Source organism: Tenrec ecaudatus, chromosome X (genome assembly GCF_050624435.1).
Source record: "Tenrec ecaudatus isolate mTenEca1 chromosome X, mTenEca1.hap1, whole genome shotgun sequence".
NCBI classification, from domain to species: Eukaryota; Metazoa; Chordata; class Mammalia; order Afrosoricida; family Tenrecidae; genus Tenrec; species Tenrec ecaudatus.
This window is the reverse complement of record NC_134548.1, coordinates 126,793,963-126,938,141: the sequence shown is the minus strand read 5'-3', so window position 1 is coordinate 126,938,141 and position 144,179 is coordinate 126,793,963. Positions and strand designations below refer to the sequence as shown.

The following is a 144,179-nucleotide window of genomic DNA, read 5'->3' as shown; positions in this document are numbered from 1 at the left end:
AAAAAGAAATCTATTTGCAAATTATATAATCATATATATAGAAAACTCCAAAGTCTCCACCAAAAGAAGCCTACTGGAAACAAAGGATCTGACAAGGTAGCAGGATATAAATTTAATAACCAGAAATCAACTGGACTCCTGTATGCCAGTGAAGAGAACTAGGAAGGACATTCAGAAAACAATAGCATTTACAAGAACCACCCAAAAGGTATAATTCTTAAGAATAAACCTAACTGGAGAAACAAAAGACTTATACAGAGAAAACTCCAGAATATTAATACAAAAACCTAAAAAAGACCTCCATAGATGGAAGAATATCCTGTGGGCATGGATAGCCAGAAGATTTCAATACTACCTAAAATAATCTGCAGATACAATGCAATCCCAATCCCAAGTACATTCGTTAAAGAAATGTAAAAACTAATACAGGTTTCATATGGGTAGGCAAAAGGAGAAACAAATAACTTCTTTAAAAAAATGGAAAAATATAAAAATAAAGAAGAAGCAAGTAGGAGGCCTCGCACTACCTGACCTAAAAACCTCCTACATAGCCACAGTACTCAAAACAGCCTGCTACTGGTACAAGAGAGCTACCAACCAAGCGAGCAGAACAGAAACCCCAGACATAAGTGCACCACCTCACAGGCATTTAATCTTCGACAACGGACTTTAAAATAGCCAATAGGACAAAGACAGCCTCTTGAACAAATGGTGTTAGACAAACTGGATTTCCATATGCAGAAAAATGAAACAAGGCCCATATTTCCCTAAGCACAAAAATGAACTCAAGATGATAAAGACCTAAATGTAAACCCCACAGCTATCAGGATCATCAATGAAAAGGTGGGAACAAACTAAATTAAGAGCCCTTTTCCAAGGCACACATAGACTACCAAGTGTAACGAAGGAGGCACACACAGTGGAAGAGAACATAAATGACTGGAATATGCTGAAAGTACATCACTTATGCATATCAAAAGAGTTCATCAGAAAAGTCAAACGAGAAATCAGATTGGGAAAAAATTTTTTTAACCAATGAAACATGGGACAAGGGTCTAATTATCGAAATCTGCAGAACTCTACAACAGTCAATAAGAAAATAACAAAATCGCCAATTAAGAATTGGGAAGAAGACATGAACAAAGAGTTCACGAAAAATGAAGTATAAATGGCTAACAAACATATTTTTAAAATGCTCATCAGAAGCACAAAGACCCAGATGAAAGAAGCACACCAGCCTGTGTGATCACGAGATGTTGAAGGGATCAGGTATCAGGCATCACAGAACGAAAAATCAGATCAATGAGAATGAAGGGCAGTGCTGAGTGGGGACCAAAAGCCCATCTGTAGGCAACTGGACATCCCCTTACAGGAGTGTCGCAGGGGAGGATATAAGCCAGTCAGGGTGCAGGGTAGCAACAATGAAACATAACTTTCCTCTAGTTCTTAAATGCTTCTCCCCCTCCTCCACTATCATGATCTCAGTTCCACCTTACAAATCCAGCTAGACAAGAGGATGTACACTGGTACAGATAGGAACTGGAAACATAGGGAATCCAGGACAGATGAACCCTTCAGGACCAGTGGTGAGAGTAGCAATACCAGAGGGTGGAGGGAAGTTGGGGTAGAAAGGGGTAATCAATTACAAGCATCTACATATAACTCCCTCCCTGGGGGACGGAGAACAGAAAAGTGGGTAAAGGGAGATGTCGGGCAGTGTAAGACATGACAAAATAATAAAAATTTATAAATTATCAAGGGTTCATGAGGGAAGGGGGCGGGGAGGGAAGGGGGAAAATGAGGAGCTGATACCAAGGGTTCAAGTAGAAAGCAAATGTTTTGAGAATGATGATGGCAGCAAGTGTAAAAATGTGCGCGACAAAGTGGAGAGCAAATGCCTTGAGAATGATTGGGGCAGGGAATGTATGGATGTGCTTTATACAATTGATGTATGTATATGTATGGATTGTGATAAGAGTTGTACGAGTCCCTAATAAAATGTAAAAAAAGAAAAGAGAAAAAAATGATTAGGGCAAAGACTGTACAGATGTGCTTTATACAATTGATGTATGTATATGTATGAACTGTGATAAGAATTGTATGAGCCTCAATAAATTGTTTTTAAAAAATGTACGTGACACAATGGATACATGTATGGATTGTGATAAGAGTTGTATGAGTCCCCAATAAAATGATTTTTTTTTTAAAAAGAAAAAATGCTCACATTCACTAGCCATCAGGGAGATGCAATTTATAACCACAGTAAGATATCACATTATACCCACAATGCTAGCCCATTTAAAAAACAAAGCAAACCAGAAAACAAGAAATGCTGGAAAGGATGTAGAGAGATTGGAACTTGTAGATACTGTTGCTGGACTTGTAAATACATACAACCACTATGGAAAATGAGATGGTTATACTTATACTTAAAAAAACTAGGAATTGAAATCCCATACAATGCAGCAATACCACTATTATGCAAATATCTCAAAGAAATAAGAGACACAACATGTGTGGATGTATACTCACCCATGTTTACAGCAGCACAGTTCACAACAAGAAACTGGAAGCAGCTCAAATGCCCAACAGTGGAAGAATGGATTTAAGAAAAACACTATGGTACATACATGCAATGGAATACTAAACATCCTAAAAAAAAAATGACGAAAGCATGAAACACTGCCTGACATGGAAGGACCTGAAACCCACTACATTGAGTGAAGTTAGTTAATGACAGAAAGAAAAATATTATATGATTTCATAACTATAAAGAGAAATACTAACTAAACAAATCTTAGAGACCAATTCTCAAGCAAAGGGGTAGAATATTTGCCTACTGGCCATGAACCATACATCACCCCCCTTATGTACACTTCATAAGAACCACCTCAAGCCCCTTTCCCCACTCAGTTGCCTCACACCTGCAATAACCAAAGACTTGACCACCAAAGTCCAGCTCCCCAGAACACTGCTCGCCATGAGCACCGATGTGACTGAAGGTGGGTGAAATGTCACTCTCACTATCCGGCTACTTATGCCTGGAAAGGAAGTTGGCAGTATCATCAGAAAGGAGAATCCATTAAAAAGATGCATGAAGAGGATGGTGCACAGATCAAAATCCAAGAAGGAAATTTTCTTGAGAGAATTGTCATTTTTGCTGGACCCACTAACACCATCTTTAAAGACTTTGTTACAATCATTGACAAACTGGAAGAGGATACCAGCAGTTCTGTGACCAAGAGCACAGCTGCCAGTAGATCCCCAGTCGCCTGAGGCTATTAGTCCTTGCTAGTCAGTGTGGCTCCCTCATTGGGGAAGGTGGTTGTGAAATCAAGGAAATTTGAGAGTACAGAGACTGAGTGAGCCATCACTAATGCTGGCATTCCGTGTGGTAGTTAAATAATCTGTTGTCAATTTGAGGCTATTAAGAGTGAAGGGGTGGAGTTTAGCCTGTCAAACAGGTCTCAGCTTGATGACCTCATTTGGAGGTGCTAAGGAGATAAATAACTCGCTAGAGGTGGTACACACAGATACTCCCTGCGAGACATTCCTACTGACAAGACACATGGAGCTACACTAGTTCCCTGGAGCTGGAGGAACCACGTGGAGACCAAAGCCATCATTGAGATGTTTCCACTGCCACTGGATCCATAAGACTTTCTGCCCATTGGCCTGTGATCTTCCTGCATTCGGCGTCATTGCATGTGCTGCGTGAGTCTGAAGAGGAATTTATAGATTGGTATCAGACATGTGGGCTGATACCATACTTATGGAGTTGATCTGGACTGGACTAGGATGTTTTCTCAATATACAATTGCTCTTTTATATAAAACTCTTTTTTATACACATGAGTGTCTATGAACTTTGTTTCTCTAGTCAACCCAGACTAACACATTGTGCAATCCATCATTGAGTGTGTCAAACAGATTTGCATGGTCACGTTGGAAACTCTCCCAGTCCCATCCCGTGACTATCCTATACTGGCCCAAGCCATCCAGTTCTCCTGTCATCTTTGCAAGTAAGTGGTCAAGACAGGTACAGCACAGGCAGTGAAAGTTCGAGCTTTCCCCAAGGCACCTCAACCATGTGCCTCAACCCTGACCTGGAAGGACCACCTCTAGAAGCGCATACCATCAAGGACAGTATGCCATTCCACAGCCAGATTTGACCAAGCTGCATCCATTGGCAATGCAACAGTCTCATTTTCCTATGACACAAGGCAATGACGGATTCAGTGCCGGTCTGGCTGCGTCCACTCACAAGACTTCTCATGAACTCACCATTCCAAATGAGTTCATTGGCTGCGTAATTGGGCATCAAGGCGCCAAAATCCATGAGATCCGTCAGAAGTCTGGGGCGCAGATCAAAATTTCGAATCCTGTGGAAGGATCAATCGACTGATAAACAGATTAGCATCACTGTATGTGCTGCCAGCATTGGCCTGGCTCAGTATTTAATCTATGTCAGTTTAGCAGGCTCTATCATGATCTCTGATCACCTCAACCCTCTGTCCCTTCTTCCTCCTCCACCAGCACCCTGTCACTTGCCATAGCAGGGACCTCCAAGGCACCCTCCAGGCTCCCAACCCTCTTCCAACTGTCCCTTAATGTCTCTAGTCTGCTTGGCATGAAAGCCATTCCTCTCTTGGCTCTAAATGTTGTGTTTGCTGCTAAAGTCATGGGGCGTCAGCTACCACCACCACCACCTACCTCTGTGGTGCCGTGTCGCTAACAAACTGAAATGCGAGAAACAGAGATTCTTGCCCTACTGATTTCTTATCATGTGACCCCCTCCCCTCAAGTATCTCTTGGTCCTTTTGGTTTGCTTTGTTAATATTGGTGAGAACCAATCAAATGTGAACTTGTGACTATTTCCTTTTTACTCACTGGGTGGGAGCGGGAAGCAGGAAGGTAACCCTTGTCTAGGTTTAGGCCACTGGAGCTGAATGCCTGTTTCAGAGTCTGACTGGTTGAATTCTTTATCTTGAACCACAGTTCTTGCTCTTTCTTATTCTGTTACCATTTATTATTTTTCTTTTTTTGTAGTTTTACTCTGCTTTACAATAGGACAATGTGTTAGGCGCTGTGTTAATAAATAAAAGCTTACCCATTGGAAGGAAGAAACAAAGAAAGAAAGAACAACCTCTTAAGAGGAGACCTCACATTGTCTGGGGTCACTTCTCCAAGAAGGGGAGAAAAGGAGACCATCCACTTGATGCCTTGATGCTATTACAACACTGAGACAAGGCTGCAAGAATCAACAGGCCCTCCAAGGGCATGAAAGGAGAACCTCACTGGAAAATCAAGTTCAGACCATGAGGGGCGAGGAGGAGCATCCACATTTCAGAGGAGGCGCTGATCTTCTGTTGGTGGGCATGGTGGGTAACTGGGGAGGAGCAGCCTCACATCAGGGAGGGATGCTAAACAATAATTGTAGGGAACTGAAGAGGAGAAGAAACTTAGTTCTGAGGTCCAGGGAAGAATTGGAATTAACTTAATGGCAGTGAGTTTTTTTGTTTTGTTTTTGATTTAGCTAGTTTGTTGGTTTTTTAATCTGCCTTGAGCATTATGCTCTCTTAAGATCTATATCTATATAGGATCAAATTTATAATAGCCACTCCAAAGATTAAATAGGAACCTTGGGAGTCAATTAACTTTATATTAATGAGGGAAGAACAGATTCAGAAGTGAAGGATGAGAATAGTTGCATAACTGGAAGAACATAACTAATGTCTTTAAATGGTATGTGTAGAAACTGTTGGATTGATGTATGTTTTGCTGTGTTTATAGGATCTCTGGTGGCATAGTGGTTAGGAGTTGGGTTTATAACAATAAGGTCAGCAGTTCATAACCACTAGCCACCCCACAGTACAAATATGGGGCTTTCTACTCCTGTAAAGAGTGAGTGACAGTCTTGAAAATTCACAGGAGCAGTTCTACTCTGTCCTCTGATGACTATGAGTCATTATCAACTTAGTAGCAGTGATTTTGGTTGTGCTGTGCATATTTTCAATAACAACAAAATTAATAAAAGTTAGAAAAATAAATAAAATAACACAGTAAATAGAATACAAGATAATTTTCCTTATACCTATACACTTGAGTATAAGTCAGATTTTCAGCATATTTTAATGTAATTTGTGGTCAAATTAGATGCCTCAGCTGATATTCGGGTCGGCTTATATTTGAATATATACAGTAATTTTAGAATCCAGAAACCCAAAAGGAAGTATCAAGCATTTGATTAAGTGAAATCATTAAACTTGTAAATAACAAAAAAGTATCATAAACAAAGCCAAAAGACATAAAGTTGGAGAAAATATTTGTAACAACTAAGATAAGCCAATTGCTAATATTAGTAATATACAAAGTACTATAACAAATCAATAAGAAAAGACCCCTCAAAAAGGAAAAAAAAAACAAAGGATGATAAATGGTAAATCACAGAACACAAATTACAAATTACCAACAAGTATATTAAAAGGTGCACAATCTGACTCACCAGAAATAAAAATAAAAACCGGCAGATTGGTAATTATTAAAAAGATTGCTATTCCATGGTGCACACCTTCCCGACATGATCATTGAAGACAAATGTGTGGATAAGCAAAGGTGGTGAAGAAAGCTGATGGTGCCCGGCTATCAAATGATATAGCATCTGGGGTCTTAAAGGTTTGAAGGTAAATAAGCAGCCATCTATCTCAGAAGCATCAAAGCCCACATGGAAGAAGCACACCAGCCTGTGTGACCACAAGGTGTAGAAGGGACCAGGTATCAGACATCAAAGAACAAAAAAATCATATAAGTGGGTGCTGACCTTCCCAATATGATCAGTGAGGACAAATGTGTTCATAAGCAAATGTGGTGAAGAAATCTGATGTTGCCTGGCTATCAAAAGATATAGCATCTGGGGTCTTAATGACTTGAAGATAAACAAGCAGCCATGTAGCTCAGAAGCAACAAAGCCCACATGGAAGAAGCACACCAGACTGTGTGACCACGAGGTGTCGCTGGGATCAGGTATCATTTTGTCCTGTAGCATCATGGGCTCAGGGAGCAGAGAGTGACAGGGATAGTATCCACATTGGCATGGTAGCTGGTGAGAATCTCAGACAACAAGCATTTATTACTCAAAATGATAATCCTTCCTTTCAGGGAAGGACTGGCTTTCATAAGACAAGCTTCAACTAAAGGTTGGATCAAGCCAAAGCCCTCAATAGATAACTGAGATACAATCATGGGTTTAGGTCCAAGTTCAGACATCTAGACTGAGCCAAGAATTGGGCATATAAAAAAAAGAATTGGGTATATCAATTCACTTGCCCCAAACTCTCAGAGCTACCAAATTTCTTCCTCACATCCCCCTTTCTATCCTCCTACATGCTTTGGACTCAATTCATGGAGTTGGCTTTTCTGCTAGAACCTTGGCAAATCTCCACATATTATCTGGCTCTCTACCTCAAGCTGCCTGAGGAAAAGTCCTGAGGCAACCCAGCCCCTGAGACCCTGCTACCCACAAGTGCAACCTATGGGCATTACTCCCACCCCATTGGCTCTAGGCCTTTTGGTAGAAAGAAACCAATATTCACAGTGTGGGCATTCAGATATCACTAAAGAACCCTTGACAAGGCCCTGTAGGAGCAACGCTCCCTTTCCAATATTACTCTTGGTTCAATTACAACACTCGACAGTCATACTTTTCAGTGTAGATTCCCAATATTGGTATTCTGAATTAGCAATCTACCACTTGTGAAGTTGTGTTGGGCATATCAGTTCCTAGACCTGAACGTTCCTAAAGAAGACAAGATAAGGTTGGAAATCTTAAAATTTGAGATACAGATCCTAGAGCATTTCAGTAACAGACCTGAGACCTCTGGGAGGCCCTCCCCATACAGTCAGCCAATTTCTTTCTTTACCACCTTATCACTGCAACAGGTAGAGTCTAAGAGATGATTCCAAAATGCAGGACCTTCTCGGGGAAGATAGACTTAAAGGAAGACTTATAGGGAGGATCTTTGGGTACAAGGGGGAGTGAAAATATATGGGGGGAGGGCAGCAATGGCTAGAAGATGAAAAATAGCAAAGTAGTTAAGAATGTGAATTCTGCTTGTATTTATTTGCATCTAGCTAGGCCACAAGAGCCTCTGAGAAAGTTAATTAGCCTCTCTGAAGTTGTGTCTTTAACTGTAAAATGGGATGATAATAATATCTACTGCATAGAATTCTTCAGAGAATTAAATGAGGTAGTATCAAAGAAAGCTCAGTCCAATGCCCAACACATAATAAAATTTCCAAAAGCGAAACCCACTGTCATCAATTGAGGTAAGTCCAATTCTTAGCAACCCTGTAAGACTGAGTAGAACTGCTCCTTGGGAGTTTGAGATGGTAAATCTTCACTAAGCAGACAGCTTCATCTTTTCACAAAACGGTTGCGGGTAGGTTTGAACATATGATTTTGTTGAGTCCACTGCACCACATCTTTAGCACTTAATAAACCAAAACCAATGCAAACCCACTGGCATCAAGTGGATTCCAACTCATAGGGACCTTATAGGACAGAGTACTTACTACTGCATTTTGGATTTCCATTGCTGTAAATCTTTATGCGAGCAAACTATGTCGTCTTTCTTTTAAGAAGAAACCGGTAGGCTTCAATTGCCTCTTAAAGCAAAACCCACTACAGCACTAGGGCTCCTGGCACTTAATAGGAACTCAGTAAATGTCAAAGGTGCCTAGAAGGGAGAGTGAGACTAGGGAGGTTCCAATGGGGGGTAGAGTGGGGGTGGCGGGGAGTGAGGAAAATTAAAACGAGAAAAATTTTTAAAAAGCTTAATTAAATGCTTTTTTTATATGATAAAAATTTTACCTAACTCTCACTTTCTTGGGGCTTTGAGTATTTTACATATCTAACCATAACATATTTGCATGATTTCTACTTTTCATTGTCATTACTGATTTCCAAGCCTAGCTCTGTCCTGGTCTACCTGCATAACCTGGGGCCGGTCTCCTAATTTTTGCCTGCCAGAATTTCTCCACATGTAAAAGAAGGTAGTTCAGGAAAGGGAGAGAAGGACCTGACCTCAAGCTGGTGAGCCAAGACTTGAAAGTAACATACTGGCATGAAGCAGAGAACCAATAGAGGTCTGTGGGGCTGGTCCCAATCCCTGCTATATGGACCCTTTCCCCAGAAGAATGCACTATAGAAGACAGCACAGAACTTACATTTCTAGGAGAGGGGTGGGTCTGCTTAGAACATATGGGAGCAAACTAAGACAGAAGGGGAGAGAGAGAGAGAACCACAAGCCCCGAGGATGATATTCCTGCTCAAGGCAGCCAATGCACAGAGAGGACCATGGGGCCGTCCCCACCACATGACATGGTGTCCCCTCACTGAGCCATAGCACTATGGGGAACAACACTGGAGAAAGTGTAGGAATTGGGCCAGGTCCAACCCTACCACACCAGGGCAAAACACAAAGGGAGTGCAACAGAGCAGCAAGGGGAGCAAAGCAATGAAGTCCCCGAAGAATCCCAAAATTAGACTTTGGGGGCAGGGCTTAGCACCTCCTCAGACTCAATCAGAAAACATTCATAAAGGTCACCAGACAGACCTGAAACTATGTATAGGCTTTTCTTTTTTTTTTTTTTGGTTTTTCATGTCTATCTATATAAAGATAGATAGTATAAACAATACTGATGAGAAAACCACAGGACCAACAGTACTGGGTGGGGGGACATGGGAGAGGGGGAGGTGAGGTAAAAAGGGGGGAACCAACAAACCCAGAGACAAGAGAACAACAAGTGATCTAAAATTGATGGCAAGGAGTACGTAGGATGCCTGGTGGGTCTTTATCAAGTGCAATGTAGCCAAGAGGAACTACTGGAAGCCAAATGAAGTTTGAACATGATAGTGGGGCAGGAAGAAAGTAAAAGAAAATAGAAGAAAGAACTAGGAGGCATAGAACATTTATAGAGGTCTAAATACAGGCATGCGCATATGTAAATATATTTATATATAATGATATGAACATAGACAAATGTACATATATGTTAAATATTACCGTAGCACACAGGTATTGGGCCTCTACACACGTACTCCCTCAATACAAGAACACTTTGTTCTAATAACTTGGCATTCTGTGATACTCTCCTTCCCGACATGATCGCTGAAGTCAAAATGGGAGCATAAGCAAATGTGGTGAAGAAAGTTGATGGTGCCTGGCTATCAAAAGACATAGCATCAGGGTATTAAAGGCTACAAGATAAACAAGCGGCCATCTAGCTGGGAAGCAACAAATCCCACATGGAAGAAGCACACCAGCCTGTGTGATCATAAGGTATTGATGGGATCAGGTATCAGGCATCAGAAGACCCAGATCAAATAATCATATCAATACAAACAAGGAGGCAGGGGTGGAGTGGAGACCCAAAGGTCATCTGTAGACAATTGGATAGCCGCTCATAGAAGGGTCATAAGGAAGGGACGACCCAACCAGGGTTTAGTATAGCACCAACCAACATTCCTCTAGTTCTTAAATGTTTCCTCCCCGAACTATCATGACCCCAGTTCTATCTTACAAACCTGGCTAGACCGGAGCATGTACACTGGTACAGATAAGAGCTCTTGGCACATGGAATCCAGGATAGATAACCCCCTCAGGAACAATAATGGGAGTAGCGATACCATGTGTGTCAGGGAGAAGTGGGGGGAGAAAGGGGGAACCGATCATAAGGATTGACATATAACCCTCCCCGCCACACACATGGATGAACAACAGAAATATGGGTAAAAGGAGACAGAGGTCAGTATAAAATAGGAAAATAATAATTTATAAATTATCAAGGGTTCATGAGGAACAGAGGGGGGGGGGGATGAGGAGCTGATACCAAAGGCTCAAGTAGAAAGAAACTGTTTTGAAAAGGATGATGGCAACATATATACAGATGTGCCTCACACAATAGATGTATGGATTGTTATAAGAACTGTAAGAGCCTCCAATAAAATGATTTTTTAAGGTGGTTATTGTAGAAAATTGCTAAGGCTTTTCCTAATCTACCAGTCTGGTTCTAGTTTACATACTTGCTTTTTTTTCTTAGGGAAAGTTTTCCCCAAAACATGCCTATCTTCTATCAAACTGTTGTTTCTAAGTGTTCTACCTGCTATCAGATTTCCATTTCAATTGGTCTGCTAGCCACAAGATCAGCAGTTCAAAACCACCAGCTGTTCCTTAAGAGAAAGATGAAACTTTCTGCTCTCATAAAGATTTACAATCTGAGAAACTCACAGGGTCATTTCTACTTTGTCCTGTAGGGTCCATAACTCAATAGCAGAGAGCTTGGCTTTTTTTTCGTCTTTTTTTAGTAAAAAGTTGACAAAAAATAAAAAGACTTTTGAAGAGATGGATGGACACAGTGACTGCAACAACGGCTTCAAACGTAACAACCATTGTCAGGGTCATGAAATACCAGGCAGTGTTTCGTTCTGGTCTACACAGGTCTGCACTGAGTCAGAAGCTACTGGAAGGTCCCTCCCTATCAACCATAAGCCCAGCATCCCCATTCCAAAATAGTCATTTCTTTAAATGATAGGAATTAATGAATAGCCAAACTATGCATAAAATTTTAATTCCTAGAAGATGGCTATAGCAACACTCCCACTGATTAACATTTCTTCAGAAAGGTTGGGCATATTTATCAACCAATTAGATTCCTGCAATTAAAAGAAGAAAGTGCATGATGCTGAGGAGATAGAATCAATGAAGAACTACCATATTATCCCTAGGAAAGTTGACAGAGTTGCTTCCAATCAATATACTTGCAGGCTGGATGTATCCTTGACACGGTTCTATGATTGCGATTTGAGATTGAGACAGGATTTAAAACGTTTGAGAAAATTGTTTTGAAAACTGCAGTAACAGTCCTGAGTGAAGGGAATGAGCTGTAACTCATCACAAATGTGAAAGCAAAGACTCTCAAGAGACTCATATCTAGCACTTCAATGTCTACCTTTTCTATGTACCCTGTTTTTTGGCTTGAACTTCTGCTCTTGAGCTTGGGCTCTCGCTCTACCTTTCATTTATGCATACTATATTAATATCTTTTCTAAAACTTTGTATTATGAATTAAGGATCCTGGTGGCATAGTGGTTACACTTTGGGCTTTGATCCACATGGACAGTAGTTCAAAGCCACCAGCACCTCTGTGGGAGAAAAACAAGGCTTTCTACTCCCCAAAACAGTGAGTATCATACATGAGACTAAAAAAGCATGCTGGGGTCAAGCCATATGTCAAATATCGATGTTTTGCTTGTGGGGTTTAAAAATTAGAAACAGATAGTCTAGATGGTTAACTCCTTCTCAAATGAATTGAGAAGCGCTGTTCTTGTTCACCTCATCACTGGAACTAGATGTTCTCAGGAATCCCTGGGTGGTACCAAGTTAAGAGCTTAACTATTTTTTTTATAAATAAGGCTTTATTGGAACACAGCTACAAGTATTCATTTGTTTATTACTAATGTGTTTGTTTGATTTATAGTGAAAGAGTGGAGTAGTTGTGACAGACAGGTAGCTAAAATATTTGTCACCCAACCTTTTTTTACAGCCATTTTACTTTTTCTTTTTTTTTTTCCATCTTGAACTTTTTTTAATTTAATAAATCTTTTTATTGGGGCTCATACAACTCTTATTACAATCCATACATACATCAATTATACATTCATTGCCCTCATCATTCTCAAAATCTGCCTTCCACTTGGGTTCCTGGAATCAGCTCGTTTTCCTTTTTTTCCTCCGCCCCTCCCTACTTTTTCTTTTTTCTAAATAATTTTATTGAGGTTCATACAACTCTTATCACAATCCATACATACAGCAATTGTGTAAAGCACACATATATTTGTTGCCCTCATCATTCTCAAAATTCGCCTTCCGCTTGGGTTCCTGGAATCAGCTCATTTTCCTTTATTCCCTCCCCACTCCCACCTCCCTCATGAACCCTTGATAATTTATAAATAATTATTTTATCTTATCTTCTTACACTGCCTGGCGTCTCACTTCACCCACTTTTCTGTTGCCCATCTCCCAAGGAGGAGGTTATATGTAGATCCTTGTGATGTGATCAGTTCTCCCTTTCTACCGCCCTCCCTCCCCGCTCCCCAACGCCCCCCCCCCTTCCCTCCCGGTATCACCACTCTCACCACTGGTCCTGAAGTCCCTGTGTTTCCAGTTCCCATCTGTACCGCTGTGCATTCTCTGGTCTAACCCGGTTTGCAAGGTAGAATTGGGATCATGATAATTGAGTATGGTGACCAGATTTTAACACTGGTAAAGTGGGACATCATTGATGGGGGGTGGGGGGGAATGCGGGGAGTTCTTGATTAAAAATTTGGTCTAATGGAGCAACAAAAATTTTCATAGGATGCAAAAATAGTGTTGTAATATATTTTTAAATTTTCAACATAAGTACAATTTACAAATATACATTAAAATTATGTATAATATTTTATTCTTTGGCTTATTTCTCATTTCAGTGAGTTTTTTAGTAGATTGCTGTCATTTAAAAGGTCATGAAATTTCTCACAAGAATTTTTTAAATTATGTTTCACACATAAAATGCTTTTCAAAGTCTCAACACTTAATTGTGATTTGTCTGATTTATTTACCATAGGAAAAAACGCGTTCAGTCTCAGCATTAGTTCCTGGTAAGGACAGCATGTATTCCACAATTTTTAGTGCATTATTGTATGGAACATGGTTTGTTTCAAAGTGATGAAATATTTCTAACCATTTGTTCTCTATTGTGTTTTTTTGATGATGATCAAGATTTAACCTTTTCCTGATCAACGTTTTAAAAATAATGATACATCATTAAAAATATCATTTTTGAAATATTACTGTATGGGAAATTTTGAGTAATATGATTGAATGATTTTTTTCACATCATTCCAATTAAGTTCTTGCTTTAATGTAACCCAATGAAAATGTTCAATATCTTTGCAATGTACCGTCCACTCTTCTAAATAATCTATGCAGTTACTACAGAACTTTTTAACAAGATTCATGATATCTGCACGATTTATTGCACCTTGTTCTTCTAGCTGGCTTATACTATTATGGATAGTTAATGGAAGAAAATTATTTTCTAATCGCTCTTGACACTGAAATTTTAAATTATTAACTTCATTTGCTACTTTGATTACCGAAATTTTGTCATCTTCAATAGGTTGTATAGCATTTTGAAAAAGAGCTGCTTGATTGTGTACAAACTCTAGCCAAATTTTTGAAGATTCGTTTTCAAAAAATTCTTCTATAATTCTAGGACATTTATCCTGTGGAAGAAGCATACCAGCCGGTGCGATCACGAGGTGCCAAAGGGACCAGGTATAAGGCATCATGCAAAAAAAAAAGAATATATATATATGTGTGTGTGTGTGTGTGTGTGTATACCATAGTGAATGAAGGAGGAAGTGCAGAGTGGAGACCCAAGGCCCAAGTGTCGGCCACTGGAGATCCCCTCATAGAGGGGTTTAGGAGAGGAGATGGGTCAGTCAGGGTGCGATGTAGTACCGATGAAGAACACAGCTTTCCCCCAGATCCTGGATGCTCCCTCCCCTCAACTACCATGATCCGATTTCTACCTTGCAGGACTGGATAGGGCAGAGGTTGTACACTGGTGCATATGGGAGCTGGAGGCACAGGGAATCCAAGGTGGACAATACCTTTAGGACCAGGGGTGTGAGGGGCGATGCTGGGAGAGTGGAGGGTGAGTGGGTTGGAAAGGGGGAACTGATTGCAAGGATCCACATGTGACCTCCTCCCTGGGAGATGGACGGCAGAGAAGGGGGGGAAGGGAGACTCCGGATAGGGCAAGATACGACAAAATAACAATCTATAAATTATCAAGGGCTCATGAGGGAGAGGGGAGCAGGGAGGGAGGGGGAAAAAGAGGACCTGATGCAAAGGGCATAAGTGGAGAGCAAATGCTTTGAAAATGATTAGGGCAAAGAATGTACGAATGTGCTATATACAATTGATGTATGTATATGTATGGATTGTGATAAGAGTTGTATGAGCCCCTAATAAAATGTAAAAAAAAAAAAAAGAAAATGATTAGGGCAAAGGATGTACAGATGTGCTTTATACAGTTAATGTATGTATATGTATGGATTGTGATGAGTTGTGTGAGCCCCTAATAAAATGTTTAAAAAAAGGAAATTCACTTCTTAGATCATCGTTTAATTTGCATCCTTTTGTTACTCATTATGTTAAAAATATAAAAAATAATTTTAAAATATATTATAAATTATTATATACATATTGCTTAAAAACACAGCAAGTAGGTACATAATTACATGAACATATTTTATTGGTAGTTTATAAATTAAATTAATTTGATTGTTATAAAGTAACTATATTTAAAAAATTATTTTAATTATAATCCTATATTTCTTTTGAAATAATAACAATGCTAACTTGCATTATTTTTTCTCTGAATTTGCTGGAATATAAGTCATAAGTGTCACTTTCAAGGCCGGCACTAGACATTTTGCCACCACTATAAAATATAAATAATACGAATACTATCTGCTAAATTCAAGAAAATTCATGTATTTATGAAATAAATAAATTACTTACCTAAATTATCTGAATAGCTGATTTGTTGGCATCACTTGTTTAACTAGCACTAGCACGCAGTACGATGTGTATCGTCTGAGGGACAGTTACAAAATGTTTTCGTCGTTGCCAATGCCAAAAAATGTCATTGTTCATTAAGTCTAAACAATGGTGGTCAAATTCTAACAACTGATCAATAATGTGAACTTTGATAAGCAGTTCTCGATAATCAGTTCTCAACAATTATTTGTTATTATTAAAGTTTAACATTATAAAATTAACAAAAATAATATAAAACTCATATCCTGGTGAAATAGCCACTTGGCGGCCGAAAACCGTATATTCCCTTCCTGTTCTCCCACCGTTCCCTAGCTTGTGCATTCTTTCCAAAAATTGGGACTTTTTAAAAAAGCCTCAGGAAGCGGGAAAAATTGTTAAAAATCGTGACTGTCCTGCCAAAAGCAGGACGTCTGGTAACCTTATAGTTGGGAGGAGGAAGCATTTAAGATTTAGAGGAAGGTTGTGAGTTTCACTATTGCTACACTGAACCCTGCGTGACTCATCTCCTCCCCACTACCCCTCTGCAAGGGATGTCCAGTTGTCTACAGATGGGCATTGGGTCCCCATCACATGCTCCCCTCATTCACAATTATATTAATCCCCCCCCTGCCTTTGGTGCTTGAAACCTGGTCCCTTTGGCCCTTCATGATCTCACATGTTGGTGTGCTGCTTCCATGTGGGATTTGTTACTTCTGGGCTAGATGGCCGCTTGCTTACTTTCAAGCCTTTAAGACCCCAGATACTATATCTCTCAATAGCCGGGCACCATCAGCCTTCTTCACCACACTTACTTATGTACACATTCATCTTCAGCGTTTATGTGGGGAAGGTGATCACACAATGATGGTTTTTGTTCTTTGGTGTCTGCTACCTGATCCCTTCAACACCTTGTGATCACAAAGGCTTGTGTGCTTCTTCTCTGTGGGCTTTGTTGTTTCCGAGCTAGATGGCCGCTTGTTTGCCTTCAAGCCTTTAAGACCCCAGATGCTATATCTTTTGATAGCTGGGCACCATCAGCTTTCTTCACCTCATTTGCTTATGCACACGTTTGTCTTCAGTGATCATGTCAGGAAGGTGGGTATCATGGAATAATCGTTTAGTAGAGCAAGGTGCTCTTGTATTAAGGGAATGGACGCGAGGAGGCCCAATGTCCACCTGATACCCTACTACTGAACCTATAAATAAATGCACATAGGTCTATTGCCCCCATAATCATAAATATATTTGCATATGTACATGTCTGTATTTAGGCGTCTATGTATGCTCTTTGCCTCCTACTCCTTTCCTCTATTTCCTTACGCTTTCCTCCTGTCCTACTACCATGTTCAGCCTTCATTCTGGTTTCAGTAATTCCTCTCAGTTACCTTGCCCTTGGTCACTCCCTACCACTCCTCCCACTCCCTCCCTGCCACTGATTTTGAACCACTCCATGTTCCCTTGTCCCTGGGTTGGCCAACACCTCCTCCCTCCCCCTACCTCCCACACTCTCATGTCCCTCTGGAATTGTGGGTTCCGTTATTTTCTTCTCACATTGTTTGTCCAGCCTATCTCATCTAGGTGGACCTGCAGATATAATAATATGTGCATAAAATTGCAGATGGCTTTGACAGCACCAAACAAAGTGGCACATAGGAACATGGCGACGATGGCAGCAACACCAAAAAGCTAACCAAGAAGCAACTGACCTGCAAAATTTAAAAGAAGAGGGGAAAAAACCCCAAAACAGAAAAAAGGTGGGGAGGAAGTGCCTGGTAATAGTTCAAGGTCTGTTTGTTGACCTTTAGGAATGTTTTCCGGAGGAGTCTGATTGGGTGCCACGTCCTGGCCCCAAAGTCCATCCTTTATACTCCCTTGGGACCTCCTTGCTCTGCTTCCCCCACTGCTCCATTGCACGCCCCCAGTGTTTTGCCTCAGTGTGGTGGGGTCAGCTCAGTCACACATTCCCCACTGTGTCTCAGGTGCTGTCCTGTGTAGGGCAATGGGTCAGTGCAGGATGTCACATCTCACAGTGGGGCCGGCTATATGGTCCTCTCTGTACATTGGGCCCTCCGAGCTGGGCTACTGTCCTCTGAGCTTGGTGGGCCCAGGTGTGCTCCAAGAGTTTAACTATTAATGGAAAGTTAGCAGTTCAAACCCAACAAGAAGGCACTTCGGAAGACAGACTTAGCAATCTGCTTCTAAGAGACCGCAGCCTTGAGAACCCTGTAGGGGCTCCACAAGTCAGAGGCAATTACCCATTACAACAAATGCCCCAATGGGGGCATCCTTGCTTCCCTAATCCTCCCTTTTCAACACGCTGTCATTCAACAATCAAAGGCAATCAATTATGGAGATCATGTCTAACCCATTTCTTTCTTCATTAAATATTCATTGGACGCTCACTGCATGGCACACATGAGGAATAACAAGGCCCAAAATAGACAAGTGTCTGTATTCATGGTGAAGCAAGCATAAAAGATGTCAGCACAAACTGAAGTACCATGAAATGTGGCTTTCACAGGCTGATTTTCCAAAATAGATCACCAAAACTTTATTCCTAGTCCATCTTCGTCAGGACATTCCCGCTGAAACCTGCTCAGCATCCTAGCAACACACAAGCAGCTGTGCCAGATGAGGCCTATTGGCGAAGCATTCAAGCTGGGGATCCCACATAGCAGGCATGAATTTGACTACGGTTTAAGCCTCTGATGAATGCTGACTACAGACCAGGGATATGATGAGCCTTGCTATCACGCAGGGTGCATATGAAAGTGAATTTTTGCAGATGCAGCTAGGTTAAAATTTAACACCTTATCATTTGATTTCCCCTTTGACCTATTTTAAATTTGGTCTACTTTTTAATATTTTCTGCTTTCTTTTCAATTGATTTTTTTCTGTTTTACTTTGTTATTGTAGTTATTCTCATTCTCTCTCTCTCTCTCCTCTCTCTCTCTCTCTCTCTCTCTCTCTCTCTCTCTCTCTCTCTCTCTCTCTCTCTCTCTCTCTCTCTCTCTCTCTCTCTCTCTCTCTCTCTCTCTGTGTTTTTCTGTATATGAAATCCAAGATAGATAAATCTACAGAGACAGTAAGTGGATTAATGGTTTCTTGGGGGTATGGCAGGGGATGTGGGGGGGGGGGGGAAATGGGGAGCTAATAACAGTGAGTACAAAAATGAAGAAAATGTTCTAAAATTGATTGTGGTGATGATTGTACAACTCTTCTTAATATGATTAATCTATTGAGTTGCATAATATGTGGATTATATGCCAATAACACTGTAAAAAATCTACCATGGAACCACCACTGCCTCCATACTGGATGAGAAAAACTCTAGGACAAGCAAATTAGGGCTAGAATAAGAAGGGTTCAAACTGAGTCACAATGAGTTGGAGAGCTTGTAAAACTTCAAGTGGAGATGGCAAGTTGGCAATGGCATAGCTAAGCTTGGTGTTCAGGGGAAGGTATGGGTCCGAGATACCAATTGGAGAGCCATTACTATAGATAGCTTTTAAAGCCATGGCCTGGAAGGGATTAGGGAGGACTTGAGTGTACACAGAGAGAAGAGGACCAGTGGTGGGCCCAGGAGTCTTCTGACATTTAGAGCTTAGAGGAACAGGATATAACCGAGCAGTATTTCACAAGTGAATGTCACTTTGTTAAAGAAATTGTGTTTTAAGTGCCCCCAATAAAATGATTAATGAAAATAATATTTTTAATAAATTTTGTAAAATACTGCTGAGATATTAAGCAGTTGTGTGAAGGTTTCTGTTAGATTTGTCAACACAGAAGTCCTTGGAGACATTGATGAGAAGACTTGACAGTGAACTTGTAGACACTCCAAAGAAGGCCTAACAGCCTCCAGCTTCAGTGCTTTGGGATCCACGGCAGCCTCTGAGTCACAGCTATGCTCTTCCCAGGCAGCCTTCAGCCAAGGGCACAATGAGGATCCTAGGGTCTGACTATTTGTGTTCAGTGCAGGATGCCTCTCAAAGGCAGTCTTGGTTCCAGAGCTCCAATTGGATAGGCCAAGACTTGGTCAGATCTGTGTTTCAACTAGGGGCTCTCCCTTTCCATTTCTGCTGTCTCTCCCCTTTCTGTGCACAAGTCCAATCTGCATCATGGTCTGAGCCATTCATTGCCTTCCCATTCCTGCTCTTTCCCCTTCTTGTATTTCACAGGCAATATCCCCAATAAAAGGTGCTATTAACTGAAAGGTTGATAGTTCAAACCCACCAGCTACACCATGGGAGAAAGATCAGACCATATACTACCATAAAGATTTGCAGTCTCAGAAAACCCCATCTAGGGTCAATATGAGTCAGAACATAGATCATCAATGTCAGTGGTTTGGTTTTTGTTTATCCCCAATTAGAGTCCCTGAGTGGTTAAACAGGAAAGCGCTTGGCTGCCAACCAAAAGATTGGTCATTTGCGTCCACCTAAAGGTACCTCAGAAGAAAGACCTGACAATCTGATTCAGAGCACCCCAAGTTCTGAAAATCCTATGGCTCAGTTCCACTCCGCACTCATGGTATAGTGTGGTATAGCACCCCCAATAAGCCTCTTGCACTCCTGACTCTGTCTCAGTGTCTGATTTCCAGAGGACTTGTACTGACACAAATGGTGGCAAGAGTGGTCTGAGGAAGCAGGTGTCTTGTGGGGTTCAAGCACTGGATCAATTCCTAGGTGGTGTGTAAGACACAGGCAGTCCCTGGTACAAGATGGTAACCCAATCGCTAAAACTATCACTGGTGGTTCCTTGAAAGAGAGTTATGATGAGAAACAAAAATGCTCTGATGATTTCAAAGAAAATGACAATAACAAGGTCTTTGAAGACTGCGAAGAGGCCAGGGCTGGGGAAAGGGGGGAGAGGGAGGACAGGGAGGGCAGGTGGGAAAAGAAAAAAGAAGAGGAAAGAACCACATATACAGGGCATTTCCTGGGTTCTGTCACTGTTTTCCACAAGATGGGTTGTACAAGTAAATTTCATGTTTTTCTTTGTATGTGTTATATAAGGAAAATAATAATAATGAATAATTTTTAAGAGAAGGGTCACAGTCTTAAAAAAACCCTCCAGGTTCCTTACTCATCAGAACTAAACATTGGTTGGAGTGGTTCTAAAAGATGGAAAAGGAACATTGAAACTGATTCCAATTCTTTTGTGACACACAAGCTAGTTTCACATGAAAAAAGACATAACAAGATGTATAATTACATAAGGACAGTAAAATTGGCTCTAAAATTTTGTTGGCAACAACCTATGGAAGACTCCTGAAATTGCTGAGGGCAATCAACGGTTGAAAATGATGCCTGAAGGCTACAGAGTCTCTTCAGTAACTTAGCAAAAAGATTCTGATCTCCTTCAAGGGAAGAGCAAAAAACCCTGAAAGACCAAACTCAGAACTTAATACTTACAGTTATCAAGCTTCACATCTCCTTAAAGAAGTAAATGGCCATTTAACTGTGACGAGTGCAGTTAGGAGACAGCCTCCAGCTCTAGGATGGCCACCACATTTTCAACAAGGCCATGCTTTTCCTGGCCATCCCTAAGCAATGACTAAGTATAATGGGAGTACTGAAACTGGGCTATTTCTTCTCAATGTAGGTGCCCTCTCATGGGCAGCAGTCTTTGCTCAAAACTCCCCATTGCATTGACCAAGGCGGTGTCACATCTGCCTTGAGGTCTACGGCATTTCTGGCCAATTCTGCCTCTTGTTACATATGTGTCAGATCTACATTATGCTTCTTGCTCCCTGCCCCTTTATCTATCATAGGCAGTACAGCCAATCAATTGTTCGCACTCTCATTTCCATATTAGCATCTGCTTCCTGGTGGACCCAAATTGGCACAATTAACCACTCATCACTGTCATTCTTCCACCATGGAAAATCCCTTCCAAGACACTTAATCAAGCATTTCAAGAGTCTCTTCATTAGGATCAAAATATTTTAGCTAACTCTTCAGTTGAATTCACAGCTAGGTAATCCAGCCAATGAAAACCATATCACATCACAACCTCACACACTCAGTCTAAGTATGTGTACAGCAGATCTAGTTTTTGCAAGCTTTACATTCGGTTTCTCTTGCATGGTAAGACACGGATGAAGCTTGCCAGAAAGCATAAATTTGAGTGATTTGGGACCAATTCTATGTTTACAATCATTCAGATGGAAAGTTTTGTTGTTTGAGGGGGTAGTTGAAAAAAATTCTCAAGCCAGTCAGGGTGCAGTAACACAATGGAAACATACTACTTTCCTCCAGTTCCTAAATGTTTACTCCCTGCTACTATCATGTCCCCAATTCTACCTTACAAATCAGGCTCAATCAGAGCATGTACACTGGAACAGATAAGAGCTGGAAACACAGGTAATCCAAGACAGATAATCCCCTCAGGACCGATATTGAGAGTAACTACAGTAGAAGAGTAAGGTGGGGGGAGAAAGGGGAAACCAATCACAATGATCTACATATAACCCCCTCCCCAGGGGGACAGACAACAGAAAAGTGGGTGAAAGGAGACATCGGTCAGTGTAAGACATGAAAAGATAATAATAATTATAAATTATCAAGGGTTCATGAGGCAGGGGAGGGGGAGGGGGAGGGAGGGAAAAGTCACTACCATGGAATCGATTCTGATTCCTTGTGATCCAATAGGACAGGTTAGAATTGTCTCTGTAGCTTTCCAAAATGGTAATTCTTTACAGGAGTAGAAAGCCTCATTTTCCTTCCGCAGAGCTACTGATGATTTCTAACTCCTGATCTTGAGGTTAGCAACCACATCAGTAACCACTACCCCACCAGTACTCCTACTATTAATAGTCATTGTTCATCTTTTCATGAAGGTGAGACAAAAAGTCCTTACTATGACTGATAAGCATTGAGTGCGTCTCTTAAACCTTTATGAGTAGCTCAGATGGAGGGGGGCTTTTGGGGAGAAAACAGTGAGTAGATAGAGGCACTTGGGTAGACTAGACTGGTATGATAGCAAATCAAGGCTGAAATTTCAGTAACTTAACACAAAAGTTTATTTCTCACTCACACAAAGTCTCGTAAACTTGTTCCTAATCAGAAAGCTCTCCTGAGTGGTTTTCCTTCAAGTGCTGAACTTGGGGTTCCAGATTCCTTGCATTGGTCTTGGTCATTTATAAATTGTTTGTTTCTAGTTGTATCAACAGCAAAGAGATTTCACATGAAGAAAAATCATGAGGGTTATTTTGGGGGACCAGGCCTGGAAATGGCATTTACCAAGCCCACCACATTTCATGAGCCAGAAGAAAACTGCCTGGTTGCCCTTAGCTAAAAGGAAAGCTTGGCAGTGTTGGGGAGCACGTGGATATTGGTGGACCAGTTCTGCTCTAGTAGGTTTAACTTGTGGTGTAACAACTCGGGCACAGAAAAGAAGCTAAAAAGAAAAGAGTCGATGAGCCCTGTGCTGAAGTGATCCCAGAGCAGGCTCCATGCATACAATAGCCCAATTAGAGAGCGTGTTCCTACAGGGAGGATGGGTAATTCTTAACAAATTCCCCTGGTTGCAATATTATTCTCTACATTAATTTCTCATTATAAGGTTCACCAAGAGCAGAGAGAGGGAGTCTTTTTTCTGCTAAGAGCAATTGAGATAACTATAACATCACTCATGAGCCACCCAAAATTATCAACTTAACAATTAGCCTGATATATCTGGTTAAACATTTAATGAACTCACCTCTAATGTAATAGCTGGAGATGCTCATCTTTGGTGAGGCATGTGATATTAATAATTTTGTAGGCCTTATATGGCCTGTGGGCCGGACATTCCCAATCCTTGGCCCAGGGATGAAAATGCCCTGATTAAAAAAAAAAAAGGAAGAAAGAAAATGCCCTGATTATTCAACATGAGTTTCCAGATCTGCTTAGCCAAATAATTCTCACTGTCAGTTAATAAGAAGATATTCTAATCCATACATCAGTATCTTATGAGTTGTATCACTCATCCATTCGTTAATAGGGTTAACAAATATTTATTAAGTACCTACAAACTAGTTTATTATGTGGCATGGCACTGTTCTAGGTGCCAGAAATATAGAAGTATAGAAAACCGAATGTAATTCATGTCACTCAATTGCATGCTTAAAAATACTTAAGATGGCAAATTTTTCGTTAAATATATTTCACCATAATATTACTAAAAACAAAAATAAAACTATATAAGACAGAACAAAACAGCCCTTATGAGTTCAAACTATGAGCCTTTCCATTAGCAGCTACACATTGAAACCACTATGTCACCAGGCTCCTACCTTTTGCTACAAGAAGTATATAAAAATGTCTATAATTTTGCTAATGGAATCAGACCTGTGCTTCATTCTGTTCTATTTTGTTTTCTGTTGAACTCATCATAGGCCAGTAGCTATAAATAGCACTAGAAAGTGACAATGTATATGGAGATAACCCCCGCCGATGAAATAATAGTTATACACAAACTTATTAATTACTCCATTGTAATTACAAAATATTAGAAAAACCTGAAGTTCATACAGGGGAGAAGGATTACATAAACTGTGGAACATCCTCACAGTGCGATGCTATGCAGCTGAAAAAGAGGAAAAGATCTTTGTGTGCTGGTTGGTCCTGTATGACTTCCAGACTAATTAATTAAAAACTCCAAACTCCTTGCTGTCCAGTCAATTCTGAGTCATAGCTACTCTACAGGACAACCGAGAACTGCCCCTGTTGCTCCTGGGTTTACGAGACAGTAACTCTTAACCAGAGTATAAACCCTTATCTTTCTCCAGAGGAGCAGTTGGTGTTTTCAAATTGCTGACCTTACTATTAGCAGTCTAACACTTTACCCACTATAGCACCAGGACTCCTTTACAGACGGATTATAAACTGAAAAATAAAATGGCCAAGTCTTTCATGTAATAAACAAAGGAAAACTCAGGTTTCGACAAAAACTTGTACATGAATATTTACATTAACTCTTTTGTAGTAGTCCAAACAGCCTTCAACGGGTGAATGAATAAACAAATTCAGGGTTCATCCACACAATGGAATACTACTCAGCAATGAAGAGTAACATGACTAAAGCTCAAAGGCATTATGAGGAATGAAAGAAGCCAATCTCAAAAGGTTGCATGGGATAGAATTGTGTCTCCCCCATATATGTGTCAACTAGGCTAGACCATGATTCCATTTTGTGATCTGATATAACAGTCTTCCATGTTGGGAAGTGTTATAAATCCTGACCTCTTTGCTTTAATGAGACCAAGCCAAAAAACAAACAAGCTAGCTGCCATGGAGTCAATGCTGACTCATAGTGACCCCTTGTGGGTTTATGAGAATATGACTGTTTACGGGAGTAAAAGCCCAATCTTTCACTTACATTGCTACTGGTGATTTCAAACTACCAACCATGTGATTGCAGCCCAACTCTTAATCAAGACACCACCAGGACTCATTTTTAATGAGGCAGGGCTAATGAGGATTAGGTTGTGCTTGTTATACTACTGAAGCAGGATTGGAGTGAGATGCAACAGCTTTACTCAGGTCACAGCTCAGATCCAGTAAAGGAGAGTTTTTGTGAGGTGTGGCTACATCACCTTTTCTCTTATAGGAGATGAGAGGGGAGAGTAGTGAGCAGAGAGAGAAGGGCCCTACCACCACCAAGAAAAAAAGAGCTAGGAGTGGTGTGCATCATTTGGACCCTGGGTCCCTTTGATGGGAAGCTCCTACACCCAGGGATAAAATGATGCCAAGACAGATGGAGAACACCAAGGGACCCCCGGCCCACAGATGTTGAAAGTAGAGCTGCCAGAAAGAGAAAGTCTTCCCCCAGGGTAAGTGCCCTGAATCCAGACTTAGAATCTCCTAAACTTTGAGAAAATAAATGTCTATTTATTAAAGCCACTCACTTGTGGTAATTCTGTTACAGCAGCACTAGATATCGAAGACAAAAAGGAACTATTATCTGTTCATCTGAATCCTCCAGTAGCCCGTGAGTCCAAAAAGCCCATGAGCAGTACGGGAAAATGCTGTTGTTGTCGTTGTTGTTGCTGTTGTTAACAAAGAAGTATTCTCTCTAAGAATACTTATGGCCTTTAGCTGTCCTCTAGATCCACACTCTAGATTACCCAGGAGCATTATGAGGAGGAATAAATAAATAAACAAACAAACAGACAGACAAACAAATCAGTATCCAACTATCTTGTCTCAACAATACAAATACCCATTAAGAAGAGCATGGCTGGTTTCAGACTCAGCCTGGACACTGACTGTGATCAACCCTGGACCATTCCCTAGTCAGTTTTATTTTCATGTCCTACTTCCTCACTTTCAAAACGATGATAGTATTGATAGGGAGCCAGGTCTGCTGAAAATGATTCAGAACAACTCATACCACCTTCCAAGAGTTGATGGTTACATTTTCAGGAACTATGTGAATGGTGGTTTTAAGGGTCATTTATCAAACTTCTCCACTCACTGCCGTCAAGTCAATTCCAACTCATAGCAACCCTATAGGACAGAGGTTTCTGAAATCATTTTTTTCCTTTTCCTTGCAAGATTTCAATGAAATACTATGTTTTAGTGTATCCATTCTACATGTTAAGAAACAGACTCAGAAAAAGTAGCATGAGATTGTTCATTTGTTTGATTTAAGACTAACTTGATGAGAGTGAAAAGCTTCATTGTTCTCCCTTTAAGTAGCCAGTGGTTTTGAACTGCTGACTCTATGGTCAGCAGCCCCAACACACAACCACTATACTTAAAAGCAGAGCTCTATAAAGTGCATAAATTTATCATTCTAAGATTGATTGTGGTGATGATTGCACAACTCTCCTTCATATGATTGAACTGTTGGATTTTATGATATGTGAAATATATGCCAATGAAAGTTAATTATAAAAAATACTTGATAATATGTTGAAAACAGTAGTAACAAAGGAGGGGAAAGCTACATACTCTACGCCACCATCTATTCACATAAGGCAACTCTATGGTGGGTATCATTCCACCACTTGGACCATTGTAAACTACCACTTGCAAGGAAATGTTTTATGTGACCACCATAAAAAAATCATTGAGTAAAAAAAGAAAAGAGGAGAAAAAAAAGAAAATGATTAGGGCAAAGAATGTACAGATGTGCTTTATACAATTGATGTATGTATATGTATGGATTGTGATAAGAGTTGTATGAGCCCCTAATAAAATGTTGGGAAAAAAAAGAAAAAAAATCATTGAGATTTTCATAGCCCAATCAAAAATGATAGTTCCACCCCACCAGCTGCTCAGTGATTTATGTGATATATGATGCTTCTCTGTGATATATGTGATATATAGGTGATATATGATGCAATCTATTCCCAGCTGCTCTGTGATGTATATGGTACAAAGGTGATACAATGCTATCTATTCCTGTAAAAGATTTACAGTCTCTGAAACTCTATATAGGGTAAAAGTGAATCTGAATTGACTTGATGACAGTGGGTATTTATATATAATATTGAGAGTAAATTTTTCTTTTGCTTAAAACATTTTATGCAATATTTTATTTAAATGACTAAGTCTTTTAAAACCCCATGGCCCAAGTGAATCTGAAACATAAAATGAGTGGTAGGAATTATTGCTACAATGCATACTCTATTTCAACTCCCTTAAGCATGTATTTTATAAGGCCTCTCTACATTTTAATTAATTTGTTTCTTAGTTTTTGTAGTCATTTTAATTTTTTTTAAATCATTTTATTGGGGCTCATATAACTCTCATCACAATCCATACATATATCAATTGAGTAAAGCACCCTTATACATTTGCTGCCCTCATCATTCTCAAAATTTGCCTTCCATTTGGGTTCCTGGAATCAGCTCATTTTCCTTTTTTCCCTCCCCCTCCCTCCCTGCTCCCACCTCCCTAATGAACCCTTAATAATTTATAAATTATTATTTTATCTCATCTTTCACTGCTCGGCGTCTCCCTTCACCCACTTTCCTGTTGCCCATCCCCCAGAAAGGAGGTTATATGTAGATCCCTGGGATCTACATCCCCTTCCCTCCCGGTGTCGCCACTCTCACTGTTGGTCCTGAGGGGTTCATCTGTCCTAGATTCCCTGTTTCCAGATCCCACCTGTACCGCTGTGCATCCTCTGGTCTAACCAGGTTTGCAAGGTAGAATTGGGATCATGATAACTTGTGGGGAGGAAGTGTTTAAGAACTAGAGGAAGGTTATGGGTTTCATTGTTGCTACACTGAATCCAGAGTGACTCATCTCCTCCCCACTACCCCTCTGCAAGGAATGTCCAGCTGTTTAGAGATGGGCACTGGGTCCCCATCACGCACTCCCCTCATTCACGATGATATGATTTTCCCCCCGCCTTTGTTGCTTGAAACCTGGTCCCCTTGGCCCTTCATGATCACACATGTTGGTGTGCTGCTTCCATGTGGGCTTTTTTTTGCTTCTGGACTAGATGGCTGCTTGTTTACTTTCAAGCCTTTAAGTCCCCAGACGCTATATCTCATTGAGAGTACATTTAATTCTATTAGTGACACATGGACTCCCAGCATAGTTCATGGCATTCAGTAAATTCCAATAAAAGGTGGTATGACCATGGACTTAATTTATAATGTCCTCCAGGAAAATAAGAATGGTGTCTTTTAAGTGAACCAGGAACATATATAAAACATAGATATAGAAATGGATTTTGAGTTTACGTTTAATCGTAGCCCCAATCGAGGAACAATTAGTTCTCTTCTTTTCTTTTCCTGCCTCCCCCAGATTAGTTCTTATACATGGTCCTACTCAATACCTACCCTCATGAAGCGATCACTGAAGATATAGGTACAGAGTTAAAAAAAAATGTACTAAAGAAAGCCCAGCTATCAGAAAGAATAGTGTCTGGGGTCTTACAGCTGTATCTTAAAAGAAGCAGCCACCTAAATGAGGCATCAGCTAAGTCAACCCAGAAGAAGCGCACCAGCATGTGGGATCCAAGCATTGTAAATAACGAAGTAGAAACCCTGGAGTGGGTATGGTATTGAGATTAAATTCTGAACATAGAAGCCTGCAGATAAGAGTGAAACCTCAGAGCCAATTTGTAGTTATCCCCATGCAGATTAAGCCTCTGGTGAATCCCCACTGATTATGGACAAGAGATGGTAAAGTCCTTGATATTAGATCGAGTACACTCCAGGGTGGATGACTATAGCTGTAGTGAGGTCAAAATGTGTCATCTTGTCATTGATCTCCCTCTTGAACCAATGTATAATTGCTCAAGTTTTTAATATATTTTCTTTGTTATCAATTGAAGTTTTCCTTTGTTTCATTATATCATGTCTGTATTAATGTTGTACAATTTTCTGTATATGAAACCCAGATTAGATAAACCTATAGGGACAAAAACGGAATCAACAGCTTCAAAGGAACATGGGAGGGGAGGCTGGCAGGAAATGGGGAGCTAACAACAAGGAGAACAAGGAAGAAGAAGTGTCCTGGAATTGATTGTAGTGATGGATCCACACCTGTCAGGAATGGGACTGAACTACTGAAATACAGATGTGAATTGTATGTCGGTGAAATTGTTAAAACAAATTAAAACATGAAACATTGGTGGGATAAATGAACTCATGAAGAGGCTCACAGACTTTGATATGAAATCATTTTGCTTACAAAACCATTACAAAATTTGAAGCCAAAAGGAAGGACAAGCAAGCAGTGGTGTGGGCATTGCAACCAACCTGATCTCGCCACACCTAGGCAAAGTTCTGGGGGAGTGCAGCGGAACAGCAAGGAAATGGAGCAGCAAGGTCCCCAGGGAATGCTGAAAGTGGACTTTGGGGCCAGGGCATGGTGCCCCAACAGACTGGACTGCAAAACACTCCTAAAGACCAACAAATGATCCTTGAACTAACTACAAGCTTTTCTGTCTTGTTGTGTTTTGTTTTTGTCAGTCTGTTGTTGTTGTTGTTTTGGTGTATATTGTTGCTTGTTTGCTCTGTCTTATTTTTGTGAGTGTTATTATCTCCACAGGTCTAAAGAAGATAGGCTGGATGAACAATCTGGAGGAGAAAACAACGGGACTGACAGTTTCGGGGGCGACATGAGAGAGGGGGAGGTGGGGGGAAAGGAAGTGGTGCTCACACACCCAGGGACAAGGGAACAATAAGTGATCCAAATTGGCGGTGAGGTGGGTGTAGGAGGCCTGGTAGTGCATGATCAGGGTAATGTAATGAAGAGGTATTGCTGAAACCAGGTGGGGACTGAACATGATAGTGGGACAGGAGGAAAGTCAAGGAAAATAGAGGAAAGAGCTGGGAGGCAAAGGGTATTTATAGAGGTCTAGATGAAGACATGTACATATGCAAATATATTTATATATGAGTATGGGGAAATAGATATATGTGCATATATTTATAGGTTTAGTATTAATGTAGCAGAAGGACATTGAGCCTCCACTCAAGTACTCCCTCAATGTAAGAATACTTTGTTCTATTAAACTGGCATTCTATGATGCTCACCTTCCCAACACAATCACTGAAGACAAAGCGGGTGAATAATAAATTTGTGGTGACGAAAGCTGATGGTACCCAGCTATAAAAAAAATAGCGTCTGGGGTCTTAAAGGCTTGAAGATAAACAAGCAGCCATCTAGCTCAGAAGCAACAAAGCCCACATGGAAAAACACACCAGCCTGTGCGATCATGAGGTGCCTAAGGGATCAGGTATCAAGCATCATCAGAACAAAAAAATCTTACCATAGTGAATGAGGTAGGGAGTGCAGAGTAGAGAACCAAAGCCCATTTGTCAGCTACTGGAGATCCCCTTGCAGAGGGGTCTAGGAGAGGACACGAGCCAGTAAAAGTGCGATGTAGCATGGATGAAAAATACAACTTTCCTCTAGTTCCTAAATGTTTCCTCCCCACACCCCCACTATCATGATCCAAATTCTGCCTTGCAAGTCTGGCTAGACCAGAAGATGTACACTGGTACAGATAGGAAGTGGAAATACAGGAAATCCAGGGTGGATGATATTTCAGTACAAGTAGTGTGAGTGGCGATACTGGGAGGGTAGAGGGAGAGTGGGTTGGAAAGAGGGAACCGATTACAAGGATCTACATGTGACCTCCTCCCTGGGGGACAGACAACAGATAGTGGGTGAAGGGAGACGTCAGATAGGGGAAGATATGACAAAATAATAATTTATAAATTATCAAGGGCTCATGGGGGAAGGGGGAGCAGGGAGGGAGGGGGAAAATGTGGACCTAGTGCCAAGGGCTTAAGTGGAGAGCAAATGATTTGAGAATGATGAGGGCAATGAATGTACAGATGTGCTTTGCACAATTGATGTGTGTATGAATTGTGACAAGAGTTGTATGAGCTCCTAATAAAACTATCAAAACAAAACAAACAAAAAAATTTTTCTTTAATTCTGAAAATGCATATGGGGAAAGCACATTACACACAATTGCCTCAGATTTTGTTCTAGCACAGGCAAATTTTGGTTGAATAACTTTTTGACAACTTGTGATGTACAGTCCATAGATCAGAAGGAATGATTGTGATTAATAGCATGAAAAGACATAAGTCTTTTTGATAATGCTAATTTCTTTTCTTCGTCTCCATAAGTTGTTTTCCGAAAAAAATCCTGTATTTTGGAGGAAGATGCAGCAGTATTTAAATGTCTTTTATGTTTCTGTGTCTCCAAGTGCTTTGAAATATCTTTCTTCCCACTGTGTGAAATAGAACCTTCACCATTACATTTCTCACATTTTACCATGTAATCGCTTTTGGCTCTTTTAATAAAAGGAAATTCACTTCTTAAAAAAAAAAACGTAAAAGCTGTGTTAGCCACATTTTTGCGTTATATTTCATTGTGAGGGTTGGAGTCCTTGTCGGAACACTGGCCTAAATGACTGCCAAAGTGTGGGAACATAACAATTGGAGACAGAGCAAGTGCCCATCAAATCGCACAGTTCATTTTACTTATAGATATGACTAGAGAGGAAAAATGTACTGACCGACTTCCACAACGTTGTGAGCTATTTCTTGATATAAATCTCTTTCTATACACATATATATACAAGCATCACTGGTTTTGCTTCTCCAGAGAACCCAGCCTAACACATTCCCTTCTCTTTTGTTTTCTTCATGCATTCATCTAATTCGTGATTACTGAGCACTAAATGCAAGCCATCAAGTCAGCAGGCACTGGGAACACACAGCTATACCATGAGACAAGACCCCCTTTGCCTCATGTATCCCTTATATCAGGTAAGTGGAAACAGACACCAAATCACACAAAAATAAAAATAGCAGAAATGAATGCTAGGTAGCGAATCAAAGAAGAGTGATGTAGAAAGGGACAGAGGTGGCACGACAGTTAAGTGCTTGGCTGCTAACAGAAAGATTAGTGATTAAACACAACCAATGGCACAGTGCAAGAAAGACCTAGTGATCTTCTTCTATAAAGATCATAGCCAAGAAAACCCGAGGGGGCAGTTTCTACCCTGTAAAGGCAACATGGGGTTGCCGAGTCGGAATTGACTCTATGGTCCCCAACAAGAACACTCATGTAGTGGGAATGGGGAGGGGGGCATATCCAAGGAGGCTCTCCCAGCAGAAATAGCATTGCAGCTAAACTCTGAATAGGAAGAAAGTGCCTGCTTTGAAAAGAGCTAGGGAAAGAGCATTCCAGGCAGAAGGAGCAGCCAGCGAGAGCAGTGGTTCTCAATAGGAAAGGTGTCGCCTCCTAAGGGACATTTTGGAAATGATAGGTAAGTGGTGTTTGGGCTATCATAATTACTAGGGCGGGGGCATAGGCTGGGGTGCTAAACACACTGCAATACACTGTCCTGTCCCAGCATGGCTTTCAAAAGTTCCACCATTCATGTTGGCACTTTTTTTGCACTATATTTAGGTCCACAGAATTTCCCAAGAATGCATGTAGCACATAAATAGAAGGAAGATTGTGTTGTGTGTTCAGAACTTTGCCAGGAATTCTGTACCATTTTAATATCAATAATCATCATACCCACATGCATATATGCTAGCAAGTCATTTTCACAGAAAATGCCTCACCCAATAGGAATGATTCGGCAAGCAACAAAATCTATACTAGAGAATATTTTTAATTGACAAAAACCTGCCCACGGTTTCAAACCACAACCATAAACAGTGCAAAAGGGTGCACACTGAAAAGTCTAATTTGACTTCTGCTGGTGGTGGTAGTGGCTAGGTGTTAGACTGCTGACTGAAAAGGACAGCGGCTCAAACCCAGCAGTCCATCAGTGGAAGAAAGATGTAGTTGTCTGCTCTCCTAAAGATTTACAGCCTTGGAAACCCTAGATAGGGGCACAATGCATCGGAATGAACTCGTAAGCAGTGGGTAGGCTGCTCCCGAAAGGAACCCTAGGGGTGCAGTTGTTAAATGGCTCAGCTGCTAAACAAAAAGTGCAGCAGTTCGAAGCCACCAACCACTCACTCGGTGGGAGAAAAATGTGGGAGTCGGCTTCCATATGAATGATAGCCTTGGAAACCCACATGATAGTTCAACTCTGGTCCATAAGGTCACTGTGAGTCTAGGTTAACTCGAAGGCAATTAGTTTGGGGCTCCCAGTTTCCTGCTAGTGAAATGAGTTTTTTGTTTGAAAGAAAGGAGAGGAAGGAAGGAAGGAAGGAAGGAAGGAAGGAAGGAAGGAAGGAAGGGAGGGAGGGAGGGAGGGAGGGAAGAAAAAAGCTCCCTACACTGCTATACCATCTATCTTGGTACAACGGGTACCTATTACCGATGCAATTTCCAAAACTTCATAAAGAACAAAAGAAAACATAGAGCAGAAACCCACTCACACTGGTATAAATATAGCAAGATACACTATCTTCTGAGAAATATTAGCAAGTAAAACCAAGGGAATGGACTGAGCAAAGATTTCACTTAACAAGGAGAGAAACTGAAAAAATGAGAATTGGAACCAGTGGAGAGGTCTGAGGGGCCGGCCCCAATCCCAACTGCTACGTGGAAACCTGTTCCTCCCCCCAGAAGAATTTATTTCTGAGGACCGCACTGAATCTACAGCTCCAGGAGAGGGACATGTCTGATCGGATAACACAGGAGCAGATGAAGAGGGAGGAGGAGAGAGTGGAGCGCATCCTGGCCCACCAGGCCTTGAGGATGATGTTCCTGCTCAGAGCAGCCAGTCCACAGAGTGGACCACATGGTCGGGCCCACTATAAGAAACGACATCCCTCACTGACCCACAGCCCTACGTGGGACAACACTGGAGACACAGTATGGGAATTGGGCCCGATCTGATCCCGCCACATGGAGGCAAAACACTAAGGGGGTACAACCAAAAAGCAAGGGAACGGAGCGGCATGGTCCCTAGGGAATGCTGAAGGTGGAATTTGGGGCCAGGATTTGTTGCCCGAACAGACTGGACTGGAAAACACTACTAAAGGCCAACAAACTGTCGTTGAACTAACTACAAACTTTTCTTTCTTGTTGTGTTTTGTTTTTGTCATTAGTCTGTTGTTGTTTTGTTTTATGTAGTTGCTCGGTTTTGCTCTGTTTTGCTTTTTGTGCATGTTATTATCTCTGCAGGTCTGTCTAAATATAATAGGCTGGGTGAACAATCTGGAGGAGAAAACAACGGAATCGACAGTTCCGGGGGGACATGGGAAAGGGGTCAGAGAGGGGCAAGGTAGTGGTGTTAACAAACCCAAAGACAAGGGAACAACAAGTGATCCAAATCGGTGGTGAGGAGGGTATAGAAGGCCTGGGAGGGCATGATCAAGGGTGATGTAAACAAGAGGAATTACTAAAACACAAATGAAGACTGAGCATGATAGTGGGACAAGAGGAAAGTAAAAGGAAATAGCGGAAGGAGCGAGGATGCACAGGGCATTTATACAGGTCTAAATAAAGGCATGTATATGTATAAATATATTTACATATGAGTATGGGGAATAGATCAATGTGCATATATTCATAGGTTTACTATAGAGGTACCAGATGGACAATGGGACTCAAGTACTCCCTCAATGCAAGAATATTTTGTTCTATTAAACAGGCATTCTATGATGCTCACCTTCCCAACACAACCACTGAAGACAAAGTGGGTGAATAAGCAAATGTGGTGACGAAAGCTGATGGTGCCTGGCTATCAAAAGTTATAAAATCTGGGGTCTTAAAAATTGAAGCTGAACAAGCGCCCGTCTCTAGCTCAAAAGCAACAAAGCCCACATGGAAGAAGCACACCAGAATGTGCAATCATGAGGTGTCAAAGGGATCAAGTATCAGGCATCATTAGAACAAAAAAATCATATTATTGTGAATGATGGGGGGAGTGTGGAGCGAAGATCGAAATCCTATTTGTAGGCCACTGGACATCCCCTTACAGAAGAGTCTCGGGGAGGAGAAGAGCCAGTCAGCATGCGATGTACCAAAGATGAAAAATACAACTTTCCTCTAGTTCTTAAATGCTTGCTCCCCCCACCCACCCCACTCTCATGATCCCAATTGGACCTTAATATCTGGCTAGACCAGAGGGTGTACACTGGTACAGATAGGAACTGGAAACACAGGGAATCCAGGGTGGATGATCCCTTCAGAATCAGTGGTGAGAGTAGCAATACTAGGAGGGTGGAGCGAGGGTGGGGTGGAAAGGGAGAACTGGTTGTAAGTATCTACATGTGATCTCTTCCCTGGGGGACAGACAACAGAAAAGTGGGTAAAGGGAGACGTCAGACAGGGCAAGATATGACAGAATAATAATTAATAAATTATCAAAGGTTCATGAGTGAGGGGGGAACATGGAGGGAGGTAGAAAATGAGCTAATGACAGGGGCTTATGTGGAGGAAAAATATTTTGAGAATGATGAGGGTGATGAATGTATAAAAGTGCTATACACAATCGATGTATGTAGGATTGTGATAAGAGTTGTATGAACCCCTAATAAAATGATAAAAAGAAAAAAGAAAAGAAAAACCCCTTGGAGCAACGTTCTAGTCTGACCCACATGGCATCACCATGGTTTCTACTGGACTCTAGGACAACTGGTTTGGTTTCAGTTACCTGAAGGAACAGAAATTGGTGGCCCTTTTGGGTTAAGGAATTTGGTCCTCTCCCCCTAACGAGCATGCTCTCCTGGGCCCTTTGGTCACGCGGATACATGTGTATGCGGATCTTGCTAACAGTTGCCTCCTAATCTTCCTAAATCAAAGGAGGGCTGCCACACCCTCACCCCCCAGCACCACACCCACCCGGCTCCAAGTTGAAGATGAATATGGTGAGGAGACATCTCTTGGGAAATCTATGCTCATCCACCCCTCATTCCATCTTTTAGCCTGTCCAGAGGAGGGGGTCTCCCTCAACTGGGATGGCATTCCCCCAAAAAGCACCTGTTGCTGTCAGATGCCACCAAGTGATTCCACCCACCGCCTCAGCAAATTTGGAATCACAGCGATGCCAGGGGCAGGAAAGAACGAACTGCCCATAGGGTTTTTTCAGGCTGTACTTGAAAATTATTCTTTCTTTTTTAGGCTGTACTTTGAATTTTATTTTTTTAAGGCTGTACTTTGATATGGGAGGCACTTGGAAGGTCCGTCTCTCACAAAGCTGCAGGTTGAGTTTGAACCATCAAACGGTTGGTTCGTGGTGGAGCGCTTAACCTTTGCATCACCGGGGTTCCTGCAAAAGGCAAGACAGCAGCAGCAGCAACAATGACGACAACCGCCCAAAACGCACTGCCCTTTGGAGTCGAGTCAGACTTGCAGTGGCTCGACAGGACTTGAGAAGAACGGCCTCGTGGGTTTCTACGGCGTCTAGGGACCGGTGGTTCCATCACGGCCCTGCTCACAGCCGTTCGCTTCTGCTCGCACAAAGATCACAGCCTGGGACCCCCTAGGCGCAGTCCTCCTCCCTCTTGGACAACCCCAAATCTAACCCGCCTGTGCTGGAATCCAACTGGACTCACAGTGACCCCCTAGGACAGAGGACAAGGGCCCCACTGGGATTGGGAGCCCGTGGTCATTAGGGGAGTAGGCAGACTTGTCTCCCCACCCCAGGGAGACTGGCGGGTTACCCTCAAGGATGGCGCCTAATGCTGAAACCAGTGCCTCTGGGCTCTCAGTGGGAGAACATTGAAACTACTACAAAGCCCCACCTCAGGCGAGTCCATTCTGACTCAAGGAACCCCTCATTGCAGTGCAGGGCAGGGCAGGCTGCACGTCCCAAGGAGGTGCTACAACCACTGCAGGACTCCAGACCCCAAGGCCATCTAGTCGGTTCCCACTCGCAGGGACCCTGCGGAGGCAGAGCGCCTCCTCGTTCTCCCTTGGAGCTTCCTGTAGGTTTGTACCTTCAACTTTTGGGTGAGCTGCTGCCCAACGCCAACCGCGCAGCGCCACGGGGCTCCTGAGGAGGGTCGCTGTGGGTGGGAAGAGACTGCAGAGTCGCGGGCGTTCTTTCACAGGGGCGCCATCATTGACTCCGCGGCAACCTGCTTGGTTTGGTTCAGAATGCCCGCGGGTGGAGTCCCACCGTGGACTTGTCGCTCAGCAGCCTAACGTCCTCGCAATAAAAGTTGCCAAACTCTGACGGCGGCACACGGGGGCTCGACTGCTCTGAGGGGCTCCCACGTGGTCCCGAAGGCCGCCGAGGCCCTCCCCAGGGCCCGGCTTCTGGAAGCCCGAGTCCCCCCGCCCCGGCCCGCCCCGGCCCGCCCGCGCTTACTTGCGGTAGGCGGCCAGCTGCAGGGCGCTGCAGGGGAAGAGGCGCAGGCACGCCAGCCCGTTCCCCTTCCAGAGGGCGCGCGGCCCCTCCGTCCGCCACACTCGCAGCCCCGTGTGCCACGGGCCCCGCGCGCGGCCGCGCCTCCCGCCCACCTGGGCCACCACGGTGGCGAGCTCCAGGGGCGCCGTGAGGCTGAGACTCAGCGCCCCCGCCATCCCGGCACACAACAGCCGCTGGCTGCCGGTCAGCCGGCTGTCGCGTTTCCAAGTAGCCATCGCGCCCCGCTGGCCTCAGCGGCTCGGAGGCAAAGTGTGTGGCTCCAGGAGGGCGCTCTCGCGACGCCAGCAGGGGGCAGAGCAGAGCAGGCGGGCACCTCCAGGGGTCGGCCCCGCCCACCCGGCCTGGGGCGGAGTCACGGGAGCGACCTGAGGCCCCGCCCAGGCCGAGCAGGGCCTGAGTGTTCAGGGGAGGGCTGTGGACCAGCAGCAGGTGGGGGACCGGGCGTTGGAGGGGGGCGGGGCGGTTGAGGCCTGGTGGATTTCGCGTCTGTCCATCAGTTGTCCTGCCAGGAATTTCAGTTGGGAAAGTCACGGAGTTCTTTTCCTGGGGCTCGCCAGCCAGACTTCTCCAAGTCCTCACCACTCCGCTGCCTCTCATCCTTTGCCCCTTTTCTCCTTTCCACGTTCCAAATCTCCCTCTTCCTCTCCTGGCTTGTTTCCCTTCCCTCCAAGCTCTCTTTTGGTGCCCCATGCAAAAGCCTTGCAGTTTCCCGGTGCAGAAAGGAAAAGCTTTCCATAGAGAAAGCAAGCACACCTGCCACCATAGATAGGATGCTTGTCAGGTACTGGATCTTAATACAGCAGCCTGTAGTAGGTAACCTGTTCTTTCTGTCCTCATTTGGACAGACTGCAGCCCTGGTGGTAAGTGGGTGCTGTGTCGGGCTGCTAACTCCACGCCCGGTCCCCCACCTGCTGCTGGTCCACAGCCCTCCCCTGAACGCTCAGGCCCTGCTCGGCCTGGGCGGGGCCTCAGGTCGCTCCCGTGACTCCGCCCCAGGCCGGGTGGGCGGGGCCGACCCCTGGAGGTGCCCGCCTGCTCTGCTCTGCCCTCTGCTGGCGTCGCGAGAGCGCCCTCCTCGAGCCACACACTTTGCCTCCGAGCCGCTGAGGCCAGCGGGGCGCGATGGCTACTTGGAAACGCGACAGCCGGCTGACCGGCAGCCAGCGGCTGTTGTGTGCCGGGATGGCGGGGGCGCTGAGCCTCAGCCTCACGGCGCCCCTGGAGCTCGCCACCGTGGTGGCCCAGGTGGGCGGGAGGCGCGGCCGCGCGCGGGGCCCGTGGCACACGGGGCTGCGAGTGTGGCGGACGGAGGGGCCGCGCGCCCTCTGGAAGGGGAACGGGCTGGCGTGCCTGCGCCTCTTCCCCTGCAGCGCCCTGCAGCTGGCCGCCTACCGCAAGTAAGCGCGGGCGGGCCGGGGCGGGCCGGGGCGGGGGGACTCGGGCTTCCAGAAGCCGGGCCCTGGGGAGGGCCTCGGCGGCCTTCGGGACCACGTGGGAGCCCCTCAGAGCAGTCGAGCCCCCGTGTGCCGCCGTCAGAGTTTGGCAACTTTTATTGCGAGGACGTTAGGCTGCTGAGCGACAAGTCCACGGTGGGACTCCACCCGCGGGCATTCTGAACCAAACCAAGCAGGTTGCCGCGGAGTCAATGATGGCGCCCCTGTGAAAGAACGCCCGCGACTCTGCAGTCTCTTCCCACCCACAGCGACCCTCCTCAGGAGCCCCGTGGCGCTGCGCGGTTGGCGTTGGGCAGCAGCTCACCCAAAAGTTGAAGGTGCAAACCTACAGGAAGCTCCAAGGGAGAACGAGGAGGCGCTCTGCCTCCGCAGGGTCGCTTTGAGTGGGAACCGACTAGATGGCCTTGGGGTCTGGAGTCCTGCAGTGGTTGTAGCACCTCCTTGGGACGTGCAGCCTGCCCTGCCCTGCCCTGCCCTGCCCTGAGGGGTTCCTTGAGTCAGAATGGACTCGCCTGAGGTGGGGCTTTGTAGTAGTTTCAATGTTCTCCCACTGAGAGCCCAGAGGCACTGGTTTCAGCATTAGGCGCCATCCTTGAGGGTAACCCGCCAGTCTCCCTGGGGTGGGGAGACAAGTCTGCCTACTCCCCTAATGACCATGGGCTCCCAATCCCAGTGGGGCCCTTGTCCTCTGTCCTAGGGGGTCACTGTGAGTCCAGTTGGATTCCAGCACAGGCGGGTTGGATTTGGGGTTGTCCAAGAGAGACGAGGACTGCGCCTAGGGGGTCCCAGGCTGTGATCTTTGTGTGAGCAGAAGCGAACGGCTGTGAGCAGGGCCGTGATGGAACCACCGGTCCCTAGACGCCGTAGAAACCCACGAGGCCGTTCTTCTCAAGTCCTGTCGAGCCACTGCAAGTCTGACTCGACTCCAAACGGCAGTGCGTTTTGGGCGGTTGTCGTCATTGTTGCTGCTGCTGCTGTCTTGCCTTTTGCAGGAACCCCGGTGATGCAAAGGTTAAGCGCTCCACCACGAACCAACCGTTTGATGGTTCAAACCCAACCTGCAGCTTTGTGAGAGACGGACCTTCCAAGTGCCTCCCATATCAAAGTATAGCCTAAAAAAATAAAATTTAAAGTACAGCCTAAAAAAGAAAGAATAATTTTCAAGTACAGCCTGAAAAATCCCTATGGGCAGTTCGTTCTTTCCTGCCCCTGGCATCGCTGTGATTCCAAATTTGCTGAGGCGGTGGGTGGAATCACTTGGTGGCATCTGACAGCAACAGGTGCTTTTGGGGGGAACGCCATCCCAGTTGAGGGAGACCCCCTCCTCTGGACAGGCTAAAAGATGGAATGAGGGGTGGATGAGCATACATTTCCCGAGAGATGTCTCTTCACCATATTTATCTTCAACTTGGAGCGAGGTGGGTGTGGTGCTGGGGGGTGGGGGTGTGGCAGCCCTCCTTTGATTTAGGAAGATTAGGAGGCAACTGTTAGCAAGATCTGCGCACATATGTATCCGCGTGACCAAAGGGCCCAGGAGAGCATGCTCGTTAGGGGGGGAGGACCAAATTCCTTAACCCAAAAGGGCCACCAATTTCTGTTCCTTCAGGTAACTGAAACCAAACCAGTTGTCCTGGAGTCCAGTGGAAACCATGGTGATGCCATGTGGGTCAGACTAGAACCTTTCCCCAAGGGGTTTTCAATGGCTGCTTTTTCTGCACTAGATCACCAGGCCATTCTTCTGAGGCATATATAACTTCATGTCCCCTAGGGATTGCTGTCCCCTTCACGACCAAACCCCCTGCCATCGAGCAGTTGGTGTTTTTGAAGCACCAACCTTGAGGTGACCAAACCAACGCTTGCCTAGAAGTGCTTCAAAGGCTGAACCTTCTACCATCCACTATCCCCTAAATGAGGCTTGACTTTAGGGACCAACTTCGACTGCAACTTCCCTCCCCAAGCTACCAGTAGCCCCTTCCACTTATTGCCTCACTCCGTAACTGCCCACTAGAATGTTCTGAGGTAAAGGTCTAAAGAGCTCAAGAGCAGGCACCATCTATGACTATGAACTGCTCTGAAAAGGAGCATTAGAAGACCCTGGATAGAGTGGGACAAAATTGTAGAACAAAACTGTGTGTTAAGAAAAAAAAAGCTAAAATCAAGCGTTTTGTCAGAGACAGGTAGAATCCCTGAGAATATGGCCCTTTTACGCCTGGATACTGCCAGGGGAAGCATGCCCCTAACACATCATCATGGGTCCTGTAGGCACAATTGTACAGCGATAATAAGTAAAGATTATAGTAAAATTATAGAGAGCATGAGAGATAGAAGAGAGAGAAATAATGGCGTCAGACACAATTCATGGTAGCTTTGTGGTCCATGTGGAGAGAGTTATTTAATGCTAACCAAGACTTTGATTTTCTCTGGGGACATGGAAGCCCCCTAATTGCAGGTGAAGACATAAGTCACAGGAAGAGGTTGTGCTATAGGTAATGCAGTAATGGGAAGGAGTGATCTAGGTCTATCCATGCAATAGTAAAAGTAGGGATTGGGAGTATACATGTAGCAAGATGGGCGGATCCGAGATACAGGATGGCAGCCTAACTTTGGATGTCACAGAGCTGGTTTGACCTGTTCCTTGGCTCAACTGATAGAGACCATTATGGGTAGGGTGTGAACTCCACCTACAGGTACCAAATCAATGACTGTGTGCCTGTCCATTGTCCTTGAACAGCAGGGAGCAGGACCTATTGTGTAGTCTGGCAACTGATCTCCCTCAGGGAGGATGCCTGTAAGCATCTGACCTCCCCCCATAGGACACCATCTGGGAAACCCTGGTGGCATAGTTGTTTGAGTTCAGCTGCAGTCCTCAAGGTCCATAGTTCAAACCACCAGCCTCTCCGAGAGAGAAAGACAGACCTTTTCACTGTCATAAACAGTGACAGTCTTGGAAACTCACAGAGGCGATTCTATTCTGTCCTATTGGGTCATTATGAGTTGGCATCAACTCCATAGCAGCGAGATTGGTTTTTTCGTTTTTGGCTTCCTCCAGTTCAGCAGTTCTCAACCTGTGGGTCATGACCCCTTTGGGGGGTCAAACAACCCTCAACCCTATCACAGGGGTCGCTTAAAACCATCGGAAAACACATAATTCTGATAGTCTTAGCAACAGTAACACCGCTCCTCTACCAGACTCCAGGCGGGTCGCCCACATGCAGATACACCTTTCTTGGAGTAACCCGGCGTGAAGCCTGTTCCCCGTGCTACATCATGCTTCAAGACAAAATTTCATTTGTTTGTCATTAGACATATATATTTCACAATATATAATGACATTGTTTTGTGATGAATCATTATGCTTTATTTATGTTCAATTTGTAACAATGAAAATATATCCTGCATATCAGATATTTACAGTACATTACAATTCCTAACAGTAGCAAAATGACAGTTATGAAGTAGCAACGAAACTAATTTTATGGTTGGGGGTCACCACAACATGAGGAATTCTATTAAAGGGTCATGCCATTAGGAAGGTTGAGAACCGCTGCTGTAGTTCTTCTAGTCTTGGGACTGTCGAGACTGATGGTTGCGTGATCTATTAGTTCCCGGGTCTAATTGTTTCCAAGTGTCGTCTTCCAATTGTCATCACTCTTCTTTCATCTGGATGGGGAGAGACCAATAGTTGCATCTTAGATGGCTGGGAGTCCAGTCATACGCACCACTGTTGCCTGTAAGGCCCAGTCACTACTCACCAAGGTCAGCTGAAGAACATTGTCTTTGTGGACTGTGTGGTGCCAATTGACCTTGCTGCCTCCAGAGACTATGATCCTGAGCTCCCAGGCCCAGTGCCTCATTTGCTCAAGGTATTTGGTTATGACTAAGAAGTTTTCACAACTTTGCCTGCCCGTGGGCTCCCCCCACCCCCACCGTATGCTCTGCTATGTTCATGGTTGTAACTACAACCAAAAAAAAAATCAAACTCACTGCCATAGAGTCAATGCTGACTCAAAGTAACGCTGGGTTTCTGATACAGTAATTCTTTACAGGAGTAGAAATCCCCATTCTCCCAAAGAGCAGCTGGTGGATTTGAACTGATGACCTTGCAGTTAGCAGCCCAGTACATAACCACTGCACCACCAGAGATATAATGACAGCATAGGTAAATAAAGCCTGCTGCCTTCAAGTCAATTCTGTCTCATCGCAACCCTGAAGGACAGAATAGAACGCTCCCTGGGGTTTCTGAAGTAAAATCCTTTTATTTTTTCCCAAATCATTTTATTGGCACTTTTTTCCCCTGAAGAATATTGTTTATTTCTTATTTCACTGTTTTCTGACTAAACTATATCAAATTCCAGCATTTATTTGTTAACCTTTTTTTAAGTACTTTCATTGGAGGCTCTTATATCTCATCACAATCCATACATTCCTCCAGTGTGTCAAGCACGTTTACACATATGCCGCCATCATCATTTTCAAAGCATTCTCTTCCCACTTGAGTTCCTGATATCAGCTCCCCACTTCTTCCCCCTCCCTCCCGCACCCACCATCCCTCACGAACTCTTCATAAGTTATAGATTATTTTATCCATATGTTACATCGTCATCCATTGCCCCTCACCCACTTTTCTGTTATTTGTCCCCCTGGGAGGGAGTTCTAGATTGATCCTTGTGATCGATTCCCCCTTTCTCCCTCCACCCGCCTCTAATCCTCCTGGTCTCTCTACTCTCCTTGTTGATCCTGAGGGGTTCATCTATCCTGGATTCCCTGTGTTTGGGGCTTTTTAAAAATCACTTTATTGGGAGCCCATACAACTCTTATCACAGTCCATACATACATCACTTGTGTAAAGCACATTTGTACATTCGTTGCCCTCATCATTCTCAAAACATTTTCTCTCCTCTTAAGCCCATGGCATCAGGTCCTCATTTTCCCTTTCCCTCCCCATGGCCCCCTCCCTCATGAACCTTTAATAATTTATAAATCATTGTTTTCTTATATCTTACACTGTCTGATGTTTCCCTTCATGCACTTCTCTGTTGTCCACCCTCAGGGAGGAGGTTATATGTAGATCCCTGTAATCAGTTCCCCCTTTCCACCCCACCCTCCCAGTATCGCCACGGTCACCAGTGATCCTAAAGGGATCATCCATCCTGGATTTCTTGTGTTTCCAGATCCTATCTGTACCAGTGTACATCCTCTGGTCTAGCCAGATTTGTGAGGTAGAATTGGGATCATGATAGTGGGGGAGGGGGGAGAGGCATTTAAGAACTAAAGGAAAGTTGTATGTTTCATCATTGCTACACTGCACCCTGACTGGCTCGTCTCCTCCCCATGACCCTTCCGTAAGGGGATGTCTAATTGCCTACAGATACGCTTTGGGGGCTTTGGGTCCCCACTCCGCATTCCCCCTCATTCACAATGACATGATTTTTTGTTCTTTGATTCCTGATAACTGATCTCTTCAACACCTCGTTAGCATGCAGGCAGGTGTGCTTCTGCCACGCAAACTGGTGTGCTTCTGCTTTGTTACTTCTCAGCTACATAGCCGCTTGCTTACCTTCAAGCCTTTAAGACCCTAGACAATATATGTTTTGATAGCTGGGCACCATCAGCTTTTGTCACATTTGCTTCTGCACCCGCTTTATCTTCAGCGATCATGTGAGGAAGGTGAGCATCATGGAATGCCAGTTTAATAGAACAAAGTATTCTTGCATTGGGGGAGTACTTGAGTAGAGCCTCAATGTCCATCTGCTGCCTTAATACTAAACCTATAAATATATGCACAAAGATCTATTTCCCCATCCTCATATATAAATATATTTACGTATGTACATGCCTTTAGTTAGACTTCTATAAATGCCCTTTGCCTCTTAGCTCTTTTCTCTATTTCCTTTTACTTTCCTCTTGCCCCACTATCATGCTCAGCCTTCATTTGGGCTTCAGTAATTCCTCTTGGTTACATTACCCTTGATCACACCCTACCAGGCCATCTACGCTCTCCTCACCACCAATTTGGATCACTTTTTGTTCCCTTGGCCCTGGGTTTATTAACACTACTTCCTTTCCCCCACTCCCCCCTCTCCCATGTCCCCCCGGAACTGCCGGCCCCATTCTTTTCTCCTCCAGATTGTTCATCCAGTCTACCTTATTTAGACAGACCTGCGGAGATAATAACATGCACAAAAACAAGACAGAGCAAAAACCAAACAACAATATACAACAAAAGAACAACAAATCAATACAAAAAACAAAATACAAGAAAGAAAAGCTTGTAGTTAGTTCAAGGGCTGTTTGTTGGCCTTTAGGAGTGTTTTCCAGTTGAGTCTAATGGGGTGCCAAGCCCTGGCCCCAAAGTCTATTTTTGGTATTCCCTGGGGACTTCGTTGCTCTGTTCCCCTTGCTGTTCTCTTGCACGCCCTGGGTGTTTTGCCTCCATGTGGTGGGATCAGATCGGGCGCAATTCCCACACTGTGTCTCCAGTGTTGTCCCCTGTAGGGCTGTGCGTCAGTGAGGAATATCATGGCTCATAGTGGGGCCAGCCATATGGTCTTCTCTGTGGATTGACTGCTCTGAGTGGGAAAATCGTCCTCACATCCTCAAGGACTGGTAGGCCAGGATGTGCTCCACTCTCTCTTCCTCCCCCTTCATTTGCTCCCGTGTGCTCTGATCAGACATGTCCCTCTCCCTGAGCTGCAGCTTCAGTGCTGTCCTCTGAAATAAATTCTTCTGCGGGGAGGGGAAGATGTCCAAGTAGTTGGGATTGCGGCCGGCCCCTTGTTTCGGGCTCTTATCTGCAGCAGTGTGCATGCTCTGGTCTAATCTGACTTGTAAGGTAGAATTGAGGTCATGATAGGGGGGGAAAGGAAGCACCAAAGAGCTAGAGGAAAGTTGTGTGTTTCCTTGGTGCTATACTGCACCCTGACTAACTCATCTCTTCCCTGTGACCCCTCTGTGAGGGGATGTCCTAATTGTGGGCTCTTACAGCTCTTATCACAAATCAATCCATCCATCCATTGTGTCGAGCACATTTGTACATATGTTGCCATCATCATTTTCAAAACATTTTCTTTCAACTTGAGCCCTTCGTATCAGTTCCTCATTTTTTTCCCTCCCTCCATCCCTTATGAACTCTTGATAATTTTTTTTTCATGTCTTACACTGACCGCTGTCTCCCTTCACCCACTTTTCTTTTGTTTGTCTCCCTGGGGGAGTTATATGTAGATCATTGTAATCGGTCCCCCCTTTCTCCCCACACAGTCCCCCTACTCTCCTGGTATTGTTACTCTCATTATTGGTCCTGAGGGGTTGATCTGCCTTGGATTCCCTGTCCCGAGAGCTCTTATCTGTACTAGTGTACATGCTCTGGGGTAGCCAGATTTGTAAGGTAGAATTGGGGTCATGATAGTGGGGGGGGGGAAGCATTAAAGAACTAGAGGAAAGTTGTATGTTTTATCAGTGCTATACTGCACCCTGACTGGCTCATCCCTTCCTTGTGACCCTTCTTTGAGGAGATGTCCAATTGTCTATAAATGGGCTTTGGGTCTCTACTTTTCCCTCCCCACCCCTTATTAACATCAATATGATTGTTTGTTCTGGGTCTTTGAAACCTGATATCTGATCCCCTGTCGGCTCCTCGTGATCATATAGGCTGGTGTGTTTCTTCCATGTGGGCTTGTTGCTTCCAAGCTAGATGGCCACTTGTTTATCTTCAAGCCTTTAAGACCGCAGCATGCTCTATCTTTTGATAGCCAGACATGAAACTACATCTTTTATGGGAGCAGAGAGCTTCATCTTCCTCCCACAGAGCATCTGATGGGTTGAACCACTTGACTTTGCAGTTAGCAGCCCTGTACTTAACCCACCACACCACCAGAGCTCCATGTCAAGATACCCTATCAGACCATTTTATACTTGTGGGTATGTCCCACACCATTCACTTTTCATGTCTGTCTGTCTCCACTCATCGAGTTTTGTTAACTGCAAGGTCGTATGGATAAGGGAGCTTAAGAAAGTTTGCAGAATCACCCCATTTTTTCATTCAGTTATTCCATGAACTTTTTGAAGCCCCATGTATAATAGTACAAATTGTATAATAGTAATTTGCCTTCCATGTCTGTTTGTCATACTGTGATGGCTTGTGTGTTGCTGTGATGCTGGGAGGTACGTCACTGGTATTTCAAATGGCAACAGGGCCACCCAATGTGAACAGGTTTCAACAGAGCTTCCAGACTACAAACGAACCGTGAAGAAAGGCTCAACTCCACACTTTGGAGGAAAGGGCCGCTTGAAAACATTATGCAGAGCTTGAAAACATGGTCAGATACTGAAGGCCTAGAATGGAAGCCGAACATCGTCGGAGATAGTGCTGGAGGATGGGCGCCTCGGGTCGGAGGGCACCAGAAATGTGCCTGAGGAGGAGCTGGGGAGTAAAGCAGAGGGGCAGCGACAAAGAGGAAGGCCCTCAAGGAGCTTGATTGACCCAGCGGCTCCAACCATGGGCTGAAGCACAGGCACACTTGTGAGGCTGGTGCAGGACCAGGCAGGGTTTCTGCCGGTTGTGCATGGGGTCACTATGGGTAGGAGGCACAACCACTGCCACCACCTCTGTTAGCTGAATTCTATTTTTCAAACATTTTGGCTCTTCTTTTTCCATTTCCCCAAAGTTTCAAATTTATTGAAGTACAGTCTTTCATAATACTGTGTTATTATCAATGCATTTCAGTTGGTTTTGTTGTCAGGTTGCCCCTTCCCGTTTCTACTCTTGATATTTGCACCTTCTTAAAATAAGAAGTTTGTACAAATGTGCTTTATACAACTGATGTTTGTATATGTATGGATTGTGATAAGAGTTGTATGAGCCCTTTTTAGTTAAAAAAAATAATAGTAGACTTTCCCAAGGGTACAGGTGCAGTGAAGGTCAGGAAGAAGCAGAGTGCAGGCTCCCCACTGCTGACTCCAGACCCAGGTGGGGTGGGAGGAGCTTCCTGGAAGGAGAAAGCCCTGTGGGAACGCAGCTGTGTCTGACGCAGCAGAGGGGTGCCACAGGCCGGGTGAGTGGGACAGCAGCTCACCCTTGGTCGCTGGATTGGCTCAAGCAGCTGATCCCACTTGTAGTGGGCTGGCAGGAGTAACGCCTCTGGGGAAGGGGGATATTAAGGACTAACTTAAGGAGCCGAGAGTGGCTTATTCCGTTGGATTCTGAATCACAATCAGGAAGTAGTCTTCATCTGGGGCAACCATAATTTCCTTTTTCTTGGCACGAATTGGAAGGAAGGTGAGGTCATTCTGGGGCTCCGTTTCTCGCACGGTGCTCCTTGTCTTCCAGATGATGTTGTGTACTAGGTTAGCAGGCTGTGTAGTGGTGGGACTGCCCCGGGAGCTCTTGATGGGAATGCCTTCAGCGTTCCTTGAGACATCTCCCGTACCCCCTCCTGGCTCAGCAGGCGTTTCGGGGTTTCTTCCAGCTGTCATCTCGAAGTGATCCAGCAGCTCTGCGTCGCCCAGCTGCCTGCCTTTGCCGTCCCTGTTTTTGCGCTGACCTCCCTCTCATATACTGCCTTCCCTGTCACTTGAGTTAGTGCATGTCCACCCTATAGTTAGTGATTTACTGGGAGAATATGAAATGGTAGAATCACAGATGCAGGAGAGACGAGATGAGAGACTCAATGGTGGGAGACAGGTTTATTAGAGGAAACCTGAGAGGGGCCTCTGGCCTGAGTTGAAAGGGTCTCTCTGGACAGACGAGTTGAGGGGAGTTGTTTGAATACATTTGTGGGCTGGGATGTGTGCTTCCGGGAACTAGGTATTTGTGTTGTTTGTGCAGGAATATTTTTGTGGGTGGGTGTTTGTGCTGTTGGCATAGGAAGGGGGGCATTTTTCTGCTTAGACATTATCCTTCTTTTACCCTCCCTTCCACTTCCACCCCAAATAACCACCAAAGCATGCTCACTGTTGTGTGGCTACCTTCTCTTGACATTTGAGAATAGTGCTCTGGTATCATTTTTGCTCTTTGGGGATTGGCTGATTTTCCTCAGTGAACTGACCTCGAGCCTTGGCCATGGGATGAAGTGTCTGCAGCTCCACTGTTAATCTTTCACATCACCTTACTATTATGCTGTTGTGTCCCACAGCTTGTTCATCCATTGTTTCCTTGATGGGCAAGGTTATTTCCATCTTTCCATTATTGTGTATGAATAGTGCTGTAATGCACATGGGTGTGCACATTTCTATTCGTGCCGGGCTCTTATTCCTCTAGAATACCTACCTAGTAGAGGGAATGCTGAATGGTCAGATATTTCGAACTGTCGGAGGACACACCCCACTGCTTTCCACACACCCCACTGCCCCATTTTGCACACACACCCCCAGCAGTGTATAAGGGTTCCCAGCCTCTCCACACCCGGGCCGCCATTAGTTGTTTTCAGTTTTGTTGGTTAACATTGCTATTACTGTTGGGGTGATATGAATCTCAGTGTTGTTTGACTCTCCATTGAATGGCTAACGGAGGTGTCCTGGTGGTGCTATCAGGTAAGCATTCGATGTTAACCATGAGACTCACCAACCCTTCAAACCACTGGCTATTACACAAGTGACAGATCAGGCAATCTGTCCTCGAAAAGGTGCACAGCCTTGGAAACCCAATAGAGGGTCACTAGGAGTTGGAAGCAACGAATGGCAGTGGGTTGGGGATTTGTGTTTGTTTTGTTTTTCTTATTTGTTGTTGTTAAATCATTTTATTGGGGGCTTATACCACTCTTATCCTAATCCATCCATCTATCCACTGTGTCAAGTATATTTGTACACTTGTTGCCATCATCATTCACAAAACATTTTCTTTCTACTTGAGCCCTTGGTATCAGCTCCTCATTTTTCCCCTCCTTTCCCCACCCTCCCTCCCTCCCGAACCCTTGATAATTTATAAATTATTATTATTTTATCATGTCTTACACTGTCTGACGTCTCCCTTCACGCACTTTCTGTTGTCCATCCCCCAGAGAGGAGGTTATATGTAGATCCTTATAATCGGTTCCCCCTTTCTACCCCACCTTCCCTCCACCCTCTCGGTATTGCCACTCTCAGCACTGGTCCTGAAGGGATCATCTGTCCTGGATTCCCTGTGTTGCCAGCTCTTACCTGTACCAGTGTACATGTACTGGTGTAGCCAGATTTATAAGTTCGAATTGGGATCATGATAGTTGGGGGGAGGAAGCATTTAAGAACTCGAGGAAAATTGTATGTTTCATTGGTGCTACACTGCACCCTGACTGGCTCATCTCCTCCCCATGACCCTTCTGTAAGGGATGTCCAGTTGCCTACAGATGGACTGTGGGTCCCTACTCTACACTCCCCCTCATTCACAATGATATGAATTTTATTGTTCTTTGATGCCTGATACCTGATCCCATCACCACCTCGTGATCACACGGACTAGTGTGCTTCTTACATGTGGGTTTTGTTGCTTCTGAACCAGATGGCCGCTTGTTTACCTTCAAACCTTTAAGATCCCAGACACTATCTCTTTTGATAGCTGGGCACCATCAGCTTTCTTCACCACATTTGCTTATGCACCTGCTTTTTCTTCAGCAATCATGTGGGGAAGGTGAGCATTATAGAATGGCAGTTTAATAGAACAAAGTGTTTGTAAAGTAAACTGAAGCACAAGGAGGTGGACAAACATAACTTATAGGGCAAAGGGAGAGCAGAAACAGAAAGAGCTTTAATAGAGGGAAACTTGACGAAGTTCCATGGGCTAGCAAGTAGTCCAAGGAAGTTGAGCCTAGTGGTCAGGGTATAGGGTTTTTAAAAGAAGGTGCCTGGGGGTAGGGAAACTGTCAGAGGTGGCAGGCAGTGCAAGCCATCCCGAGAACAGTTTGTCAGCTTCTTGTGGTGTTCTGCGTACCAGACGTACGTTACCACTCCCTCAGCCAGGTTGTTCCTTCTTGCCTCCGTTTGGCCTGGCCAGTTTTCTGCTTTGAAGGGGGGCCCTTCAGTTTACCCGCCTGACTCCATCCAGACAGTGTTCTTGCATTGAGGGAGTACTTGAGTGGAGGCCCAATGTCCATCTGCTACCTTAATACTAAACCTATAAATATAGGCACATAGATCTATTTCCCCATCCTCATGTATAAATATATTTAAATATGTACATGCCTGTATGTAGACCTCTATAAATGCCCTTGTTTTGTTTTCAGTGGCTAGTGATCACCAGAAGCCCTTGTGGCGTAGTGGTAACACATTGGGCTGCAATCCACATGCTCAGCAGTTTGAAACCAGGAGCCAGTCCACAGGAGAAAGACTGGGCTTTCTATTCCTGTAAACAGTTACAATCTCAGAGTCAGCATGGACTCGAGGGCAGCGAATTTGGAGTTGTGTTTTGTTTTCCTTGTGTTGGAGTGATCATGAGCTTCATGAGTTTATTGGCCATCTGAATGTCATCTTTGGTGAAATGTCTCTTCATGTCCTCTGCCAAATTTTTAGTTGGTTTGACTTTCTGTTGTGGAGGTGTTGAAGTTTTCTAGAAATTTTCAAGCTTAAGTCATTGCCAACATGTTTTCCCCAGACTGTGGATTCTCTTTGGACTCTTTTGGTAAAATCTTTTGATGTTCCTGACTTTTAGGAAATCTTACCCAGCTCATTTGTCATCTGCTGTATGTGAGTTTGACATTATGTTTGATCGTCTATTTTTGCCATGCCATTGTCCCAGGAGCCCTGGTGGTGTCTGGCTTGCCTGTCAGGCTGCTAACTACAGGGTGAGTGCTTCAAACCCACCAGCCGTTCCTCCATGGAAGAAAAACAAAGCTTTCCACGCCCTAAAGATTTACAGTCTTATAAACCCACAAAGGTAGTTCTACTCTGCCCCAAAAGGTGAGCACAAGAGACCAGTGGTCCCAGAGACCACAGTGTGACTGGGAGCATCATCAGAGCCAATGACACATTGATGGCATACAGAGTGGTCCCAAGGCCCACAGCTGGGCCCCAGGCTCGGCCTGGCTGGATGCAAGGGGCAGAGGCATGGAGCAGGCTCTCCTAAGGCACGTGGTCAAGGTGGCTCCCACACCAGGCTCAGAAAGATTCTCTCTTCACCCTATTCCAGAAGTGTTGGAAGGTCACGATGAGTAGTAGCAGCAGATACAGCAGTTGATTTGTGTAGGTCTTTTGTATCTCTGCTTAGGTTTACTCCTAAGCATTTCACCTTCTGGGTGGGTTTTATAAATGGTACTGTTTTCCTGATTTCTTTTTCTGAATTCTCTTCATTAGTGTAAAGCAGTGGTTCTCAACCTTCCTAAAGTCGTGACCCTTTCAGGGCCATAAACCATTGGCTAGAAAACCAGGCCAGCTGCCTGGATGCCCTCTTGGGCTGCTTCAGCAGGTACCACAAGAACTGGTTGTTGAGGTAAACAAGCAGCCAACAAAGCCCACATGGAAGAAGCACACCAGCATGTGTGTCGATGGGATCAGGTATCAGACATCAAAGAACAAAAAATCATATAGTGAATTAGGGGGGAAGTGCAAAGTGGAGACCCAAAGCCCATTTGTAGGCCACTGGACATCCCCTGGCATAAGGGTCTGGGGGAGGAGATGAACCAGTCAGGGTGGGATGTAGCAACAATGAAACATACAACTTTCCTCTAGTTCCTAAATGCCTCCTTCCCCCCACTATCATGATCCCAATTCTACCTTGCAAGTCTGGCTAGACCAGAGGATGTACACTGGTACATATAGGAACTGGAAACACAGGGAATCAGGGACAGATGATCCCTTCAGGTCCAGTGGTGTGAATGGTGATACTCAGAGGGTGGAGGGAGGATGGCATGGAAAGGGGGAACCGATTATAAGGATCTACATATAACCTCCTCCCTGGGGGACAGACAACAGAAAAGTAGGTGAAGGGAGACATCAGACAGGGCAAGATATGATGAAATGATAATTTATAAATTATCCAGGGTTCATGAGGGAAAGGGGAGCAAATGTTTTGAGAATGATGAAGGCAATGAATGTACAAATGTGCTTTACACAATTGATGTATGTATGGATTGTGATAAGAGTTGTATGAGCCCCTAATAAAATGTTTTTTTTCTTAAGAACTGGTTATTTGTGACCCCGAAGTACTTCGGAGGAATGTCTCCTCCTTCACTGTGTTTGATTCTCCCTCTTCTGTGAGCTATCTCCTTCGAATCTTTCTTTTGCGTTTGGCACTTGACATCTGGGTAGTCAATGACTTCACACACAGCCACACAGTTGAGGAGGGGGTTGATAAGGCTGCGCTGCCACCCATGACTATGGGGGCTGTAAATGAGGGCCAGGCTCAAGTCACTGGTGAGGTAGGTCCCCTCCCCAAACAAGGATGTCTTGTTCAGGTGGCAGTGCAGGCCATTGTGGACAATGGAATGGAAGTTTTCTAGGCGGCTCCCATGGAAGATGTAGGTGAGGTCTCGTTCTCCTTTGGACTCATAAAATTTGACATTGGCTGGGTCAGAATACTAGAGCGCAAACAGGAAGTCCGGCGTGGGAACAGAGGTGTAGGGGCACCAGTCAGCTTTTGGATCCTTTCAAACTCTGTTTTCCCTGCGCTGTTGATTATCATGACCTTGGATAACAGAATCCAGCTCACCAGGTCCCAGGACTACTTTTCTTTGTCTCTGGAAGACAAGATAAGTTCTTTCCAGTTGGGTAGCAGGCTGGCATCTGCAAGCAGGGCCTCGAAGTACTTACAGTGGTGGTGGGCTAGGGTGCAGGGAAGGGCTGCGGCACCAAGTCCTGATTGTGGCTCTGCAGGGCTGAAGCAAAGAAGCTGCACTGGAGTCAGCACATCGCAGACGGCTGCCTCCCTGGCAGTCGCCAAGCCGCAAGGCTGCATCTGGGCTGGGGTGACCTAGCTCTTCTTTCTTGGTGCTAGTGAGATCCTCCCGATCCTGCTTCTAAGAGGGCTCATTTTATTACCCAGCTGGAGGGTAGCACTGACCACCCCAGTTTTACAGTTCCATCCACTCTAGTTACATGGTCCCACCCAGATATTTGGTGTGAGTTACAAAGATGATGGCTAGAAAAGTCATATCAAGTAATCCACTGCATCCCAAGAAAGATCTCTTGATTGCTTATAATAGTGTTTATAGTTGGTTTGTGTAGGTCTTTTGTATCTCTGCTTAGGTTTACTCCTAAGCATTTCACCTTCTGGGTGGGTTTTATAAATGGTACTGTTTTCCTGATTTCTTTTTCTGAATTCTCTTCATTAGTGTAAAGCAGTGGTTCTCAACCTTCCTAAAGTCGTGACCCTTTCATACAGTTCCTCATGTTGTGGTGACCTCTAACCATACAATTATTTTCATTGCTACTTCATCACTATCATGTTGCTACTGTTATGAATCGGGTGACCCCTGTGAAAAGGTCATTCGACCCCCAAAGGGGTCGTGACCCACAGGTTGAGAACCACTGGTATAAAGGAATTTAATTTTTGTGTATTTCTCTTGTTCCCAGCCACTTTTCTGAAACTTTTCATTAGTTACAGTAATTTTCTTATTGAAGCTTATCACTTATAAATACGGGTAGTTTTACTTCTTCAGTGCCAATTTTGATGCCTTTGTTTTTCCTAACAAAATCATAGGAACAGATTTAATGTAATATGGAATGCAAATTAGAACCAATAATAAAAGTACTTCAACCGAAAACGGCTTAAATGGGGCAGAAACCAGGATCAGTACCATTTATAATCAGTCACATGAGAAAAAACTTCTAACTCTTTAAAAATATAACAGATGCTGTTGATACATTTAACTACTCAATTTTATAATACTCCATTTTTTTCATTAAAATGTTATTTCAGGAGAGGTTTCAAATAATCATTGGAAGGAAACAAGCATATACCAAGATTTGCTAATTTCCTGTTACATAGTATTCTTAGTCCATTATATTTGCTTTTCAGTGTGTAAACATGCTTAGCTATACATTCAAATTGTTTTACTTTAAATTTTATCACATTTTATGTTAATTTTCATGCATGCTCCTTTAACCTGACCATATTGTTTGCTGGTATTAAGAAAAATGCTGGAAATGTATATTTAGTTATCATATCTAACTTATCTGATACATGTAATAAGTATTTGGAAAATGATACATACCTAACTTGTATTTGAATACCATATACACTCGTGTATACGCTGAGTTCTTCAGCACATTTGTAATGCTGTTTTTATGGTAAAATTATGTGCCTTGGCTGATATTCGGGTAGGCTTATACTCGAGTATATACAATATATATATATATATATATATATATATTTAAAGTAATTTTCAAATTTGATAAATACTTTTCAATGTACCTTTTTGAAAAATAATTTTACTAGGGGCTCACACAGCTTGTACCAGAGTACCTATTTTTTAATGAACAGTACAGAGAGCAGACATTTAACTCCTTACCTGTGAATACCAAGAAATGAAGCCAAACTTTAGAAAAATACAATGCAAGAAAAAAAATTTAAGTTAAAAATATATCCCTTTGGTTAAAAACCATACCCTTTCTAATACTCATCTATGATCTAAATTCACAGCATGTCCCACCAACTCCCCCACAATTTTCTGCCATTATATTTGTATTACAATCAATTTTTTCAGTCCCATATTTTTAGAGGTCACTGAGTTGCAGCAAAAATATAATTTAACTCTTAGAATAGTATAATACATAGCCTTGTTGCATTCGCTCCTTTGGAGATGTCTTCTTAAAATATTTTTATTTTAGAAATCTCCGACACATGTAGTTTTCTTCAGATACTGTATATCCAAACTTTTTTTAGAAACCAACATTTTGTGGTAGGCATTCAAGAGTAATCTTGTAACAGTTCAGGTTCTTGCTTAGCAAAGTAAGGGTTGATAATAACAATTTGCCAAGCTGCTTTCCTCTGCATTATCACTAACGATGACATCTACTCTTCCTCTCTTAGCACAGGGATGAATGAATTTATGCTCTACTATCAGAGTTGCTATAGCAGCAATCCATCCAAGAGTCACATCTTCCACAACTGTAACATAATAATCTCCAGATTTTTTCATGTGCTCAAACGATTTCATAAATTGCTCAGGGTTGACAACTCCAGTCTCTGTCAGCTGACCCAGGACCTTAAGAAAACCTCTATTTAAATCGGCAGTACAAAGAGGCTTTAAAACCAAGCCTTCGCCAGGATGTGCTGGAGAAATGGCTAGAGAAAATGTAGCTGTATTCTGGCTCCAGTCCACTTCTTTGAGTAAATTGGGGTCAAACATAGGAGTTTTATCAGGTTTCATTGTTTCAAGAAGTTTTCCTCGCCCTTACAGGCCATGAGCCAGCAATCCTCTCCTGGCCTGTGGAACTCCAACCTGGCGGCGTGCCTTGATGCCTTTTATTGACTTTTTTGTGCCTTATAATACAGTATTGAATAGGAGTGGTGACAATGGGCATCCTTGTCAGGTTCCCATATTGGCCTTTGATGGTTTATATATGCCCTTATGTTTTTAGTCTATTTTTGTCTTTGTGTCTGAGGTGTTTCTTGAATATACCCTTAGTTTTGTAAAATTCTTTATGTTGAGGAATTTCTCTTCTATTCCTATCTTGTTGAACATTCTACTTTTTAAATCATTTTATTAAGGGCTCATACAACTCCTATCACAATCCATACATATATCAATTGTGTAAAGCACATTTGTACATTCGATGCCCTCATGATTCTCAAAACGTTTGCTCTCCACCCAAGCCCCTGGCATCAGGTCCTCATTTTTCCCCTCCCTCCTCACTCCCCCCTCCCTCAAGAACCCTTGATGATTTATAAATTATTGTTTTGTCATATCTTGCTCTGTCCCACGTCTCCCATCCCCCATTTTTCTGTTGTATGTCCCCCAGGGAGGAGGTCCTATGCAGATCCTTGAAATAGGTTCCCCCTTTCCAGCCTACCCTCCCTATGCCCTTCCCAGTAGCGCCACTCACTCCACTGGTCCTGAGGGGATCATCTGTCCTGGCTTCCCTGTGTTTCCAGTTCCCATCTGTACCAGTGTACACGCTCTGGTCTAGTCAGACTTGCAAGGTAGGATTCAGAGAATGACAGGGGCGGGGCGGGGAGGAAGCATTTAGGAACTAGAGGAAAGTTCTATTTTTCATCATTGCTACATAGCACCTTGACTGTTTCGTCTCCTCCCCAAGACCCTTCTGTAAGGGATGTCCAGTGGCCTAAAAATGGGCTTTGAGTCTCCACACTCCCCCACTCATTTACTATGGTAAAATTTTTTTGTTCTGATGATGCCTGATACCTGATCACTGGACACCTTGTGATCACACAGGCTGGTGTGCTTCTTCCATGTGGCCTTTGTTGCTTCTGAGCTAGATTGCTGCTTGTTTACCTTCCAGCCTTTTTTTAAACAATTTATTGGGGCTCATACAATTCTTATCACAGTTCATACATATACATACATCAATTGTATAAAGCACATCTGTACAGTCTTTGCCCTAATCATTTTTTTCTCCTCTTTTCTTTTTTTTACATTTTATTAGGGACTCATATAACTTATCACCATCCATACATATACATACATCAATTGTATATAGCACATCCATACATTCCCTGCCCCAATCATTCTCAAGGCATTTGCTCTCCACTTAAGCCCCTTGCATCAGGTCCTCTTTTTTTTCCCCTCCCTCCCCTTCCCCCCTCCCTCATGTGCCCTTGGTAATTTATACATCATTATTTTGTCATATCTTGCCCTATCCGGAGTCTCCCTTCCCCCCTTCTCTGCTGTCCCTCTCCCAGGGAAGAGGTCACATGTGGATCCTTACAATCAGTTCCCCCTTTCCAACCCACTCACCCTCCACTCTCCCAGCATCGTCCCTCACACCCTTGGTCCTGAAGGTATCATCCACCCTGGATTCCCTGTATCTCCAGCCCTCATATGTACCAGTGTACAGCCTCTGTCCTATCCAGCCCTGCAAGGTAGAATTCGGATCATGGTAGTTGGGGGGAGGAAGCATCCAGGATCTGGGGGAAAGCTGTGTTCTTCATCGGTACTACCTCTCACCCTAATTAACCCATCTCCTCTCCTAAACCCCTCTATGAGGGGATCTCCATTGGCTGACACTTGGGCCTTGGGTCTCCACTCTGCACTTCTCCCTTCATTTAATATGGTATATATATACATATACACATATATACACATACATACACACACTTATATCTTTTTTTTTGCATGATGCCTTATACCTGGTCCCTTGGCACCTCGTGATCGCACTGGCCGGTGTGCTTCTTCCACGTGGGCTTTGTTGCTTCTGAGCTAGATGGCCACTTGTTTACCTTCAAGCCTTTAAGACCCCAGACACTATCAGACGCTCTATCTTTTGATAGCTGGGCACCATCAGCTTTCTTCGCCACATTTGCTTATGCACCCATTTGTCTTCAGCAGTCGTATCAGGGAGGTGAGCACAAAATGATAAGTTTTTTTGTTTTGTTTTTTTGTTCTTTGATGCCTGATAACTGATCCCTTCAGCGCCTCGTGGTCACACAGGCTGGTGTGCTTCTTCCATGTGGGCTTTATTGCTTCTGAGTCAGATGGCCGCTTGTTTTACGTTCAAGCCTTTAAGACCCCAGACGCTATCTCTTTTGATAGCCAGGCACCATCAGCTTTCTTCACCACATTTAGTTGTTCACCCACTTTGTCTTCAGCGGTTGTGTCAGGAAGGTGAGTAACATAGAATGCCAATTTAATAGAAGAAATAGTTCTTGCATTGAGGGAGTACTTGAATGGAGGTCCAATGTCCCTATTATACCTTAATACAAACCTTATAAATATATGCACATAGATCTATTTCCCCATCCTCATATAAATATATTTGCATATGTACATGTCTTTATCTAGACCTCTATAAATGCCCTCTGCCTCGCAGCTCTTTCCTCTGTTTCCTTTGACTTCCCTCCTGTCCCACTTTCATGCTCAGTCCTCACCTGGGTTTCAGCAACTCCTGTTGGTTACATAACTCTTGATCATGCCCAACCAGACCTCCCACACCCTCCTCACCACCAATTTGAATCGCTTGTTGTTCCCTTGTCCCTGGGTTTATTAACACCACTACCTTTCCTCCCACCTCCCCGTCTCCCATGTCCCCATGGAACTATCGGTCCCATTATTTTCTCCTGCAATTGTTCATCCAGCCTATCTTATTTAAACAGACCTGCAGAGATAATAACATGCACAAAAACAAGATAGAACACAACCAAGCAACAATATACAACAAAACAATGACCAAAACAAAACACAACAAGAAAGAAAAGCTTGTAGTTAGGTTGAACATTCTTAACAAGGCTTTATGAAAACCTACATTTAGAAAAATTGCATAATGTCGTGAAGAAGAATCGATGTGTTTGAATTATAGTGCTGGTGAATACTGAGAGGACTGCTAAAAGGACAAACCAATCTGTGTTGGAAGACTTAAGGCCAGAGTGCTCCTTAGAAGCAAGGATTTCAAGACTTTGTGTTACGTACTTTGGACATGTTGTCAGGGGAGACCAGTCCCTGGAGAAGAACCTCATGCGTGGTAAAGTGGAGGGACAGCGAAAAAGAGAGAAGCCCTCACTGAGAATGGATTGACGCAGTGGCTGCAACCTTGGGCTCAGGCACAGGAACAATTGTGTTGTGCATAGGGTCGCTATGGGTTGGAACCAACTAGATGGCACCAACCAATAACATATCATGATTAAAAGTGTGAGCTCTGTTCTGTGAACTGTGTACCCTTGGGCAAATTGTGAATACTTACAGGCCTCAACAGCTCACTCGCTCTGGATATTGTGGCTGGCTGAGTCAGAACTGAGGTATTGCAGATGTCGACATAACTTAGTTCTGGTCCCACAAGTATTTCTGTGGATTCATCAACCTAGGAGGATAAATTACAAAGAACTGCTACAAAATGATAGATACCTTTATTAAACAAAAAGACCAAAATATAAAGCTGTTGTTTCCCAATATCTCCTGCATCTAGGTCTACACACTTCTGAAAAGGCAGTGTTTCCATCTCTCTTACCCTTCCCTGAAGAATTCTGCACTCGACAGTTGGGGCGGCTCTATGGGACTCAAATGGTCTTTCTTTCAATGTTCTTTGAATTTGGAAAACAAACTCAAAAAGAGCCTGAAAGGATAAGATCAGGGCTTTAATGTGGAGTGGGTCAGATTTCCTAATGAAATTCTAGTAAGACAACCCATTCTGCTCTTGTATAATGAGCTGGTGCATTGTCTTGATAGGGAAAAGTTCTCAGCGCAACTATCCTGGCCTTTTCCTCCATTTTCTTCAAACTTCTTCCTAATAAGCCCCTTTGATATTCTGTGTGCTTTGAAAAGATCTAACCAAATTATCCTTGTAGAAGCCTGGACAGTGGTCATTGTAACTTTCTGAGATGTTCTCTCTGTCCTGAATGTGATCCAACAAATCCCCTTGGAAGGCCCAGTTTTGATTGGACCTCTTTTTCTTTTTTTTCATAAATCATTTTATTGGGGGCTCTTACAACTCTTATCACAATCCATCTATCCATCCATGGTGTCAAGCACATTTGTACATTTGTTTCCCTCACCATTCTCAAAACATTTTCTTTCTACTTGAGTCCTTGGTATCAGCCCCTCATTTTGTCCCCTCCTGCCCCACTCCCCAACCTCATGAAACCTTGATAATTTAAAAATTATTATTTTGACATATATTGCATTGTCCAACGTCTCCCTTCACCCACTTTTCTGTTGTCTGTCCCCCAGGGTGGGGGTTATATGTAGATCCTTGTGATCGGATCCCCCTAAGATCTCTTTTTCTTTCTTTTTTTTGGGGGGGGGGATCTCTTTTCCTTGAAGGTATACCACAACAAGACTAAGACAAGTGTCTTACTGAAAGTGTCTGTCGCCATCCACTGATTGTAGAGACTTGTCTAAACCGGTTTTGTGCAGCATAACCCCCTGCATAGGTGAACTGGAACCCTGGTAGCAATGTAACCCACTGCCATCGAGTCGATGCCAATGCATAGCAACCCTATAGGACAGGGTACAGGTACAACTGCCCCTGTGGGTTTCCAAGACTGTTGCTTTTGACTAGAGTAAAAGCCTCATCTTTCTCCCGAGGACCAACTGGTGGTTTCAAACTACTGTTCTTGCAGTTAGCAGCCAACTGCATAACCTACGACACCACCAAGGCTCCCCTAGGAACACTACTCTGCAGAAATAATTTCTTTATTTTTATTAATTATGAGTTAATACATATATCACATCATTCCATAGTTCAAATCATGTCCAGCAGTATTGTACAATTGCTACTACAGTCAGTTTCCAAACATTCTTTTCCTTCCTGAACTCCTTGACATTGTCTCCCCCCTACCAATACCACTGTACCACCCCCATGCCCTCCATGAAACCCTCATTCTACTTGCTGTCCCTATAGGTTCATCAAAACTGGGTTTCATATACTGAATAACAGAAAACATATAACATAAATTCAAGAGGGTGACCCCCAATGACATAACACCTCTGAGATAAACCTATGAACAAATAACACTTATGAAAAAACAAACACAGGACTAGTCCCCTTGAGGTGGAAATAACAGCTGTCCCAAATGTACAACTTTTCCAAGATACTGTATCACGCTAATATCTCTGAGACCAACCACAGCTCACACCCGAGGGTTCTGCAGTTTGCTGCAGCATCTCACAGAACTCACGGACCATGAAAGAAATGGTTCTGTGCTTTGAAAGTGTTAAATCTGAAGTTCAGACAGCCACCTAGAGCAGCGATTCTCAACCTGTGGGTCGCGACCCCTTTGGGAATCCACCGACCCTTTCACAGGGGTCGCTAAGACCATCGGAAAACTCATAATTCTGATGGTCTTAGGAACTGAGACACTGCTCCTCTAACCGTTTTTGAGGCGGGTCCACCCACATGCAGATACGCCCACAGGCTACATGCTACACCATGCTTCAAGACAAAACTTCATTTATTTGTAATTAGAAGTAAATATTTCACAGTATATAATTATATATTGTTTTGTGATTAGTCACTATGCTTTAATTAGGTTCAATTTGTAACAATGAAAATACATCCTGCATATCAGATATTTGCATGACGATTCCTAACACTAGCAAAATTACAGCTATGAAGTAGCAACAAAATTAATTTTATGGCTGGGAGTCACCACAATATTAACTGCATTAAAGGGCTGTGGCATTAGAAAGTTTGCGAACCATTGATCTAGGGGATCCTCCTCACCCACAAGGCTGAAGAAGCTGGTGAAATCAGGTCAGGTGACAGGCCACAACTCAAGTCCCAAGAACCAGAGGTCAGGCAGAAGCAAGCCAGTGCCAGAGAACTAAGTAAGGTCCAGAAGTGAAAACAGGTCTCCTTGCTTCTGCACATGCTCAGTAGGAAAGGGCTTTCATGGAGGTATAGGTTTTGCCTTCTATAGACCATATCCCCAAGGAAACAAAGGGTAGTGACTTGAGTCATACCCTCTAGTATAGTGGGGACTCAAAAGATATCCCACCTTAAATCCTGTCTCATTCCCATAACAGGTAACTTCTTCCAAAATTGAAGTATAACCACAGGTATTGAGGCTAGAATTTACAATACATCACACAAGAGAAAACTATGGCTAAAGGGGCTATAGTAAGTCATTAACTACATCTCACCCTCTTACACACACACACACACACACACACGGGGTCTTCATGAATTCATGGGGAAAATGTTAATTTTCATTCATTTTCTCCACAAACTCATTGAAGTCCCTTTGTGTGTGAGTGTGTATTAGCTGTCATTTAGCCACCAAGGCAACTACACACAGAAGGAATTGAAACACTGCTTGGTTCTAGTCTTGCACCAATCCCATGATTGGTGGAAGATTGGTTGGACCAATTTGATTTGTTGGGTTTTCTTTGGCTAACTTTTGGAAGCCCATGGCCAGACCTTTCTTCATAGTCCATCTTAGACTGGAATGTTCAAATTATAGAACAATATCATTGATATCACATACAAGTAAAATTTTGCTGAAGATCATCCAACAATGTTTGCAGCAGGACATTGACAGGGAGCTACCAGAGGCTTGTGCTGGATTCAGAAAAGGATGTGGGACAAGGGCTATCATTGCTAATGTCTGATGGATCTTGGCTGAAACCAGAGCACACCAGAAAGCTGTTTGCTTGTGTTTTATTGACAGTGCATGGCATTTAACTGTGTAGATCATAACAAATTATGGCTAGCCTTGAGAAGAATGGGAATTCCAGAACCCTTCATTGTGCTCGTGTGAAACCTACACATGGATCCAGAGGCAGCCCCTATATAATGAAGTAAAACTCTGCTTGCATGACAACAGGCTCTGACTGATGTGATTGCTGCTGGAGGTGGTACCAAGATGAACGAAGTGTGGTTCGGCTGCCCCAGGAGCTTTCCAGGCAACAGAAGAAAAACTCGTGTCGGCCACCTTCACACACCAGCCGAGGTGTGATTGCCATGGATAAAGTGTCACAAGCTTACATTCCCCACAAGGGATGAGCCAAAGGGGGCTACATAAACTCCACCTTCTCCACTTGCTGTCAAGTCGTTCCCACTCATGTTTCACAGAATTGTCCTCTCTGGGATGTCCACGGCTGTCCTAATTATTGTGTGTTGCTATTGCAGAAATGCTACAAATACATGGCTTTCACAAAGATGGATTCTCTCACAGTTTCACTCCCTGCCATCAAACAGACTCTGGCTCACAACAATCCTACAGGTCAGCATAGAACTGCACCTGTGAGTTTCCAAGACTATAAATCTTTTTTTAATCATTTTATTAGGTCTCATACAACTCTTGCCACAATCCATACATATATCAATTGTGTAAAGCACATCTGTATATTCATTGCCCTCATCATTCTCAAAACATTTGCTCCCCACTTAAGGCCCTGGCATCAGGTTCTCATTTTCCCTTCCCTCCCCGCTCCCCCCTCCCTCATGAACCCTTGATAATTTATAAATTATTTTTTGTCATATCCTTCCCTGTCCAACGTCTCTCTTCACCCACTTTTCTGTTGTCCGTCCCCCAGGGAGGAGGTCACATGTAGATCCTTGTAATCGGTTCCCTCATTCCAACCCACTCTCCCTCTACCCTCCCAGGATCGCCACTCACACCACTGGACCTGAAGGGATCATCCGCCCTGGATTCCCTAAGTTACCAGTTCCTATCTGTACCAGTGTACATCTTCTGGTCTAGCCAGACTTGCAAGGTAGAATTGGGATCATGATAGTGGAGGGGAGGGGGGAGGAAGCATTTAGGAACTAAAGGAAAGTTCTATTTTTCATCGTTGCTACATCACACCTTGACTGGCCCATCTCCTCCCCTAGACCCCTCTGCAAGGGGATCTCCAGTGGCTGACAAATGGGCTTTGGGTCTCCACTCTGCACTCCTCCCCTCATTCACTATGGTAAGATTTTTTGTTCTGATGATGCCTTATACCTGATCCCTTCAACACCTCATGATCGCACAGGCTTATGTGCTTCTTCCATGTGGGCGTTGTTGCTTCTGTGCTAGATGGCCACTTGTTCACCTTCAAGCTTTTAAGACCCCAGACACTATACCTTTTGATAGCCGGGCACCATCAGCTTTCTTCGCCACATTTGCTTTTGCACCCATTTGTCTTCAGCGATCACATCATGGAGGTGTGCACCCAATGATATGATTTTTTGTTCTTTGATGACTGATAACTCATCCCTTCGGCACCTCGTGATCACACAGGCTGGTGTGTTCTTCCATGTGAGCTTTGTTGCTTCTGAGCTAGATGGCCACTTGTTTACCCTCAAGCTTTTAAGACCCCAGACGCTATATCGTTTGATACCTGGGCACCATCAGGTTTCTTCACCACATTGGCTTATTCACTCACTTTGTCTTCAGCGGTCGTGTCAGGAAGGTGAGCAACATAGAATGCCAATTTAATAGAAAAAAGTGTTCTTGCATTGAGGGAGTACTTGAGTGGAGGCCCAATGTCCTGCTACCTTAATACTAAACCTATAAATATAGGCACATAGATCTATTTCCCCAACCTCATATATATATTTGCATATGTACATGTCTTTATCTAGACCTCTATAAAAGCCCTTTGCCTCCCAGCTCTTTCCTCTATTTCCCTTGACTTTCCTCCTGTTCCACTATCATGCTCAGTCCCCACCTGGGTTTCACCAATTCCTGTTGGTTACATTACCCTCCCATACCCTCCTCATCACCAGTTTGAATCGCTTGTGGTTCCCTTGTCCCTGGGTTTGTTAACACCACTTCCTTTCCCCCCCACCTCCCCCTATCCCATGTCTCCACAGAACTGTCGGTCCTGTTGTTTTCTCCTCCAGATTGTTCATCCAGCCTATCTTATTTAGACAGACCTGCGGAGATAATAATATGCACAAAAATAAGACAGAGCAAAACCAAGCAACAATATACAACAAAACAACAACAAACCACTGACAAAGAACAAAACACAACAAGAAAGAAAAGCTTGTAGTTAGTTCAAGGACGGTTTGTTGGCCTTTAGGAGTGTTTTCCAGTCCAGTCTGTTGGGGCACCACACGCTGGGCACCTTCAGCATTCCCTGGGTACTTTGCTGCTCCATTCCCTTGCTGTTCTGCTGCTCTCTCCCCGTGCTTTGCTTCAGTGTGGTGGGATCAGATTGGGCACAATTCCCACACTGTATCTCCGGTGCTGTCCCCCGCAGGGCCATGGGTCAGTGAGAGGCATCATGTGTCATAGTGGGGCTGGCCATGTGGTTCTCTCTGTGGACTGGCTGCTCTAATTGGGGTCATCGTCCTCAAGGCCTGGTGGGCCAGGATGTGCTCCACTCTCTCCTCCTGCCCCTTCATCTGCTCCTGTGTGCTCCGATCAGACATGTCCCTCTCCCAGAGCTGCAGACTCCATGCCGTCCTTTGAAATAAATTCTTCTGGGGGGAGGGGCAAGTGTCCACTTAGTATTTGGGACTAGGACCAGCACCACCACCCCCCACCAGATCTCTCCACTGGTTCCATTCTCCACACCAGAATGTTGCATTCACACCTTGGGGCACTAGGTTGAAGTCTGGTCCCTCTTTCCCTGTGGAAATATAAATAATACCCTCCGCTGGGATGGGTTACTGCCCTGTGCCCCCGCTACCCATTTCTTCCTTATTTTCATCATTTTTTCCTTTCCCCACCTCCTCCCCAGTTGTCTACCATGTGCATCCCTGCATTTGATCTGGTCCCTGCCATACTACACGGCCCTCACCCCAAGAATGTTTGTATACAGTAGCTTTTTCCCTATGCCCCTTTTGCATTTCTTTTTAATGATTACCTCAGCGAACTCATCTTGTACTTGTCCTTTTGTGCCTGACTTACTTCGCTTAGCATGATTTCCTCCAGTTCTTCCCATGCAGCTATGTGTTTCATACGTTCATCACTGCTTTTTAGCGATGCGTAGTACTCCGTTGTATGTATGTGCCACAGTTTTTTTTTTGTTTGTTTTAAACGTTTTATTAGGGGCTCATACAACTCTTATCACACTCCATACATATACATACATCAATTGTATAAAGCACATCTGTACATTCTTTGCCCTAATCATTTTCTTTTCTTTCTTTCTTTTTTTTCCCTTTTCTTTTTTTACATTTTATTAGGGACTCATACAACTCTTATCACAATCCATACATATACATACATCAATTGTATATAGCACATCCATACATTCCCTGCCCCAATCATTCTCAAAGCATTTGCTCTCCACTTAAGCCCTTTGCATCAGGTCCTCTTTTTTTTCCCCCTCCCTCCCCGCTCCCCCCTCCCTCTTGTGCCCTTTGTAATTTATACATCGTTATTTTGTCATATCTTGCTCTATCCGGAGTCTCCCTTCCCCCCCTTCTCTGCCGTCCCTCTCCCAGGGAGGAGGTCACATGTGGATCCCTGTAATTAATTCCCCCTTTCCAACCCACTCACCCTCCACTCTCCCAGCATCGCCCCTCACACCCTTGGTCCTGAAGGTATCATCCACCCTGGATTCCCTGTGCCTCCAGCCCTCATATGTAACAGTGTACAACCTCTGCCCTATCCAGCCCTGCAAGGTAGAATTCGGATCATGGTAGTTGGGGGGAGGAAGCATCCAGGATCTGGGGGAAAGCTGTGCTCTTCGTCTGTACTACCTTGCACCCTGACTGACCCATCTCCTCTTCTAAACCCCTTTATGAGGGGATCTCCAGTGGCCGACACTTGGGCCTTGGGTCTCCACTCTGCACTCGCCCCTTCATTCAATGTGGTATATATATATATATATACACATATTCTTTTTTTTTTTTTGCATGATGCCTTATACCTGGTCCCTTTGGCACCTCGTGATCGCACTGGCTGGTGTGCTTCTTCCATGTGGGCTTTTTTGCTTCTGAGCTAGATGGCCACTTGTTCACCTTCAAGCCTTTAAGACCCCAGACACTATCTCTTTTGATAGCCGGGCACCATCAGCTTTCTTCGCCACATTTGCTTATGCACCCATTTGTCTTCAGCGATCCTATCATGGAGGTGTGCAGCCAATGATATGATGATTTTTTGTTCTTTGATGCCTGATAACTGATCCCTTTGGGATCACTCGCTCACTCAGGCTGGTGTGTTCTTCCATGTGGGCTTTGTTGCTTCTGAGCTAGATGGCCGCTTGTTTATCTTCAAGCCTTTAAGACCCCAGTCACTATCTCTTTTGATAGCCGGGCACCATCAGCTTTCTTCACCACATTTACTAGTTCACCCACTTTGGCTTCAGCAGTTGTGTCGGGAGAGTGAGCATCATAGAGTACCAATTTAATAAACGAAAGTATTCATGCATTGAGGGAGTGCTTGAGTAGAGGCCCAAGGTCCTTCCGCCACCTTAATATTAAACCTATAAATGTAGACAATTAGATCTATTTCCCCATCCTCATATATATGTTTGCATGTACAAGTCTTTGTCTAGACCTCCATAAATGTCCCTTGACTCCCAGCTCCTTCCTCCTTCTCCCTTGACTTTCCTCCTGCTCCACCACCATGCTCCGTCCCCACCTGGGCTACAGCTATACCTCTTCTCTACGCAACCTTACCCTTGATCGTTCCCCATCAGGCCTGTCACTCCCCCCTCACTACCATTTTGGGTCCCATGTTGTTCCCTTGTCCCTGTGTTTATTAACACCACTTCCTTACCCTCCTCCCCCTCCCCCACCCGGATCTGTCTGTCCCCTGGGAACTGTCTGTCCTATTGTTTTTCCTCCAGATAGTTCATCCAGCCTATCCTATTCAGACAGACCTGGTGCCACAGTTTTTTAATCCAATCGTCAGTTGATGGAAATTTGGGTTGCTTCCAACTCTTTGCAATTGTGAACTGTGCCGCAATGAACATTGGAGCACAGATGTCTGACCTTGGTTTGATTCTTGCCTCTTCTGGGTATATGCCCAGTAGGGGGATTGCTGGGTCATATGGTAACTCTATTTCCATCTGTTTTAGGTATCGCCAGATCGATTTCCATAGTGGTCGTGCATTCTTACAAGTCCACCAGCAGTGGATGAGAGTTCCTGTCTCCCCACAGCCCCTCCAACACTTGTTGCTCTCTGATTTTTTGAATTGGGCTACCTTTGAGGGTGTTAGGTGGTACCTCATTGTTGTTTTAATTTGCATTTCTCTTATGGCTAAAGATCGGGAACATTTTCTCTTATGTTTGTTGGCCATTCGGATTTCTGCCCCTGTGAAACTTCTGTTCAAATCCTTTGCCCACCTCTCGAGTGGGCAATTCGTTTTTTTCTTTTTGGAAGCTAGCAGCGTATTGCAGATTTTAGTAATAAGGCCTTTGTCCAAGACTATAAATCTTGCTAGGAATAGAAAGCTTCATCTTTCTCTGGTGGAGCAGTTGGTAGATTTGAACTGATGAACTTCTGGCTAGCAGTGCAGGGCATAGCCACTATACCCACAAGAGCTCTCACAGTTTAAAAGGCTAGGAATTCCAAATTCAGGGCACTGGCTCTAGGGGAAGGGCAGCTTTCTCTCTCTGTTGGTTCTGGGGATAGCCCTTGCTACTTTGAACCTTGGTGACCTGCTTACTGCTCTTACTACATCTTAAACATAACTGGCTTAAAACACAGCCTATGCTTCTATGGGAGCCCTAGTGGCACAGCGGTTACAAGTTGGGCGACCAACTGGAAGGTCAGCAGTTTGAAACCACCAGCCATTCCTTGGGAGACAGATGAGGCTTTCTGTTCCCGTAAAAAGATACTAGTCTCAGAAAGTCACAGGATCAGTTAGTTCTACGCTTCCCATAGGGTCACTGTGAGTCTGCATTGACTCGATGACAGTGAGTTTGGGTTTATATTGATATGACCTTTTAAAGAAAATCCATTCAAAAATGGACTTATAACCACAAGTATATTGATCCAGACTCGGCAACCTATAGAACAGAGTAGAACTGCTCCTGTGGGTTCTACAGGCTGTAAATCTTTACAGCAGTAGAAAGCCTCATCTTTCTCTCTAGGAGTGGCTGCTGGTTTCAAACTGCTGGCCTTGCAGTTAGTGCCCAACTTGTAACTGCCATGTCATTAGGGTTGCCTATGTAACCACAGGTATAGAAGCTACATTTACAACATCTCTCTCTCTCTCTCTCTCTCTCTCTCTCTCTCTCTCTCTCTCTCTCTCTCTCTCTCTCTCTCTCTCTCTCTCACACACACACACACACACACACACACGCAATTTCAATTCATTACAATGATTGTGATCTCTTAGAAGCAGATTGCCAAGCCTGTCTTCTGAGTGCCTTGGGGCAGGTTTAGAACCTCCAACCTGTTTACTTAGTAGCTCAGTACTTAACTCTCTTAACTCTTTGTACCACGGAGATGGCGTCACAGAAGGGAAAAAATACTTGCATTTGGCCTGGGAAGAAGGAGTAGGCGTTTCCTGGGCAAAGATGGGGAGAGATTGCAGAAGCAGGCAGGCAGCCAGCATGATTGGAGCAGAAGGTGTGTATAGAGCAGAGTGGTAAACAGCCAGAAAAACAGGTTAGCGTGGGATCTGGAGAATCAGACAAGGAGTTTAGACTTGACTGGGGGAGATGTGGAAGCCAGGGCAGTACAATGATAAAAACAGTTCACCGGGAATTTGTGTCACTTGATGGCATGGTAGGATGACAAGGGAAGAAGGCTGGAGGTGGAAAGACCTGTTAGGAACCTGTCACACTAGTCCACGTGACAGTAGTGGGCAGAAGAGCCCATAGGTGGGAAAGTGAACATCCAGGCCACCTTCACTAATATTTTCCTGCGAGGTTTTTTTTTTCCTCCCCCTTCCCAACAAAAAAAGGAAATAAAACAACTAAAAATTATAATTGATGAATGATAAGGCATAGTTAGAAAGCAACCCACCTGCTGCCATTCAGTTGATTTCGACTCATAGAGACCCTTCAGGACAGAGTAGAACGGCTCCCTCGGATTTCCTAGGCTGTAAGTCTGTATAGAAGCTGACTGCCTCTCCTGTGGCCAGCAAGCAGAATGGTTGGTCACCGTGTCATCCTTCCTACAGAGAGATGACACCTTTGGTCCATCGTTACACTGATTCATTTCTTTCTCCTATCAGTTTGCATAAGGAGCCACCCAGGTGCTGTGATGGTTATGAACTGAACTGCTAACTGCAAAGTCAGCAGTTTGAAACCACCAGCTGCGCAGAGGGAGAAAGAGGAGGCTTTCTACTCTCACAAAGAACTATAGTCTTGGAAACTCACAGGGCCAGTTCTACCCTGTTGCTATGAGTCAGAGGTTTGGTTTTCTTGTTTGTTTGCTTTGGTTTTTGTTTTGGATCAGTTTGCCTAACAGTTGACTGGGGTTTATGATACAGTCTTTGATCATGGGTGTGAACACAGCATAAACTGTGGTATATACAGAAAAGTTATTCCCCAGGTTGTCCCCCCATATTATATGCCAAACCTACGATGCTGCTTGCTAACGCACGGTCAATGTCTATGCACTTGGAGGTCAGCTGTGATCTAGAGCAATCAGACCCTATTGTCTGTCCCACCCTATGTGGGGCCCACTCCCTGCTATTAAGGATAGTGGATTGTTCCCCTAAAGGAGAGCCCAAAGACAAGGTCAAGCCAACTCAAAGAGGGTCAAGGTTAGGCTGCCATCTTGACTTTAGAGTCTGCTCATCTCGCCACATGTATGCCCCTAGCATCTCCCCTTCCTATCGCGTGTACACCCCTAGCTGGCCCCCTTCCTTTTGCATGAATGCCTGTTATGCAATACCTTCCTGTTACGCATGTGGTTACCTGTAATTAGGGGGGAGCTTGCATGTCCCTGAAATATATATAAGCCATGATTGGAAATATATTCGCCCTCTCTGCAGGGACCTGGCTGCTGAGATCATGACCATCTGGGAGGTGAGCAACTGCATGCTTTAACTTGTCTGATGTCTCTTTAATATTACCCCTCAATTACACACCAGTTCTGTTTGATTGTGAGGGCTGGTACCCCACAATAACCATCCAGAATATCCAGGGAATGGAATAGTTAAATGATCTGTCTACAAGAAAACTTAGTGACAGAGTTGGAGCTTGAAAGGAGGTTTTCAGCCTTCCTAGTCTTGAGTACTGTTCATTGTTCCATGGCTGAAATACCTGCTTCCTTGCATTTAGGATCAAGAGTTTGCTCAGAGTCTATTAGGAACTAGGTTCTTGTAATAAGTGAATGACCTTTATTTCAGTGGCTGGTTCTGAAATGCATCAACTTAGAGACACCACACAAATTGTCTTCACAGCTGCTGTCACCTCAAGCACACAGCCAACACTTGTCTGCCAGTGGAAGCTTGGGTGTTGCTATGATTCGGGACAGGTTTCCATGGGGCTTACAGACTAGGAAGACCTACTTCTAAAAACCAGCAACGAAGACCCTATGGATCACAATGGTCTAATCTTGTGTACACAGTTTTCCTGATGATGTTAGGTTGTGTCTTACTTAGTTCTCTACTGGTGCTATTGCACAAATCCCCAAAGCAGGTGCCTTTAACAAACAAAACATTTAATGCCTCGCAGTTAGGAAGCCAGAAGTTGGATTTCAGGGTTCCAGCTCTGAGGGAAGACCTTTCACTCTGTGCTAGATCTGGAGGAAGGATGCCATACTTGATAAGTAGAGGGGAACAAAAGGAGGAAGGCCCCGGAGGGGATGGATTGATGCAGTGGCTGCAGCAATGGGCTCAAACAGAATAATTGTGAGCATGGCGCAGGAATGGGTATGAGGTCAGCAGCACCTAACAACAATCATCCCGCTCTAATCCCCTTACCCTTGATTGGCTGATTTTGTCATGCGGATAATTACATCATTACATAACAGCCACATTACGTTGTGCCGTAACTGTCAAACCATTGAGAATCATGTATTTGTTTGGAAGGGGAATGCGCAACTCCATTCATGACAGGTGGAGTTTATTTCGTACTTAATATCCTTGTATGTGTTTTCGTATGAATATGTACAAGAGTTTCTCTAGGGTATGCATGTTGAAGCGGAATTTCTGAGGATAAGGTAAGTGTGGTTTCAATTTCACTAGATACCGCACAGTGGTTGTACCAACGTACACTGCACCCCACAATGGTTGAGCGTTCCTGGTGCTGTGTGTCCTCACCATCACTTGATAGCATCAGACGTCACGTTTGCCAGTCTGCTAGGTGGGCAGTGGTATGTTGTGTTTTCATTTGCCATACTCCTGACAACCAGTAAGGTGGAGCATCTTCTCTGAAAGTTGCCAAACCAATATGTCTTAAGATATCACTGGGGATGCTCAAAATCATTAATTCAGGCCATATTCATTCCTTTCAAGTTTCAACAAAACTGAGGGTGTAGGTCCCAGTTCAGTGTTAGTCAGGAATTTCTGTGTCCTCACAGACAAGCCAGAGACAGCAATTATGTAGAAAAGACTAAAACTGAAGTGGGAAAGATTTGAGGTCAATAGATTGACACAGCGGCCGCAACAATGGGCTCAAGCATAACATGTTTGTTCTCTTGTGCAAAGGGTCGCTACTGGGTCAGGACCAACTAGATGGCACCTGGCAACTACTGCTAAATAAGAAGGTTGTCCATGTCTTCCTTCCAGTTAAATCATATTCACTTCCTTCCAATGGGTCGATTCTGACTCAAATTGGCCCCATGGGGCAGTTCTACCCACAACGCCTGCAGATTTTCAAGATTGTGACTCATTGCAGGATTAGAAAGCCCTCTTCTTTCTCCTACAGAGCAGCTGGTGGTTTCAAACTGCTGACCTTGCAGTTAACAGCCCAACTTGTAACCAAAATAAAAGCTAGTACTAAAGAAAAGCCAAACTACTTGCAATCAAGCTGCTTGGGCTATATGGCGACCTCCCAATGGTGTATACAGAGTAAAATCGAGCGCCTGCGAGTTTCAGCTCCCTTGGCTGTGGTCTTTACAGAAGTGGACCACCTGGATTTTCTGCTAACACGCTGTCAGCAGGGTTCAAACCATTCACCATTGGGATAGTAGATGAGCACAAACTGTTTATACCATCCAGAGGCCTTATCGTGAAATATTCACTTACTGCCATTGAGTCAGTTTTAACTCATAACAACCCTACAGGACAGGGTAGAATTTCCCAGTTGTGAGACTCTTCATGGGAGTAGAAAACCCATCTTTCTCCCCAGGAACAGCTGGTGGTTTCAAACTGCTGACCTTGCAGTTAGCAGCCAAACTTGTAAGCACTAGGCCACCAGGGCTCCTTATCACAAAAAAAGTATTATTTAAATAGAGAATTACATCTGTTTTTCATTAATCCTAGAATGTTAGTATAGGAATTGCGACTTTGGGAAGCACTTTGAAATCCTGGCAAGTATTGTAAGCAGCAGTGTAGAGCACTCTAACATAAGCCATAATGGATTTCTTAAGGTTTTTCCTTCTTTTCTTTCAGGTTTGTCATGCTGTTCACAGACAACTCGGGCCATATTACCCAGTGGAATGCCATCATGGCTGGGAGTCTTGCAGGCATGGTGTCCACCATGGTGACCTATCCTACAGACCTCATCAAAACCCGGTTAACTGTGCAGAACATGCTGGAACCATCTTATAGGGGCATCTTCCATGCTTTTTCAACTATTTATCGACAGGAGGGGTTCCGGGCCTTCTATCGAGGGGTTTCCATGACTGTTTTAGGTAAGGTAGTACTACTCATTTTGTCCAAGAAAAGACTGGGTTCTTTGATATAAGTGAATGTATTATATACCTTTGTGATTAGTTTTACTTGGATCAAGGTTATATGGATCTGCTTAATAAAGAACCAGATAGCTTCATTCTGACCCATACCCATATATGCCTCTCTATGAACCTTGGTTAATCACATCCCAGATAGACAAGTAGTAAGGCACAAAAGACACGAACACACACACACACACACACACACACACATCACAGAGACCCTCCTTTAGCTGATGTTTCTTGTCCCAGCATTTGGTAAGATTGATCACCCTCTTCTTATGGAAACGTGCCTTCTAGGACCACACCATCTCCTAAATGCCTTCTCACTCCAGCAGCAATGACGTGTTTAGTGTGGCTCTTTTAGCCAGAGTCTCTAATGGGTCAGTTAAGAAGGTGGGCATTCACCTGTGAGTAAATGCTAACAAGATTTCCTGGAATGCCATCCTGCTGTGTATAAAAAGGGCCCTCTGAGAAGCTGGAAGATGGATCTAGTTACCAATAAGAGCCAAGAGTGGAGTACACCCTCTGGACCCAAAATCCCTGCCTGAATCTGAGCGCTGTAACATCATAGTGGTAGCAGCACCAGGAACCAGAGCATGAGCAAAGTGATGGACATCCCACCCCACAGAGCAAGTACAGTGGAGTGCATTTGTGCAGGAGGCTGGCTTGAGTAGGATGCTTCTGGGCACTTCATTAGGGTAAGTGGACTTGCTGACCCCAGAAGTGGAGCTGAGTGCCTTCTACCTGAGGCTGACTGGAGTGGGTATCTCTGGGCACTTAATTCAAGGAGCTGGGTTTGCTGACCTACAGAGCTTAAGCTGAATGCCTTTGGGTTGAGGCTTATAGGAGAGTGGTATGCCCTTTAACCTCATTGACATTACAACTTAACTTCCTTAATAAACCCTTTACTCATGAATTTTTTCTTTGAGTTCTGTGTAGCCACTGCAATGGATATTAGAACCTAGAGATCAATTAGAGGCAAACCCAAATGATGACATCACACTTCCCCCCTTTTGTCCTCTGACCCCTATGGCTCATCTACCTCATCTAGTTCATCTAATGCTGCCCATCCCCTACATAACTGCCCTGAATTCCCTTTCTTAGCTTTCTTGCCCCCACTCCTCCCTCATTTTCCTCTTCCCCTTCCTAGGTGGCCTCACCTAAGCTCATGACTTAAACAAGCATCCATGTACTCTGATTACTCCGTGTCTCTCTCTCTGCCCAATGACTAATACTTAGTGTGTGCTTACTCTGTGCTCATGCTGTTGTAGAAGCAGGCAGGTTCCAAGACCGTGAGTGAGATATTGGGCTGGAGGCTTCACCTGACTCATGGTTGTGGGGCCTGGTGAACCCAAGGTTTGCAGGTCAAGCCTGTGGCTGCAGAGGCAAATGGATCCAAGATAGGCAAATCAGATGGCAGGTGACTTCCAGAACCGGCAAGCAGTATGTAAAGTCATTGGCTCAAGTCCGATGGACTAGATGTTGGCAAGTCGGGTGCAGGATCCAAACCCAGCAAAAAGCAAGCATACTTTTCCACATCTTACATTAGAAGTTAACCGCCAAAAGAAACTTTCAGTTGATTGCCTGCTCATAGTACATATTATGGGAGTAATTGTTAGATCTCATCATGGGGGATTATTAGGTCTTAACTGCCAAATCACTGAAAGTCCTGGCCCAGCCCAGTTGAAACAAACCCTTACCGATCAGAGCTGGTACTTCGTTAAGTGATTGGTATACATTCTCATGTAAGCATCATTTTACAGATGAAGTGGATGCTTAGGGGAACAAAGTGGCTTGTCCAAGGGTCAGAAATAGAAAGCAGGGGAATCTAACAATGTAATTTCACAGCCTGCCCTCTTACCCACTGACTTGTACCACTTCCTCATAACAGGGTAGCTATCTCCTGGGTACCTTCATTGCCAGTTCCCATGGAATTGATACTGACTCATAACAACCCCATGTGTGTCAGAATACAGCTCTGTTCCATAGGGTTTTCAGTGGCTGGTTTTTGGAAATATAACACCAGGCTTTTCTTCTGAGGTGCCTCAGCCTCTCAACAACATGACCCCTTGGCCTTTGGCCAAATCTGCTTTAACCCTGCCAAGAAATGCCCGGGAAGCATACCAGTCAACTACCTCAGGTAGAAGGCAATCAGCTCAGTAGGTCAGCAAACCTAGCTCCCTCAATTAAGTGCCTGCAGGCATCTCATTATGCAAATAAGCCTCTGCCCAGAGACATTCAGAATTACTTTCTCTGTGCTCCAGAAAGGAGCCCTGGGGACGTAGTGATTTTGAATTGGACTGTGATCTGCAAGGTCAGCAGTTTGAAACCACTACCTGCTCCTCAAGACAAAGATGGGGCTTTCTACTCCCATAAGCAGTTAGTCTCAGAAACTCACCCGGCCAGTTCTACCCTGTCATACAGGGTTGCTAGGAGATGGCAGTGAGTCTGGTTTGGGTCAGGTGGTCTAAAATGCTCACTGCTCTGTTTCCCTTTCTTGGTGTCACTGCTCCTGCTACAGCTGCCACTTCTCCAGTGTCATAGTTCTGGCTCTAGAATTGAGAGAGGTCAGTATTCAGGGATCTTGGCATCCAAAGAATGCACCCAACTCCTAGTTCTCTTTTGCATAGTAGTGAAGTGCTCCCCCCTTCCTGCTGCTGACATGGCTCATTTTATACCCAGCAGGACGGCCAAATTGACTAAACCCATGTTAGAGCGCCAAGTGTTTGCAATCACGATGAACCCTGTTAACAATCACAACTCAATCATGGAAACTACCAGCCTCCTCCCCCACCTTCTCTTCCCAGGACCCTATCAGTTTGGTGGGAGTTACAGAGACTCTGGCTAGAAGAGCCCTATCACATCATTCACTGCATGATTATCTCAATCGTGCGCTTTCGCCTGTGTTCCCTGGTGAATGATACTACTACCTTCCTTTCACCCATGGCTCAAGCCAGAAAAATTTACGAATCACTTCAACTCCTCCCGATCCAATCATACTTCAGACAACCCCCAAGTCCTGTCAGTTCGCCACTTCGTCACCCCCATCCCTCTGTCTCAGGCCATGCTTCCATCACACACACAGCCCTTCCCCAGGTCCCTACCCGGTCCTGTGCTCCCGTCCTCCCTGTGCATTGCTACTAGCATAAGGTGATCTTTCTAAACATAATTTGACCATTTCACCAATCTCACTTTATTGCCACACACACATACACACACCTCTGTTAAGCGCCCTCAGTGACTTCTTCTGAGCTATAGAGAAAAACTCCAATTTCTCATGAGATAGCAGATCCTGCAGACCTGCCCCTTACCTCATTTCCTGTCATGTCTCCACATGCACTCATGCTCCAGCCATACAGAACACTTGCATTTCTGAGAAATGCTGTTCCCTTTCATAGCTACACACCTTTTCACATACCGTTCCCTGTGCCAGGAATGCCATTCCACTCTCTCAGGCTCTGCTGTACTACTCATTCCGCAAGAGCCCGGTCCAGAGCTGTCTTCTATGACGTTCTTCCTAATTTCACTCACCGATACACACTGGCAAAAGGAAACACTCTTCCCTTCCTGTGCCGAAAAGCACTTTGTAAAGGCCCCTATGGTAGCTCATATTAGGGGTGCTATGTGAGGAGCCCTTGAGAAGTTCATGGGAAAGTTCCATTGCCCTCGCATGAGCGGCCCTCTAAGGGGAAGCCATTGATTTCTCTCCATCTGCAGGTAAGAAGCGTGATGATCATGGAAAGGCATATGGAGACAAGCAGTCCAATGGACAATGCAAACCTCACTCTCCACAAGTCTGAGACTAGCAAAGCTAGATGGTGCCCAGCTACCACCACCAACTGCTCTGGGAAGGATTTTATTAGAAAGTCTTAGGTAGAATGGGAGCAAAATATGAAACAAAACTCAAAAGCATAGAAGATCTCAGGCTCACTGATAGGATAGAGCCTGGTGGGAGCGCGAAGGCCATGACCCTTTGTTAACCTTCAGGGCTGGAACTGAACTCACCCTCCTATGGAAGAAAAATCAACCATTTCAGAGCAAATGGGCAGCATTTGCCTAAATGCAAAGTTCCGAGGGTTAGGAAAGGAAGCATGAGGCTCCTGGAAGAAGTGGGTGGGACAAGTACGTTGAGGGGACTGTAGTGGATGAGTTGACAGAAAACGTTCACCCAAACCACAAGACTTGGATGACTGCAAGGAGGCCAGGGGTGAGGGCGGGAAAAGGGAGAGAGAAAGGATGGCGGGGTGGGGTGTGTGTGTAACAAATGGAGGGTTTAAAAGGAAATAAATTAAAAATTGCTCCATGTTTCAAAACAAAACAAACATCCCTCCAGATTCTTTACTCCTCAGACCTAAAATATTGGTCTGAGGGGCTTAAAGAAGGAGGGAAAGTAAACCTGAAGTGGACTTGGAGTCTATAGGGAGATACACGCTCATTCTAAACATGGGGAAAATGTATGAATTGATGGTCTGCTCCGTAAACAGGCACCTCATGACAGTAAAACAAATTCCATCGCCTTTGAATTCTGTTTTCCACAGACTTTTCAAGTTCCCTGGTATGTTTTCACTGGCTGGCTCCTCCACTCCATAGCAAGTGCTTTGAGGACAATTAGCCTATTTCTCTTTGAATTACTAGCACCTGGCATAGAGCCCAGCACATTGCAAAGGCTCCACAAATGTTTTCTGAATGAAAGTAAATTAGGCTGGGGAGGGGGGGTAGGTGTGGGGGAGGGGCTGGAAAAGATGCATTTAAAATAAATGTCTAATAAGTATTGCTTTCCCTGCTCCCTACAGCTCTGCAGCCCACTGGTGTCACTCCCCACCCCACTTTTTGAAGTGCCTCATTTTGACGGTGAACTTAAAACCTGTGTGAACTTCGGGTGGCTCCCAGTCCTTGTGGAAGTCTGTGAAAAAGCCCTACTTGCTTGGTTCACCATCTTGTCCTAGAGCAGTGGCAATGGCACAGAGGGCAGGGCACACAGCAAGTCCCAACATGGGCGTGTCATTAACACATGCACCCCACCCCCATGAGGTCAGGGAACTTCCCTCACTGCCCAGCCTCTTACGGAAGCTCCTGGTCTTCCATCTCACTCCTGCCCAACCTCCCACTGAGCTTGCAGGGGAGGGTTGCTTGTTTGTTTGTTTGGTGTGGGGGGTTAATCAGCTTAGTTACTTTTTATTCATTTCAAGCATTCAGAGAAGTTGGAAGAATTGCTAACACCTAGATACCCACCACCTGGACCCTACAATGAATCTTACGCTGAATTGCATCTGTCCATCTCTTCTTTCCCCGAGTCGCTCTCTCTGTTCTTTAAAGCTTTTTCTTGTGACCTGAGTGCAGGGTTACCGAGCAGATCATCAGTTTTCCTTCCAACAAATCCATCCCCATGGAGTCAGCACATCCTTCACAATCCCCACTTCCTCTCCATGTTTCCTGTTTCCACTCCTCCGTGTTTCCTAACCTCCTGCCCTTGAGTCATGCTGCCCTTTGGGGCTTAAAATGTTGATTATTCTAATCATTCATTGTTGTTGTGAATTGTCATCAAGTTGATCCGACTCCTGTGACCCGGTGTACAAGGAAATGAAATTTGCCCAGCCTTCTGCCATCTACACAGTTGAATGCAAATCAGACCTTTGTGAGCCACAGGGTTTCCACTGGCCATTTGGGGGAAGTACATTGCCAGGCTTTTCTTCTTAGTCTTAGTCCAGAAACTCAGCTAAAACCTGTTTAGCATCATAGCAATAAGCAAGCCTCAACTGACAGACTGGTAGTGGCTGCGCATGAAGTGCATTGGCCAGGACCCGAACCTGGGTCTCCCACAGGGACGGCTGACAATCCTACTTGAACCAGCCGTGACCTGGCCATGTATTAGATCATTCTATTTGATGACTTGAGTACAAACTACAAATATCAACCACACATTTCCCCTAAACCCTTCAGCCTGTGCGGAGTTTATTCGCCCTCATAGCCGCCCTATAAGACAGGGTAGAACCACTGCATAGGGTTTCCAAGACTGTAAGGAACAGCTAGACTCATCTTCTCTCCCGCAGAGCATCTGATGAGTTTCAACTGCTGACCTGACGCAGCTCAGTGAATAACCCACTGGGCCAGCCAGGCTCCTGTCTTGCCAGCTAGATTGTAATATTTGTGTATGGTTATTTTACAAGTCAAATTTACACAGAGTACCAAGCACAAACCTTTAGGGAACCCTCTGGTGTAGTCTGACAAATGACTCAACCAAAAGCTCATTGCCCTCCTATCAATTCCAAATCATAGTGACCCTATGGGACAGGGCAGACCTGCCCCGGTGGGTTTCCAGGGCCATACATCTGTTTTTTAGTGTTTTTATAATATTTTGTTGAAAAATCTTTGTATTCAAGGACTCATGTGAACATATGCATATTTCTATTTACAAATCCTTTGGGAATTCTGTTAGTTTTTTAAAAAAAATGAAAAGCTTTCAGAATTTTTGAAATTAGGCACTTAGAAATGCTGTACACATACACTTAAAAAACAAATACCATATCTTGGCACAGAAAAGAAAACTGCATTATAGCTCTCCCCATGGCCACCGGGGGGGGGGGGGGGGGGGAAGCGGTGCCCCACCCCCATCACAGGAAGCAGCGGTGGGGAAGCTGCTAACTCCCAGCTGCAGGGAAACCTTCACAGGAGCTTAGGTTCTGCTTGTGATGTTTCGTTTCTGTCTTTTTCAAAAACAGCAAAGTCATTGTATGTTCAGATGACAGGTAATAGGCTCTTCACATTTGGATCCAAAATAACACATTCTGGTTACTACCAACTGAGCGCATGAGAATTCTTGATCTCTCATGCACTCCATGCAGAAAGCCTGGTCTGGGAAGGAGGGGCTTCCACGCTGGCATGCCACAGCTGCCTATGAAAACTCGTTGGCATCTGCCGTGAGTCTGTGACCAATCAAGGCTTCCTTCCTGCCGTCGTCCACGGGCAACTCCACAAGCATGTGAGGTTTATCGTAACTGAACGAGGTGGTAGTGTTTCCCAGTGTTGTGGGGGCTTGTCCTTCCATCTTCACTTCAGCTGTGTTGCTTAGGGGGCCTTCCGAGCCAGATGAGAAGCTGTCAGATTCCACAAGGCCGCTGTCAGAACCATTTCTGGAGTGATACGAGTTAACAGTGATGCTGCAGGGCTCAGACTGGTTGCTACTTGAAGAGAAAGAATTCGCTGTTCTCACTGGAGCCAGAGGGCTCCCGGGGCCCACATCAGAAATATCTTCTTCAGTGATCACCACTACGATTTCACTGGAAACTTCTATGTGTTCCACGGTGGCCGGGCTGTCTTCCGTGTGCACGCTGGAGGCAATGGCTCTTTGCTGACCACATTCTCAATTTCTGAGGCAATACGCTGGTATGATGCAATGAGCAATAAGTATTTTGATTCCGGTTTGGTCTCTGAAGTGGCATGTTTTACCACAGAGAGCAAGGACTTGGGTAATGTGTTTCTTCTCTTAAAAGGACTCTTCTTAATGTGACAACACATGAGTACAGGGATAATAAGAACTACAAGGAATAGGATAGGACAGACAACTGGAATCCAAAGAGAGTCTCTGGTACTGTTACCAGAGTCTTCTGACTTTTCTGTTGAAATGCTCCATCTTTTATCGTGGCCTTCTGCTGAAGTCCAGTACTCGGTATTCGGTTGGGCCTTCTAGATACTGGACCAACACGGCGTTGCATGGCACTCCCTCGCTGTAATGTCCAAGGCTTTAGTTCCATTTGTTCTCCCATTTCGTTCGTATGTGAAGCTGTAGCAAGCATCTTCAGGATCAAACACAGTTCCCATCTCTGATCCATTTACCATAACTAATGGATGAAATATGTTGATAATGATTATGCTTTCCTTTTCTCTGATATACAGCTTAGGTGGTCCAACTTTCCCATCTTGGCATATAACACAATCTTTTGTCTCCCGATAGGCCGATTCTTTTTGCTCAAGCCTTGCTTTAACTCTGACCCAAACAGAATTCATAGGTCTTTCCCTCCACCGTGAAAACAGGGGCTGGCACCATGGCCGGGTACTCCCAATGTAGTACAGGATTCATGGTGTAGGACTCGATCGCAACATTGGTCGGCACAGGCACTGAGGACGGCTCTGGTTCCGCAGTGCCCATCTCAATTCCTCTCAGGGCCTGCATGGCAAGGACAAAGAGAAGTAAGAAGGGAGCCATGCCCTCCCAACTGACATGGGAAGCGGCCCCGAGCGACTGCCAGAGTCCCACTGCTTGGGCCCTCAGTCCAGGGCCATACATCTTAAGAGAATGGAAAGCCTTGTTTTTCTCCTGAAGAGCAGCTGGTGATTTCAAATTTCTGACCTTACAGTTAGCAGACCAATACATAATCCACTATGCCAGCAGGGCTCCAAGAAATGACTCAAACCCCTATCGAAATATCGAGCATGGTGGTGGTGCTGTTTGCTAAGTGTGGAACTGCTAACCACACTGTTTGTTGGTAGTGCAAACCCACCAGCCACACTGAGGGAGGAAGAGCAGGCTATCTGCTCCCATAAAAATTTACAGCCTCAAAAAAAATTTACAGCCTCAGAATTGACTCAGTGGCAGTAGGGTTTTGTTTTGTTTTTATCAACACCCAAGAAATTTCCTTTAGGTTGGAGTGACTTCATAAGCCCAAGACCCCTCTTGTCTACTTCCCCTGGATCCCATCCCATTCTCCCACTGTGGGCTTCTCTGATCAAGACTAACAGCCTCTTCCTGGCCTGGTTTTGCAGGTGCTGTTCCATTCTCTGCTGGCTCCCTTCTCGTTTACATGAACCTGGAGAAAATATGGCATGGACCCCGCAGTCAGTTTTCTGTCCTCCAGAACTTTGCCAATATCTGTCTGGCTGCTGCAGTGACCCAAACCCTGTCCTTTCCCTTTGACACAGTGAAGAGAAAGATGCAGGTGAGGAGTTGGAGTGGGGGTGGGGTGGGGGGGATCCAAAGCTTTTGTGGACAGCCGAGAAGCGCCTGAGTGATGTCAGGGTTCCCAGGAGATGGCACTGGGTCTGCAAATGCTCCGCTCCACACTTTCCCCTGCTAATGCCAGGCCTACTGGTTCCAGCCCAAGCTGCTGCAGGGGTGCCGCCCAACGCCCCGTATTCAGCCTCTTATTCAACCTCCAACTGAGGCTTGCTCTTCTTTCCTCTGATCTCTGTGGCTCCCACCAGCCCTGACATTACCGCAGAGGCTCTCCTTTGGCTGAGAGCCAGTGGGAAGTGGACTGCAGCACTCTCTCGCTGTCGTAATTGCGTCTTCCCTCGGTGAAACAGGCCGGAGAGGGAAAAAGAAGCTGGGAACTAGGGCTGTCAGAGACAGTCCTAGTGATGCAACAGTTAAGTATTCAGCTGCTAACCAGCAGGTGGGCATTTGTGCCCACTGACAGCAGACCTAGTGCTCTGCTCCCTGAAAGATTGTACAACCCACTGCCACCACAGTCAAGTCCAACCCCGAGTGTCCACTGCCAGCCTGGCCATTCTGACCCAGAGTAACGCTCTGCAGGGCTTTGGGGGCCCTAAGTCTTTATGGGAGCATATAGCCTTGTGTTCAAACTTCTGACCTCTTGGTTAGCAGCTAAGCGCTCAACCGCTGCCCTACCAGAGCACCTTCAAGCAGTAGCAAAGGCTTGTCTATCAAAACCATTCTTTCTGGTTGTAAAAGCAATATGTACTTATTATAGATGACTTGGGAAACAGAAACATGCAATAAAGAAAATAAATTATGCTTGGGTTCAACACTCATGTGTTACAACAATCAATAGTTTTTCTTCGTGTATGTGTATAGGAGTCCTGGTGGTGTAGTGGTCACTCATTGGACTGCGATCTGCATAGTCGGCAGTTTGAAACCACCAGCAGCTCCATGGAAGAAAGCCTGAGCTTTTTTCCTTTTTTTAAATCACTTTCTTTGGGGCTCTTAGAACAATCCATGCATCAGTTGTCTCAAACACATTTGTACATATGTTGCATCATCGTTTCTAAAACATTTTCTTACTACTTGAGCCCTTGGTATCAGCACCTCCTATCCCCCCACCCTCCTACCCTCGTGAACCCTTGATAATTTATACATTATTGTTATTTTCATATTTTACACCATCTGCTATCTCCCTTCACTCAAATTTCTGTTTGTTAGTTTCCCCTCCCCCCGCCCTTCCACCTACTCTCCTGGTATCACTTCTCCCATTACTGTTCCTGAGGGGTTTATCTGTCCTGGATTCTGTGTGTCAAGAGCTATTATTTGTACCAGTGTACATGCTCTGGTCTAGCCAGATTTGTAAGACAGAGCTTGGATCATGATAGCAGGGAGAGAGGAAGCATTAAAGAACTAGAGGAATGTTGTGTGTTTTCTCAGTGCTATATTATACCTTGGCTGGCTCATCCCTTACTTGTGACCCTTCTGTGAGGGGATGTCCAATTGTCTGCAGGTGGGCTTTGGGTCTCCATTCTGATACCCCTCATTCACATCAAAATGATTGTTTTGTGGGGAGGGGGTCTTCTGATACCTGATACCTGATCCTATCAACACCTCATGGTCACACAGGCTGGTGTGCTGCTTCTTCCACATGGGCTTTCTTCCTTCTCAGCTACATGGCCACTTGTTTAACTTCAAGCCTTTAAAACTTCAGACACTAGATATTTTAATAGCCGGGCACCATCAGTTTTCTTCACCACATTAGCTTATGCATCCATTTTGTCTTCAGCAATCGCGTTGGGAAGGTGAACATCACAGAATGCCAGGTTATGAGAACAAAGTGTTCTTGTGTTGAGGGAGTACTTGAGTAGAGGCCCAACATCCGTCTGCTACCTTAATACTTAACTTATAGATATATGTATATAGACCGATATTCCTATCATTATATATTAATATATTTATATATGTACATGCTATGTTTATACCTCTATAAATGTCTTCTGCTTTCTCAATTTCCTTTTACTTTCCTCCTGTCCCATTATCATGTTCGACCTTCATTCAAGCCTGAGCTTTTTAGTCCCACTAACAATTACAGTCTCAGAAACCCACAGTGGGTCACTATGAGTAATGGAGCCCTGGTGATATAGTGGGTTACACGCAGGGCTACTAATCACAAGGTCTACAGTTCAAAACCACTATCCACATTCTGTGAGAACAATACAGGACTTTTTCCTCCTATGAAGAGTTACAGACTCAGAAACTCACAGAGACAGTTATGTATCAACTCAATAGTAGTGAATTTTTTGTGATATATGTATATGTGTGTGTAAGTAGAAATATACACAGTGAAAGCAGGTCCTCTGTGTGTTGGAAACCTGCCAGAGAGGGAAATCTCAAATATTTTCTACTAATAGAGAAAAGCAGTGAGATTGCACCTTGTCAAAGGTGGAAAACTTTCAAGACCCAGAAACGCAAGGTGATCTCAAGTTCTGACCCTAACACCTCTCAATGTATATAAAACATTAGTAAAAACCCATTGCCATTAAGTCAGTTGATATATAGGGTTTAGAAGCCTGCCAGTCTTTACCAGAGACTACAGCCCCATCTATCTATCTCTGGTGGAGCTGTTGGTGGGTTTGAACCTCCAGCGTTGTGGTTAGCAAGCCAACACTTACCCAACAGTGCCACCAGGGCTCTTTGAATACATGTATAAATAAGGTAATCTTTTCTTTTTATTTAAATCATTTTATTGGGGGGTCATAACACTCCTATCACAATCCATACATGCATCCATTGTGCATTGTGTCAAGCACATTTGTACATTTGTTGCCCTCATCAAGCTCAAAACATTTGCTCTCCACTTAAGCCCTTGGTATCAGCTCTTCCTTTTTCCCCTGCCAACTCCACTCCCTCCTCCTCATGAACCCTTGATGATTTATAAATTATTATTATGATGTCATTTCTTACACTATCTGACGTCTCCCTTCACCCACTTTTCTGTTGTGCATCCCCCCGGAAGGAGGTTATATGTAGATCCTTGTAATTGGTTCCTCCTTTCTACCCCACCTTCCCTCCACTCTCTGGTATCACCTGCAGGGATCATCTGCCCTGGATTCCCTGTGTTTCCGGTTCCTATCTGTACCAGTGCACATCCTCTGGTCTAGCCAGATTTGTAAGGTAGAATTGGGATCACAGTAGTGGTGGTGGGGAGGAGGAAGCATTTAAGAACTAGAGGAAAGTTGTATGTTTCATTGGTGCTGCACTGTACACTGACTGGCTCATATCCTCCCTGTTACCTACAGATGGGCTTTGGGTCCTCATTCTGCACTCCCGCTCATTTATAATGATGTGATTTTTTTGTTCTTTGATTTGATTCCGCATGGTCACACTGGCTGGTGTGCTTCCTCCATGTGGGCTTTGTTGCTTCTGAGCTAGATGGCCGCTTGTTTACCGTCAAGCCTTTAAGACCCCAGACACTATCTCTTTTGATAGCCTGGCACTATCAGCTTTCTTCGCCACATTTGCTTATGCACACATTTGTCTTCAGTGATCATATCAGAAAGGTTGGCAAACAATTATATGATTTTTTACTATATCACTCTCACTCACTGTCATCGAGTCAATACCCACTAATAGCCACCCCCCTGTGGGTTTCAGAGACTGTACATGTTTTGTGGAGTAGAAAATCCTGTCTTTCTCTTGAGGAGTGCCTGGTCATTTAGAACTGCTGACCTTGCGGAGCAAGCCCAACACGGAACCACTAGACCCGCAGGACTCCTAATATATAGGAGTTTTTCTTCTTTTTGAATGTTTAGGCTGTTTCTTCATGTTTTATAACATTGCAAGGAATACCTTGTCTTTTTTTTCACATCTTAGGCTATTTCTGGAAATTGACTTATTGGTCCCAAGATAGGAATAATTCTAAGGCTTTTCATGAAAGTTGTGCTCCAGAAAAGTTGTAACCATTTCCACTCCCACCAGTCAGGAGAGCATTTCAACTCCTATACACTCAGCATCATTCATTATTGTCATTTTTTACAAATCACGGTGAGCCTAATACCTTGGAAAAAATGATATATTTGTGTTTGTCATGTGATCTTCCTTGCTGATAAGCAGAGTTGCACATTTTCATAGAACAATTGCTTGTGTCTATCTATGGTCTATTTTTTAGAGTATTTACCTTTGTCTACTGATGCATTGAGCTGCTAACTGCAAGGTCAGCAGTTCAAAGCCACCAGATGCTCCACAGAAGAAAGAGGAGGCTTTCTACTCCAGTCAAGGGTTACAGTGTCAGAAATCCACAGGGACAGTTCAACCCTGTCCTATAGGGTCTCTAGGAGTCAGAATCAACTTGATGACAATGAACTTTTTTGTTTGGTAAGAAGTCTCTAACATATTAACTTCTTGCCATAGGTAGACAAGTAATTAGACAATAGATACATGGGTACTGCCAAGTTAACTCTGACTCGTGTGACCATATCTATAAGAGAACATGCATAACAGAATGAAAGGTTGCCTGGTCCTGTGTCATCACAATCATCAGCATAGTGCCAACCTGTCTTTTTGAATAGTGAACCTGTTTCTTATTGACCCTGTCCTTCACCAATCATGGTGATTGATTTGTTGATTGATCTGGCCTGATTATGTGTCCAAAGCATGCAAGTCAGACAGTGTTCTATTGTGATTGCTTCGTCACACGATTTTGCTTGGTCAATTTTTGGAAATAGATCGCCAAGCCTTTCTTCCTTTGTCATACGTTGTACATATTTGCAAAGTGTGAATTTTGACTTTTAATGCTATTTGCATGTTCTTATCATATTTTTTAAAGTTTTATACAGTTACATGTATTACTTTTTTGTTTCTAACTTTGCTTTGCTGCTTAAAGGGTCCTCTTAGCCCACAATTATATAAATATTTACTGGTGTTTAATACATGTTATGTTTTTACATTGCACAGTTTAATACATTTAGAGCGTGTCTGGGTTATGATGTAAAATAATGACCTAGCTACGGGAACAATAGTTTGCCAGTTATTTAAGCACCATTCTTGGAATAATCTTTCTTCTCCCCCACTACTTTGTGGTGTAACTTTTACTTCATGCTTGGGCCTATCTCTGGGCTGTGAACATTTTGGCCTGCCAACCACAAGGGCAGAAAATAGAACCCAAGGGTCAGAAATTGGGAAGATGAAGCTGTCTGTTCTCCTAAAGATTAAGAACCTGGAAAACCCTAGGGAGAAATTCTATTCGGTTCGATACAGTCACTATGTGTTGGAATCTGCTCGATGGAGGTATGGTTCTTTCTCAGCTGTTTATTCTGTTCAGTTGATCTGTCTCTCTGTTCTTGTGTCATTTTACCATTCTATTTCAATTATTATCGTTTTCTAATATATCTTTATATCTGATAGGGTATACCCCTCCTTGTTGGTCTTCTTTACCACATTTTCTTGATTGTTCTCATTCTCATTGGTCATTATTATTGTGGTTATTGAAAATTTCCTTTGTTGTTCCCATCTTCCTGGTTAATATTAGAATCACCTTCTGACTTTGATTAGATTTGTTTCAAATCTATCAAACTGGGATAATTTATATAGCAAATTCCATCTTTAATTCAGGAATATATTCTGACTCTGTTTTAGTTTCAGTCTGCTGTCAGTAGGTTGAGCCATATGAAATGGCTGGTATTCAGCCTATGTGACCTGCATAAATGGCTATTTCATGTGGCTCAACCCTTAGATAAGTTTTTGCCTCCATCGAGTAATTGTACTCTGTGTTAGTCCAGTTAGACTAGAGAAACAAATCCATAGACACTCGTGTGTATAAAAAGAGGTTTATGTCCCAGTCCAGATCAACTCTATAAGTCCAATATCAACTCTATAAGTCCAATATTAGACCATAAGTCTGATACCAATCTATAAAGTCCTCTTCAGACTCATGAAACATATGTAATGACACCAAATGCAGGAGCATTACAAGCCAGTGGGCTATAGGTCTTGTGGATCCAGTGGCATTGTAAGCTGGCAGATGTCTCTAGGTGGCTTCTCTGGCTCCAGAGGTCTGGTTGCATCAGGGTAGCTCCATGTGGCTTCTCCAGCTCCCAGGGCATAGCACCATGTGTCTTGTCAGTAGAACATCTCTCAGGGAGTGAGCAGAGAGTGTCTCCCCCTCCAAGGAGGAAAATCCAGATTTCCCAAAAATCTCAGGAGAAAGCCATGCCCACACAGAGGCCTCATTGGCTATGAACCGATTGACAGACTAGACTCCACCCCTTCACTCTTAATCCTCCCAAGTTCCAAATTGACACCAGATTATGTAACTACCACATGCTCTTTCTCCGAAAGAGAACTTCCTTTAAAGTAAGTAGGAAGAAGGCATAATAATACAACCCTCTCCGGGGTTTCTGAAGCTAAATCTTTATGGGAGCATACTGCCACATCCTCGGAGTGACTGCTGGGTTTGAACCACTGATCTTTCGGTTCGTAGCCAAGTGCATAACCACTGCATCACCGCAGCTCATTCTCCCCACAGGCCTTGAGCTGTGGGGGAAGGGGAGTCCGTACAAGAGTTTTAGGTGACACTCAATGAGATTCAAACATGGGAGTGTGGGTTTCCATCTTCCCATAAATGTCAGCTTTCCTTTCTCCACCTAGGAGCTAGTACCATGACCCCTCTGAGACAATCTAGCCCCCACTGTATTCTGCAATAGAGTACATCCCTGCCATAGTAATCCCCTGTAAGGTGGAGGAGGATACGCCTTTATGAGGGTGGTACTTGTCAGTTGCCCTTGAATCTGTTGTGACTCATGATGGATGCCCACTATCACCCCCCATGACAGAGTAGAACTGCCACTCAGGGTTTCTTCGGCAGCAATCTTTACAGAAGTAGAACGCTTCACCTTTCTCCCTTTGAGTCATTGGGCAAGTTCCAGCTTTTTCAGTTTGTGGGTATTGCGACACCAGGACTTCTAAGATATACCTCTTACTGCCATCAAGTCAACTCCAGCTCCTCTTGATCCTCTAGAGCAGTGCTTCTCAACCTTCCTAAGGGCACAACCCTTTCATACAGTTCCTCATGTTTTGGTGACCCCCAACCATACAATTATTTTTGTTGCTACTTCATAACTGTAATTTTGCTACTGTTATGAATCAGGCAACCCCTGTGAAAGGGTTGTTCGACCCCTAAAAGGGTTGCCACCCACAGGCTGAGAACCACTGCTATAGAGGCTTTCTAAGACTGTAAATCTTCATGGGAGCAGAAAACCTCACCTTTTTCCTGAGGAATAGCTGGTGGATTTGAACCAGTGATCTTGCAGTTAACAGCCCAACACTTACCAGACAGTGCCACCAGGATCCTTTAAGGCAGTGGTCCTCAACTTTTCTAAGCCCATGACCCTTTAATGCAATTCCTCATGTTGTGGTGAAGGCAAACCATAAAATTATTTTTGTTGCTACTTCGTAACTGTAATTTTGCTACTGTTATGAATTGTAATGTAAGTATCTGATATGCAGGATGGGTTTTCATTGTTACAAATTGAACATACGGTAATTAAAGCATAGTGATTAATCACAAAAAGAATATGTAATTACATATTGTGAAATATTTATTTCTAATGACAAATAAATGAAAGTTTGTCTTGAAGCATGATGTAGCATGGCTAGCAGTCTTCACGCCAGGTACTCATATGTGGGCGTATCTGCATGTGAGCGGACCCGCCTGGAGATGGATAGAAGAGCAGTGTCTCAGTTCCTAAGACAAGCAGAAATGTGTTTTCCGATGGTCTTTGGTGACCCCTGTGAAAGGGTCATCAACCCCCAAAGGAGTCAAAACTCACAGGTGAGAACCGCTGCTTTAAGGTCTGCTCTCACTGGCATCAAGTCAATGCCAGGGAGTCATAGCGATCCCCGGTGTGTTTCCAAGACTGTGTATGGGAGCATAAAACCCGGTCTTTCTCCTGCAGAACCACCAGTGGTTTCCACCTGCCGACCATGTGATCGAAGCCCAATACATAACCACTGCACCACCAGGGCTCCTAACAAGATCCCCTAGAAGTGGACATGTAGAGGGAATAGTGATAATATTTTCTCTTGTACAGAAGCCTTCTAAGTAATGCACACCCAGAGCCTGGGGGGAAAAGCTTTCCAATACATGCAAAGTCATAATAACACACACACACACACACACACACACACACACAGATTGTAATTTCCAAGAGATAATTGTGCTGTTTACACAAAATGATTGGCATCCAAGTATGAGTATGCCATCCAATGATATAACGTGAATTTCTAGAGTTTTGCTAAAGGTTTTTTTTTCTATTTCAGCAATTGAGAAACACAATACCTTGTCTAACTTATATTTTGAAAAAAAAGTCGCCCCCAAGACAACCAGGGAACTGCCCATAAATGCAAGCATGGTATTGCTTTCTCTAACCATTAGGTGTCGCTGCAGCCAATAGCAGGAATCAAGTACCATGGGAGTATTGGAGCGTTGCAGTTCAGAGATCTGTTTAGTTACAGCTTTATAACCCTTGCTCAGAAGACATCCGTTTGGAGGATAAAGGGGCCTAAGAAACAGGCTACCCTTAAATTCTGTTTGGTATTCAGCAAAGCACATTTTCCAACTTCTCCGAGGGGAACTTTAATGATAGTCTCTCTCCCCCGCTGCGGGAGCAGTTTGCCAGCAGAATTCGTAAGGAGCCACTTTTGCAGGGCAGCCAGGCTGCACTGATAGGAGCACCGGTAATGACGACATTCACATTCCATTGGCTTTCCTTGTCGCACTCCCCAATCTCACTAACACTGAGTTGATTGTGAATTACAGTGGCCCTGTGGGTTTCTGAAACTGTAACTCTTTTTTTGTTTTCCTTTTTATTTTTTAGGCTATTCACGTTGATTTTATTTTTTAATAATTTTATTTGGGGCTTACAGCTCTTATAACATTCCATACATCAATTATATCAAGCATATTTGTACATATGTTGACATTTCCAAATTTTTCTACTTGCACCCTTGGTATAAGCTCCTCTTCCCCCCTCCCTTGTTCCCCCTCCCTCCCACCCTCATGTATCCTTGATCAATTATATATTATTATTTCATATATTGCACTGTCCATTGTTTCCCTTCACCCACATTTCTGTTATTCAGCCCCTTCAGGGGAGCTATATATCCAGTCTTGTGATGGGTTAGTTCCTCCTTTCTCATACTTGCCCCTCCTGATCATCCCCCTACCTCCATGATATCACTACTTCCACTACTGTTCTTGGGGGGTTTATCTGTCCTGAATTTCATGTGTCGACAGCTCTTCTCTGTACCAATATGTGTTCTCTGGTCTAGCCAGGTTTGTAAGGTAGAACTGAATATGGTAGTGGGGAGGAGGAAGCATTCAGGAACTAGAAGAATGATGTGTGATTCATCAGTGCTATACTACAACTTGGTTGAATCATTCCTTCCTTATAACCTTTTGTGGGGAATATCCAATTGTCTACAAATAGGTTATGGGTCTCCACTCCAACTCCCCTCATTTGCATCAATATAGTTGTTTGTTTGGGTCTTTTTATACCTGATGCCTGATCCCATCAACACCCCATAATCACATGGGCTGGTGTGCTTCTTCCATGTGGGCTTATTTGCTTCCCTGCTAGTGGACCACTTGTTTGACTTCAAGCCTTTAAGACCCCAGATGCTATATATTTTCATAGCCGGGCACCATCCACTCTCTTCACCACATTTTCTTATGTACCCATTTCCAGGACTGGCACTCTTTATGGAAATAGCCTCATCTTTCTCCCATCAGTTGGCTGGTGGTTTTGAACTGCTGACCTTGCAGTCAGTAGTCTACAGCATAACCCACTACACCACCAGGCCTCCTGTTGCACTACCCATTTGGGAAGCCAATTTTTTGTACGTGTCTTTGGGATAACCGGCTGGATGGAATTTTCTCAAGCAAGGCTCTGATTGGCCATATGGTTCACTGTCCTAATGTACTTTTATACTCGATCTCACTCTCACTCTCTGTCACTCATTCACTTACTGCGTCCCTGTAATGAGGCCTCGGGTTGGAATTGTTTTCAACACCAAAGGCAGTAATCAAAAGTCATGTGTAACCATTCCTTCACCATACTTACTTGATTCCAGTTGCTTTGCCTTGTCTTGGCTTCTGACTGCCATACTAGAGAACGGAAGGATAAAGTACGCAGGTGCGTGCCTGGGAGGAGTGGTTGCTGGTGGGAAGGGGGTGTGTCCCCCCCACCTTCTACTTGGTATGCTTTTGAGGAGCCCAAGCTCTGCCTGCCCCATAATTGGCCTTCTCCACTCTTCAGTGCAGTTTAGCTCAAGCTCTTCCCAGGTAGGCCCTGGCCTTGTCATCTCTGATTTCCAACACCCAGCCCAGCCCTAAAAGCTCAGGGTGTATTAAGAAGGTGTAGAGCCCATTACTGAAACCCATTCCTGCCACATCACTTCTGATTCGAAGTGACCCTTGGAGTTCTCCTCTGGTTTCATATGACAGAAAGAACTACTCCATAGCATTGCTAAGGCCAAACAGTCTTTTAAAAGTAATAATTATGCATTTGTGTGGGTGTGATTTGGGTGAAAGATGGTCAGAGCCAATTGGTTTTCCATCTGATTGTTCATACACCTTTTGTGCTGTGACATTGTCAGCCCCACAGTGGAACAGCACTGATCGTCCCACTTCCTCCTTGCATTTTCTATTTCCATTCAACTGCCTATCCCTTCCTGTCTTCTGAACTTTATCCCTGGGCAAATGCTGCCCTTTGGAGCTCATATAGTTGATTTTTCTAAGGGGTGTGTACCTCCCTGGTGTTACCGTTCACCTTATAGGCCTGCTTATTGTTTGGCTGAGAAGTGAGCTATGGGGGTGAAGTCAGTTCCAGGCTTGAAGGGTGAATAAAGGCCGTGGTCTTGAGGCTTTTAACAGTCTTAATCAGACCAGCCAGCAAGACTGGTCTTTTGCATGATGTTGAGTTTTATTCTGCCTTTTTTCTCCCACTCTAGCCAGGACCCTCTGTTGTCATCCTTTCAGAGCAGTCTGCAGTGGTAGCCGAGCACCATCTAGTTCTTCTGATCTTGGGGTCCTGGAGGTTGGGTTTTGTGTAGTCCATTAGCCCTTTGGGCTAACTCTTTCTATGCATCTTCACTTACTTTGGCTCCAGATAGTGAGAAACCAAGTTACCCCTTAGATAATTTCTCATGAGCTTTGGAACACCCCAGTGGCTACCGACCAAGGTAAGATGCAGAGCCGTGTCTTTGTGAACTATGTTATGCCACTTGACCTTCTCTGAGACTACAGTCTTGAGTCTGTAGGCCCAGTGACTCCTTCCCTCAAGGTGTTTGCTTATGGCGGAAGTATTTTAATTAGCGTTAAGGCTATAAATCTGTACAGAAACAGTCTGCCATACCTTTTCTTTCACAGAGTAGGTGGTGGCTTTAAACCGCTGACCTCTCAGTTAGCAGCTGAACACTTCACCACTGTGCCACCAGGGCTCCTGGTGATCTGTCTGATGACTATGTGAACCTCTGATAATGGGACATGGTACTCTGGACAGGTGCAAGTGGAGGAGAGAAGGAGCCCAGCCGGAGACCCTGCCTTGAATATCCAGGGAGCAGCCCAGACTGGAGGAGCCCTGGTGGTGTAGTGGTGTTCTGTGTTGGGCTGCAATCCACAAGGTCTAGCAGTTCAAAACCACCAGTCACTCCATGGGTAAAAAAAAAGAGGCTTTCTACTCCTTTAAAGTCTCAGAAAGTCAAAGGGGCAGTTCTACCCTGTCCTATAAGGGTCACTAGAAGTCAGCATTGACTCTATGGCAGTGAGTTTTTGTTTTGCCCACAATGGGAGTAGCTTGGAGCCTGATGGGCATCGGAAGGAGGTGCCTCTCACAACTCTGCCTGTCACCCTTATTAGGCGTTTCCACTTCCTCAAATATAAAACCAAGTTCTCTGCCTGTTGCTTTATAGCTTCAGTGGACTCTGCTCCTCCGAGGCTTACAAGGTAAGCAGGATTGTGCCCGGTCAGCGTTTGAACCGAAAGCACCGATGATGAAGGACCAAAGGTGGTATCCAAGTGGCACAGCTGACTGAGCAGATTACATACATGGGCAGTGACCAAGCAGTAGCCTCCGTTTGTGCAAACAGATCCCAAACCAAGCTGAGAAACTCACCAGCCTGGGCTGCCTTCCCTGAACTGGCCACAGGCGCTTCCTCGGCCCTCAGTAAGCTCGTCCCCTCTCATGGTTTCCCATGTCCAGCTCTGCCTACTCTCCAGAGCCCTGGCGCCACTTTTCCCACTGCCTGGTAGTGCTTCTGGGTAAGTGTTGGACTGCTAAGCACAACGTCAGTGGTCCAAACCCTCCACCAGTTGCTCTCAGGCAGAAAGATGGGGCCAACTGCTCCTGGAAAGATTTACAGCCTCAGAACGCCTTTGTAGGGTCACCCTCCCAACATGATCGCTGAAGACAAAATGGGTACCTAAGCTAATGTGGTGAAGAAACCTGATGGTGCCCAGCTATCAAAAGATATAGCATCTGGGATTTTAAAGGTTTGAAGTTAAACAAGCAGCCATCTTAGCAGAGAAGTAACAAGCCACATGGAAGAAGCACACCAGCCTGTGTAATCATGAGGTGTGGACAGAATCGGGTAGCAGGCACCAGAAGACTCAAAAACCAAAAATCCATATTGTTGAGAATGAGCAGGGGCAGAGCAGAGACGCAAAACCCATCTGTAGACAATAAGACATCCCCTCACAGGAGGGTCACAAAGAAACAACGAAACACAATAGTCCTCTGGTTCCTCGAGGCTTCCTCACCACCACCCCCCACTATCATGACCCCAGTCCTGCCTTTCAGTTCTGACTAGACCAGAACATGTACACTGGTACAGAAAAGAGTTCACAACATACCAAATCCAGGTCAGATAAATCCCTTAGGAACAGAAATGATAGTAGCGATACCAGGAGGAAGGGGGAGGGGGAGAAGAAGGGGAAACTGATCACAATGATCGACCCATACCCCCCTCCCCAGGGTGGGTGAAGGGAGCTAGTGGCCAGTGTAAGATAAGAAAACAATAATAATTTATCATTTATCAAGGGGTCAGAGTGAGGGAAAAAAGAGGAACCAAGTGCTCAAATAGAAAGTAAATGTTTATAAAATGATGATGGCAATATGTGTACAAATATGCTTGATACAATTGATGTATGCGATCTTATAAGAGCTTTAAGAGTCCACAATAAAATGTTTTTTTTAAAAAAACCACTAGCTCCCCTGAAAGAGAAAGATGAGACACCCTAAAGATTCATAGTTTTGAAAACCCATAGGGGCAAGTCTTTAAAAAAAAAAAAAAACACAATTGTTTTGCTTTTTCTTTTTTCATACAGCTTGTGGGAAAAGTGGAATTAAACAATAATAGAGTTGATCCACAAACTTTTTTAATAAACCCCCCCCTTCTCCCCCCAACCCCAGCTCTCCTCCCCAAACACTCATTTTCACCCCCTCCAGCCTCACCAAGGGGCTTCTGTTGGACTAATTCTCTTAACATCTGCTGAGGCTGTGTTCTTTTTCATCACCCCTAGAGCAGAAAGCCTGCACACCCCTTGGCCAGGCAGGCAACCCTCACCAACTTTACCACAGAGGCCCTTGGGATCAGGAACTGCCAAACCAAGGGCTGGCAGGAGTGACACAAACCCTAGAAAAGTAGGGAAATGTAACGACCCAGCCTGCCTCCAGAAGATTGAGCCGGCAAGCCCCTTCCGAGCCGTCGTGGCAGTCGAGAGTGTTCTAGCTGACCCTCTGGGCTCACAAAATGTGATCAGCATCAACATCTGGACAGCAGAGAGGAATCAAGGGAGCCGGTGGAGGCGGCGGCTAGCACCTTCTCCAGTTGGCAGATGCCATGTAGAAATATGAACCCAGTTTTCAATTAGAGAAGCCTTAAATAGCCAGATCCTACCCCCCCCCCCAAAAAAAAATATCTCAGTTACTCAATGTTGGCAAATAAAAAGTGTTGAATAGTGGCTGGGCCAAACTAAACATGCTTTGTGATGACATCTGGGCTGTTCTGGTCTCTAATTAAATCCAAAGGGTGTGATTTGTTCCCCTCCCCTAAGTAGCTCACATTCCCCATTGCCAGGCCTTTGTTGCTGCCCTTACTTCCGCCTAGAACGCTGAGCTTCAGATCCTTAACGTCCAACTGAAATTTGCCCGGCTGATGGCACTCGATTCCAGTCTACTCTTAGCACTAGTCTGTTGCTTTTGTTTGATGATTGAGGGGGGCTTTTCCAACTCATGGCAATGCCATAGATGTCATAGTAGAACTGTGCTCTGTGGGACTTTCAATGTCCCTTTTGCAAACTCAGCCTCTTTGCTTCACCCTGGACTCCTCTGGTAAATATCGCTGTCGGAAGGAATCCTGGTAGCAGAATTGGTTATGCATTTGAACTGCTAACTGCAAAATCAACAGTTCAAACCCATCATCAGCCACTCCTCAGGAGAAAGATGAGTCAATCAGTTCCCATAAGAATGTACCACCCAGAAACCCTGGGAAACAATTCTACTCTGTCCTATAGGGTCACAGTAAGTCAGAATCAACTGGATGGCAGAAGTTTGCGTTTTGGTGGGGGTGGGGATAGGGAGGTGAGTTTGGTTGGTTGGTTGGTTGGTTATTTTACCACATATAGGTTCTTGTCTTACCAAGGGAAAGAAGTACTCTTGAAGACATAGGCCAACCCTAAGGAATTTTATTAGATGCTCCTAGGAAGAAGAAAACATCCCAGGGCCAGTATGGTCTGAATCAGCTTTCTATGCCCCCCCCCCACCACCACCACCGTGTATAGCAAGCTTTTAAAAGGCTCCCTGGGGGGAAAATAAAAAAGAGGACCTGATGCAAAGGGCTTAAGGGGAGAGCAAATGCTTTGAGAATGATTGGGGCAGGGAATGTATGGATGTGCTTTATACAATTGATGTATTTATATGTATGGATTGTGATAAGAGTTCTATGAGTCCCTAATAAAATGTAAAATAAGAAAAGAGGAGAAAAAATGATTAGGGAAAAGAGTGTACAGATGTGCTTTATACAATTGATGTATGTATATGTATGAACTGTGATAAGAGTTGTATGAGCCCCTAATAAATTGTTGTTTTTTTTTAAAAAGGCTCCCTGGATATCTGAATGTCCAGGGTAGCAAGGGGTTCTGGGAAATGTAGTCCCATGGCACTCCGGGCATGCTCTGTCCGAGTCTCTGCTTTAGCTCCCTTGCCTTCTCTCGGCCTGTCAGCTCTCTGATAACAGCCAGTTTCTTTGGCACAGCATTTGCACCACGCCTTTCTCAATACCACGCTTTGCTGTTCCCTCCCTCTCGGTGCCACCTCCTCCTCAAGTCTTGTGTTAGCCTAGATTGACTAGAGAAACAAATCCAGACACACTGATACATGTGTAAGAGAGAACTTTATATCAAGAAGTACTTACTGTATATACTAATGTATAAGCCGAGTTTTTCAGCAAATTTTTTTCTTTTCTTTTTTTACATTTTATTAGGGGCTCATACAACTTTTATCACAATCCACACATATACATACATCAATTGTATAAAGCACATCCGTACATTCTTTCCCCTAATCACTCTCAAAGCATTTGCTCTCCACTTAAGCCCTCTGCATCAGGTCCTCTTTTTTTTCCCCTCCCTCCCTGCTTCCCCCTCCCTCATGTGCCTTGATAATCTACCGATTGTTATTTTGTCATATCCAGCACATTTTTTAAAGATCATTTTATTGGGGCTCTTACACCTCTTATCACAATCCATACATAGATCAATTGAGTAAAGCATCCTTATACATGCGTTGCCCTCATCATCCTCAAAATTCGCCTTCCACTTGGGTTCCTGGAATCAGCTCATTCTCATTTTTTCCCTGCCCCTCCCTCCCTGTTCTCCCCTCCCTCACGAACCCTTAATAACTTATAAATTATTATTTTATCTTATCTTACACTGCCCGGCGTCTTCCTTCACCCACTTTCCTGTTGCCCATCCCCCAGAGAGGAGGTTATATGTAGATCCCAAGATCAGTTCCCCCTTTCTACTCCTCCTTCCCTCCAGGTATCACCACTCTCACCATTGGTCCTGAGGGGTTCATCTGTCCTAGATTCCCTGTGTTTCCGGATCCCAGCTGTACCACTGTGCATCCTCTCGTCTAACCAGTTCTGCAAGGTAGAATTGGGATCATGATAGTTGGGGGGGGGGGGCGGGGAGAAAGCATTTAAGAACTAGAAGAAAGTTGTGAGTTTCATTATTGCTACACTGAACCCTGAGTGACTCATCTTCTCCCCACTACCCCTCTGCAAGGGATGTCCAGTTGTCTACAGATGGGCATTGGGTCCCCATCATGCACTCCCCTCATTCACAATGATGTGATTTTTTTCCCCGCCTTTGTTGCTTGAAACTGGGTCCCCTTGGTCCTTCATGATCACACATGTTGGTGTGCTGCTTCCATGTGGGCTTTGTTGCTTCTGGAATAGATGGCCACTTGTTTACTTTCAAGCCTTTAAGTCCCCAGACACTATATCTCTCAATAACTGGGCACCATCAGCCTTCTTCACCACACTTGCTTATGCACACATTCGTCTTCAGCATTTATGTGGGGAAGGTGATCACACAATGATGGTTTGTGTTCTTTGGTGTCTGTTACCTGATCCCTTCAACACCTCATGTTCACTTAGGCTTGTGTGCTTCTTCTCTGTGGGCTTTGTTGCTTCCAAGCTAGATGGCCGCTTGTTTGCCTTCAAGCCTTTAAGACCCCAGACGCTATATCTTTTTGATAGCCGGGCACCATCAGCTTTCTTCACCATGTTTGCTTATGCACATGTCTGTCTTCAGCGATCATGTCAGGAGGGTGGGTATCATGGAATGACCGTTTAGCTGAGCAAGGTGCTATTGTATTGAGGGAGTGCACGCCAGGAGGCCCAATGTCCATCTGCTACCCTACTACTGAACCTATAAATATATGCACATTGGTCTATTTCCCCCATAATCATAAATATATTTATGTATGTATATTTCTGTATTTAGGCTTCTATGTATGCCCTTTGCCTCCTACGCCTTTCCTCTATTTCCTTACGCTTTCCTCCTGTCCCACTACCATGATCTGCCTTCATTCTGGTTTCAGTAATTCCTCTCAGTTACCTTGCCCTTGGTCACTCCCTACCAGTCCTTCCATCCCCTCCATACACTGGTTTTGAACCACTCGTTGTTCCCTTGTCCCTGGATTGGCCAACACCTCCTCCCTTCCCCTTCCTCCCACACTCTCATGTCTTTCTGGGACCGTTCGTCCCGTTATTTTCTTCCCACATTGTTTGTCCAGCCTATCTTATCTAGGTGGACCTGCAGATATAGTAATATGTGCATAAAATTGCAGATGGCTTTGACAGCACCAAACTGGCACATAAGAACATGGCATCGACAGCAGCAACACCGACACGCTAACAAAGAAAAAAGCCACTGCCATACAAAATGTAAAAGAAGAGGGAAAAAAAGACAGCAAAAAACACCACCACCACCAACAACAAAAACCTGTTAGTAGTTCGAGGTCTGTTTGTTGACCTTTAGGAGTGTTTTCCGGACAAGTCTGATGGGGTGCCACAAGCTGGCCCCAAAGTCCATCCTTTATACTCCCCTGGGACCTCCTTGTTCTGCTTCCCCCAGGGCTCCATTGCACGCCCCCAGTGTTTGCCTCAGTGTGGTGGGGTCAGCTCAGTCACACATCCCCCACTGTGTCTCAGGTGCTGTCCTGTGTAGGGCCATGGGTCAGTGCAGGATGTCGCCTTTCACCGTGGGGCCGACTAAATGGTCCTCTCTGTACATTGGGCCCTTCAAGCCGGTCTATCGTCCTCTGAGGTTGGTAGGCCCAGGTGTCAGCACATTTTTTAAATGTAGTTTTTGTGGTAAAAGTAGGTGCCTCGGCTGATATTCGGGTTGGCGTATACTCGAGTATATACAGTATGCATCAATACAAACATCCCAGTTCAGTCCAGATCAAGACCATAAATTCAATGTTAGCCCCTAAGTTCAATATTAGCCCAAGAATTCCTCTTGAGATTCACACAGCACATGCAGTGATGCTAAATGCAGGAAGATCCCCAGACAGTGGGTGCAAAGTTCTGTGAATCCAATGGCAGTGGACGCATCTCCAGGGCTCTGGCTGCAGTCAGCATGGCTCTATATGGCTTGTCAACAGGAAGATGTAGCAGAGAGAGTATGTGTCCCACCTCTAGGGAGGAAGAGAGGAAACGCCCAGAATCCTCATGAGAAGGCCATACCCACAAGGAGGCATCAATCAGGCTGTGACCTGATTAACAGGCTCGACTCCACCCCTATAATCTATTTATCAAGTTGACGTGAAATTATGTAACTCCTCAGTTTCCGCCTCCCCCCACCCCTGCTGAGTCCTCTTCCCCTTCGGACCCCAAAACCAAATCCATCAGATAGATTCGGACCCATGGCAACCTTATATCTCTTCAGCAACAGCAGTCAGCTCCTCTTTTTCCAAAGGAATGTATGATGAGTTTGAACTGCTCAACCTTGTGGTGAGCAGAGCAACACTTAACCCACAGCACCCCCTGGGCCCATGTCCCTTACATTAGACTCATTTGTGCCCATTATTCCCTCTAGATTGTAAGCTCTTTGCCTACAGGAAGTAGGTCGTACCCATTTGTGTATCCCCACAGCAAATGCTGTAGCAGGCATTTGATACTTGTTAAAAAATGAATGAAGCTCAGGGCTGGCTTTTAAAAGTCACCTTCTGGGACTAAAGAATTGAGCCTTAACTGCCACTGGGTGAGTGCGGAGCCTCCGTGGTGGTACCTACTCATGCTGAAGGTAAGACTGCCCAGGCCTGCCCCCACCCCAACCACCTGCTCCCCTCAGTGGCTCTCCTTGTGCATCTCTCTTCCATCTGCTACCTCAGCAGTCAGGCTCTGTATATTGCAACTCAAACCCATCCCCTGCCTTCAAGTTGCTACCAACCACAGCCACCTTCCAGGACAGAGTACAACTGTTTCCTAGGGGGTTCCAAGACTAAATCTTCCCAGGAAAGCCTCTTTCTCCCAATGAGTGGCTGGTGGGTTTGAACCACTGACCTGGCAAGTTAGCAGCCTGATGCTTCTCCCACAGCATTACCAGGGCTCCTGTCTCAAAGCAAACAACTGTGATCATTTAAATCAGCTAAGAGGCTAATATGCTATGAGGACAGAGTAAAAATGCCTTGACATCATTTTGATTTCCAGCCCCTCTTCATTCCAACTGCCAGCTACTTTGTGTGGTGTCTGAAACGCTTGTTGTGTTGTGTTTTGGTGCCCTGTCAACTATTTCCATACAAGTTGTTCAGTGACACTGGTTACTATCTTTCGCAACATGGACATTCTCATGATTTCTGTTCTGGTTGTCCTGTTTCCATTCATCTAGTTTCGCCTGCCCCCTTGCATCCTCGCTTTTCTTTCTTTCTTTTTAAATCATTTTATTGGGGGATTTTACAGGTCTTAAACAATCCATACATCAAGCATATTTGGACATATGGTGCCATCATCATTTTCAAAATACTTTCTTTCTACTTGAGTCCCTGGTATCAACTCCTTTTTTCCATACCGCCCTTGTGACCCCTTGCTAAATTATAAATTATGATTATTTTCATATCTTATACTGTCCTCATCTTTCTTATCAAAAATGTGTCTGCCATTTTGAATCACATACAGGGGGTCTCAAAAGGTTTATGGAAAGAAGGATTGAAAAGCTGGTCATGGGAATTTTCCATGTACTTCTTGAAGGAAGCCCCTTCATAGGTGATTTTGCTGAGGAGAACAACACTTGCTAGTAATCATCATTATTTTTTTACCCAATCTGCTCACTAGCAACAAAGTGACCTCAGGTTCATTTTGAGTCAAGGAGTGAAGAGTTTGTCGGGAAAAGTCTTGAACAAGTCCTCCAATTACACCCAGGTCTACAGGTCTGCTTTTTTAGTGTGTTTGTTTGTTTTGGGAATGTTTTTTTTAAGGGATTTGAGAATCTGGGCCACATTTTCTCCCTTTAGTCAGAGTCCATTTGTTTTAGCCCTGATAAGAATAGGCAGTCGTGGTTGCTGGGCACCATCTATTTCTCTCTGGTCTCAGGGTAGGTCCCTAGTGTTTCCAAGGCTATGTGACCTTTTAGAAACAGATCACCAAACCTGTCCCTCTGGGTGCCTCTACATGGGCTTGAACCTCCAGCTTTTTGGCTAGCTGTCACTTGTGACAGCAAGGGATTGCATTTGGTTAATTATAGCTTCATCAAACTCATAGGCTTTACTTGGTTGATCTCAGTAACTGACTTGGAGCCAAATGAATAGACATAAATACCTGTTTGTTCTCCTTTGTCTACAGGAGAAGACAGGGTTTTCTACTCACGTAAAAAGTTACAGTCTCGGAAACGCACTGATGCAGGTCCACCCTGTCCTACAGGGTTGCTATGAGTCAGAATCAACTCAACGGCACAGCAGTGTATTTGGTTTGGGTTTGGGTTCTGGTTCTCCCTTGGTGAGGATACTTTTGACAGAAGCAACCCAACTCACTGCCATCCAGTTGACTCTGACCTGCATCAACCCTGTAGGACAGAGTAGAACTGACTCTTTGGGGTTCTGAGGCTGTGAACATTTACATGAGCAGAAAACCTCAAGTTTCTCCCAAAGAATGACTGGTGGGTTCAAACTACTGCCTCATAGTTAGCAGCCCAACGCATAACCCATTACCCCACCGGGGCTCCTTTGACAGGAGCAACGAGGAGAACAAAATTCATCAGAAAGAAGTGATGAAAGGGGAAGCTTTCCCTGGGATTAAGATATTATAATAAAGTAAGCATCGCGACCATTTATTGGTCACTTAGTATGTTCAAGGCACTTTATTATCCCACTTCATCCTCCTTATCAGCCCTATAAAGTAAAGGCGATCATTGCTACTTTACAGAAGAGGAAATGAGGCATGCAGAGATTAAGGAACCTGTCCAGCAGTCAGAGAGTAAATGGGGAAGCTGGGATTTGACCCTGGGTTTCTCCTTCATGCCCATGCTTTCTCCATCAAGAGGATAGGAGCTTGTTTCTAGATGCCAGGTCATTGGTTGCAATCTTCCACCACCCCAGCCCCCTTTGTCCATAGTGTGGAAGCAAGGAGTCCTGGTGGCATAGTGGATCACATGTTGGGCTACTGACCACAGGATCAGCAGTTCCAAACCACCAGCCGCTCTGTGGGAGAAAGCTGAGGTTTTCTACTCCTGTAAAGAGTTACAGTCTCAGAAACCCACAGGGGGCAGCTCTACCAAGTTCTACCTCATCCTATAGGGTCATTATGAGCCAGGATTGATTCCATGATCGTGAGAGGCATGGGAGTGGCAGCTGAAGGCAAGGGAACCCAAACCCTGAAATATAGGGAGCTCACAGATTTCATGTGAGAAAGTTCAGTTCAATTCCCCAACTCATAGCCACCCTACAGAACAGAGTAGAACTGCCCCCTTAGAGTTTTTGCAACTGTAAATCTTTATGAAAGTAAACCGCCTCATCTTTCTCTTGAGGAGCTGCTGGTGGGTTCGAAGTGCTGACCTAGCAGGTAGTAGCCCAGTACTTAACCCACTTTGGTGCCAGCAAAGAAGGGAATAGAAATCTCCAGACTAGCTGGGCTATCCCGGGCAGGTAGTACTTCAGTCCAGGGCAGCCTGACAAAGGGAGTCCCATGCACAACCTCTGACCGACTGGAGGCTGTCAGTTTGTAATGAAGAGCAGAGAGCCTCAGGCCTAGATCATTGAACTCCCCAGACCAGGGACACACACACACACACACACACACACACACACACACACACACACACCAGCTCTTGTCCCTCCCACCCACCCCCAGCTTTCGGAACCCCCATAGTTCTCAGAGCTCCTGAGGAAACAGACTCATCAAACATGGAAAGGGGAAAGTAAATTGTTATCATCGTGCCTGCTGGGAAATGCTAACAGCCTTTGCCTTTTTCTGCCTCACTCAACAGTTCTTAGTTGACTTAGCATGTGTGCTCACAGGAGTGGAGTGCTATCTTCTGACAGAGCCAGCTTACCTGTCCGGAACTACAAGCAGGGGAAGTCTGGGGCTCTCAGGCTCACGGTAGAAGATGACTTAGGGGTTTAGCCCTTTGTGGGGTAGGGGGAGCTGAGTGTGACTAACTTCTTCCGCCTAGTGGGTGGCATTGCTTTGGCCACCTAAGCCCAACTCAACCCAGAGTGACCCTGCAGGACAGAGTCACCCTGCTCCATAAGAATTCCAAGACTGGAATTGTTAGGAAGCAGAAAGTCTCCTCTTTCTCCTCCAGAGGAGAGGCTGGTGGGTTTGAACTGCCAATCTTTCGGTTACCAGTCGAGCACTTTAACCACTGCGCCACCAGGGTGGTGCTTCGGTTTGGGTGTTTGCACATTGCTGTCACCTATTTATTTATTTTTTTTTGCTGGCTGTGTTTCTTTTGGGGAGCCCTGATGGTATAGTGGATTACTTCTTGGGCTGCTAACCACAAGGCCAGCAGTTCGAACTCACTAGCCACTCCACAAGAGAAAGATGAGGCTTTCTACTTCCATGAAGAGTCTCAGAAACCCACAGGGGCAGTTCTACTCTGCCCTCTAGGGTCCCTATGAGTCTGAATTGACTCCCCCGGCAGTGAGTGACCCTATCTGAGCCTCATTTTCCCCCTCTGAAAAACCTTGTGATAAAAATAGTACCTGCCTCCTATACTAAGGCCTGGTCTGCAATAAATACTCATTAGCACCAAGGTACAAGATGTGTTGTACTGCAAGTTTTTCTTCCGAGTTGTGGATGGTCTTGGCAGGCCTCATGGGAACCATACAAACCAACCCAGACATGCTGCTTTGTTCCAGCTGATTGCTCTAAGCTCCCCAAGAGGCTGAGGTTATAAACCTGCCAGAGACCCTCTATTTCTGTGGATAACTGAGAAAAGGGTTGGAGAGTTAATGATTTATTGGGTTCCATTTAACAGGGTCCAGCTCACGTGCCATGTGCAAGTGCAACATGTCTTTCAGATACCTGTCACCTTCTGAGTCTTGTTCCTCACCCAATCTTGCCCCCAGTCAGGGTAATAAATACCCACCTGACAGGACAGGCCTTACCTCTGGAGGTATGGCAAGCTGTGCTGTGGGCTGTCCCCTCCTCAGCCCACCCCCACATACCACGTGGGATCTGACTCTTGCTTTTCGCTCTGTGCAAGCAGAGAAGACTAGTCTGCTAACCTGTTGCTGGCTGCCTGCATCCATTACGGCAGGCTTTGGGAGCAGCGAGCTGGCCTGCCGCCCAAGTGGGAAGACTCACTCAAGCAGAGGTGTAGGGGAGCTTTCCAAGCTGGTGGTGAGCTGCCAACCCAGGTGGGATTAGCACAGCTCTCTGGGTCCCGGCTGTGCCAAGTACAGAAAAGAATGAGTCATGTAGTTCAGAAGGGTTTGGTTTTTTCTCTTCTAATTATTGGGGATTTGCCAAAAGGTGGTGCCAAAGATCTGTGCTTGGCTGCCAACTTAAAGGAGGGTGAGTCGAAGCCACCCAGCAGCACCATGGAAGAAAGGCCTGGCGATCTGCTTCCATAAAATCTACAGCCCAGAAAACCCTACAGAACAGCTTTCAGAGGGGCTCACCATAAGTCAGAATCCAATCAGTGGCAGTGGACTTTGATTTTGGCCACAAAAGTAAACAAATCTTCCCGCCACCGTGGTCAAACTGCAAGGGATCCTGGAGAGCCTGTGACTGTAGCCAAAAACAGAGACCGGGTTGATTCAAGAAATTCTAAGTTTATTCCTACAAGGGCTGCCAGGAGGAAAATAGCCAGGTTTCTGCTTCTGAACTATTTCCAAGCTCCAGTGAGAATCAAACAACTTTACTCTTTGCATGGCCACAGGTCGATGCCGACTCATAGCAACCCTACAGGACAGGAGAGAACTGCCCCTGTGCGTTTCCCAGACTAACTCTTGATGGGAGTAGGAAACCCCGTTTTTCTCCCATGGAGTGGCTGGTGATTTTGAACTGCTGACCTTATAGATCAAAGCCTAAGCACTGTGCCACCAGAACTCCTGATCAAACAAGTTATATACCCCAAATTTTGTGGCAGGTGGGGGCGTGGGGGTTAGTTAACAAGCTTCACAATGATCGGGGGACCTTAAAGCAATGGAAAATAAGGGAGCAGGGGTCTCAGACCATCAACTGATGTCTTCATGACTCAGATTGGTACTTCCTAAGGTTTCACTCTCTGCTTATTTAAATGGTCCTTTCCTGAATTAGGAGCTGCTTGGATAATCAACAGGCTTTTCCCACAGGCCCGGCCTTGAATAGTTAACAGTTTAAAAGGAATGGACTTAGGGCAGGGGGGGCTGTTACATCCTGGGTCCCTTCTCCCCACCCGTGCTTGTCTTTTAATTTCTTTTTTGAAATCATTTTATTGGGGGCTCAAACAACTCTCATCACAATCTATATATACATTAATTGTGTCGAGCACAGGTTTACATTCGGTGCCCTCATCATTCTCAAAATATTTGCTCTCCACTTAAGCCCTTGGTATCAGCTTTGTGGGTCCCTTTTAACAAACTAAACCTCAACAAACTATGTTACATCTCCAGGATTGATTAACAGCAAGCTAACTCCTCCCTGCCCCTGTATCACCACAACTTCCACCATCCATGCATGCAAGTCCCCGGATGGCCATGGGATTGGAAAGCTTGGTCTTCAGATTGTGTCCTACAAATTTCCTGAAGATGAGAGTCGTTTGGAGAATAATGAGCAAAAGGCACTCTGGTCCTATTTACTCCAGCTGGCCGACTCTTCTTGGTTTTCTAGTTCCTTGCTTCCTTCTCTTTCTTTTGGCCCTCCTACTTAGCTCTTTAAAAATGAAGTGTTCCATCTTTGCTGAGTAAAGAACTCTGTTGGCATTGTTAATTAAGTGTTGAATTGCTTACCACAAGGTAGGTCGTTCAAATCCACCAGTCACTCTGCAGGAGAAAAATGAGGCTGTTGGCTCCCATAAAGATTTACAATTTTCGTTTTGTTTTTTGTTTGTTGTTTTGTTTTGCTCTGCCTTGTTTTTGTGCTTATTATGTTTCTGCAGGTCTATCTAGATAAGATAGGCAGGCTAAACCATCTGGAGGAGAAAACAACGGGACCAATGATACTGGGGGGGACACTGGAGAGGGGGAAAGAAAGTGTTAACAAACCCTGGGAAAAGGGAACAAGAAGTGATCTAAAATTCATGGCAAGGAGGGCATAGGATGCCTGGTAGGGCTTGATTAAGGGCAATGAAACTGAGAGGAATTACGGATACCTGAATGAAGGCCAAACATGATAGTGGGACAAGAGGAAAGTAAAAGGAAATAGAAGAAAGAACTAGGAGGCAAATGGCATTTATAGAAGTCTAAATACAGGCATGTACATATGTAAATATATTTAGATATAATGATAGTGAAATAGATCTATGTACATATATTTATATGTTAAGTATCAAGGTAGCAGATGGATGTTGGGCCTCTACTCAAGTACTCCCTCAATGCAAGAACACTTTGTTCTAATAACCTGGCATTCCGTGATGCTCACCTGCCCAACATGATCACTGAAGACAAAATGGGTGCATAACAAATGTGGTAAAGAAAGCTGATGGTGCCAGGCTATCAAAACATATAGCATCTGGGGTCTAAAGGTTTGAGACAAACAAGCAGCCATCTAGCTGAGAAGCAACAAAGTCCACAGGAAGAAGCACCCAAAGCCCATCTATAGACAATTGGACATCCCCTTACAGAAGGGTCACAAGCCAGTCAGGGTGCAGTATAACACTGATGAAACATACAACTTTCCTCTAGTTCTTTAATGCTTCTCCTCACCCACCCACTATCATGATTACAATTCGACTTTACAAATGTGGCTAGACCAGAGCATGTACATGAGTACAGATAAGAGCTGGAAACACAGGGAATCCAGGACAGATAAACCCCTCAGGACCAACAATGGGTGTAGCGATACCAGGAGGAAAAGGCGAAGGTGGAGGGAGAAAGAGGAAACCGATCACAATGACCTACATATAACCTCCTCCCTGGGGGATGCACAACAAAAAAGTGGGTGAAGGGAGACATTGGTCAGTGTAAAACATGACAAAATAATAATTTATAAATTATCAAGGGTTTGTGAGGGAGGGAGGGTGGGGTAGTGAGGGGAAAAAAACAAGGAGGAGATACCAAGGGCTCAAGTAGAAAGAAAATGTTTTGAAAATTATGGCAAAAAATGTACAAATGTGCTTGACTCAATGGATGGATGGATGGATTGTGGTAAGCGCTGTATGAGTCCCCATTAAAATGATTTTAAAAACAAAAAAGATTTACAACCTTCCCTTCACCTAATTCACAATACATTTTTTAAGTGTTTTAAAAACATCCACAGCCTCAGAAACCCTATGTAGGGTTGATAAATGAGAAGCTACCTGCTAGCAATGAGTTTGGTTTGGGTGTGGTCTTTGAGTAGGTGGTGCATAAAATAACTGTTTAAGGAATATACAAGGGTGTACCCCTCAAAAACAGAATTTTTTTCCCAAAGTTAAATTTTCCTTAATTTTTTTTACACAACAACCTTATCACCTTCAAAGTACTCTCCATTACACTTAATACATTTGTCAAATTGGCCATTCCATTCTTGGAATTCAATTGTTTGGATGGCTGACAGCACCTCCCTCGTTCTTTCTTCACCTCTTCTAACTTCGTCAAATAGCTGTCCTTTTATGTCCCGCTTCATTCACATCAACAAATAGAAGTCACATAGAGAGAGGTCAGGTGATTCCAGTGCTTGGGGCAAGAGATACATGTTTGTTTGTTTTTTTGCCAAAAACTGGTGCACTGAGGTAGATGGCTGTGTAAGCAGGTGCACTATAGTGGTGACAAAAAAACTGCCACAAAGAAGCCCTTTTTTGTCTCACGTTGTTACAAAATCTTTTCAGAACCTCTAAATAGAAAGCTTGATTAACAGTCTGACCTGGTGGAACGAACTCGAAATGCACTACAAGTCAACAGTTTTGCTTCATTTGGGAAGTTGACAGACATCCACAATGAGGTTTGTCAACAATGAACATTTTGCCTTCTTTGAAACAAGGAAACCACTCATACACTTGAGTTTTTTTTCCCATAGTGCTGTCCTTGTAAGCTGTGTTCAACATCACAACAGTTTCTACAGCATTTTTCCTGATCAGGAAATAAGCCTCGCGTTGTTCTCTTAAATCAGTCATCATAAAAAAAGTTTGAGTGCAACTGCTTTTACAAAAAAAATTCACTATGACCAAAGAGAATCTTCCCGGGCAATGCCACTAGGTACACTAACTCAGAGTTGTTGGATGCTCACCTAGCAGGAAAGATGTATACTACAGAAGCCCAGCGCAATTCCAGTTGGGGGGATATACCCCCTCACATATTAAAAAGGAAGTCTCCCCCAGCCCTTGTCCCTTAGCTACCCACTTCCTTTCCAGAGGGGCAATACTGTTGTCAAAAATTTCTTACCAAAAAAAAGTTTCTTACATGTCTTTACAAAGATGGCCTATGCAAATATGCACATAATTTTGGGTATGTATGTGTCACTTTAGATTTTACATAAACAGTAACATGCTGCTTATACTCTTCTGTGCCCCCTGCTCTTGTATGTCTAAAAGTACATGGAGATGGCTCCATGTCAATTCAGATAGAGCTGCCATGAATTTTTTAAGTTGCGGCATAGAGCATTACATAGGATGATAGACCATTTCTTGAACTAGTCCCTTGTTGTGTAGGCTGCCGTTCAATGGGTTATTTAATCAGGCTCTTCTAGCCATAGCCTTGGTTACTCCCGCCAAACAACCTTCATGTTTCTGACGAGTCGGGGCCAGAAAGTGAGGGAAGATGCGGGTTGGATTATATGGCTCACCTGTGAGTGTTCGTTAACAGGTTTCATTGTGATTGGCATCCTGCTGGGTATAAAATGAGCCATCTCAAAAACAGGAACTCACTCCCAGCAGGAGAAATTGCTGAGAATGTAGCATGTCCGTCGTACCCCAAGATCCCTACACAATGAACCTTGACCAAGAGATAGCTTTGACATCAGAGACATGGCAGAGGAGCAACAGCAGCAGAACCAGGAACCAAAGCATTGAACGTGCCAACTCACAGAGGAAGTAAAGCTGCATGCTTTGGGGAAGGAGAACGGCTTGTGGAGTGACCTGCCTCTGGGTACTTAATTAGGGGAACCGGGTTTGCTGACCACAGAGCTGGAGCCAGAGTGGGTGCCGTTGGGCTGAGACTTATAGGGAATGATATGCTCTTTGGGCATTTATTGTTGTTTCTATTGTTAGGCGCCATCAAATTGGTGACCCTATGCACAACAGAAAGAAACACTGCGTGACCCTGTGCCATCCACGCAATTGTTTCTATGCCTGAGCCCACTGTTGCAGCCGCTGTGTCAGTCCATCTCGTTCAGGGTCTTCCTCTTTTTTGCTGCCCCTCTATGTAACCAAGCATGATGTCTTTCTCGAGGGACTGGTCCCCTGACAATGTGTCCAAAGTATGGAAGACGAAGTCTGCCAACCTTGCCTCCCAGGAGCACTCTGGCCATACTTCTTCCAAGAGAAATCAATTTTTCCTTTTAGCAGTCCATAGTACTTTCAATATTTGTCTCCAGCACCATGATTTAAATGCATCAATTCAAGTATTCAGTGTGCAACTTTTACATGCACCCGAGACCATGGAAAATACCATGACTTGGAGCAGGCGCACCTTAGTCCTCCAAGTACTGGAGGCCAAAAAATGGGAAGAGAACATGCTCGGAGATAGTGCTGGAGGAGGAGCCACTTGGGTCTCAGGGCACAGGAATTGTGACTGAGGAAGAGCTGTGATGGTGGGCTTTGCTTTGAATAGTTTGTTCCTCATTTTCATTTACTGGGTGCTTGCTTCGCCTTCCCTTAAAGGTGGATTCAGCACCTCCTCTCTGCCAGGCATATTGGTAGGCTTTGGGGGGAAGACCAGAAACAAGACAGCCATGGCTCTTGGTCTTGGAACAATCCAGGAAGAAAGGGAACGAGTCCCCATTAAAGAAATAGTATACATAAATAATTGCAAACTAAATCACTACAAATGGGATCAAGTGTCATAAAGGAGAAATACCAAATCACTGCCATTGAGTCGATGTCGGCCCACAGCTACCCTATAGGACAGGGTAGATCTGCCCCCTGTGGGTTTCTGAGACTAGAACTCTTTACAGGATATGGAAACAGCCCCATTTTCTTCCTCGGAACAGCTGGTGGTTTCAAACTTATGCCACCAGGACATCTTTAGGAGAAATACAGTGTGACTGTAAGTGTTCAGTAGGGACCTAACCATGGAGTTAAGCATCTAAGAAGACCTGCAGGAGAATGTGATGTTTATTCTTTCAAAGGCCATAGCAGGTTCTGGAGGCAGGAGGGAGCATGGAGTGGGGCCAGCAACATAGATATTAGGAGCTGGTAATGGCCTTCAAGGTCATTTAGTTCCAATCTCATTGGTCATGTGCGGGAGAGAAGGTTCTGTGTGCTAAAGAACGTAGCCAAGGTTATATAGATAGTAGCAGGGCCAGGACTAGGGCCTCGCTCCCTGATTTTTTTTCCCCACATGATGGCCTCCTGCCAAATCAAGCATGTTCGTCCCGGTGGCTGTGGGTCTGAGCTAGTGAGCTCAGGGATAATTGCCCGGGTTTGTATGAAGAGAGGACTTAAGTTCATCTCTCTGTGACTAGCAGCTTGATATGTTTTGTTCCTCTTCACCGGTGCACAAATGGCATGGGGGTATCATCTGACCTCCTCTAACATTAAAAGGAGAAGACTGATTCCTATGATGAGTGGAGGTCAGACAGGCCCCCTTTGTAACCATTTTACCAATTTCTAACCCCATGCATCCCTCCCAAGGCACACTCTACTTCTCTATTGGGTTCAGTAATTCATTGTAGTGCCCACACAGAACTCACAGACCATAGTCAATGGTGTTTATTAGGGAAGGAACAGGTTACAATTCCAGATCAGAAACTATTCAGAATCCAATTCTTCTAGCAGGTCAGCCTCTTCTCAGCAGTGCCCACAGGCATTCCACTCTCCAGTCCTTGATTCCTTGGCCACTGTCCTGCTCAAGGAAGTGTTAACCACAATCTTTTAGTTCTGCCAATAAATGTCCAGAAGCACCCACTCTTCTAGTAAGCCTTGATTGGACTTGAATGTACTTGGCTCTAGTTCCTTGGGTTGGCAAACGTGCCTCCACCACATTCCCTAAGGCATTCCACACCACCAAGCAAGCTTCCTGCCCAAAATTGCTCAGCTTTCTCACTTCTGGGTTCTAGAAGCCCACTGCTCCATTTCACCCTGCTCTCTTAGTTCTGCGGCTGTCCCTTCTCTCCCACTTCTCCCCGTGTCTCGCCGCTAGCTTTCTCCTGGATCACAGAGACTCGTCACAAGGACCTCAGATCCAAAGGAAGTATTCCACTGTTGACTTTTCTTTATTGATGGTCATGAGATTCCCCTTGTCCCCTGTGAAAGTTAGATTTCATGTCAGCTTGGTGGGCCAGGAGTCTCCCATGATATTGACTTATAGTCAATTAATATGGCCCTTCTAGCCATAATTCCTCATATGATATCATCCTGGGCTCTATACACCTGGGGCTATAATCCCGTTTTGGAGGGCATTCTCTACTATACTAATGGACAGGATTCGGGTGGGATTAAGACCCCACTCTAGTAGAGAGTGTGAAACAAATCACTCCCTTTGTTTCCTTGGAGGCGTCTTGGACTCCACCTTAGTAAAGGATGTGACTCAAGACACCGTGCTCTGTTCTCCTTTGATGTATACTGGTACAGTAGAGCCCCAGTACTTGACCGCACCAGGACTCGACAGAATCGGATTTCGACGCAAAATTTCAAGAAAACTTTGCATCCGAGCCCGAACAAAACATTGGAATCTGACCAGACGTGCATGATTTTTATAAACAAAAGCAGTTTGTGTTTCGGTACTCAGTGGTAGTTGGCGTTGTTAGAACTCTTTTGCCGCTGTCTGTGTTCCTAGTGTTTTGCTATAATTTTTAGTTTTTGTACTGTTTTTAGATTAAAAAAAACCTGGGTCCTAAGAAAAATTTTTTTTAAAGAATCATGATAAGAAACTGGCTAACCGTGTTATCAATATTGTTGGTGATAATTTAGTAAACCCTTTTAGAAAACAGTTAAGGAAACGCCAACAGCAGACCACATTAGACAGAGGTTTGTTTGTTTGTTTGTTTTTAAGAGAAAGCCAGCCAGGTCATAGTGAAATAAGGCAAAGAAGGGAAAAAACTGCTGAAAAGCAGCTACCAGTGGATTTTATGGAAGGGGATTCCCCTTCCAAACAGTGGCTCTCTCTCCATACCTCCTCCATATCCATGCCTACAGATCCAGATCCTCAACAATCTCAAGGTATGGGCCATGCTGCAGTTGTTAAAAACTTTGTAAATGTTGTCTTTCTTATTTAAATGATATTATTTACTGTGAAATCTCTGTGTAATGTTTTGTATAAAAAGGCAAGGTTAGGGTAAAAACTTGGTGGTCAAGAGTGGATTAATTCATTTTCAGTTATTTCTTATGGGAAACATTGATTCGGAACTCGACTGCATCGAGTCTCAACACTCCTTCTGGAATAGATGAGCGTCGAGGTCCGGGGCTCTACTGTACCACCATGCAGTTCTAACATACATCGCCTAGAAAGCCATGCTGTTATTTCCTGACTGAGTTTTGGTAGATGCAAGAAGACCTGCTATGACTTTTAGACATTTTTTACTTCTGGCTCTAGAGCCTGCATTTGGCTCGCCTCTGCCTGACCTTCAGATCTGGTACCAAGCAGCACTCATTGCCACATGAGACATTTCCTCATAGTTTCACGTCTTTCTGTGAGATGCTGGAGTGAATCCCAGAACCCAGGGGTGTGAGGGAATATACTCAGGGGAGGACATGGAGCAGAATAGCATCTTGGAAAAGGTAGATGTTTGGGATCTCTTTAATCTCCAACTCCTTGTTACCAGTCCGGTATTAATGCTTCTCAAATAAATTATTATCACAGATGGTGACAGTGTGGTGATCTCCATGATGGAGTCCTCTGTGAAGTAGCCAAGTAGTTGTGGGGAGGGTAGACCTCCTTAATCTGGTCACAGCCTTGTCATGATTGAAGGAGGTTTCATTTAGGGTGTGCCTACTCAATATAAATTGTGTGTGAAAGCTAGCTCCCTCCTACTGCTGGTTTTGGCTCCAGCATCTGGTTCATTGACCTCCTGTCACATCAGCTGCCAACCTCAGGAACTGCTGACCTTGGATCCATTTGGATCCATTCAGCAGATCTCAGATTCATTCAACATTCCATCCACCAGCCTGGGGTCTTCTGGCTTCATCTTCCTGCTTCCTGTTGGTTAGCCCCTGCAGCTGCAGAGGTCAGGAGAAGCCTTGAGCTTACAGCCGACACACGGACTTGAACCAGACTGGATTTGTCCACGTCTACAATGTAAGCCATGTTTTGATAGAAGTCTCTTCCTATATACAGACAAGCATCATGAGGTTTGCTTCTCAAGGAACCCAGCCTAACGCAGACCCCCTTTCCAGTTTAAACTTTGTAGGATGGCAAAACTGACCAACTCTCACATTAGGATTCCACCCAGTTCATTTGCATAGTTCCATCTCCAAAAGAGTGCATGTACTGTATTTACTTTATTATCAAGCTAATCAATCCTCTTGGTGGGTCACAAGCACCTCATATTTGCATACTCTTAGCCAGCCATTTTGTAGCTGTGACAAGAATGTTACTCTGAGGACTAAGGTGTGTCTGACCCAAGCCTTGGCATTTTCAGTTGCTTCATAGCCATATGAAAGTTGGACATTGAATAAGAAAGACCCAAGAAGAATAGGCACATTTGAATTATGGTCTTGATGAGGAATATTAAAGTACCATGGACCTCCAAAAGAACAAACAGATCTGTCTTGCAACAAGTATGGCCACACTGCTCCTTAGAGGCAAGAATGGGGAGACTTCATCTCACGGACTTTGGACATGTTGTCAGGAGAGACCAGTGGCTGGAAAGGGGCATCACATTTGGTAAAGTGGAGCTGGGGGGGGGGGAGGGGAAGGCCCTCAATGAGATGGTGTAAAGTGGTGACCTTTCAGTTAATTAGCAGCTGAACAATTAGCCACTGTTAGCAGACCCCCCTCCTTAGAAGAACCAAACCAAACCCACTGCCAGCCAGCCCAGCTTGACTCATAGTAACCTGCCTTTATTAGGACCAATAGCATTCATTCACTGATGCCCCACCTCCGCGCTGTTTAAACCCCTTTGTGTTTCACTTCCAAATCAAAACTTTGCCTTTGTCTCTTGCTGCTGCTGCTGCTGCTGCCGCTGCCACGAGTGCTGTGTTTTGGAAGCCATGATGCGCTTCATGGTAATATTTTCAGGAAGAAAAACATTGCTGCAATGCTCAAGAGACATCCAGGACACAAGATTGGATGCTGCTGCTTATGAATCAAAGCAAAAATTTTTTATGTCGTAAACTTTTTATTTGTAATTAGGGAACATTCATTTGAAAATTACATTAGATGGGACATATATAAGCTAATAGCCTAGGCAGTTATTCTATCAATATAGGGATTATATGCAATGTTGACGTTCGATGCTGTCAATGCAATTCTGACTCATAATGACCCTCTGTACAACAGAACAAAACACTGTCCAGTGCTGTGCCATCTCACACTCGTTCTTTTGTTTAAACCCTCAGTTTCAGCCACTGTGTCAATCCATCTTGTCAAGGTATCTTAAATGGTTGACTCTTCTATGGTGTGCATACCTCACTAATGTTACTGTTCCACATAAAGACTTGTCTATTGTCTGTCTGAAACTTGAGCCCTGGTAGTGAGTTCCATTCTAGACCTGAGGAGAGACCAAGGGCTATGGTCTTGAGTTTCCACTAATCTCGGTCCCACCAGTCAGCCTGGTCTCTTTTGTGATTTTGAGTTGTGCCCCACAGTTTCCTCCCACTCTATCCAGGGCCTCCTAAGGGATGCCTTGTCAAGCAGTTGGTAGTAGCCAGGCATCAGCTAGTTCTCTGGTCTCAAAGCTGTTGTCTGTTACGTCCATTTTCCCAAGAACCCTTTGGAGCCTCCTGTAGGAGATAACTAGTAGGACTGTGATGTGGGGTTTTTCTGGTGGGAGTGAGAGTGAGAAAGGATGTTGGGGGGAATAGATAAAGACCAGATAGTAGAGAATTTTGAATTCTCTTAAGTCCGGAAGATTTTTCTGAGGAAAACGTGCAGTTGTTGACAGTTCCTGAGCAAAACAATGCAAGCATCTAATGCAGAATTTCTCAAACTGTGGGTCGCGACCCCTTTAGGGGTCGAATGACCCTTTCACAGGGGTTGCCTGATTCATCACAGTAGCAAAATGACAGTGATGAAGTAGCAACAAAAATAATTTTAGGGTTGGGGGGGGTCACCACCACATGAGGAACTGTAGGAAAGGGTCGCGGCATTAGGAAGGTTGAGAACCACTGATCTGATGTGTTTGAAGTGTTACCCTGCTGCCATGTGGAAAAGACTGGAGGCCTGGAACTATTTCCTCCCTGCCAGTGAAAGGTGACGGAGGGCAGTGTTAGTAGAGCCAAAACATCTCTGAAGTAGAGAATGTAGGGCGGGGGTTAGCATGAGATCGGACCATGAAGTGGGCAGAGGTCAGGTCATGGAGAGCTTGATTAGCCTGAAAGCCTGAAGACTTGAAATCAAAACAGCAGCTGACAAAGTGGACTGTGAGGCTTCTCATGCTCTCAGCGCCTAACTATGAGCAAGATATCTTCCAGGACAATGGGCACACATGCCTCAAGGCTAGACCAGCTGCCAACATTAAGATTGACTCCCTCCGCATCCACACAGTTCCTGTGAGGAGGTGACAAGAAGTACCGGGCTGAGGCTGGACGTGGGGAACTTCTCCCAGGGCGCCGAGTGCTGGGCCCACCACACAAGGATCGTCCACGTTGTCTTCAGTGCATCCCACAATGACTGTCCACATCAAGACCCTGGGGCAGAACTGCACCGCGCTCATCGACAGCACACCCACCGCGCCGCCAGGGGCACAGGTCCATGGGGCGCTGCCCTGGGGATGGAAGAAGGGGGTTAAACTCACGCCCACAGAGGAAGAGATATTAGGAAACTATGGAAGAAAAAATTATCAAAATCGGCCGTCTTGTGGAGGAGCATGGAGCAGGGCAAGCTTCTTGCCGGGATGGCTTCGAGGCCAGGCCAGCATGGCTGAGCAGCCGGCTGGCTATGTGCTAGAGGCACGGAGCTGGAGTTCTCGCTGAGAAAATCAAAGCTCGAAAAGGCAAATAAATACTCCTATCCTAGCACAAGGGACGCTGAAAGTGTCGCGGTTATGCATTGGGCTGCGATCTGCAAAGTCAGCAGTTCGAAACCACCACCAGCTCCATGAGAGAAATGCAGTACGTTCTATTCCTGTAAACAGCTACCATCTCGGAAACGTCCAGGGGCAGTACTAGCCTGCCCTTGTAGGGTCACTGTGAGTCGGCATCAAGTCCATGGCAGTGAGTTTGGTTTGGTTTTTTATCCTAGTACATGTATTAAAGGTGCTTGTTTTAATCGTTTTATTGGGGGCTCATACAGCTCTCAGCGCAATACATACATACATACATACATACATACATACATACATACATACATACATACATACATTGTGTTGAGCACATTTGTACATTTGTTGCCATCATCAAAGGTGCTTTTCTTAAAAAGAAACACAGTTCCCATCAGCTCATTGTGCTTGCTCTTTGGGGAGTTAGGGCCGGCCAGGTAACCCGCCAGAAACAGTAATAATGGAGGTGCAGATGATGGACTAGAATGATATTGAAAAAGCGAAAAGTGGATTTGGGACGTTTTAGAGATTCACTGGGATTTGCTGTGATTAACCAAATGTAAGAGCAGGAAGAGCTTAATGGTGAACCTGGTTTGGGGTCTAAGCAAATAGGTTGATGATGATGCTATTTGCTGACGTGAAGACAACTAGAAAGTTCCCTTGCTGCCACCAACTCGGTGGCTACTCATAACGACCCTAGAAGACAGAGTAGAACTGCCCCCTCTTTACAGGAATAGAGAAGCCCCCTCTTTCTCCTTTGGAGTGGCTGGTACTTTCTAACTCCTGCCCAATATGTAACCCACTGCGCCACCAGGGCTCCAACGGGTTACAGTGTAGTAAAACTCAAGGGTCTGTTTACCTAATAGAAAAGCTGAGGTGCGTATTAAACTTCCAAGTGGAAATGACGAATAGGTAGTTGGTTTCATGTTCAGAGAAAAGAGAGATGCTTCAGATCTAAGTTTGACAATCATTAGCCAGAAGCACACCACCCTGTGCGATCATGAGGTGTCGACAGGATCAGGTAACAGGCACCAGAAGACCTAAAACAAACACACACAAAACCATTCTTCAGGAAAGATGATGGTGCCCGGCTATCAAAAGAGATAGTGTCTGGGGTCTTAAAGGATTGAAGATAAACAAGCAGCCATCTAGCTCAGAAGCATCAAAGCCCACATGGAAGAACACACCAGCCTGTGTGATCACGTGGTCCCAAAGGGATCAGTTGTCAGGCATCAAAGAACAAAAAATTGTATCATTGGCTGCACACCTCCATGATAGGATCGCTGAAGACAAACAAGTGCATAAGCAAATGTGGCGAAGAAAGCTGATGGTGCCCCACTATCAAAAGAGATAGTGTCTGAGGTCTTAAAGGCTTGAAAGTGACCAAGTGGCCATCTAGCTCAGAAGCAACAAAGCCCACATGGAAGAAGCACACCAGCCTGTGCGATCACAAGGTGCCAAAGGGACCAGGTACAAGGCATCGTGTATGTATATATATATATATATATATATATATATATATATATATATATATATATATATATATATATACCATAGTGAATGAAGGAGGAAGTGCAGAGTGGAGACCCAAAGCCCATTTGTCGGCCACTGGAGATCCCCTCACAGAGGGGTTTAGGAGAGGAGATGGGTCAGTCAGGGTGTGATGTAGTACCGATGAAGAACACAGCTTTCCCCCAGATCCTGGATGCTTCCTCCCCCCAACTACCATGATCCGAATTCTACCTTGCAGGACTGGATAGGGCAGAGGTTGTACACTGGTGCATATGGGAGCTGGAGGCACAGGGAATCCAGGGTGGATGATACCTTCAGGACCAGGGGTGTGAGGGGCGATCCTGGGAGAGTAGAGGGTGAGTGGGTTGGAAAGGGGGAACAGATTACAAGGATCCACATGTGACCTCCTCCCTGGGAGACAGACGGCAGAGAAGGGGGTGGGGGAGACTCCGGATAGGGCAAGATATGACAAAATAACAATCTGTAAATTATCAAAGGCTCATGAGGGAGGGGGGAGCAGGGAGGGAGGGAGAAAAAAAAGAGGACCTGATGCAAAGGACTTAAGTGGAGAGCAAATGCTTTGAAAATGATTAGGGCAAAGAATGTATGGATGTGCTTTATACAATTGATGTATGTATATGTATGGATTGTGATAAGAGTTGTATGAGCCCCTAATACAATGTTAAAAAAAAAAGCAAACCATTCTTCAGAACGATGAGCGGGGTCTGAGCTGAGACCCAAAACCCATCTGTAGACAATAGGACATGCCCTCACAGAAGGGTCACAAGGAAGGGATAAGTCAACCAGGGTGCAGTATAACACTGATTCAACACACAATATTTCTTTGGTTCCTTGAGGCTTCCTCACCCCCGCCACCACTACTACTGACATGACCCCAGTCCTGTCTTTCAGATCTGACAAGACAGGAGCATGCGCACTGATACAGATAAGAGCTCAGGACACACTGAATCCAGGTCAGATAAAACCCTCAGGAACAGAAATGGGATTAGCGATACCAGGCGGGTAGGGGAAAGACGGGGAGGGGAGGAGGGGAAAACTGATAGAAATGATCAACATATAACACCGTCTCACCAGGAGGATGATAAACAGAAATATGGGTGAAGGGAGACAGAAAATGGTGTAAGAAATGAAAACAATAATAATTTATAATTTATCAGGGGGTCACAGGGGTAGGGGGATGGGAGGAGGAAAAAAGAACTGATAGCAGGGGCTCATATAGAAAGTAAATGTTTAGAAAATGATGATGGCAACCTATGTACAAAAATGCTGGACACAATGGATGTATCGAATGTCATGAGAGCTGTAAGAGCCCCTAGTAAAATGATTTTTTTTAAATCATCATGCAAGCAGAACAGATAGTAAGCCAGTGGTGCTGAAGTTGCGTGACACTAAGCGAAATTGAAAAGGTAATCGGGGCCAATCATGTAGAGTCCTGTAGCTAAATGGTTATTATCATTATTACACTTTTGAATTCTAATCTACATTTTTCTTCCATTCTAGGCTACAGTGAGAAGTTTGGATTTCATTATAAATCTGATATAAAGCCACTAACATCTTTTACTCAGGAGAATAAAAAAATCTAATTTCCTTTTTATTTTAATTCCTGTGGCTACAGTCTCAGTTAACCGTGGCAAAGCAATTTGGCCAGAGATAAGCAAAATAGTGACCGTGTGAAATATGCAACCATGGTCAGTGAGGGAACTGTACATGTAAAATTGTCTGTGTACATTTGGTGGAGCCCTGGTGGCACAGTGGTTATGCACTGGGCTACTTACCTCAATGTCGGCAGTTTGAAGCCAAAGCAGTTCCACAGGACAAAGGCAGGGCTTTCTATTCCCATAAAGAATTGCAGTCTCAGAAACAGGGGCAGTTCTACACTGTCCTATTGGGTCTCTTAGTGTCAGCATGAGTGTCTATGTTTCAACTTGATGGCAGTAAGTTTGAGGGTTTTTTTATATTTTGTGTCTATTTTCATACACACACACATGAGCGCACTAATCACTATGGTCTTTGGAGAGGGGCACGGTAAGGAGCCCACTGAGCAAGCTGCTTCGATGATCCCCCTGAGAAATAATGGTTGTTGCCTGATGGTCCAGGTGGAGTTGAGTAGAGAAATGTGAGAATATTGGTTTAAGTCCAAGCACTGAAAATCAAAGACACCCTGTGTTTCATCACCAGTTGACGGTGATTGACTTCTTCTATAACTCCTGCACCTTGGTTAGTATTTTTCTGACAGCAGGTTGCCGAATGATGATGACCTTGCCATGGTGACTCTGGGGGCTTGTTGCCATTTTGACCAGAAATCAGCAGAAAGAAATCCAGAATGCAGACTCTCTTCAAGTATTGACCCTCTTGAATGAGAACACTAGCCTAAGGGTACAATCACTGTGAAAAATGGTTTGGCGGTTTGGGTTCACAACCTAATCAGACTAGTAGTTTCTTGCCTGGATGTAATCTCCTCTTTTTACTAGTTCCATCGGACTGTAGCCAGGAAGAATTTGGAGAAAGTCTGAGGCAGAAAGGGGCTTAATCATTTGGCAACAGGATTTACAAAACAATTGAGAACAGCACTAAGGTTTTACTCCAGAGTAAAACATTTAAACCCTGACAACGTTGCTCTCAGTGAACCAAGGCTGACACTTGTGGACAAATGTCTTCTGCGCCCCCATGTATGAAATACATAGAAACCAAAGTTCATTCATGGTAACCAGGGACGAATGGGAAGGAGAAGTAGGGGGGCAGATTGCTTAAGCTTTTTCTTAAGGGCGATGGAAATGTATAGTGGTAGTTGTTGGAAACACACATGGAAGGTAGCTAACGTCATGAAATGGCCAAAAGTAAAAATGATTGAAATATGAATGCTACATAGATTCCACCACAATAGCAACGGAAAAATTAAAAGCCGTCACCAAAGACTTCTGATGATTTGGCCTCTTAAGGATTCCAGGTTGGGAGACCAGCTTGTCTATGTCATATGATATTTCTCCAAACCCTGACCTGTGCTTGATTTTTCTAACTTAACAAGTTGATTCTGACACACCGCGACCATATAAGACAGTGTTGTATTGCTCTTTTGCAGTTCCTAAATGGGAAATGTGTACAGAAGTAGCCAGCCTCATCTTTCTCCCACAGAGTGACTGGTAGGTTCAAACTGCTGACCTTGTGGTTAGCAGCGCAGTATGCCACGAGGGCTCCTGTGCTTAGTTATTATTACACCTCATCCTTCACCTTGGGGGAAGACCCTATACTTCTTTGTGTGTGAGGTAAAATAGACACACACCCCAAACACTAATTGCCACCATTTTCAGTTGTCCGATACAGGTGCATTAATTACACTCCCATTGTTGTGTAAGGCTCACTACTATTTGTTTCCAAAAGTTTTCCATTGCCCCAAACAGAAACTCCATATCCGTGAAGCATTACTTCCCCACCATACTCTCTAGACCATGACAGCCACTCTTCTGTCTGACTCTATACACTTGTATGCTATGTCCCATGAACGAAGCTGGAAAAGCCAACTCACTGCCATCCAGGTTTTATCCTTTCTGCTCTTTTGCAGCTGACTAATTTCACCTGGATCCTTGATGTAGCTTTCCAAATTAAAAAAAAAAATGCTTGGCCGCACCACCAACCTCTGTATGGGAGGAAGCTGTGGCAGTCAGCTTTCATAAGGATTACAACCTCCGAAACCCACAAGACAGGTCTGTTCTGTCCTGCGGTGTCACTGGGTGTCGAGAATTGACTTGATGCCAATGGGTTGGGGTTGGGCTTTAGGCTTTGGTTTGATTTCATTTACCATAATGTTTTAAGGTTCATCTCTCTCAATTGTCAGCGGGGGCAGGGGGATGATGGGGGTCAAACTGGAATGAATTGGTTTGAAGCTCTGCTTGTAATAGGTATGGCAGAATACTATTCCATTGTGAACACAAGGGCACTTCAAAACAATTGTGGGGAGATGGACACTAGCAATGGCTAAGGGCTCCCGTTTTCTCACAACCTGGCCTCCACCCAGGGAGCCCTGGTGGTGTAGTGGGTTATGCATTTGAGCTGCTAACTGCAAGATCGGCCGTTTAAATCCCCCAGCCACTCCAAGAGAAGTAGGAGGCAAAGGGCATTTATAGAGGCATAAATATAGGTATGTACATATGTAAATATATTTACATATAACAATAGGGACATAGTTCTATATACATTTGTTAAATAATAAGATAGCAGATGGACATTGGGCCTCTATTCAAGTACTCCCTCAATACAAGCATACTTTGTTCTAATAACCTGGCATTCTGTGATGCTCACATTCCCGACATGATCAAAGTGAAGACAAAGTGGGTGCATAAGCAAATGCGGTGACAAAAGCTGATGGTGCCCAGCTATCAAAAAAATAACACCTAGGATCTTAATGGCTTGAAGATAAACAAGCAGCCATCTATCTGGAAAGCAACAAAGCCCACATGGAAGAAGCACACTAGTCTGTGTGATCATGAGGTGTCGATGAGATCAGGTATCAGGCATCAGAAGACCCAGAACAAACAGACAATTGTATCAAGGCAAAGCTGGGGGAACATCTGCTCACAGAAGGGTCACAAAGAAGGGACTAGCCAGCCAGGATGCAGTAAAGCACCAACGAAATATTCCTCTAGTTCTTTAATGCTTCCTTCCCCCACTACATATTACCAACCCCCACAAGGGGGTCAAACAACAGAAATACGGTGAAGGGATACAGTGGTCAGTGTAAGATATGAAAAATAATGATCACTTATAAATTATCAAGGGTTCATGGGGGAGGGAAGAAAAAATGAGCTGATACCAAGGGCTCAAGTAAAAAGAAAATGTTTTGAAAAATATGATGGCAACATATGTACAAATGTGCCTGACACAATGGATATATGGATTGTTGTAAGAGCCCCCAATAAAATGATTCAAAAACAGAAACCACAAAAAACCGACCAGCTGCTTCTGGGAGAAAGATGACATTATCTGCTCCCCTAAAATGTGCAGCCTTGGAAACTCTATGTAGAGAGGCTCTGAGTTGGAATTGACTCGATGGCTGTATGGTTGCATTGGTTTAGGGCAGTGGTTCTCAACCTTCCTAATGTCGTGACCCTTTCATACAGTTCCTCATGTTGTGGTGACCCTGCCTCCCAACCATAAAATTATTTTCATTGCTACTTCATAGCTGTAATTTTGCTACTGTTATGAATCATAATGTAAATTTCTGATATGCAGGATATATTTTCATTGTTACAAATTGAACATAATTAGAGCATAGTGATTCATCACAAAAGCAATATGTAATTATATATTGGGAAATATTTATTTCGGGTTGGAAAAAGGGAACCTATTACAAGGATCTACATGTGACCTCCTCCCTGGGGGATGGACAACAGAAAAGGGGGTGAAGGGAGACGTTGGACAGGGCAAGATATGACAAAATAATAATTTATAAATTATGAAGGGTTCATGAGGGAGGGGGAAGTGCGGAGGGAGAAGAAAAAAAGAGCACCTGATGCCAAGGGCTTAAGTGGAGAGCAAATGCTTTGAAAATGATAAGGGCAATGAATGTACAGATGTGCTTTACCCAATTGATGTATGTGTGGATTGTGATAAGAGCTGTATGAACCCCTAATAAAAGGTTATAAAAAATAATTTATTTCTAATTACAAATCAATGAAATTTTGCCTTAAAACATGGTGTAGCATGGGTAACAGTCTCAGTATAACAACAGTAAACTACATTGCTACACTTTGGGACAGTATTTGTAAAAAGCGAATGTCAGTGCCAAGCTTGAGATAGCTTCTTCTTTTTTTTAAATCATTTTATTAGGGGCGCATACAACTCATCACAATCCATACATACGTCAATTGGATAAAGTACATTTGTAAATTCATTGCCCTCATCATTCTCAAAACATTTGCTCTCCATGTAAACCCCTGACATCAGCTCCTCATTTTCCCTCTCCCTCCCTACTCCCCCCTCCCTTATGAACCCTAGATAATTTATAAATTATTATTTTGTCATATCTTACACTGTCCAATGGCTCCCTTCACCCACTTTTCTGTTGTCCACCCCCCAGAGAGGAGGTTATATGTAAATCCTTGTAATGGGTTCCCCCTTTCCACCCCACCCTCCTTCACCCTCCCAGCATCGCCACCCACACCACTAGTTCTGAGGGATCATCTGTCCTGGATTCCCTATGTTTCCAGTTCCTATCTGTACCAGTGTACATCCTCTGGTCTAGCCAGATTTGCAAGGTAGTATTGGGATCATGATAGTGGAGGGTGAGGAAGAGGCATTTAGGAACTAGAGGAAAGTTGTATGTTTCATCCTTGCTATATCACACCCAACTGACTCATCTCCTCCCCAAGACCTTTCTGTAAGGGGATGTCCAGTGGCCTACAAATGGGCTTTAGGTTTCCACTCCGCACTCCCCACCTCATTCACAATGATATGATTTTTTTGTTCTGATGATGCCTGATACCTGATCTCTTCGACACCTGCGATCACACAGGCTGGTGTGATTCTTCCATATGGGCTTTGTTGCTTCTAAACTAGATGGCTGCTTGTTTACTACTTTCAAGCCTTTAAGACCCCAGATGCTATATCTTTTGATAGCCAGGCACCATCAGTTTTCTTTACCACATTTGCGTATGCACCCATTTATCTTCAGCGATCATTTCAGGGAGGTGAGCACACAATGATATGATTTTTTGTTCTTTGATGCCTGATAACTGATCCCTTCAGCACCTCGTGGTCACACAGGCTGATGTGCTTCTTCCATGTGGGCTTTGCTGCTTCTAAGCTAGATGTCCGCTTGTTTACCTTCAGAGATAGCCTCTTTCTCACCAAATCAGCATATCGGCATGTGGGTGGACCCACCTGGAGACGGAAAAAGGAGCAGTGTCTTGGTTCCTAAGACCATCAGAAATATGTGTTTTCTGATGGTCTTAGGCAACCCCTGTGAAAGGGTCAGTGACTCTCAGGTTGAGAACTGTTGGTCTAGGGGAACCCACAGGGGCAGTTCTGCCCTGTCCTGTAGGGTTGTTGTGTGTCAGAATCAGCTCAATGGCAGCATCTACAGTGATCCATTCTCCAACTCACTTTATATTTAGATAAGACTGTTCATACCCTTGTTGAATGGTCTAAGGAATTTCAATACAGGTTTAATCCATATGGGTACACTGTCTTTGCCCATTTTGCAATTGAGTTGTTTATTTTTTAAGTTGAAGAGGTTTTGTTTGTGTTTGTGAAAGAGAGAGAATATTAGCCCTTTGTTGTATATATGGTTTCCAAAAACTGTTCTTCCAATCAGTAGATTGTCTCCTAGACTCGGGATTTTTAAAGGATAAAAAATTGACCCTTTGTGCCAGATTAGTAAGAAACAATCAAAATGCTGTCATTGTGAGGGTACTTAAACACGTTACTCAAACACTAAAAACCAAAATGCCTTAGAGTTGATGCTGACTCATAGCAACCCTTTAGGACAAGGTAGAACTGGCCCTTTGAGGTTCTGAGACTTTAACTTTTTGTTTGTTTTTTTAATCACTTTATTGCGGGCCCATACAACTAATGAGATTTTAACTGTTTGCAGGCGTGGAAAGCCCCATCTTTCTCCCCCAAACTGGCTGGTGGTTTCGAGCTATGAACCTTGAGGATCACAGCTCAATGTATAACCACTATGCCACCAGGGTGCCAAAGAAGGTAATTTTGCTATTGAAATATCTATTTACTAATAATAGCTCATGCTGTTGTTAGGTGGCATCGAGTCGGTTCTGAGCCACAATGACCCTGTATACAACAGAAGGAAACACTGCCCAGTCCTCAGCCATCTTCACAATTGTTCCAATGCCTGAGCCCATTTGGGGCAGCCAATGTGCCACTCCATCTTGTTGAAGGCCTTCCTCTCTTTTGTTGCCCTTCCCCTTTCCCAAGCATGATGTCCTTCTCCAGGGACTGCTCTCTCCTAACCACATCTCCAAAGGATGTAAGAAGAAGTCTTGCCATCCTTGTCTCTAAAGAACACTGTGGCCATATTCCTTCCAAAATGGGTCTGTTTTTCCTTTTAGCAATCCATGGGACTCTCAGTAGTCTTCCCCAGCACTGCAATTCAGATTCCTCAATTCTTTTCTGGTCTCCTTTATTCACTGTGCAACTGTCACATGCATATATATATATATATATATATATATATATATATATATATATATATATATATATATATATTTCTTGGAACTCTGTGTGGAATCATTGGATTTTTACAGCAACCTAGATTTATTAACCCCCATTTTCTAAATAAGGAAATAGAAGCTTAAAGAGGGTAAGGAACTTGCTTGATATTAAATTGCTCCAGAGTGAAAGAAACCAAGATGCAAATCCAGGTCTCTGTTAGTAAAGCTCGTGTTCCTAACCACTGTGCTCTGCTTAGACTTCTACAAACCACTCCACTGTGCGTGTAAATGAGGTGGGTTCTCTACTCGGTTGCCATTCATGAACATAGCTTCAGTAGACTATAATAAAATGGAATGCCTTTCAAGAATTTCATTATTCATATTGCACTAATTTAGATAAATCCCCTCAGTGCAAGTATACAGTAGTTATAATCGGTGGCATTTTAATACAGCGATACGTTGGTTGTCAAACGGCTCCAAGCTCAAACTGTCCACTACTCAAACAGCAAAATTTTAAAAATATGCTTGATATTTGTAATTTTGCTCAATAGTGGAACTGAAAATTCTGACTGGAAGAAACCTGTCCGGGCCCACAAGTCATGCAACGTGTCTCACAGATACAGAGGGGTAATGCTTTAGTCTAAGCACTGCTGTCACTCAGGCATCATTGAGTGCTTTTGTTAGTGCGTTAAAACAGTCATCGTTGGGCTTTATTTGCATAAAAGTTCATAACCAGGGCTCCAAAGGAAGTTCGTGATACCAGCAATAAAGCTAAGAGGAAAACTGTGAGAGCCACAAGAGAGTGAAAGAAAGCACTGCGAAATCTGAATCAGGTCCCGCTTGTGTGAGATGGCTGCAGATCACATGGGTAAGTCGACATTGTCAACATTTGGGGTGGGGACAGTGATTAAAACTACTGTGTAGCTAAAGGTGTGAAATCGTTCATCAGGAAACAACCCAGACCATGGAGGAGGTTGAAAAGTGACTGTTGATTTGGATTGATCTGAAACAACTCGATGGCCTTAGCGTATCTGAGACAGTGCTATTCCAGAAGGCTAAAAGCCTCCAGAGTGATTGAAAGTCCCGGGGAAAATGAATTTATAAATGCAATTTTGGGACCTCAGCACCAGTTCCTTGGTTTGCCATTATCTCTTATGGGACAAAGATGTTCAGTTCTCGAACTTTTCAGCATTGGAACACAAATCTGGAACGCACTGCGGTCCACAGCCAAGGTATCACTGTACGTGGTTTACAGAAGATGCTTAAGGAGTCCTGGTGGGTGCAAACACACTCCTGCTTAGTGAAAGGCAGTTTGCCTCCACCCAGACGTACCCTGGAAGAAAGGCCAAGTCATCCCCACCCCCAAAAGCAGGCATTGAGAACCCTCTGGAGCTCAGTTCTCCTCTGACACATGGAGTCATCATGAGTTGGAATAAACTGGATGACAGCTGGCTAACAAAAGCAGGGAAAGCGGTGCTTAGGGGAATGGTGAAGACGGCTGTCAGATGGCAGAGGAGAGCAATGAATGGCAAGTGGAGCCAGCCAGAGTGGGCAACTAGTTCAAGAAGGACAAATGAAAAGGCGAGATGTGCTTCAACAGGTGGGTGGGTATACTGCTGCTCAGCCCCTGTGTGGGGAACCAGCCCCCACAATCGAATGGGTCCAGGGGGGGTTATATAGTTGAGGGGTAAAATTAGAGACATCAGACAAGATAAGGTATGCACTTGCTCACCTTCCAGATGGCCATAATCTCAGCAGCCAGGTCCGCACAGAGAGAGCAAATATATTTCTAATCACAGCTTTATACACTTAGGGGACGTGCAAACCCCCCTAATTATATCATAACAGGAAAAGGTACCATAGGTAACGGGAGAGGGACAAGCTTAAGGCGTACCTGCAATAGGAATGGGAGGGACTAGGGATATATGTGTGACAAGATGGGCATAGTCTAAAGTCAAGATGGCAGCCTAACCTTGACCCTCATTGAGTTGTCTTGACCTTGTCTTTGGGCTCTCCTTCAGGGGAACAATCCACTATACTTATCAGCAGGGAGTGGGTCCCACCTAAGGTGGGACAGTCTATAGTGTCTGACTGCTCTAGATGGCTGATAATCCTCAAGCAGATAACCCTTAAGCAGTTGACCTCCAAGTGTACAGACATTGACCATGTGCTAGCAAACATCATCTCAGGTTTGGCATATAATATGAGTGGAAAACCTGTGGAATAACTTTTTTGTATCCCACATTCCTAAAGTGGAATACTACTCGGTAATGAAAAAGATCCAGACAATTGATGAACACAGCACCCAGCATGGGTGAATTTCAAAGGCAAAGGCAGTATTGCTGAGTGAAACAAAACAAAACACCTGCCATCAAGTCAGTTCCAATCCCTAGTGACCCAATAAGACAAGCTAGAGCTGCCTTTATGGGTTTCGGAGACTAATCTTTTACAGGAGTAGAAAGCCTCTTTCCCTCAGAGGAGCTGGTGGTGTAGAACTGACGATGTTGAGGTTAGCAACCCAATGTGTAAGCCACTACACCACCAGGACTCCTGAGTGAGATGCCAATCTCAAAAGGTGACAAAGCAGTGCTAGGTTTCCTCACAGATGGGCAAGCTACAGGGACAGCGCACTGGTCGGTGGTTGCAGGGGGAGGGGGGCTGGGGCTGGGCCGGACGACAGAGGGGTAGCATGTAGAGATTCAGAGGCTTAATGAAGGATCTGTATCCTGAAGGTGGTGAGAGTCACACAGAGCTGTACATGTGTGAAACGAGCAGTACTCTCTACCCTGCCCCCAAATCACTTTGACTGTCAAGTAATTTGGGACTGAGATGATGAGTAGTATCTAAAGTAGCAGAGGAACCCTGGTGGCATCGTGCTTTTGCATTGGGCTGTGATCCTCAAAGTGGGCAGTTTGAAACCACCATTGTCTCTGAGGGAGAAATATGGGGCTGTACTTCCATAAAGAGTTAATAGTCTCCGAAATCCACAAGGGGCAGTTCTAGCTTGTCCTCTAGGTCACTGTGAGTCAGTAGGCCTCAACTTGATGACAGTGGGTTTGTTTCTTTATGCTGGATTCCAAAGAGACAGAGTGAATACTGTTGGCCAAAACCTGCCTTTCCAAGCAACAGACCCTGGGGAGCTTGGAGTGAGGGGGCAGGAAAGCAAACCCAGGCCTCCTTGAGAATGTCAAGGAGAAGGGATGTCTCCAGTTTGCCTGGTGATCAGGATAAGACAAACAAAGAAGGGGGGGTGTCCAGTTAGCCCCTGACGTATGGTGACCCCTGCCTAGTCAAGAATGGCTGTGGGTCAGCACCATTGGGATCCTGTCGATTTTCATTGGCTGATTTCCAGAAATACGTTTGTTGCCAGGCTGTTCCTCCTAGTGTGTCTAAATCTGCAAGATGTCACACAAGCTTCCACTGACAGACAGGCAGTGGCTATGTATGAGGTACATTGGCCAGGAATCGAACCTGGGTCTCCACCTGCATGGAAGATGAGAATTCGACCACGGAACCCCCAATACATAATAAGCAGGAGGGCACTCAGAAAGGCGAAGGAGGTGCAAGTGTGTTTATCATGTCCGAAAGACAAAGAGATTGGTGGGGGGGGGGGTGTAATCGAAACTGTGTTTATCCTAAATGGCTGCTTCCATCTAAACAAAATAACCACGCATATGTCAGTGGGAAGATCGTGACTTTGCTGCATGTGACCGTTCTAAGCCCACAGACCCCAGAAGAACCCTGCAGCCACTGTTCTTTGGCACCCTCCTGGCCAGGGGCATAGCACCTGGAGTGCACGTTGCAGAGCCTGGCTACTTTGGCGAGGATGTCTATGTCCTGCAGACTAAATGGCTTCCTCCCACCTTCTATTTCCTGCCAGGCTCGCAGCCTCTATCTCCCCCATCACGGAGGAGTCGATGTCCATTTCTCAGGAGCTGTGGACTGCTTCCGGCAGATTATAAAGACCCAAGGGGTGCTGGGGCTCTGGAACGGACTGACAGCCAACTTACTGAAGGTGAGAGCGGTGAGCAGTCCCTTCTGCTTCCTTGCCTCTTCTGGTACTACTCTCTTCTTTTGTCACTGCACTCATCAGTTGACAGGAAACACCCCACCCCATCACCCCCATCCCTGCTCCCATTAAGTAGCACGAAGCCCATGAGAATAGCCTGGCTATCAGCCCGAAAGAGTTGGATCATGTACACTGGTAAGGTGACCCATATCCTATCCCAGAGGAACTGAGGATTTAGTGGAGAAGTTTCTAACATGGGAGATCATAGGCCCCTATGGGGATCCTAAGTCTCCTATCCTAAAGCTGTATGCAAAATGTTGTGTGGGTGTGTGAAAGAGACTTGGTAGTGGCATATACATTGGGCTGCTAAATCACAAGGGCAGCAGTTCAAACCCACCAGCCACTCTGAGGAAGCAAGATGAGGCTTTCAACTCCCATAGTGAGTTCCAGTCTCAGAAGCCCACAGGGGCAGCTCTACCCTGTCCTGGGGGGTTGCTGTGTGGCAAGCAGACCCCATGGCGGGGAGTTTGCTTGTGTTGAATTGTGTGTGTGTGTGCTTTCATCATACCCCCAAAGTTAAGAGTTCCTGCACCCATTCTCATGGAAACACTCCCAGTCAAGGCAAGGATAAGTTAGCAGGAAGTGGATTGTCGACTTACATATTAACCCCGACCCGGTGTTCCCCAGGGCGGTCCTTTGGCCACCTTCATCCCTCTGCCCTCCTGGAATAGTCCCAGTTTCCCCTTGGCCGTCTTGCCTGATTCTTGTAAAGAATTGTGTTAATTCTTCAACGGGAGTTTTAGAAAGATTTACTCAGTTGCTGTCAAGCATCCATACAGTGAAGCATGTACCACAGACAATGATACAGTGGCGGGGATGATATCCTTCAAGTTGGGCGGCCCATCTCACCCTCATTGGCTGAGCTGCAGGCCCCAGGCCTCTGTTAACATCAACTCGCTGCCTGCTAAGCTTCCTGTCTCATCTTTCCAGTTGCTTTTGTCAATTTTATCCCATCTAGCTCTCTTCACCCGGATCATAACATGATTGTTTGTTTGTTTGTTTGTTTAACAGATAGTTCCATATTTTGGCATTATGTGTAGCACTTTTGAATTCTGCAAGCGATTCTGCCTATATCAAAATGGTTACATTGTGTCTCCTCTGGGCTATCAATTGACCCCTGGAGTGGATCAGAGTTTACAGCCCCAGGAATTACGAGAATTAAAGAAGTGGGAGTCGAAAAAGCCAACCAAGTAGAAGCGCTGCATGGGCTGGGACGGGCCCTGACGAAAGACGTGTTTTTCCTGACGAAAGACGTGTTGCGGGCATAGCCGAGTGCAGTTTCCTGCTGGAGCCCGTGCCGAGTGAGGAGAGGGGCCTGCTGCTGTCTCCAGACCAGCGTCCCTGTACACACCTGCCCCATGGGGAAGTTTCCCAGCACCGCACTTTCACGGTGGCACGTCCCAGGCCTCAAAACCAGCACCTCGCCCTAGGACAGCCTACGTTTATACGTGCCGAACAGAAACAAGTCACCAACAAAGGGGCATCGCCGTGATGCTCCACAAATGTGTCACAAAGCCAGCAGCAGCAGCAGCTCCCTAGCTCTGAGTTCAGTCACGGGGTCAGAGTTCATGCCCCATTTCCAGGACCCACCAGAGACTTCTTTGACTTCTTTTGGCCCAATGTTTCCCAATACCGTTGTTTACATTGAATATACTTGAGCCGGCTGAAGGAAATGAGACACTGGTAATGTTTAAAAGTTAGCACTGTTGTGGGAGGCCTAGCCTCTTCTTTTTAAAGGCAAAGCATTCCAGGTGTCAAATCTTATATCTCAGGAGGGCATATTTGAGCAAGACCTTGTCCTTAGGCCCCCACAGACCAGCTTCCGGATTGAAGTCATGTACACAGTTCTAACAAAGTGTCCTGGTGGTACAATGGTTAGAGCCCGGGCTCCTCACTTAAAAGTCAGTGGTTCAAACCCACCCGCCTTGCCAAGGAGAAAGAAAATGCCAGGTGGGCTGATCTTGCTAAGATGACAGCCTAGGATACCTTAAAGGACAGTTCTGTCGCATGGAGTCACTGTGCGTCAGAATCCACTTGATGGCATGTGGGAAACACTTTGAGCGGCGTGAATTCTCTGTATTTTTAGGTTGCTTGGCAAGTCTACCCTGAAAATAAATTATTTAAAGAACAGGTTATTCTCACAAGATATCCAAGTTTCCTAGATAGGATCAAATAAATGGAACATCACACACACACATACACACAAAGGTAAGGTAACCATAAAAACTTACGGCTAATCATCTGTACTAGTGTTTCATTGTTTGGTTTTTGGTTTTCAGTTTTACCTGATGGTTGATGGTTATATCTTACTTGTTTTCTTTAAGTTGTCATCAGATCTGTTCCAACGCATAGCGACCCTGCGTTTGTCAGAACCAAATGCTGCTTCCTAGGATCCTAACCAAGCCCCACCCCACCCCCCCACTGCCACGAGTCATAGAGACTCAAAGAGACCTTATACATCTGTAAGGGAATAGGCAGCTTCATCTTTCCCCCGAGGAGCAGCAGGTAGGCTTGAACCACAGATCTTATAGTTAATAACCCAAAGCCTAGCCCACGGTGCTACCAGAGCTTCTCATAGTGTACTAGACTTTTTTTATCAAAGCCAATTTCAGGATTGTTCTACCTTGCAGCTATAACTGTATGTTTTGAATAGTGTCTTTCCATGTTAATAGCAAGTTGTCAATTCTTATGTGGGAGAGGGGATTTGGTATGTTGAGAATATTTTTTCTATTAAATTTATTTTCCAATGAAAAGTAATGTGTTGCTCTTTTATTACTCATCAAAGTTACAAAACAGAGACAATGGTGAAATACATACTGGCCAAAGTCTCTTCACTCTCAGAAGCCTGCCCTAAATAGATAAAAATAATACATTTCTCCCACTCGGGAAAATCTCACCCATCAGTTAAGTGTCCCAACCCCACTGGCCCTCCTTCCAGTCGGTTCCAACTCAAAGCCACCACATGTGACACAACAGAGCCACTTTGCAGGACTGATTTTTACAGAAGCCTACTACCACATCTTTCTCCTGCAGAGTGGTTAGGGGTGTCAACCAATGACCTTTTGATTCATAGCCAAAGGCTTTCACCACTGCCCGTGGGGGCTCTCTGGCCAGTTCTTTATCCATGGTGAATAACTCCTGTTTGTCGCTCTTTATTGTCCCCAAAATGAACAACTGGTTGCACAGTTCTAAAAGCTACAAATAGATATCATATATCCTCGAGTATAAGCCAACCTGAATATCAGCCGAGGCACCTAATTGTGCCACAAAAACTGCATTAAAAACTCAGCTTGTACTCAATTATATACATAGTATGTGTATTTTTTACTAAATCTAAAAGTCATGCACTGACGGCCTCATAGTGATGCTGTAGCACAGGGTAGAAACTACCCCTGTGGATTTCCAAGGCTGTAAATCTTTACAGGAGCACACAGCCTCATCTTTCTCCCAAGGAGTGGCTGGCGGGTTTGAACTGCTGACCTTGAAGCTACACCTCACTATGCTCCCAAGGATCTTTTGTAATCATGTTATTTACAGCATATAAGTATCTTCTGCATAGTCATCGACAAGTCTGTTAAGCCTTACCTAATATTTTTCCAGGAATGTTTTCTGAGCTGCAGCTTTTGTTTTGTTTGTTTTAAACATTTTATTATGGGCTCATACAGCTCTTATCACAATCCATCCATACATCAATCGTATAAAGCACATCCTTACATTCTTTGCCTCCATCATTCTCAAAGCATTTGCTCTCCACTTAAGCCCTTTGCATCAGGTCCTCTTTTTTCCCCCTCCCTCCCTGCTCCCCCCTAGTTTTTGTTTTCAATAAACTTCATCAAAAGAACAATTCTGTAAAACTAGCGCTGTTCCTCAAATGGACTTCCAGCTCTTTCCACCTGGCTGCAGGTCAGAAGGGGGAGTTCCACTTCATGACTGGCTGTGGGCACCACACTGGACTGTACACTTTCTCACTGCCATCTAATCAATGCTGACTCATAGCCGCCCTACCGGACAGGGTGGAACTTCCCCTGTGAGTTTCCAAGAGGTTATGAAAGTATGAAGCCCGTCTTTCTCCTGCGGAGCTGCTGGTGGTTTTGAACTGCCAACCTTGCAGATCTCAGCCCAGTGATTAACCACTATACCACCTGAGCTCCTCCATTGCACATTTTAGGAGGATTATAAAAACATGCAGTCCAATACAGACTCAAGGGTCATTTACATACCTGCATAGTATGAAACCACTGATTACAAAGCCAATGCAAGCAAAGACCCGATGACATCGTATCAACTGCTTAACCAATGACTGAGAGGCTCCGTATATGCTTATTGAAGTGAGGAGTGAAGGACCCATTACATGTAAGGGCACTTGGACTGAACAGGGGGTTATAGAGGTAAGGAGTGTGGAGCTAAGTTTTGAAGAAAGTGAGGGGAGAGTAAAGTGTTCAGAACAGGTTGTAGGACATTCCTGATTGATGGCATGGTATGTGCAGCTTCACAGAAGTGGAAGCAAAGAAAAGGCGTTTCGGGATCAAGTCAAAAAGCTCAACAACAGAACTGAGCTTCCGGACACCAGGAGGATGCCAAGTCCTGGGGGCCAGGGCCACCCGAGACTGGACCTGGCCCCTGCATCGGTTGCTCATGCAGCCTTGGCATCTTGACTCCCTGAGGCCGATGGGGACCCTAAGGAATTGATTTCACTTATGTCACAGATAGCCCTTGTTTTCTAGCCATTGCTGCCTCCTTAAGTGTATGACTAAACAAAATCAGAAAGTTGATAGGAGGGAAGAAACGGGCAGAACAACTGTTAGACACTATGGGTAAAGTGGCTCAGAAGGCAGAGAAAACCCTGAGGGATGTAGTGGTTAAGTACTCAACTGCTACCGGAAAGGTTGGCGGTTTGAATCCCCCAGCAGGAGCAGGTTCCATAGAAGTGAGAGCTAGACATCTATGTGCTCCTGTAAAGACGACAGCTGTGAAAGCTGTGTGGGGCCGTTTTCTGTCCCATTGCAGAGCTGTGGATCGGAATTAACTTGGTGACAAACAACCACAACGATATGGATCACAAAAACATTGGCCAATTCAATTTCTAGACATCTAGCTCGGTGACATTGATAACTTCACATTCTGCAACTAGTAACATAATCTTTATTCCGCCACGATTTGCATAAACGCAAAACCGAAAAAAACAGTGCCCCCCTAAACAGTACATCTCGTCCCACCCCTCCAAGAACAACCAAACTCGCTGCCGTTGAGTCAATTCCAACTCACAGCAACCCCTACAGGACAAGATAAAACTGCCCCTGGCTTTCAAAGTCAGCCTTGTCTTTCTCCCACCAAGTGGTTGGAGGTTTCAAACTGCTGACCTTGAGGTTAGCAGCCCAAACACATAACCCAGTTCTCAACCAGGGCACCTCTGGTAACCATGAACAAGCTTTGCTTTCTATGTTGGTCGCGTTCATGTGTGTGAGAGCCCAAAGTGTCTGTCTTTTTGTGACTGACTGCTTTCCCTCAGAATAATGTTTTCAAGGTTCACTGATGCTGTGACAAGCATCAGGCAGGACTTCGTTTCTCCGATTTGATTCTAAATGTGGAGTAAACTAATTGACGGTTTTGAAACAGAGAAGTGATATCATCTGGCTTTCATTTAAGAAAAACAAAAACCATCAGCTGCTGTGTGGGTAATAGATGGGCAAGAAGCAAGGCTGTAATGAAAACTCATTACAGAAAGCCGAGCAACAAACAAACAGTGGTTGCTTGGACTGCACTTGGTGGCAGTACACATGGAGACAGGCCAGCGATGGGTTCAGGGTGCCCCCCTCACCAGGAAGCTCCTGAACTTTGGGGGAAGTGAGGTAGAGTTTCCAGAGCAGAAAGCATGGAGAGGAGACAACTTCTGGGGGCTGTGAAGGCCTGGATGCCTTGTCTTTCACATTCCCATTCTGATGGTCATGAACTTCCCGTGAAAAGAGACTATGCACTAACATCAGGAACGACAAAAGCCATGTTGAGTGGCCCGGGGCAGTTTGATGAGAACGAAACCGGCGCGGTCCATTTTCGCATGACCTCCGCGTGTGCTCTCAAAAGTAGGCGTGAAGTTTGCCTGCAAGTCTAGCTCCACTGCCATTCCCGAGTCCCCAGATGCACTTGAAATGTCGGTGGAACAACTGATGGCTTCAAATTCCTTAAAGCACTAGTTATCAAGCTTCCTACAGCTCCTCATATTGTGGTGACCTCTCAACCCTAAACTTATTTTTTTCCCATAAAATTATTTTCATTGCTACTTCATAACTGTCATTTTGCTACTGTTAGGATTTGGGCGACCCCGTGAAAGAGTCAGTCAACCTCCAAAGGGGTGACGACCCACAGGTTGAGAACCACTGCCTTCAATGGTTGACTGAAATATATTGTAATCAACTGTGAACATCTGTCAGTATTCGATACCTGTTGTTCGGGTCCTCTGTGGTTGTTGGCGCCACAGAGCGTAGTGCGGCATGGCACGGGGCAGCAGGAAGGTCGCGGCAAGCAGATCCTCTCGCGTTCTTTTTGCTGAGCAATCCGAGTTGAAGTGCGTGGGCGGCATCAACAAAGTAAGGAGATTTTCACCAGCTGAGGAATAAAGAACTATGGTATGGTGCTTAGATTTTCTATCAACTTGGCCATATCTGTGAGGAACCCTGGTAGCGTAGTGGCGGCACGTTGGGCTTCTCACCCTCGGGGCAGCACTTTGAAACCAGCAGCCGCTCCCATGGGACAAAGACCGGCCTTCCTACTCCTGTAGCGTCCCAGCCTCAGAAACCCGCCTGTCCTACAGGGTCGCTATGAGCCGTGGGTTTGGTGTTGTGGTTTGGGTGTAAAGGCAGGAGTAGAGTCCAACCTGTCGATCAGGTGGTAGTGTTAGGTAGCTTAGCCTAGGGAAGTGGGAAGTCCATTTACGCATGCCCAGGAGAGCCAGCAAAGGCCAAAAGCTGGATTTTCCCACGGGTGGGCCCAGATGGGCATTACACCTGGAGCAGCCCACCTGGGCCGGGTGATTGCAATTCAGCCAATGGGATCGACCCGGGGTCGTTCACCACACCTCCCCTGGGAACCCTTAAAAGGCAGGGACCTAAAGGGAGAGGGGCTCTTGGTCTCTTGGTCTTGTCTTGCTTGTGTGGTCTGGTCGTCTTTGTGGGAGAGGAGAGATCCTTGCGTGTCCCGGAGCAGTCTCTGCCAGGCCACATGGTCAAAGGAATCCTATGGGTGCCGCGTAAAACCTGCTGCTTCTCTGAACTTTCATTAAATTCACTTGGATCACGAGCCCGGCTTCGGCATGAAATCTTTCTCGCGCGGAGCCAAGGACCGAGGCTGAGATTTAGGCTGGAGAGAGAAACCTAACAGTAGCCCCTGCTGTGCCTCTCTGGGAGCGTGGCCTTTTTTACCTTTGCGATTTGGAAAGCTTCTCCCTGAGGCTTATTTTTAGGTACTTCATGTCATTTTATTGCGCTATAATTATCCTACACTTCAGTAGTTCCATCACATTAAGAAAGGCTTTACAATCATCACTGCAATCAACTTGGGAACATTTTCTTCCTTCTTGTGCCCATAGCCGTTGGCTCCCCTGTTCCTCCCAACCTCCCCTTTCGGTGCCGCCAAGTAATTATTAACTCAGTCGCTATCTTTGTAGATCCATCCACGCATGCTGACTTCTCCATACAGAAAAGTGTGCCAGACAAAAACAAAACCAGACCCAGCCACATCGACCAAATAAAACAGCAGTGAAAAGCCTCCACTGAAAAGCAAGCAGAACGCGAAAGAAAATGCTGTTTGTCCCTGTGTTCTTCATACAGTTTGTGTTGTTAGGTGCCCGCCAATCTGCTCCCGGTCAAAGTGATCCTCGGCGCAACAGAACTAAACGCTGCCTGGTGGACCATCCTCACAAATTGTTGTTTATGTTGCTATAGCGACTGCGTCAATCCATCGTGCTGAGAGTATTCCTCTTCTCCATGCCCCTCTACCGAGTACCGTGCTCTTTTCCAGGGACTAGTGTCTCTTGATGACTTGTCCAAGTACATCAGATGAATTCTCCCCTCTGTTACTAGACGTTTGCAGCTGTCTCTTCTCATTTTTAATCAGGTTTCCTCAGCAAATAAAGGTCCCCAAAGGTTGACTCCAATGAAGGTCCCCAAAGGTTTAATGATATTAGGGTTGACTTCCCGTTGGAGAAGGCAGCTCTTCCTCAGTCATAGTTTGCGTGTCTTCCTGCCTGCGGGACTCGTCATCTGGCACGATCTGTGAGAACGCCCCACTACTATGCGTGATTTTCAGTATCTGACCATGTTCTGGGCTGTTCATGAGGTTTTTAATGGCTGACTCCTCTGATGTGGACAGTCTATTCCTTCGACATAGTGTGTTCTTCAGTCTGGAAGCTCTGCTGAGAACTGTTCACTTTAGGCGACCCTACTGGTATTTGAAATAAGAGCGATAACGCTTCCAGTATCAAAGCAACAGACAAGCCACCACAGAACAACACACTCACAGATAAGTAGTGGGTCTTCTTCATAAGTATCAGCATATATGAGCCCACGCTCACAGACCTTGTATTAATCAATCTCATTGAGAAGTTTTTTTTGTTTTTACCGACACAATGTCCTGCCAAGGATGATAGTCTTCTTCAGGTACTGTCCCTTCTGCTGCCATAAGCAAGTTGCAAGAGTTGTCTCACCATCCTTGTCTCAAAGGCACATTCTGGTCATGCTGCAAGATGCATTTGCTCTTTACTCCGGCAGTCCATGGCGTATTCAGTATACTTCACCCACACTATAATACGAACACACCATCCCTTTTGCTTTGATCGTTCTTATGCCTTGTCCTGTTGTCCTACTCATGTCAGGTAATTGAAATGTCTCCAACCAGGTGCACCTTAGTCCTCAAAGTGACAGCTGTGTTCGTTAGAACTTGAAAGAGTTCGTGCGCAACAGATGCACCTTATCATTGGATTTCTTAACTGCTTCTTCCAGGAGTCTTGATTGTAGAACCAAGAAAGACTAAGTCCTTGAAGATATCAAGAAAAAAAAAACAAAGAAAGCAGAAGATATTTGAAAACCAAAATATTCTCAAAGGGGGTCAAAGGGGAGATGTAGTGACAAGGTTTTGAATCCCAGCCTGACTATAGCTGCTAAAATCTGCTTCCCCATCAAAGTTCCTTGTTTGATGGGCAGATTGTCACATTCCTAGACTCTGGTCAGGGTCACACTGAGGGCGCAGTCCACATAGGGACCCTGCAAATGGCTTTGGGGCTTGCAATAGCATTCTTCAAACTGAGTGTTTAGAATGTAAGGCCTAGTACCATTCCCTTCTGGGATCACACAGGCTGCCAGGCCTCTTCTTTGTGGACTTCGCTGACTGCTCATTACATGGCTGCTTGGTTTGAGACACGCTTTTAAGACCCCAGGCACTCTTTTTTCTATTAGCCAGGCACCATCAGATTCCCCTCACCACACTTTTCTATAGCACCTATATCATCAGTGATCGCCTCATGAGGGCAAATATTGAGCTGAGCCATCTCACAAAAACTAATTTGTCTTGTATTAGGGCTAAGATCACCTGTGAGCTCATATAGCTCCATTCATATAGCTATAGTTTATATGTGTCCCTGGTTCTCTTGAGAAACACTGTTATCTTTTAATTGGAGTCCCCATGGAGCATCAGATCATTCTACTGATAGTATCATTATTTTAGTCAATGATATAGGATTTAGAACACTGTTGAGACATCTTTTTTTAAAAAATAATTTTATTGGGAGCTCTTCCATCTCTGATCACAATCCATACATTCCTCCAATGTGTCGAGCACATTTGCACCTATGCCGCCATCGTCATTTTCAAAGCTGTTGAGACATCTGTTTAGATGACAATACACATTGTAAGACATCTTTTTAGACTACAATATATACATTTGAAAACTTGTACAGCTTCAAAACTAAGATGGCTGGACACTAGTTACATAAACCATGAGGGTTGGAGGTATGGCAGGAGCTGTGACCTTTTTATAGGAGAGACCATGAGAACTTCTCTCTTTATCTCTCTCTTGCTTGCTTGAATTCAGTGTCTGCCTCCTGGAGCGGCCCTGCATGGGCAGAAGCAACCTGCCATGTTCCTACAGATCCTGGATCCACGTGACTCTGCACTCTCTGGCCTGGGCTCTCCCAACATCCCATTGCACTATTGTAGGTCCTCAACCTGCAACTCCGACCCATGGACTTGAGTTGGACTGGACAGGGATGCCTTCTTGATATAAAATTACTTTGTGATATTAAGTTCTTTTTGTTCACATAAAAGAATGTCACTGGATTTGTTTCTCTAGACAACCCGGCCTAGCAGCATAGGAGACAAGTGAATGGGCTCAAGACATTGTGGAGTTAGACTCAGTAGAACTTGCTGAGGAAATGAATGTAGGGAGTGGAAGACCTGAAGGAGCAAGGATAGCATGTAGGTTTTTTGTTCATGTTTGTTTTCAGTTGAGATTTAATACATATATCATTCCATATTTTCAATGACATCAAATAGAATGTACAATTGCTACTACAATCAGTTTTCAAACATCTACATGAACTCCTGCACTTAGATGTTTGGGGATTTTTCTTTTTGGCTTTTGCCTTGGTTAATAAAGTGGATGGTATTGCTCTCTGCCGATGTGGGGAAGACGCTGGAGAGCCAGAGTGTTCCTGAGGACATGTCCGATTCAAAATGACCGGGAGACAGCCACATGGAGAGGTCCCATAGTCGTCACTTGGTTGTAGCACAGACTCTGTGTCCGGACCAGTTGAAGTGAACAGAATAAGGCACCCCACTCTACCACGTGTCCATAGCCCAATCCCCAGGACCTGTGACTATGTTGCCTTACATGGCAAAAGGGACTTGGCAGATGTGATTAAGGACCTTGAGATGGGGAGAGTAGCTTGGCTTTTCCAGGTGGGCCCAATCTAAAAATCACCTGGGTCTTAAATTTCATTATTTTCTTCTTTTTGATTGAGATTTCTCTGTGTTGTTTTTTGTTACTGTTGTTAGTTTGGGAGGTTTTTTTATTTTTAATCATTTTATTGGGGCTCATACAACTCTAATCACAATCCATACATACACTAATTGTGCAAAGCACATTTATACAATCATTACCCTCATCATTCTCAAAACATTTGCTCTCCACCAAAGCCCCTGGCAACAGCTCATCATTTTCCCCTCCCTCCCCCCTCCCCCTCCCTCATGAACCCTTGATAATTTAGAAATTATTATTTCGTCATATCTTGTGCTGTCCGACATCTCTCTTCAACCACTTTTCTGTTGCCCATCCCCCAGGGAGGAGGTTATATGTAGATCCTTGTAATCAGTTCCCCATTTCCAACCCACCCCCCCCTCCATCCTCCCAGTATTACCACTCACACCACTGGTCCTGAAGGGATCATCTGCCCTGGATTCGCTGTGTTTCCAGTTCCTATCTGTACCAGTGTGCATCCTCTGGTCTAGCCAGATTTGTAAGGTAAAGTTGGGATCATGACAGTGGAGGGGAGGAAGGATTTAGGCACTAGAGGAAATTGTATGTTTTATCTTTGCTACATCGCACATTGACTTTGACTGGCACATCCCCTCCCCGAGACCCTTCTGTAAGGGGATGTCCGGTGGCCTACAAATGGGCTTTGGGTCTCCACTCCACACTGCCCCCCTCATTCACAATGATATGCTTTTTTGTTCTGATGATGCCTGATACCTGATCCCTTCAACACCTCGTGATCTCACAGGCTGGTGTGCTTCTTCCATGTGGGCTTTGTTGCTTCTCAGCTAGAGAGCTGCTTGTTTACCTTCAAGCCTTTAAGACCCAGACCCCAGATGCTATATCTATGGATAGCCGAGCACCATCAGCTTTCTTCACCACATTTGCTTACTCACCCGCTTTGTCTTCAGCGAT

General features: G+C 44.6%; 1 protein-coding gene and 5 pseudogenes across 1 annotated transcript; 2 read left to right on the top strand and 4 right to left on the bottom strand.

Moving 5' to 3' along the window:
• The first annotated feature begins 2,980 nt into the window (after nucleotides 1–2,980).
• Nucleotides 2,981–4,555, top strand: LOC142433705 (poly(rC)-binding protein 2 pseudogene; annotated as a pseudogene).
• Nucleotides 4,556–38,530: 33,975 nt separating this feature from the next.
• On the top strand, nucleotides 38,531–134,886 carry SLC25A43 (solute carrier family 25 member 43). The gene is made up of 5 exons (XM_075538927.1): nucleotides 38,531–38,805; nucleotides 73,782–74,023; nucleotides 82,826–82,998; nucleotides 132,057–132,191; nucleotides 133,257–134,886. The coding sequence occupies exons 1-5, from the start codon at nucleotides 38,531–38,533 to the stop codon at nucleotides 133,437–133,439; spliced, it is 1,008 nt and encodes a 335-aa protein (XP_075395042.1). The 3' UTR covers nucleotides 133,440–134,886.
• On the bottom strand, nucleotides 48,046–49,035 carry LOC142434728 (dynein light chain roadblock-type 1 pseudogene; annotated as a pseudogene).
• LOC142434727 (protein mono-ADP-ribosyltransferase PARP16 pseudogene) lies at nucleotides 51,925–53,719 on the bottom strand (annotated as a pseudogene).
• Nucleotides 55,561–56,135, bottom strand: LOC142434935 (glucosamine 6-phosphate N-acetyltransferase pseudogene; annotated as a pseudogene).
• On the bottom strand, nucleotides 80,958–82,268 carry LOC142434303 (interferon gamma receptor 1 pseudogene; annotated as a pseudogene).
• Nucleotides 134,887–144,179: the final 9,293 nt, after the last annotated feature.

Coding starts and splice junctions, on each gene's coding strand:
- SLC25A43 (XM_075538927.1), top strand. CDS start 38,531: ATGGCTACTTGGAAACGCGACAGCCGGCTGACCGGCAGCCAGCGGCTG. Junction 38,806..73,781: donor CAGCTGGCCGCCTACCGCAA/GTAAGCGCGGGC, acceptor CTTTTCTTTCAG/GTTTGTCATGCTGTTCACAG. Junction 132,192..133,256: donor TGACAGCCAACTTACTGAAG/GTGAGAGCGGTG, acceptor TTTGTTTAACAG/ATAGTTCCATATTTTGGCAT.